The following is a 127,226-nucleotide window of genomic DNA, read 5'->3' on the forward strand; positions in this document are numbered from 1 at the left end:
TTACTTCACAATTGTGAACACACCATCTGTGCTGTAGTTCACCCAACTGGTTCTATTTTCTTTTCCTACAGTTTCTAGAAAGATCCTTTCTACCAATCAAATGTATGTTAAGCAGACAGTAATAACAACTGACTTTTTCATTTGACTGAATAATCTGAAATAGAAACTCCAGAGACCTAGGAATTTGTACAGAGCAGCAGGAAAATTATAGGGCACTATCATTCCACTTTCTCATCATCACATTTGAAGCTCTGATTAAATCCCAGGTTGCAAAGAAAATAATGAAAACACCAAAATGGAAATGATGGTCTTTCATCACAATGGTCTTTGCATCTGAAACCCTACAAGCACCCCCAAGATTAGGCTGTTCGTCACAGCAATAAGCAGTGAAGGGAAGTCAGGAGGTGATAATCCCAGAAAGGGCAAAGATGGGATTCTGGCCCCAGCAAATGTATAAATGGAAGCAGGCAGTGAGCTCAGAGACGAGAAAATTGCAGACAAATTTGGAGCACTTAACAGAATTCCACAGAGTTGCCTTGTGTTATGGTAAGAGATCGGCTATTTTAACTACAAATATACACTAAACCTTACAGGAAGGGCTGCTGAGAAACAGAATTTATCTGTCTTTGGCAAAGTAAATATTGTGCTGCTGTGGGCATCTCTCATTATACCACCAAACTTGACAAACCCAAGTCAACTCTTAACAACACTTAACGGGGCAACTCAGTCCTTTTATGCCTGAAAATCTAAGTGGGGAACTAATTTTTAACTATTCCTGAGTTATGGTTTAAAACATTTACTTGCTTTTTCCAGCTATGCTTAACCAACTGCGTTAACCTTTTAAAACCAACCTGTCAGATTTTCCAGTTAACTATTAAGGTTTCACACGCTCATTCTCACACACATTCACACAATTGTATTATGAATTTATGTGATTAAATTAAAATCTTTCATTATAGGTATACCCTAATCTACTATACATAGATAGGTCAGAAATTATTATGTGTAATGAAAAAAATATGTCATAAATACAGCCCAGTATACTTCGATTTTTGATATGAAACAAAAATAGGCATTTCATTTATTGTGGGTGAGGCTATGCCACTGAGCCCACTACTTGGTTTCTCTGTAGGCCAAAATTGCTGAACCCCAAAGAAAAACAGAGGCTAGTGGCACATCCTCATTTTTTGATGTGTCAGCGGCATCCCCCACCAACAATATGAATACTTTTTTAAATCACCCTTTCCTTGAACATTTATAAAAAGAAAAACTATCTACAGTAGTGTATCATCACTAATAGAAATTTCTTCCCAGTTCTATTTCAGAAGGCGTCAAATGATGTTCTTTAAATAAACTATAAATACCCCACATATTCCTTCATGTCTGGCTGTCCCAACTTTTTTTTTTTTTTTTTTTTTGGCAAATTAAAAAGGCGTATGGCTTCTTCTTGCCGATTTGTGGGTCTGAGGTTTAGCTTGGTATCCTGCGGTAAAAGTACATGTAGCCCAGGTCTTTGGGGGGCCTTTCTGAGGCACAAACTTTGTGGTCATTGTAGATCACCCATCTGAAAAAAATGAGGAAAAAAAAAAAGCAACATGTAATGGATGCAATTCAGTTCCAGAAAATTTTGCAGAAATAAGTTAATGTACCATATCTGCACAGTACTTAAAATAAGCAAGATATTTTTAAAATAAACTCAAGTTTGTTGTATAAAAAAAGGAACAGAACGCTAGCATGGGAAATAGCAACTGTTCTTTGAATCCTCCAGCTCGATCAAAAAGTCATTACTAAAGGAGCCTCCAAACATTTTAAGCCCTTTGATTTCATAAATTTGTAGGAACTCAGAAATAGCCTCAGAAATAAAGCCTAAGAATTGTGAACAACAATGTTTATTTCAGCGTATGGTATTATACTACCTAAAAATCAGAAATAAATTGCCACACAGTGAACAGTTATTAAAACATCTTCAAAGAATATTTGATACAGTGAGAAAATAAACACATTGTAATACGAAGTGGGAAAAAACAGGTTACAAAATTGTATGTGCTATGCACCTATTACGCTTTTTTAAAAGTTGAAAATACACAGGTACATTCATCTGTAGTATGTGTGTAGATAGACATACATACCCGTTCCCAATGAAAACATAAAATGCAAAGAAATATATCAAAATATGTAGATTACGCCTAGGTGTCTAGATGACATCATCTCGTCTTTTTTTTTTTTTTAGGTTGACAAACATTGTATGTGTCAGAGGCATAGGATCCCCCTCATCACGTGTTGTTACTATACCACACCCACCACACAAGCACCCTTAGTGTACTGGGTGCCCTCCCCACTTTGCTCTTGCCCTTCAGCAGCCTCAGCTCTAGAGTCAGATTTCTAGGGTTTGTTACTAGCTTGCCTTTATCTAACCTTTTGTTTGGTCTGATCTTTTACCTATACTCTTAGGTATCTATACAAAGAATACAAAAACACTAATTCAAAGGGAAATAAGCATGGCCTGGTTCACTGTAGCACTATTTATAATAACCAAGCTATGGAAACACCCTAATTGCCCCAAAACAGAAGACTGAATCAGGAAAATGTGGTATATATCTACAATGGAATATAACTTGGCTGTTAAAAACCAAACTACTGCCACTAGCAACAACATGAATGGAAATAGAGTGGATTATACTAAGCAAAATAAGTCAGAAGGAGAAAGACAAATACTGGACAGAAGACGTATTCTTTTTATGTTTTGGTATTTGACAATCCTTTATGATAAATTTTATTTGCTTTTTACTTATAACAGCTATTTTTTCTGAAGAAAAGTATTTTCAAAAGAGCTATCATGCTGAGTAATAAAAATAAAAGCATTCACTACATGAGGCCCAATGGTCTATGGTGGGGAAACTTGGGTGTTTTGGTGGTAGGTGTGGTATAGTAACCAGCATTACAGTTTAAAAAAATTAAAAAACAAAGTAATTCACAATAAATCAAGTCCCTGTGCTCAACTATTTTATTAATCAAGTTAAGAAGACAAATTAAGACTTCAAAATGGAATAAAACTGTATTCTGGATGAGAACTGGTCATTCCTGCAGAGGGAGACATGGGCTGAGAAGTCATCACCCTACCAGGAGAGGGTAAAGGTACATCTCTCTAGCATCCATGTTCCTACGCACTGTTTCAAGCAGGAGTGCCCACCCACAGGCTGCACAGTAGGGAGTTCAAGGAATGGAACCAGGCAGTCACATGGGGATCCAGCCCTGGCAGAAGTTTATCTCATTCCCAGTTCATTATACCTACAAATTCCACTGCAGCAGCCAAGAAACCCACTGCAAAACTGCATTAAGGCAAAGTACTAGATGTTTGGGGTTGCCGGATAAAACTTAGGCTACCCAGTCAACTTTGGATATAGGGTAAGCAAGAAATACTTTTTTTTCAGTATAAGTACATCCCATGCAATATTTGAGATCCCTTTATACTAAAAACCTATTTATTAATTTATCAAAAACTCAAAGTTAATAGGGCACCCTAAAGTTTTTGTTTTGCTGGCTAAATCTGGCAATCCTATGGAGGTTTCAAACATGACACATTGTACTACAGGATGCTTCCTTCATTTGGGAAGTCACCTTGGCATGATGGTTACAAATGGATTTGAATACCAGCCTTAACACAGCTACATACTAATAAGTTCTGGTTACTCAACCGCCTGAACCTCTTGATGTGCAAAACACAAACATGAGAATCTATCCCTACAGGACCACTGTTGCAAGAACGTCTGAAATGCCCAGTTGAGTACCTGGCACATAGCAGGCACTCGACAAAACACAGATCCCATTAACCTGTCAAAAAGGACTCACCTTCCTTCCTTTTTGATGTGACAAACGTAATGGCCACTCATTGTGGATGTTCCCATGTGACTGATGAATGCAAATAATTCATACACTATGAAAAGAAAACAACTCAGTTATAAGGCAGTATTTCTAAAAGTCAAAGCACTGTTGATCAGAGCTTAACACCAACAACAGTGTGATCCTGTGACTGTCTAGATGGAAAGACAAGGTCTCCTTCCCCTGCCATGCTGAGAACACACAAACACACATATTCACATCCCCACCCAAAGGGACATCAAACACAATGTGCAAATGTAGACAAATGTAGACATAGCTGTACTATGTCAGTACAGCTGACATTACATATCAGGAAGGGGAATAAAAACCCCACAGCCCAGTCTAGTGGCAAGCTCAGGGGTCTAAAAGGGAAACCAGGTTCTGTCACTTCCAAGCCACTTAACGGTGGAGAAACTATTTCATCTCTCTGTGCTTGTTTCTTCACAGGGATGAAAATTCCACCCACTTTGCAAGGTGCTATGAGGCGTAAATGAGCAAGTCAGACTAAAATGCCATACAAATGTCAGGATTATGAGAAAGACAACAGATAGCTGTCATCATTTACCAAAAAGGATAAGGCTTCAGAATATGATTCCTATGCTTTCATGCCTGGAAACTATATGGGACCAAAATTCAGGGTTTTTGATTTCTGAAGGAAGAGATATACAGCTTCTTCAAGAGTGAGACCAGAGTTTATCCTCTAACAAGAATTTCCTGCCACACAGCACAATATTCTGTACCAAATTCACATTGAATGAATTTTTTTTTACAGGTTTTTTTTTTTTTAATAGAAGCATGTTTTATTTATTTATTTGTTTGTTTATACAAGCACTGGGTACAGTCAGAAGTGCGGGAGGGTGAGAGAATTCACCAGAGCCAGAGCTGGGAGCAGAGCAGGCAGAAGGACCGAAGTACACTGCTGAGGGGAGCAGTGGGCAGCAGGAGAGGTCTGCACGCCATGTGGGACCCTCCTCTGGTGGCCGGGGAGCAGCCGGGGATCGAACCGGCGCCGCAGAGGCCGCGGGCAGCTTCGCAACCCAGCGCTCAACCGCTGCGCCACCAGGGAGGCCCCACATTGAATGAATTTTAACTCTAGACCCACACAACACAAAGTATGTTACACACACAAGTGCCAGTCTTTTATGCAAACTGATAGGCTACAATGAGATAGGTACAGATTTTGATTGATAGGTACAGATTTAAGAGAAGTACTCATGTCAATTGAATCTAGAAAGGAAAAAATGGACTTGTATATTCACTTTTTAGGATGCAACTTTTAATGCATTTTACAAAAGTATGGATCCTGGACAGACTTTTTCCTTGCTCCTCCTTTTTCCACTTTCTCATCTGAAATTCCCAGTCCTCACTTTACTCGCCCTTCAGCACCTTACATACCACTGATAACGTCCTCCTTTTTCAAATATTTGCCCCTGGACAAGTGAGACCAGACCCTCTTACTTGTCCACCAGCCTCACTGCTTCCTTTTCATCTCCCTGACCTTTAAATCTCAGTGATTTGGAACTGGAACCTCAGATCTTTCTCTTCTCTAGCATAACTCTCTCTGGGTGCCCTCAGCCAGTCTCACAGTGTTAAATGGAATTATGTTCTTATTTCATTTCTGGAATCTTCGTTGCTAATGTACAGAAACGTAATTAAATTTTGTGTGTCGATCTTATTTCCTGCAAACCCTTCCACTCTCCCCCGCCCCCACACACTCTATTGTTGACCCCATTTATCAGTCTTTTTTTTTAAGATTTATTGATTTATGCATACAAGAGCTGGGGTACAGGCCAAAGGGGTGTGGGTGGGGGGAGAGTGGAAGGATTCACCAGAGACAGAGTGGGGAACAGAACAGGCAGACTGACTGAAATACACTGCTGAGGGGAGCAGCAGGCGAGTCAGGAGAGGTCTGCTGCGCCATGTGGGTAGCTCCCTGGCAAGGAGATCGAACTGGTGCTGTAGTGGCTGCAGGTAGCTTCATAGGTTACGTCTTAAGCCCTTGCACCAACAGGGAGGCCCCCATTTATCAGTGTTTAAGTGGACCTTAGGACATACAAGATCATGTCACCTGCAAATAAAACTGGTTTTATTTCTTCTTATTAATGTGGATACTTTTTATTTCTTTTTCTTGCCTAGTTACCTTGGCTGAAAACACCTGTACGATGTTAAAGTAGCAAGAGCAGACATCCTTGTCTTGTTCCTGACCTTAGGGGAAAGGCATTCAGTCTTTTACCATTAAGTATGATGTGAGTTATGGCGATTTTTGTGGATGCCCTTTATCAGGTTCAAAAGTTCCCTTTTGTTCCTACTTTGTTGACCATTCTCTCCTCAGTTGACCAGTGAGCAATGTCACTTATCCAGTAACTCAAAATCTTGACTTCTCTCACTCTCCACACACATCTAATTCATTAGCATTACCTTCAAAATAGATCCAGAATGCAACCATTTCTCACCACTTCCAATAGTAACCCTTGATCTAAGTCGCCATCACTTCTCTTCTGGATTATCACAATAACCTCCTAACTGGGATCCCTGCTTCCTCCTTTGCCCACAACTATTCTCACTATGCGTGGCAGAGTGGCCTAAATCTGTAAGTTAAATCATGGTTGTGACTCTGCCCCAAAATTCTCCCGTGGCATCCTGAATCTCCAAGTAAAATTCACTCTTACAATGACCTATGGAGTCCCCCATTTCCCCCCATCCCTACTCCCCCCCGGAGCCACAAACTCCACTCCAGCCAACTACTCCCGCCTTCAAGCTGCTCCCCAAACACACCAGCATACTCTGCCTGCAAGCCTCGAGACCTACTGTCTCTTCTAGCCAGAACTCTTCTTTCTGATGCCACATGACTTTCCATCATCTCATGGAGGTCAGAGATCAAAAGTTACCTCATAGGTAAGGTCTTTCAGGGCTGCCTTATAAAAGAGCAAACCTCCCTTCCAACCCCATTCTCATTCCCATTGCTCCTCACACCGCTGTCCCTGTGTTTACTGCTGCCGGAATAGCACAAAGTATAGCTGCTGTCACACATGTGTGTGTTTATTCTCTATTTCCTTTTACCCCAGGCTAGAGCACAGCTCCATAAAAACCAGAAGTTGTGTCTGTTTTTTCACGGAAATACTCCAAGCACAGAGAACAGGGCTTAGATGAAGCAGGCACTTAACTTGCTAAATGCATAAGTAAATGAGTGAATGAGGGAATAACTCCTTTCACTTCATTGCCTCACTTACTTTTATATCTTTTAATGTTGCATATACCTTTTATAAGTTTATCTGCCATAGTACAAACTGGAATATAAATTAGTGAAATAATTATTTAAAAGAGAAATAAATCAGAAGAGATTGCCTTTCCTACCACTAACTACCATCCACAGACAATCCAAAAAAAAAAAAAAAAAAAAATCCCAGGTTTAAAACCAGACACTAGGCAGCCGGTTGTGAATGACAATAATTTTGTGTGGCTCTTACTTTAATGACGCAAGGACCCTACCCCAGTCTGACTTGTCCTTTGCTTCTCAACACTAAGAACCCCTCTCACCCCAGCAAACAAGGGAGGGTGAAGGCACAGACCTTTCCACGTTTCTTGACCCCGATGGTTTTTAAAACTTTTTTGGGTACAATTCTCTATCAAATTCCAAATCTTCAATGCTTATCTCTCAAAATGTGGCATCCCTCCTGGAATTTTTATCAAATAAAGAAAAGGGGGATAGTATAGCCAACCAAAGCCTTTTCTCCCCGCAAGGAATGGTCCCGGAAAACTGTGACTTAATTGATCAGAGTATTCAAATGAGCACTTCCTATCAAAAGCCAGAGTCATACCCATGAAACACTGCTTATACCCATGAAACACCAGTGCAGACACTAGACTGAAATACAGACACATAACACAGAAAAGGACAAAGCCATATACCCAAGACAGCCCAACATGCCATTAAGCCCCTAAAGGCATTTTTCCTTCCTTTCGTTAAAAACAACTCACGTGCATAATCAGAATCATAAAAATAAATTAAAGAAAAAAGAATTAGCATAAATCTTAATGCTATAATTAAAATTAACCATGTTTATCAATATAAACTACCACCCATGCATTATTCAAAACCTCCTGCTAGGAACCAACAGCAAAAGAGAATCTCTCAACACATTTGCAAAAACTCAACAGGTAAGAAATCTCCATTTATATTTGTTTCCAGTGAGAAACAAAGATGAATAACCAGATGAATAAACCAGACACAAGCTACTGCTCACTCTTCTCCAAGTAACCAGAGTTCCCTTCTCCAAAACAGCATCTTCATACACACTCCCAAAATGTAGAAACCCCTTTTTATGTAACAGAAAAAGCAGTTTGAGGCAAAGTAAATCATTTCAAAAATGTTGACTTTCAACAGAAAAACTTTCAAAGTACCCAGAAGAGCTAAACAAAACCTCCTGAACCACTGAGTCTAACATCTGGCGAATAGCGTCCCTCTCAAGAGTCAGGACTAGCATCCTTCCTTCCCACCTTCCTCTTTCAACAAAATTTGTCCTTTTTTTGAACTCAGGAAATGTTCCCAACCTTTCTAATATAAAGACTTTTGAACATCAAAATTCGATCAGCACCACCACCACCCAGCAAAATAGCAATTTACTCTGATACTGTGCTTCGAGAAAGCACTGTCAGAAAAATTATATGAAACTTGGCAGAGAAAAAAGGTATACGGCATACCACTTCACATGAAACACAGGAAGAGATACCCAAGAAATGTCAAGGGTAGGGACTGGCAAACTCCTATAACAAGCCACAGGCCAAGTCTGGCCCACAAGTCTTGGCCAAGTCTGGCCAAGTCTGAGGTGAAGGGCAGAATCAGGGGAGACTGGATAGATAGGAATATGGCCCCAAAGCCTGAAACATTTACTGTTTCTTCAGACCAAAAAAAAAAAAGGTTTGTTGGTCCCAAGTCTTGAGGACTGAACTTAATTTATCCCATGGGTTACTGTGATTAAAGGTCTCAGACTTAGTTACTTGTTAACTAGATTTTTATCTGGTAATGATATAAAAATTTCTGCCCAGCAGAACATATAACTTGAAGGTTGGATGGGCCTTAAGACATTAATTTTGGGGCCTCCCCGGTGGCGCAGCGGTTGAGCGCTGGGTTGCGAGGCTGCCGGCGACTGCTGCGGCGCCGGTTCGATCCCCGGCTGCTCCCCGGCCACAGGAGGAGGGTCCCACATGGCGCGCAGACCTCTCCTGCAGCCCGCTGCTCCCCTCAGCAGTGTACTTCGGTCCTTCTGCCTGTTCTGCTCCCTGCTCTGGCTCTGGTGAATTCTCTCACCCTCCCGCGCTTCTGACTGTACCCAGTGCATGTATAAACAAAACAAACAAACAAATAAATAAATAAGCATGCCTCTATTAAAAAAAAAAAAAAAAAAAACTTTAAAAAAAAAAAAAGACATTAATTTTATCTCTAACTCAGCAAATTATCTTTAAATATTCAAACTTCTCAGATCATTTGAACCAGTAATAAGAGCCAGCTGGCTCCTTCATTAATGAGTTAAAATCTGTGACGTGTTCAGTTTACATGTACTTGAGAGTCATGACTTTTTAAAAATTATAGTTCAATGACACACATTGACCAAAAGGAAATCTAGCATTAGGACTAAGTTAACTTATATTTTATAAACTATTATAGCATGTACATATATTTGAAAGGCAAGCGTTGAAAGCCATAACATATTAGTCTAATGAGAGCGCTCAGAATTACAATGCCAACAAAAGACTTCTTGAAATAACTACCAAGACCCCAGGGGCCCCACAGGTTTCTGGTAGAAAACCCAAATTTCATTTTCCAACAGAATCATCCTAATTTGAAGAATGTCATTATGCAACCCTAACTGCTTCTGCACAACATAGGAAAATATCATACCCAATTACTAACATTTGACTCACAATCTACATCTGCAAACAATCTCTACCCTGCTTGATTTCCCTCATCCCCGCTCTAATAAAAGAAGTGGGGGCCTGGAGTTGTTAAAAACTCCAGAATTCCCAAAACTCAAGGCAGCTGATATCAAGGACAGACTCTTAAAGAGTCTACAAATTGCCTGCCCAAACTCAAAACAGCTGAAAATTATCAATCCCCCTAGACTTCTCTCTGTTGTATTGATTAAAACTCCAAATATCAAACACCTCCCTCCAAGCTTAATAGTTCTCAGTCACTCATACTTTAGTATAAATTAGTTTACTCCACAGAATGGCTTCCCCTTAACTCCCAACAGCACCCCTGAAAAAACAATAATTACAAACAGATGCTGAAATAGGATGCAAATAAAAGCCCAGTTGCATTAAATAAGTGTGGGTGGCTTTCAAGTGGATTGCTGATACTTAGCTTTCCTGGGCAGCAGTCCCTCCAGCACTCGCTCATTCCAGCTGCTTTCCTCAGGGAACCTGGCATGCTGGGAGCCCCAAAATTATGTAAATGAAATATCTCTCTGCTCCCTTTGCTGGAAAATCTCAGCTGCAGTAGAAGATGTCTGAACCATTACAACGATGTGGCTGAAGGAGCCAGAGCAGGTTTTGAATAATCACAGTCTAATCACATTTTAATGACATTGGCAATCAGTGAGTTCTTTAAAAAAAATTTAAACACTCATTAAGTGCAACACAGAAACAGAAATGATTTTGCAAATAAAATGCCAGATAGGTCAGACTGAAAGGCAGAATTCCCACATATTTGAAACTTCTCATTTTTTAAAACTCAGCTGAAAGTTAGGTGTTAGCCCTAAAATGCATAGCACGTGACAATAAACAGAGCCTTAAGAAAAACAGACCCCCATCTCCATTCCATTTTAGAAATTTTGACATCAGGTGACAACTGAAGTTCACAGGATTCAGAATCAGATAGACCTTAATTCTAAGCTGCTTCTACCACTAGCAAGCCACTTAACTTGTCGAATCACCATTTCCTCATCTACAATAGGCTCTGGGGAGGTGAGGACACTTGGAGAGGAAGCGCCTAGCACATAGCAGCACGCAATAAAGGACTGCTGCTATGTCACTAAGTGTCAATAGCACCAACATTTTTAAGCAAATTATGTAACATTTAAATAAGAGGTTCACGTAGTGACATTACCTCCTCAATCCAAAGACCTATGTGATTTTTAATGAACAAATTCCCTAAAATAGAAATCTAATACAAAGTGCTTCTTCAATCCCTGTCTTTATACTAGTCCCCTTTTCCAATTCAAACACCTACCTCATCATTTTCAGTGTTAACTTGGTAGAGTGATGAACTAGTAACCATGCTCCTCCTTCTTCAGCCAAGACTGGTTCTCAAGTTTAAGCTGAATTAGAACTACCTAGAGGTCTGCTAAAACACAGGCGGCTGGGCCTGCCCCAGAGGTCCTAATTCAGCAGGTCCAGTGTGGAAAACCGACGAGTTTGCATTTTTAACAAGTTCTCAGCTCATGTGCCAGGAAGGAAGATGTCTCCATACTCAAGCTTCAAACTGGTGACCATGAAGGGGAAGGGGGAAATACAATTCAGCCTCAGATTCTCAGGATCTTTGCTGGAATTCTGGTACCAGCTCTTTCTGCTGCGTTTTAATCTAGAAACATACAGAAGGAGGCACTGGGAGCCATCTTGTGGCCACCAGGGAGAAACTGCCATAGGCACCAGCCCACAGGAAATACAGCGTGGGCACATCCAGATGAAAGTCTTGAAGTCAAGTCCCCCTGGAACGTTCCAGCATTTATGATACATTACTTCCCCTTTTGCTTAGACAACTTTGGCTCAGCTCTCCTGCTACTTAGGACACTGAAAACTGAGGTTGCTGGCTTTATTGGTTGGCCTGTCTGCCTGTCTGTTTTGACTCCCCATTTGGCTCCTATACGGCAATGACCTTTAAATTGTATTCATTACTCCCAAGTCAAAAGTCTCCACCAATTCACCAACCAAAGGAAAAAAAAAGGTTAAAAAGCAATGGCTTGGGAATTTAAACTACCTACACAGAATATATATTTCCTAAAGTTAATCTGTAATGTAATTGTAATCAAATCCCTGCAGAAGGGACACTTATAAGATCAGGAACTTTTCAAAATTTAGTGATAAACAATTTAGAAAATATAATGGGAAAAAAGTTATTCAGAAATAACTCAGAAAATATAATTCTGAGAATTAAGAAATGCACAGGATAGTTTTGCAGGGGGACGGGAGGGGAGAAGAGGGTGGACAAGAATCGAAGGAACAGGTAACCCTTTTCCCTCCATATTCAAAAGCTACCAGGTCTTGGGCCTCCCCGGTGGCGCAGCGGTTGAGCGCTGGGTTGCGAAGCTGCCCGCAGCCTCTGCGGCGCCGGTTCGATCCCCGGCTGCTCCCCGGCCACCAGAGGAGGGTCCCACATGGCGCGCAGACCTCTCCTGCCCCCGCTGCTCCCCTCAGCAGTGTACTTTGGTCCTTCTGCCTGCTCTGCTCCCCGCTCTGGCTCTGGTGAATTCTCTCACCCTCCCGTGCTTCTGACTGTACCCAGTGCATGTATAAACAAAAAATGAACAAACAAAAAAATAAAATAAATAAAATAAAACATGCCTCTATTAAAAAAATTAATAAATAAATAATTTAAAAAAAAAACAAAAGCTACCAGGTCTTCCCAAACTAATACACAATATATGAAAACTTTCATACAGATCAATTAAAAAAAAAAAAAAGCAGCCAAAAGCCTCCAAAAAAATAGGAAAATGGGCCAAAGGGGAAAAGGAAGTCATTAACCCAAGTAGAAAACAATGAGGAAATAAAAATATGAAAAGTATGAAGAATGCTCAGCCCCCTCCCCAGCTCCAGAGGGAGGGATGGGGACAGAGAAGCCACCTCTGCTACTGGAAATGCAGGGGGTGCATCTTTACTGGGGGGCATGTGATCATATGAATTAAAACTAAACACATGCAGTTCTGACTCACAACCTTCACTTCCAAAAGTTTACCCTAAAGAAATAATCAAATAAGGGTCCAAGTGTGTGCATTTGCACATTATTTTTAGTAAACAAAAAAGGAAGGCCAGAGGGAAGAGAAAGAAATGTAAATGTTGAACAAGTGTTTATTACCTGGGTAGGCATTAAAGGGGGCAGTGGTACTTCCATGAACTGAATTCATCCTGTAAACAATTTGTTATTTAAAAATCATTTATCATCTCATGAATGTGCATATCTCATCACTTGAAACACTTTCTGTAACTGTGTTTCATTTAGATGGTAACTGGTTTGGCCTAAAATTAGGTATGTAAATTATACTATGCTGATACATAACATGGAATATATTCCATAATAAAGAAATATTATTTCTGTATGTTCAGTGATCTAGATATGCACATTTGTAAACCCACAGTTAGGGGGAAAGCAGGTTATAAAATAACATATACAGATAGAATGCTAATGCAGCAAAGTATAGGAAAGCATAGGAAATCATCTTTCTCCTTTCCCATGATTTACCCCACAGCACAACAGCACACTGCCAGGTCCTCCATGTGGCACCAGTGAGGTGCTAAAAAACGATCCTATGACCCATTCATAGCATTCATTAAATTCTTCATTCACTCATTCATTTGCTAACCACCTTCCATGGGCCAGGCACAGTGCTACTTTAAAAACATCTCTTCAGAGTGTCCCTAGTGGCACAAGGGGTTGACTGCAGCCCTGTGAAGTATCTGCAGCCTCTGCAGCACGAGTTCCATCCCTGGCCAGCCAGGGAGCTACCCACATGGTGCAGCAGACCTCTCCTGTCTCTCCAGCTGCTCCCCTCAGCAGTGTGACTCAGTCAGTCTGCCTTTTCTGTTCCCCGCTCTGTCTCTGGTGAATCCTCTCACTGCCCCTCTCCCTCCCGCACCTCCGGCCTGTTTCCCAGTTCTTGTATACATATAAATCTTCAAAAAAAATAAAAATAAAAACATCTCGTCATTTAAAAAGAAACTAATTTTTTAAAATTAAAATAAAAACATCTATTCTGTAAAATCAGACACCAAATGAATTTGGTAAGAGGGTGGTTTATGCTTTTTTCATTTTGCATAAATAAATTCTTCACCTAATCACTGCCCTTAGATTCTACATATTCTACATCTGATTTCTCCCAGTGCATCATTGTCTCCTTCCCCACCCACACCCACCGTGCCCTAAATTTAGGGACAGTGAAGAATAAGAGCACAGAGTCTGGCCCATAGTGCTTTCTCAGTAAAGGGTGCTTAAAAGCAGCATCACGTCATTATATTCAAGGATGCAACTCAAAACCAGCAGTGCCAGTAATATCTGCAGATCACTCAGTACAGGAAGCCCATGGACGTGCTGTGGCCACTCCGTGTCATTAACAGTGTCTTCAAGACAGTGGTTGGTTCCTCCAGGCTCCATCAGAGGACTGGAAACCCTAATGACCGGACTCTCCCTCCTCTGCAGCCAAACAGCTGAGCAGCTGTATTCTGGCTCCATCTTGTGGTTTATTCCTTCTGCAGACAGGACTCATCATCCCGAAAAAAAAAAAGCCCATTACAGAAAATCAAGGATGCAGCGAACCAATGGACATGTAACACGTACTAAATCCTGCCCATGAATTATTGAGTAACTTGTCCATTACAGCTTTTAATATTTTAGGCAAGCCGGTGATTTCCGAAAAGTAATACAAAACCCTTTATATGAATATGGAAGGTGGGAGAACTACATCTCTTTCTTTTCTTTCCCAGGAGGGACTAAAACAGTTTTCATGAAGAAATTTCAATTATATATAAAAGAAAAGAAAGTCTTCCTCCCACCCTTCCTCTCTAGCTGGATACAAGTTAGGCCTGAAAAGGGACTGAATAGCTACATCCAGGTACAGCTAGATGATTACTGGGACAAATGCCACTAATGTACATTTAATTTAACCCGATGATTATTTACTTGGTACTTTCTATGTGCTAAACACCATGAACTTTATAAAAATAAAATGGCCACTACCCTCTACAATCTCACAGTCAAGTGGGAGACACGGGGATCACATGATAGTATTAGTGCAAGATTGATTTGCTTCCTCTACTAATAAAAGAACAAATGTTAAGTGGGTACAGGCACTGATGGTGGAGGCAGACTGGGTGGGAATTCTAATTCTACCCACTAGCTATGTGACCTTGCCAAGTTACTTTAGCCTCTCCACTTCAGTTTCTTCATCTGTAAAATGGGAATAATAATGGAATCTCCCTCACAAGGTTATTTTGAAGACTAAAAATGGCACAAATGGAAGTATTGTTAATAATGACCATTACTATGAGCATATTACAAGGATCTGGGAAGGCACTCCAGAGAGTGCAAAGTTCTCAGTAGTGGTAGGACTTGTAGCATGCACTGAAGGAAAAGAAAGGCATTTCACAATTACAGTGCAAGAGTAACCTGAGCTAAGCCTTGGAAGCAATGAGATGAGGGTCAATGACAGACAACCAGTCTGTGGCTACAGTTTCAGGCATCTGAACCACAGGTGTGGGCAAAGCAGGCTAAGATGCCAGTCCAAGGAGCCTGAATCTTATTCTCTAAGCAATGCACCCCAAGACACAGGGTATCATGATTGTGAAAAACATGGATTTTGGGTTTCAATTCTGGCACCACCCCTTAAGAGATGTGTGACTCTGAGGAAGGAACCCAATCTTTCTGTGCCTCTATGTTCTTACCTATACAATGGGTATGGAGAGTGTTATAGCTGCCCCCTATCCCTTATCCATGAGGGATATGTCCCAAGACTCCCAGCAGAGACCTGAAACTGAGGGTCATACCAAATCCTATATATACTATGTTTTTTCCCTCATCATAGATATAAGCATATCTATAATGAATTTTTATTTATAAATTAGGTACAGTAAGAGAGTAATATCTAATAAAAAATAGAACAAGTATAACAATATATTGTAATAAAAGTTATGTGAATGTAGTCTCTCTCTCTTGAAATACCTTATTATACATAATATCCTCTAAGCACAGTTGACCCAGGTAACTGAAAGCAAATCCACAGATAAGGGAGGGATTACTACATATGCAAAGTACTTAGAGCAGTGCCTTACACATAGTGAGATAAATAAATGTTTGATATTAAAAGGTAAAATATTGATGTATGGCATCTCTTTCTGACATCCTGATAGCCCTTCAGAAAAATATCAACAGCTGGTATTGGTAATGACAGCTCAGGGAATAAGACTACTTTCCAACTATTCCAAAAATATAATGAAAATAAGTACCCTCTTTGGACAAAAACTTCCATGGTACATAAAGATATTTCACATCAAAGGACAAAGTCAAAATTGGTGCTAAACCTGAAAGTGCACACACCACAAGGTGAGATGAGTTGTAGGCAAAATGCACCATCCTTGAGAAATGAGACCTGTGTTGCCTTTAAATGGCTGTTAAGGTTTCAGTGTGGAGCAGAGAGAGGGAGGAATGTGAGCTGAGTGTTCAGTCACAATCACTTAGACAACCCCTAAAGCAAGAACTTACTTCCAGATCCATCCTTGACTCTAGGTCCTTCAGGCTTGGCCTCAGAAATAATGTTTGCATTGGCATTATTCTCCATCTCAATCACAAAGTCATTGTCTTCCTCAAACTCAGGGTGGCTAAAGATCCAATCCAGAGCTCTTTCCAGGTTATGATTCTAATAAAACAAGACATTTTTATAGTGTATGTAGTCCCTAGGCCTCATTATATTCTGACCATTTGAATCACCATGTCAAGCAAATAGGACAAGAGGTCTGAATTTATTAATCCTAAGTGCTTCGTTTGCTGTATATGCAGTTCGCTGGCATTCTGCAAGTCTCCCAACTGAGGTCTGTAATTGAATCCAATGATCAGCAGATGACCGTTCCAAAGCCATGTCAGTCTTTAGCTCAGCATTTCTATAGGCTGATGCTGACAACAATGAGGTACAGAATACCAGAGTATGGTGTTTATATAAGGACAGTCCTTTCTAAAGTCACGCTAACTGCACATAACTAGAGTCTCTTCCAACTGTATGTTCTGCACCACACACAGTAGAGGCATGCCAATATGAGTACTACATTAGTGGCACCTCTCCTTAAAAGTTGGCAGCACAGTTAAATTGCAATAGAGACAAGATAAATGTTTTGATTAGTGATGACAACACTGGTTAGTTAAGGTGAATGTTTTACACTAGCTCCATGCAGTTCAAACTAATTGACCTTAAAAATATTTCTGTCTTCCCATTTATGATATCACTGGCAGGTTAAAGAAACTGCAGTCAGGATCTCCAATGAAATAGGTAAGTGAAATAAGTGGGGCAGAAACAAAATATTCCAAGTGAAACAGACTGTGGTGAAGACATTTCGGGAATTTTTAATGGATACAGGCAATTTTAGTCACATTTCTATGAGCTTCCGTGACCTCAGCAATAGATGCTAGCAGGCAACCAGTCAGGATAGGCAAGAATGAATGAGCAGACCTTGACTCAAAAGTGGATTTTGGTGTAGCAAGGGAAGATGGGCTTTAAAAAAATACTCTCCCTCAATATTAAATAATATTAAACAGCTCTCCTCACTGCAAGAGGAAGTCTTTTATCTACCTTTCAGTCTTGTTTCTTTTAGAAAGAAACATCTCTGCAGAGAGAAAAAGAAGCAGATACTTCCAAGAAGCCATTCTCTAGGATGATTTCTGAAAACATTTCTCTGTTCTGTAAGATAGTTCTTTAGGAGAAATTATGCTTTTTACAGAACAAAGAATTTCGTGCATCTCTCTTAACTTTAATGCAAACTCCAAGTTAAATTTCCGATCTCTTTATTAAACATTAAGATGATAGGGAGTGTCTTTCACTTGTATTATCTCCCTATTGTTTTTAACTTCCTATCCTTAAATTTTGTGTATGATACCCTCAATCGTCTATTTGAGACATATATGTACATATATACATATGTACATAAGTAGTACACTATGTGCAAATAAACCTCTGTGGGTCATGATGGGGTGGATGGGGTGCAGAGTGAGACACACATGATTCAAAATTATCAAAGGACATTGGAAAGGTTCACTTGCAACTGGGGGAAACAAAGTAGCCCCAGTAAGAAGAGGGTATTGACCCACATGGTTTCATGCTTACCGTTGCTCGAAGGGCCTGAACAGCCTGATTTCGCTGGAACCCCATGGAGGTAATGATAGCTATAATTTCCTCTGGAGGTTGGTTATCCAATCCAGTAGCACCAAATATAGAGGCTCCAGCAGAAGCTGCTCCTCCATAAGCAGGCATGGTCAGCGGTTCAGCAAAATCTGGGAAAAATGAATATACTCAGCCCTTTTCCTTCTTGATCTTAAATAACACTTTAAAGCTAAGAAGGAAAAAAAACCTATAAAATTATAAAAATAAAGATATTCTGATACTCGCAGAAGAACACATAATACATGCACACCAAATGAACAGATTGAGAATCTAGAAATAAACCCAGATATTTATGGTCAATTGAATTGATTTCCAACAAGGGCACCATAACCACACCATGGGGAAATAACAGTTTTTTCATGTAATGGTGCTGGTAAAAGTACATATCCTTATGCAAAAATAAGTAAGTTAGACCCCTACCTCATACCCTACATAAAAATGAAAACAAAATGGATCATTGACCTAAATATACTAGCTAAAACCACAAAACTCTTGGAAGAAAACATATGAGTAAATCTTTGCAGTACTCCTCCCCTTTTTATAAAGATGAATTCTATATCATTGTGACCTTACATTAAGCAATGGTTTCTTAGGTATATCAAAAACACAAGTGACAAAGGAAATTAGATAAAATGGATTTATCAAAATTAAAATGTTTTGTGCTTCAAAGGACACCATAAAGAAAGTGAGAAGACAGCCTAAAGAATGGGAAAAAATAATTGCAAGTCATATGTCTGGTAAGGTACTTGTATTCAGAATTATAAAAAGGATCCTCAAAACTCAACAATTAAAAGATAACTAATCACATCAAGAAGGGACGAAGGATTTGACTAGACACGTCTGCAAATATATACAAATAGCCAATAAGCATTTATATATCTTCACACCCACTGAAATGGGTATAATAAAAACACTAACAACAAGGGTTCATAAGGAGGTGTAGAAATTGGAGGCCTCTTCCACTGGCTGGTGGAAATGTAAAGTGCTACAGACACCATTGAAAAGCACTGGCAGTTCCTCAGAAAAGTTAAACTTGGGATTACCATGTAACACAGCAATTTCACTCAAGAGAAATATTTATACACAAAAATTTTACATATGAAAACTTTTATAACAGCATTATTCATATTAGGCAAAAAAAGTGGAAACAACCTAAATGTCCGTTAATAATATTATTGCATACTGCCTTTTATGCATATTGCCTATTGAGGCTAAAAAGTACTGATACATGCTACAATATAAATGGATCTTGAAAACACCATGCTAAGTGATAGAACCCAGACACAAAAAGATCTCAAAGTACATAATCCAAAATAGACAAATCCGGGCCTCCCCGGTGGCGCAGTGGTTGAACGCTGGGTTGCGAAGCTGCCCGCAGCCTCTGCAGCACCAGTTCGATCCCCAGCCTCTGGGCGAGGGTCCCACATGGCGCGCAGACCTCTCCTGTCGCCCGCTGCTCCCCTCAGCAGTGTACTTCATCACTCTGCCTGCTCTACTCTCCGCTCTGGCTCTGATGAATTCTCTCACCCTCCCGCGCCTCTGACTGTACCCAGTGCTTGTATAAATAAATAAATAAATCTTAAAAAAAAAAATAGACAAATCCATAGAGTCAAAATCAGGTAAGCAGCTGCCAAAGGCTGGGGAGAGCAGGAAAACAGGAAGTCATTGCCAATGCATACAGGATTTCTTTTAGGGGGACAAAAATGTTAACAAATTAGATAGTGATGATAGTTGCCCAACTCTGCAAGTTTTTTGTTTGTTTTTTCTTTATTGAGGTAACACTGGTTTACGACACTGTATATAATTTAGGGGTATAGGTTCACACCTCCTCAGATGTATGTTATCACATCACTCTCCCCGTCAAAGCAAATTTACTAAAAACCAATTAAATATACTTTTAATGGGTTAATTTTATGATGTGAATTCTATCTCAATAAAGTAGATTAAAGAAAAAGCTAAACAGTCCATTTCTTCATGCACATGTTTCTATTTCGAAACCTCATCATCTGTCAGCTAGAAGCATACCCACACCTTTCCAGTGGTAGTTTTGACAGTGAATTAAACACTTTTAAAGGTGAAATTATATCTCAATAAAACTGTTCTTTATTAAAAAGAGGAAGAAGGAAGGATTATGGCTTTGCTACACAGGCAAAGTTCCCCCACCACCATAGTAGATTATGATCTGAAAACTCATTTTCTGAAACACAACCACAAGGCATGGAAGACCTAGGTACAGCATCACTTGAGATCATGTCAGATTCCAAAGCCATTCAGTTTTCCAACAACCTACCTGGCTCTTCCATGTGAACAATGATCCAGTTGAAGGCCACCTCAGCTCCCATATTTCCAGTAAAGTACACGGCCTTCCGACACGCTTCCAGAGGGAAACCCATCTCGGCCAGCTGCATCACTGATGATTCATCAATGTCCGATGCTGCAGAGCACAGTAGGATGTTCTTACGTAAAACACAAACTCACCCTCTTCTTGTCTCAGCTCCTTTTCACACCCTTACCCACTTGCTATCAAAGAAACTGCAATTTTTTCAGTGTGCAGATGGTGATTTAACTTTCTTTTAAGTCACTCAAGTATTCAGCTATTCGAACTGGATTTATCTCTTTGGCCTAAATAGGCATCATGGCAATTACCTCAAAATCTAAGCACTAAAAACATAATTCTCTAATTTCATACAGAAAGATCTAGTGTATTCCCACAACCATTTCAGCCTCTCAGACTTATAACAGCCTCTCCCATGACTGAATGTTGAGTAAAGCACTATCTACAGGCCAAAGAGTCTATTCCTTAAACCCCACAGAAAATTACAGCTGGCCTTGGGGTATATATCAGCAATCAAAGGAAACATTCTGCTATGGTGAACAGAGAGCCCAAATGTTCAGTATAGAAGAAAAAAAATGTGTTTTTTAATTGTATAAACCTAAGATATTAAAAGGATCAATTTAAAAGTCAACTTGGTATAGGCAGAACTTTGTTTTCTTTTCAAAATAACAGAGATAATTGATATAGATGTGTGCATATGTCTGTGTATGTGTTTGTAGGCATATATATATGTACACATATATGTTTATATGTATACATACACATATGTGTGCATATATGAACACATACACACCTATACTGTGCTCTCAAATTATACCAAAGGTGGAGAGCAACAGGAGCACAATATATATCCCTTATATTTTTCGTGTCCTGAGGCTCTAATCCACTGAAAATTCTGTCAAAAATGAAATTAGAAGAAGAATTTAGGAATAGAGATATCTGTTCTACAAAATTACGTTGAAAATGTGTTTACCAAAGTCCTTCACAAAAAAGAAGATACATAGACTATCTCAATCAATGTAAAATTTTAAGAAAGCAATAATGTAAGACAACAGTGAGGCCCAAGTATATTCTATTACACCTGTTCAAAGAGAGATGTTTATTGAACTACAAAACAAGGGCTTCCCAAGATCAAACGAGTTTTTAAAACCTACATTCTCTATTCTCCCCTTAAAAATTCACAACATGTGGACCTCCCTGGTGGCACAGGAGTTAAAGTGCTATCAATCTATCACCAGCCACTGTGGCATGAGTTCGATCCCCAGCCAGGGAGCTAATCCAAATGGTGCAGCAGACCTCTCCTGTCTCGCCCGCTGCTCCCCTCAGCAGGGTATTTCAGTAGATCTGCCTGTTCTGTTCCCCACTCTGTCTCTGGTGGATTCTCTCACCCTCCTCCCCACACACCTCTGACCTATACCCCAGTTCTTGTATGCATAAATAAATAAAAATAAATCTTTTTAAAAAATTCACAACATGCATTAGCATAGTGAAACTCAAAAGATCTGTAATAAAGACTCGTACAGTAAAAAAAACTATGAAACTCTTCTCAGAACATCTTTCAACATCTGGTTAAGATGCTAATGTTCCCTAAAATTCAGTTTAAGAAGTGTACCTTCATAAAAAAAATCATATGTATGTAAATAATAAAATACTGCATTGAAAATGTGTAATTCCATTTTTGTGAAAAATAAGGTTAACCAGACACAAGTAAATAACAGTAAAAATGCAACCAGAGAGGATTCCTTTTTTTTTTTTTTTTTTTAATAGAGGCATGTTTTTCATTTATTTATTTATTTTGTTTGTTTGTTTTGTTTATACATGCACTGGGTACAGTCAGAAGCGCGGGAGGGTGAGAGAATTCACCAGAGCGGGGAGCAGAGCAGGCAGAAGGACCGAAGTACACTGCTGAGGGGAGCAGCGGGCGGCAGGAGAGGTCTGCGCGCCATGTGGGACCCTCCTCTGGTGGCCGAGGAGCAGCCGGGGATTGAACCGGCGCTGCAGCCGCGGGCAGCTTCGCAAGCCAGCGCTCAATCGCTGCGCCACCTGGGAGGCCCCCTAAATCCAACTCCACTTTACAAGAAATACAAAGGATGGAGGAGCATACTAATCTTCACTACAGGAATTCAATCATTGAAATCTGGTTTGGAGAAAACTATAGGAAACTGGGAGGTTAAAGGACTAAGATATGGAAATGCACAGTTTAAAGCAGACTTAAAAGGTATATTAGAAAACGGTTAAACTATAGTGTTTGAGATTGCAAATCTGGATAATAAAACTATAATATACGTGTGTGTGTGTGTGTGCATATATATATTTATATGCCTAGGCTCATCCAGGAGGAAATCTGTGGCCAACCAATAACGCTGGCAAATGGCAGAGTGCTCCTCTAGTAAAGTCAGTTCCATCCCCCACTGCCTCCTGCAGCCCAATGCCCTGGGCCAGACTTCCACAGGATCAGGGGTATTCAGGACACCTCTCACAAGCCAGGAAAAGTCAAATGACATGAAAAGTATGCTCGACTCCTAGCCCTGGTTCTGGTCCCACCTTCTGGGTCTCTGAACTTTGCTGGCTCTTATTTTATCCTCTGTAAAAAGGTCACCTAGCCTGCCTCCTTATTGTGATAACCAAATGAAAAGCTGGACTTTGTATAAACAGTAAAGTTATATACCACTGAAAGAATTTATGGAATAATAAATGCAATGTGACTCATGTAGCCATTCAAAAAATACTAACAGCAATTATTATTATTACAATTATTCACAGTGTGAGTAGTTTGCCCAAGATCCCTGCTACCCTAACAGCTTCTTCTAGCAACCAGCAAATCCTAACTGAGCCAAGTATGGAAATGTGGAGGTCTAAGCCACGTGATCAATCACTTGCAGTGTGGAACTCTGGAACTTCAAAATTTACAACAATTTACCTCCAGAAAGGTTTTGTGGACAAAGATTCAGAGTGTTTAGTTTTAAACACTCCCTTAATATCTAAAAATTCACTACAAAAAGCTGATTTTTTTGAAAACCACAAGTATCAATTCCAGCTGGATTAAGGAACTAAAAGACTACAAACTTAACAAAACAATCCGATAAAACTAATAACTCCAAGAGTATTAACCGTACTACCAGTTCCTGTCAGTCATCTGTCTTCACTAAATGTGCAGCAGCAGTGGTGGTAAGAAAAATGGCCACTGTGCCCTAATTGCTCATGTGGCCAGAGAGGAAAGAAGTAGCATCATTATGCCCACCCCCCTAACCCACGCTCTCCCCGACTTCCCACACATGAGAAAACTGAGGCTCAAAAAAGTGAAGTAGGGCCTTCCCGGTGGCAAGCGGATTGAGCACAATGCTGTGAAGATATCTGCAGCCTCTGTAGCATGGGTTCGATTTCTGGCCAGCCAGGGAGATACCCACATGGTGCAGCAGACCTCTCCTGCCTCGCCCGCTGCTCCCCTCAGCAGTGTATTTCAGTCAGTCTGCCTGTTCTGTTCCCCACTCTGTCTCTGGTGGATCCTCTCACCCTCCCAACATCTGTACCCCAGTTCTTGTATGCATAAATACATAAATCTTTAAAAAAAAGTTAAGTAAATTATTCTGGGTCATACAATCATAAACAGCAGAGCCAAGACTCCACCCCAGGGCCGGTTGGTTCTCATGCTCATCATCACTCATCTAAGCAACTGGGACTCAGCACCATGCCACAGGTTGACATGTGCTACTAACTCCACTTGCAGACCAAGAAGCATTTCCACCCAGCAAAAAGCTGCACATGTAGAAATCGCTGCCCCTTTACTGAACTCCCACAGATAATGTGACAGACCAATAATATCACGGGACACTGAAAACAATTTTAAAAGATACCTACGGTCTATCAAGTGGTTCATCAGGCGATCTGGAAATTAAGGAAAAGGGCAGAAAATGAGACCAAACCACCACGAACAGTTTTAGAAAGAAAAAAATGGTCAGCCCAGGGCACTAACGCCCCCACCCTCTGGAGCTCACCCTATTGTCAACCACCCAAGCCCCATGCAGACCACCCCCGCCTGCACAACACAGAGTTGTCGTGGGACCAGGTTTCAGGCATTTAGACCAGATAAAACATGATGCTCCGAGGAGCAATGAACTAAATAATTTCTCTCCCTGCATTTCTAAGACCTCCATAATTACGAACAAGTCTTCTGTTAGGAAAATTGGAGAAAGGAGGAGCAGGGCTAATAAGCAATCCCATATTTCTCTGATGCTCGTATTGATCTCTTATTTCTCTAGACCCTTTAATGAACCATCTGTATCAAATAACCTATATGTCCCTCATTTCTTGGCTCCTGTCCATGCTCTAGAATTTAATAGATGGTTCAGCATTACAGAATAATGAACCTGGATGCCTCTTTTGAATGCTACCCTGCTCCTCCTGGATTCATCTTACTCTCCTTAGGCACCAGAACATGACCACCAATAATACTCCCTGCTCAACTGATGGAAAAACCTTCCATGTAGGGGCCCAGACTGCTGTCACTGTTTGTTAATTTACCTCATAAACTATTAGAAAGATGGACAGTAAATAGATGAGCAAACTCAGCCAGCTCAAACGTGATTTCACCATCATAAATGCACTAGTAAAGAAACGAAGATTTTTGGACATTGTCCTTTAGCCCGCAAAGGCGAGGCAACTATTGTTTGCATGCCCTTTTCCCTAAAAAGTTAAGTATTCTGAGCAATGAGCAATTTAGCCTTCACAGACTGAAAGAGAAACTTAAACTGCTCCCTTGCTCATGAAACAGTGACTAAGCTGGGGAGGTGAGATGTGGGCAAGATTTTTAAAACTACCACACACTGTTGAGTTTCCCCTTTCACTTTGTTCGAAAGAATGACAGAGCTCCCCTAAACTAAGAGCCTGCTGAAAACACTCTTTTCTCTTCCCTACAGATTCACTAAAGAGACGAGAAGGAGAGAGCAAAGCAACATAACCTAAAAACTTTTTGGAGATTTGCTGCCCTCTCTTGCCAGGGATTTCCACTGGTCCATTTCAACTACTTGGGATGGATCTGCCCCTCGTGTCAATTCTATTTTAAGTTTATTGCTGCAACCAAGTCTCACTTCTGAGATGTTGAGTTACAACATAGGAAGGCAGTCAGAGGATGTCACAGGCGTGGAAGAAAGCGATTGTTCCAGCAGAGCAGGAGGAGGGGGTAGAGCAAGTTCTCCTGGGGGAAGATGGTACCTTTTGAGTCATCAGGAATGACTATGGGGGGGCTGATGTCTGGAAGTTCCTCCTCTCCTGGCTGTAACCCCCTGGCCCGGAGATGGCTGATATCAAGTAGGTCTGGCATATCAATGGAAACATCTGCAAAATGAGAGAGATTATATTCACTAGACTCTTTAAAAACCCACAATCACCTCCTAAAACCAGCACCACTAACTCTATGTGCATGTGTCTAGGCAGAGCTAAGGTATGCTTTTTAGGCCCTGGAGTAGATCCCTGGACCAGCAGACTCACTGAGACGGATCAGATTTTAATGGCGAACCAGGAGAAAGTATAGAGGGTGGCAGGATTTCACGCTGGACAGAATTAATAGGGAAAGCCATTTGGCAATAAATTCCAGTGTTTAAATCAGAGGACTGAATTTAAAAATCCAGATTTTCAACTTATTTTGCAAAACAGAAAGTTATAGCATAGTCTCATAGCTACAACTGCTGCCCTTCAGCTTCTAAACAATGTGAGCCTTCTATGCCAGTCTGCCTCAGACTCCACTGTTCCCTATTACCCCCATGACCTTGAACATCATATATGTGCTATTCAGATTCATTTAGCAGACATGGGTTTTTCAAAGCCATGTTTTTATTCAAAATAGGAATACCCAAGAAAGACCAAGAGAGCTAGTCACATATTTCTTACACCAGCCCAGTTCTTTCATTTACATTTAACCCTGCCCTTGTTAGACACTAGACAATCCCTAGTCAAGATAGATAGTGTTATTATTCTACCTCAGTTAATAAATAATAACATTTTAAAGAAATTAATTGAGTATCAAGTGTGACTTATTCAAATACAAAATTTTTCAGTGTAATAGCTGCAGTATAGTAATAGATAGTATACTACACATGTTCAGATATGATAATAATGAAAAATGGGTTCAAATACTGGTACAGGATGTGTGTTCTGGGCTAGAAACAAAAACTGAAAGTATTTTTTCCAAAACCAGCCCTGATGCCAGGCAGGTAAATCCTATATTAAAGCACAGTCCAAAGAACAGAGCTTAATTAAAAAAACAATTCATATCTCAGGGGCAGCAAAAACAAACATAATGTTTAGCCAATAAAATGAATATAATTGTTCCTCAAAAGAAAAATTCAGGTTTATTAAAGAAAGCTTTGGGGCTAATTTAAATTCAGCAAGTCTATAAAATCTGCTCTGAATTTTTATTCCTTTACAAAAATTTCAAGGACAATGAAGATTCTTTCCAAAGCAGTTAAAAACCTTTAGAAGTCAGCTTTCTCACACAAGCACTTCTTAGATCCACAGTGGAGAGGCTGGGTGTTGAGTGTATTGCCCTCTGCCCACCTCCCTGCCCACAAAATGTCCCCCTCAAGAAGAGCAAAGATCTGTTGCAGAATCAGTCACAGCCCCACGTAATGTCACTTGGCAAGCAAGTGCAATGTAAACTGTTAGTGCTGGAAGTTTCTGGGAAATCACTTCTGCCAATTTTTCTGTCTTTTACCTCCCTTTCAGATGAGCAGATAAGTGCTCAGTTAACCAGTCGAAGACGAATGGGTTTCCTTATGTGCTCAAAAACAAAACTTTAAAAGACTGGCAAAAAGGCTGAGGTATTACCTTGACAAACCACAGAGAGTAAAACTGTTCATCCTTCCATGCTGCTGAGGGCAGCCTAACCTTAATATGAGATCATGACAGTAGGGGAAATATTCCTATGCATTGTCTGGAAAATCAAACTTACAATGATAGAGGGCCTTTAAAATTAGCAAAAAGAAAGCCCAATAAAACCAAAATCACATCCTTTTCTGGATTATTTAATGCACATTACTGTACTCATTTTATTATTAATAAAATCTGGACGACTGATGTCAACATCATTGGCAACACGTGTGCGCTTCAGCGGTGGCGAAGAGATGCTAAGAGTGTATCGTCAGTTACTTGCCCCTCAAAGTGTGGTCTTGGGCCAGCAGCAACAGAGTTGGCATCACCTGGAAGCTTGTTAGAAATACAGAGCCTCAGGCTCCACCCCAGACCATTGAATCGACATCTGCATTTTACCAAATCTCAGGTCATCTGTGTTCACATTAAAATTTGGGAACAGTGGACTTTGGTCCACTGAAGAAGAATGCTGGAGCTTTGCTGGTGGGTGTGCTCCACTGACTATGCATATGCTCTCAAAACAACAATAACAACAACGTAAACCAATGATACATCAATTAAAAAAAAGAAAAGAAAAAAAGTGGGGAAGTATTGTCTGATAATGTGATCCTATTTTCACGCCTAGAATTTTGTCATTCCAGAACCGGTTAGTAAAGGGGGTGGGTAGCACGTGGTGAGTTACGGCTGGTGCTTAGAATATACTCTGATTCAAAGAGAAAGGTGGGAATAATGAAAACAGAATGAAATGGAACTATTTCTGACAGCCAACTGCAAGGGCTCTTTCACATGCCATGTTGTTTAAATGACTAATTGGATGTTTCAAGCAAAAGCATGCAAAAAATACCTACCAAATTTTTTGGGAACCCAGTCAAGACCAAAAGTGAACTTCTTTATCTGCACTACCAAGTATTCAGGGAATGAGGCAAAGCGAGATGTTCTGGGAAACACAAGGGGATTATATCAATGAAACAAGGCAATAAGAATTATGAATACAGTTCATGAGCATCACAAGCTTGTCGAGGCATACCTGGCAGCTCCATGGCTGGGCTGAGGGAGGCACACAGACAGACACAGCGGACACACACCCACCCGCTCCTGCTCCACCACCCTGCCCTTTCCCAAGAAGAAACTTCCTAACAAAGGAGAAGGATGTCCCTTAGAAATGATCTGGGGCCTGTTACAAGATGCTTACTTTTACTTTGTCTGGCAGTTTATATTTCTGAAAAGTACTTTCAACCACAAACATTTGTTTTCTCTAAAAGATTCTTGCAAGAATTTAGTATAGAAAGCTGCAGGTATGTGGGGGCTCAGGTGCATGATGTGTACATCATAGGGGTTCAAAAAGCTCCTTGAGCAATCCTGATATACCACCACTCCAGCCTCCATCAAGAATCACTATTTTGGGCACAGGGTTGGACTAAGGAGGCTTAGTGGAACTTCCATTGAAGTTATCTGCTAGAAATGCCAGGGCATCATTAAAATACTATAAATAGTACCTAAATCTCTGTTCACAAGGATCCAAGAGGGTGTGTGTGTGTGTGTGTGTGTGTGTGTGATATATGTATGTGTGTGTGTATGTATGGATGTATGTATTATGGGGTAACTATTTAAATATCTAAGCTAAACTTTAAAATTAATGCATATGATCAATGTCTTTATTGCCTTCAACCTTTCTGAAAGACGGAGTTGCCTGGACCTGGGTTTGACAATTTGATGCACGAACAATTCAACTTGTACACCGAAGTCATGCCCCAGTTCATTCCTTCCACCTTAATCATCTTATTTATCATCATTGCTCTTTGAGTGTCAATGTCAGTGTGGTAGGTATATTTTAAAAAGAAAGCCAGCTGATACTATAGTTACCTTCTAAAATGAAAGATTCTAGAACACCAGAACCCCACCACCACCCAAACTCCACTTTTCCAATTTTGGGGGGTGGGGTACAGCCTTATGTAATTTTATTTTTTTTAATTTATATGTAAATCCTTGCCTTGAAATGCATCAACCCAGAATTCAGAAAACAAACGCAAGTGCATTGCTGCCCCCTAGTGTACAAGAGAAGCTACTGCACAGGGACAGAGCACTGGACCAAAGAAGTCAGAAGACATGGATTTGGGTCCTGGGAATGCTACTTAGTTCACTCCTAATCTGGGCAAATCACTGACCCTCCCGGAAGCTCAATCTTTACATCTATAAAGTGGATTTATTAGTAATATCCATCTGCCAGGACTATGAAATGTTCATGAAATGATATGAAGCTGCTTGACACACCTGAATGTATTATGTACACCTCAGGAATTAGCATGATTATCTTGTCATGAATATCATGAATAATATAAATAGCATGAAACAATAAACAATAAATAGCATGAAAATTTTTTATGAGGCCTTGGACACTGCTCTAGTCTGGCACTGACCTTTATTTAACCACTCAGCATCCAAATTCTCCATCACAAGGATGGCAGAAAGGTACAGTCAATAAAGGAAATTCTTTAAAAAACAAAAACAGGAGCATAATCATTCTAAGTAACAGATCTGTTCTTATCCTGGCTACTCTGTGGTAATTACATGTTATATTATCTATAATAGCTTGCTAGATTATCCATAACTAGGTTCCTATCTTTTAAGAAACAGTAAGACAACATGCTTACTGAAGCACAGTCATAATCCAAATCCACCAAACTCCATTTCCAAATAATGTGAAAGTTATCTCTCTGACCTCTTCCTCTTACCACATTAGCTTGAAATATGGAAAGTAGATAACAGTGAAATCAAACAAAAGTCATCAATAAATAAGTGCTTTTCAGAATGTGATGCAAGAACCCCAGAGCTCTAGTAATTGTTCATGGTCAGAATCTGGATGAGGTGTCAGCTGGTAATACCACTGGGTGGGTAGAAGCAGGGTGAACACCAGGGCAGGGTGAGGGTGGTGGGAGGGGGTTAAAAATATAACACCTCACTTTGTTATGGGTAAATACAACCTGAGAGTACCTAACACAGGTTAATGGTATCTACATTCTATTTGCTATATTGGTAAATACACTTCATTCATCTTTGTAACCTCTATAAGGTCTCAAGGTAAACACACATATAGTAATTGCTCGATATATGTTTGTTCCAATCAATCTCAAAATTAATACTTTGCATTCATTAAAAGTAGATTGGAACATTGAATCTGTTAGTTGAATTCAACAAAGTTATAAATTATGCACTGTTGACCCTTTTGTTTCTAACATTAATTCCCCCATTAAAATTTTTCTGGAAAATGTATGTATTTATTAAAGAAAATTAGAGTGTAAGCCATTTAAAAAGGTCTAGATAGACACACAGCAAATTCACCTCAAAGAATTGGTGAAAGTAAATGAATTAAGACATACAAGGGCTTAGAACTGCTCCTGCCAAACTACTGTGCTGTCTACTCACAATCTATTGTCATTATTTAAAATTCAGCACATGTTCACTAATTACAATTAAGCCAAACAATGAAAACCTCAAATATGTAGCTAGAGCTGTTCCTCTCCCTGAATTCATTAATATTTCCAATGTTGCTGGAAACTAAAGAAAAACAATTCTATCCTTTCCATTTCCAGGTGGAAAATAGAACAATCGACCACACTCAAACTGTGTAATTCAAGGCAAAAGAAAAAAAAAAAAAAGATAAAGATAACAGTAAGAAGTTGTGTAAGACACCCTGCAAAGCACCCTGCAAAGCAACCCTCACCTCTGAAGAAAGTACTGTTATTATCCTCAGTCTACAGATAAGGAAGCAGGGCTTTGGGAGGTGAGGTCACTTAGCCAAGGTCACGTAACAGTAAATCCTACACTAGAGTTTCACATGATGTTCATTTACCTAAAGCCTGTGCTCTGCAAGCCCACACTTTGTTTTTCTCTCCATAAATGATGAAGGTCAAGTAAAAAATCTTTCCCTGTTTACCCTTAATCTGTGAGGTGCTTGAGGAAAGGAACTAGATCTTGTTCAAACCAATGCCTAGAATACACTAGATAAGCAATGATATTTGCTGGGCGAATGAAATTTCTAAACACTTTATATTCTTCCCAGAAGCTGTCTGCTCAGGACCACTTAAGGAGAAGGTCTTTATGCTCGGCCCATACAAACCAAACATCTACCAAGATCTGTAGGCCATCTTTTGCTTCTTCTTGGCCTTTCAGGAAGGCCAAAGTCTAACACAAAAAGAGTTCTAGGCCCCTAGTTAATATAACAAGATTACTGGAAATAAGAAAAAGACCTTTCAGGAATCCACTGAACTGGTTTCCTCAAAATTATTATTTGAAATATGGTAAGACACAATAAGAATGAAAGGTTACATAAGTTTATAAGGATAAAAGACTATATAAGATTGTAAGGATAGAAAGATAAGCAAGCATGATAAGGAATAACACAGGGATTAAAGAGTTTAAACTTGGAACTCAAGGCACCTCATTGAATTCCAAGTCTGCCATTTACAAGCAAATTCCTTCTCCTTTTATTGCCTCATCTTTAAAACAGGGAGAGTAAGGGTACCTACCTCAGAGTAGTACTAAGAGGATGAAATGATATTTTTAGGAATATTTAATACATGACTTGGCAATAATAAAGATGCAATAAAAGGCTGCTTATTTGCCCTAAAACATTGTTTTTTCTTTCCCACGAATTAGTTTTCAACTAATATTTGTAATATATCCAGTATCAAATTTTTTCATGTACATAAATGTGTAAGAGCATGTATATATGCAAAAGACAGAAAAAAGGAATAAACCTGTTTAATAGCAGCTGTTAAGGATTAGAGAAAGAAATCCCTCCACAGGATTTTAGATAGTAGGAGTGCTGACATATAAATATTTAGTAGCATTTGAAAGAAAAGCAGGTCAGCAAGTATTATTCCTCCATTACATGTGGAATAAGAACACTGGGTGGGGACTCAGCTGCAGGATAAAAAATGAGCTGGGAAGGGGACCCAGGAGAAGAATCCAGATCTCCTGACTGCTAGCCCTGCGGTCAGAGTCCCTGTGGAAAGCTAATGCCTCCTAGCTTCATTTTAAAGATGGATCTTTTCCAAGCGATATGAAGGTTCCGTTCTGCAGTGCTGGAGAATATGTCTCACCCAGAAGTTCTAGGCTGCCTCATCCCCATACAAAATCAGAATCAATACTTAAAGAGAAAGAGATAATGACTGAAGACTCTTCAACTTATTGTCAATAATTAAAGTAAAAAAATAAAGTCAAATCAACACCTTAAACTTACAAAATGTTATATCAATTGTATCTCAATAGTGCTGGGGAAATAAATTGTTTCTACTGCTAATACAGGATGTAGATTTCTAACTACCTAATGGGGTCTCCAGTGAAACTCACAATTCATCAAGCATTATCTGCAAAGACACACACACACACACACACGTACACATGTACACACACCAAAATGTGCTGTCCTGGGATGAAAACTTCCCCTGCAAAGAATAATTGAATGGACTACTATTCATCCATATTTGGTTAGGAAGAAGCTATTTTAAAAATTATTCTAAGAAAACATGGCTTCTTTTTAGCATTTAAAATATTCCTCTTGCTTTCCCATTTTTAATGTATGAGAAGTTAATAATCTGAAATAAAGAGGAACCCTTAGGGACATAAGCTAGCATGACACAGCTAGTAAATAATTTAGGTTTATCTGCTATTTGAGATTCTAAAACAGCCACAAGTAGCTCTTTCCAGCCTTCATTTCCCTTCACGTCAACCACAGTTGAGTCCTAGTCAAAAGACTAGGACTAAAAAGCAGAATTCCCAGAGCCAAACTTCCAGACCTCCCCTCATCCTATACCATAATAGGTATGCTTCTTTCAATTATATGAAGTATGTTGACAAGGACTTAAATGTATAAAATAAATTAAGGTGTCAAAAGGAGGAGGGGGGATTTGATATACCTGACGACCAGGACAATGTGGAAACAACAGCACTGCCTGAGTCCTGAGCAGCTTATCTGAGTGACACTCAGGGGCCCACCTGGACATGCCCTGAGCCCCAGGTCTCAGATGAGAACACAGTCAACCAAGCTGTAAGCCAATATTTCATTAGGGAATTCAAATCTATCACAATGGAGTTTAACTACTGAAGTCCGTCATAAGTACTTTCATAATTTCTTCATTGTTCTTGCCTTTTGTGGGAGTAGGGGGAGTTTCTTGGCTACTCCCTCCTGGCAAAAAAAGAAAAAAAAAAAGCATATTCCTAACTGAGGATAAACTATAAACTACAACTTTGTTTTTTTTTTAAAAAAGGTATTCCCTCCCTGGCACATCATCTAGATTATAAAGCCTGTTCCACTGGCAGGTCTCACGCAAGTGAGGGGTGTGTTAATCATGGCCTCATCACCACACATGAACAAGCATGCCAGACTCAATGGCACCCCATTCCCTCGCCCCCACACACTTCTCCAGGCCCCCTCCTCAGGCCACCAGCATCACACAAGCCCACACACACACACACACACACACACACACACACACACACACTTACTTCACACCCGCAGACTTTGCTTGTAGGGCACTGCTCCAGAAATCATCAACGTTTTCTGGTTCAGAAAAGGCCTGAAGGCAGGCACTAAATGGTATCTTGGCACGAACCAACTCGGGAAGGGGTCTTCTGTTGGCTTCTGCTTCCCTTCTTGTTAATTCATAGGCGATAAGTTCATCTAAGTGAAAGAACACAAGAATAATCTTGCAATTGCTCTTACCTTCTTAAAATGAAAAGCACCCTCTCTGGACAATCTTCCCCTTGTCAGATGCTCAGGGCTTATTTGCCCTCCAAGTTCCCCTCGGGAGTGTGGCACTGACAAAGCTGCGCTGAGTTGCATTATTTTGCCTGTACCCTTGGAGACTGAGAGGAAAGAACTGTGAACTCCAGCCCAGGTGAGAGGTTCAGACCCCACATGTGATGTGAGTGATGCATGAATCTGGTCTTTCATGTTCCAGAGGCCAAGACGATAATTACCCAACTGCCACCCTCCAACCACAAAGCCTTCACACCAGAGAATTTCACAGTGTAAGTGACTGGAGGGCTCACCTCTTCCCAGGCCCTTCCCTACCAAGCTGAAAAACCAAAGCCCAAGGTCAAAACCAGTCAATCAACAACAAAGCTGACTGAAAACCCTGGTCACCTCCCCCTCCACTAACCCACAGATGAGGCCCAAGAGGTATGCTCAGTTGTGTCAGGAGATCCAATGTGGCCAATCATCAAACATAAAAATAAATTAAAAATAAAACATTCCTATGACCTGAGGCTGTCCTAAAACAGAATTACAAAGGAAAAGAAAACAGGTAAAACTAAAAAGAACTACCGCTGAACTTCCAGCAACTTGCAGAGCCATTGTTAAATGTTTTCTCATGGGTTCCGCCAGCTACTATGAGGTCACAGCCAAGAAGCAGATGAAATGTAAGCATTTCAGTTACACACTGCACCAGACCATGACACAGACCAACATGCCAAGACAACTTTGTCGGGGGCTACCCAACACCTTAGGTGTTAGAGCCCCCAATGTTGAAGGTCTTTCTACACTGCCCCAACTAAAATGATTAAACATCAAGGGGAAAAAAAGCAAATATACCATGAGCTTCCCAAAAGTCAGAAAACCTGTTCTTAGAAATTACCTGTGAGTCAGAATTTTAATTAAATTTTGAATGGGCCTTTCTGAGAGTTTTTTTTTGTGTTACAAAATAAAGTTTCTTCTAATTGATCAATTTTGGGGGCATAATTATACAGCTATACATGTTTTCTTAAACACATCTGACTAGGATTCTTATATTCACTCCCAGTCCACAGTTGAAGACGCACATTATTTCTAGAATGCAAACATTAGCTCCTCCCAGCTATCAATTTCCAGAGATTAAATTATAAATCTCTTTTCTAAAAGAAAATAGTTACCACTTAAAAATTATAAGCAATAGGTTAAAGATGATCACAGCACTAAGCAGAACATGTAAGTCAGGAACCCTTACATGTTCTGGCAAGGCAAAGCAATTAAGTCTAGTTCTAAAAAGAAAAAACACCTTCGACATCCAACTTTGTGTAGTGGATAAGGATTTGTAAATGGTCTAAAGCTCTGTGAGCTTATGAAAAAGGGGAAACATCTCATCGTGATCATAACCATCATAATTATCACTTTCCAATTAGCACAATAAATGGATCTCCCCAAAAAGTTGGAAAAAGACAACCTAGAGAGTTCTTGAACTTTAAAGAAATGACCAGTTCGCAGGAGAAAAGCAATCTAATGGATATTTTGCCTTTTTTCTACTTCTACCTTCCATTAAAACCTCACACAAAGTCCTGCTGCACTTTATCCCTAGAAGAGGAATCTTAAATACTCGATACCAAAGCTGGGTTACTTCAAGAGTCCTCTGTTTGAATGTCTCATATCCAAAAATGTTCTAATCCTTTTCCTCAGATTTTTAGCACAAATGATTACAGTGAAAATTTTTAAAAAATAACTACAAACAGAGCCTCCCCGGTGGCGCAGCAGGTTGAATGCAGCGCATTGAGTGCAGCGCTGTGAAGCTGTCCACAGACTCTGTAGCGAGGGTTCGATTCCCTGCCTGCTAAGGAGATTCCCAAATGGCGAAGCAGACCTCTCGTGTCCCGCCCGCTGCTCCCCTCAGCAGTGTATTTCACCTGTCTGCCTGTTCTGCTCCCCGCTCTGTGTCTCTGGTGAATCCTCTCACCCCCACCCCCGCACCTCTGGCCCTTTACCCCAGCTATTGTATAAATAAAAAAAAAGAAATCTTTAAAAAAAAAAAAAGAACTACAAATAATTTTGCCCCAAATTGAGTTGACTCCAAACCAACCAGTTGGTCAAATTTATAGACACTGAAATAGGTTCCATCCCTAACCCCTCCTCAAAATCTGTGCAACATTTCATTCTTCTCAAAAGGAAGTCATGTGGGAACTGAGGATGAAAAGAGATGTACAAACAGACACCATCTAGGCTGAGTCTACTCCTTATACAACTGTTCAGGGGCTAAACTGTGCGATCTCAGGTTCGAGGGCTTGAGTCACTGCTGACTTCCCACTTGAGGACTGTTACCCTTGTTGGTTGCTGCCTCCATGGCCACAGGTAACTGCATCAGGTAGTCCACCCTCTCCGTGTAGCGGACTTTTCGGGTCTGACAGCACTGAATACGTTCTTCCACCAAAAACCGAAAAACATCACTTGGGTTTTCGGAGCCAATGCGGTTCCTCTGAAGGTTGGATGACATCAGATTAGTGAACTGATAAATATTAAGACATGAATAAAAACTGGCATAATCAAATATAAATCTGGTGTTACTAAACACTCCCTCTGGGCATGCTACTTCCCCAGACTGCTTTAAGAGCAAACCATGGGATTTATCTGAAGACAGAAATAGGAAATTGGTTCGATAAATTATAGTTCATCCTGTGAATTAATACTGTACAGTCATTAAAAATGATGGGAAAGGGACTGACTTAGGTGAAATGCCAAAGTAAAGAGAAAGAAGAGGAAATAAAATTAAGGCATGACGTGATTATATAATATGATGTGATTTTATAAACGCATTCCTGTCATCTACAAATGAAAAAGAAATCATGCTACATTCGTGTATGCGATGAGATAGCAAAACAGTCACAACAGGTTTAGTTGTGACTAACCTTACACAATAACATGTAATAAATTAACAAACATGCCTGGAAAATGACAGGTGGGCTAGACCCCAGATGCTGACACTGCGACTTGCAGGGCTGGCTGGCATGGGAGGGATGTTGATTTTCTCCTTTGTGCTTTCCTATGTTTTCCACAAAGAACACTTTTGTGATCAAGGAAAAATTTGTTTTTCTCCGGGGGGAATAAGGCCTTTAAATCATGCATCCTGCATGGATCTTAAAAATCCGCAGGATCAGTGGCCTCCCTGGTGGCACAAGGGGTTCAGACACAACCTATGAAGCTATCAGCAGCCACTGCAGCACGAGTTTGATCCCCAGCCAGGGAAGAGAACCACGTGGCACAGCAGACCTCTCCTGTCTCGCCCGCTGCTCCCCTCAGCAGTGTATTTCAGTCAATCTGCCTGTTCTGTTCCCCACTCTGTCTCTGGTGAATCCTCTCACCCTCCACATCTCTGCCCCGTACCCTAGTTCTCATATGCATAAATAAATAAATCTTTAAAAAAAAATCCTCAGGATTTAATGATTTAACTCTGTGGTGAGCAAAGTGGGACCTTCTCTGAGTGGCGGCAGGAGGACTCCAAACACCACGTGGGACTCAAGGAATTTTGTCATGGAGACCAGAAAAACCCAGAATGAAATAACTGGTAAACACTCCTACAACACAAACTAAAAGGAGCATAGAGGGATACAAGCACCTAGAAAACAAGGCATGAGGCGCCAGCACTTCAAATGGGCCAGAGAAAGCCTCATAGACGAGGACTCTGAACCAGCTGGGACAAGGAGGGATTCAGGTTAATGGGGTGAAGGGTACCCTCCAGTCAAGCCCAGATGGAGCACTGAAAGGCCGCACAGTTCCTGAAGCCTTCGAGCACCCTTGAGGACAGACTCACCTCTACTAGATTCACCAAGTGCAAGAAGAACTCCTGGGCGTCCTGCTGTCTATTGGAGGAGAACTCTGGGTGGCTCTTGCTTACAAAGGCTTTAAACATGCGTGGAGAGATGCCATTCTGTTGAGGCTAAAATATAAAAAGAAAATCAACCTGCAATACTTCCATACACATTACTGGCACTCAGGGGCAAGCAGAGCAGGAATTACCCTGAGTCCCAATTTTCAGACAAGAAAATTGAAGTCCACAGAAGCTAGAGAATAACCACAGCCAACACTCATTACATATTTAGAATGTACCAGGCCCTGTACTATGAACCTGATATGAGAACAGGATGGGACTCTTCCTGTTGACTCAAAAGTAAGGACAGTGGGTGATAAATACCCCACTTTCTGAAGAGAGACAAGACCCATCCTCAGTCTCACAGGACTTGCTAAATATCACATTGCAGCATCCAATAGAGCAGGCGCGAGGAATGTCAGGATGGCGGGGGCCCCCAAAGGAAGTTAAAGGAGAGGAGAGCTCCGCAGCATCTCCCTCTCCTCCCCATGCGAGAATCCCTTGTAAAGACTAGGGTACTTGCAAGAAAAGGAAATAGCATTGCATGCCCCAGGCAATCACGACAGAGCTACTCAGGCTCCTGAGCCCACCGTGGACTGTTTCTGGAGCAAGGCACAGGGAGTAGCCAGGAGCTCTTGATGGGGTCCCCAAGATACTGCCTCTCACCCAAAGAACTGGATAGATTGGCTACAACTGCCAGGATTGCAGAGTGGAAAGAGCAGGAGACAGAGATAACTTTAGCATGACAAGCATGTGTGGCCTTCCCCAGGGGCTAAAAGGAAAGCTCAGAAGGTGGCCAGGCTCCTCCAGAAAGGACACTGTAAGATGATGGGAGGTCGGCAGGAGCAGGGTGGGGGATACAGAGAGCAACTAGAGAGGGCATCAGGGTGAGTACCTGAGGGGACAAGGGGACCTCTCTGACAGAGCTACTAGTATGTCCCCACAAAAAAGGCCAGCCATGACAGAGGCAGCCAAGAGGGAGCCAAAGGTTCTTGCTCAGTGAAAGGTTCCATCTCTTCTCTAATCTCTGCATCTGATGATCCTAGCCTATGGAGGGCCAGAGGGGACGGGAGGAGGCAAAAGGAGAGCAGAGAGAAAAAAACATCAGGGGCTAGCTGCTGACCCTTCTGTACTGCTGGCTGAGACCCTTACACATGGTAGAGGGAAGAAGCTTTAGTTTGGCTCTGTGTGAAGTGCACCTTTCAAAACTGGCCTGAGAGGATCTGATGGGGCATGGTGGGAAGAGCCTACGTAGCCTTTGAGGACAGAGTGAGCACATGCTTCTAAGTGTCCCTCCAGCCCAGCCTCCATAATGATGGTCTACATGTCACCTCAGTGAAGACTCGGAATAACCCCAAGTAGAAGGTACTGGTTTCTCCATGTTAGAGCTAAGGAAAACGAGACTGGCAGAGAAGTGCCAATTGAGTCAAGGTTACTAAGCAGCTAGCAAATTGCAGAATCAAAATGGACTCCAGCTCAGACTCCAGGTCCAGGGTCTCTGCAGCAAAGGTGAAGAGGCAGCCATAGCACTTCCTAGGCCTCTGTGACACAACCTCACTCTGCCAGTCAGGCAAAAGTCATGTCTGGCTACTGCCCACCCACTTCCTTACAAAACCTCCGCGAGTGCAGCTTCCAGGCCCCACTTTCCTCCTTCGAAGGCCACAGAGCTCTGGGCTGCCATCTGGCACATACTCCAAGTGCCTCTACTTCCTCTAACTTTCAGTCTGTTTCTGGCCTGCATCCTCAGACTGAGACAGCCCCTGCCAAGCAGCGGACATGTGTCACACCTGCCTGGGCTCTCCAGTCAGTGTCAGGTCTAGAGACCACGCAGTCAGAGGCACCCAGTAATGCCTCTGACTATCTCCCTATGACCAAGGGCAGTTCTACCTGTCACATTTTGTGCATGTTCTAAGCAATGCTTTCTAGTAAAACCCAGGTGAATATTCCTGTCTTGCTGAAAACAGATTTGGTCTAATCATCCAGTATTTACAGATCACCTACTTCATGCAGAGCATTGCTGTGGGTTCCACTCTCCAGGAGCTCACATACAAGGGAAATGGGAGACAACAGGTATCTGCAACAAATCTGAAGGAATGCTGTGGAGGGCCTGAAACAGTGCTCAGCAGCTCTTCAAAGAGAAGTCCCCAAATAGTAGCATTTGAGCATTGGAAGACTTGGAACTGGTACATAAACTACCTGTTGATACTGAATGTGGCTTCGGATGTGCTTCCAGCACTAATCCAAGACCAGTTATATCTAACAAGGTTATATACACCTCTAGAAACTATGTGAAAGATACAATGCCTTCTTGGTATATTGGCAAACATTTATTCAACCATTCAACAGAAATTTACTGAGTGCTATAAGATATTCATCCAAGATAGAAACTTGGATGAGTGCTAGGGTCCAGGAATAGTTCTGAGCCATTATATTTGTACCTATTTAACTCACTCAACCTAATAAGGCAATAATTATTATTTTCTCCACCTGACAGATGAGGAAATTGAGGCAAAGACATTAAATAACTAGCCCAGGATCACAGATAGAAAAGTCATTTCTCTCTCTCTCTCTCTCTCTCTCTCTCTCTCTCTCTCTCTCTCAATCTCAATCTCTCTGCCCCTCCAAACCTCTTCTTGCATACATGTGCCTACTTCTCATGTCTGATGTCCCCAAGTCTATTTGACCACTGCCAAAATAAGAAGACAGTATCGAGAACTCTGGGCAAGCTGTCTTCAAACCCATGCACCTCTGGAGCCAACATTACAGGCCAGTCTGACAATTATTTCTCCACACCCAGCAGTATGGAGGCGCCACTCTCCACATTGTGCATTTCTGCTTAGGGGTTCACATCAGCACCCACGCACTGTCTGCTGAAGTTGGTGCCATACAGGCTGTGTTTCGAGCCTGATGTGCTGCCAGTCCCCAACCAAGCAGCTGCTTTGGAAAGGGCAACATGACAATCACTTCTGAAAAATTGGCAGCTGCTCTGTGCCAACATGTGATGGTACAACTGGGCAGAGAAGCTTCATAGGGACCATGGTGAAGACCCTAGAAGGTCACCCACACTTAGATTTTGGCCCAGCCTCCTTCATCCCCTCCCTCAAATGACCTTTCTTAATCCTTTGTTCCCTCAGCTTCTTTCACACAAATGTATAGGAATTCTTAAGCTGTAGAAGTTAACTGAAAGCCTTCCTAAGCAGACAGACACTCCGTCCTTCTCCCTCTTGAGGTCACCCTGAAGAGACCAGACGTAGCTGGACAAGTGGGTGTGAGCGCTGAGCTCCTCCATCTCTCTGCCTTGATCAGCAGCTGGCACTATCTGCCCAGACCCACACCTATTCCATCTCTGAATTCACAGAGGCATCTTGCTAATTCCCATGTTCAACTGTTACTATGTTCACTCCATATTTAGTCTATTACAAATCAGAATAAAAAAGTGGACCCTTAATCTAATCAAGCTTCTAGATCTAACATCCAACTTAGATAACACAGAAGCTAAACAGTAACTCAAGGAAACAATCTTTAGAGCAATCTTGGGCCAAATGTTGCAGCTTCTTCAACAAATAAATAACTTGCAAAAAAGAAAAAGAAGGGGCCCAGTGATTAGGGTCAACTATGGTGGAGGGATGGGGGATGATTTGATGGGGGGGAGGGAATAACATACATCTGAGGTCACCCTGCAGACCAGACAGAGGGGGGCTTTAAAAAGACATTTTTGATACTTCAGATAAAATCCTCAGACTGGATATCAAATGATTTTGAGGACTGGTTCTTAATTTGTTGGTGTGCTTCTAACACTTTAAACAAGTTTCAACATGATCTTTATGTTAAAAGTAAAAAAGATGGCAAGTTACAGATGTAGACTGCACATTTACCAGTGAAATATGAGGATGTCTGGAATTTGTATTAAAATTCTGCAAAGAAGGGAAAAGAAAGCACAGCAAGGGATGGGTTAGAGGTGAGTTTAAGGGGAATTACGAAGACAGATCAGCAGAACAGTGATTGCTGAAGCGATGCAATGGTACAGAGATGCATTATGCTGTTCTCTACTTCTTTGTATATTTGCAAATGTAAATAGATTTCTTAAAGGCTATGCTCTAGATTAGGCAGTTACTTGAAACACAAAGCTAAAATAAGGACCAAAGAACTGAGTCATTGAAACCATGTTTTAAAATTGGCCATGGGTCAATCACCATATAAGATGAAAGGAAGAAACCAAAATTGACCAAGAACCAGGCCTGCCTTCAGGAAGCACCCAGTCTCACTGTGAGTCAAGGTTCTCGACACCTGAAGCATGGCTAGTCTGAACAGCTCACTTTACAAGAGGGAGCCCCAGATAGTTTTCAAAATAGTAACCACCTAAAAAACCTGTCATATTTATAGGATACTGTACTTACTTTCTCCATCAGCAATTGCAAAAGAGATCAGCTAAAATTAGAGGACTACGGTGTTCAGAAACTTCCCAAATGCTTACTCAGGACTTTCTGTTCAACATCGCACCAAGAAGGTAGCCAGACACTCTCTGCTCATCTTCCCCTGAGCCTAACGCTTTAATTAACAAACAAGAGGCAAGACTGAGGCTTTGTATGAGTAACCCTCACACAGATAAGAACATTGTAAGATGATAAGACCCATCTAAGCTTCGCCCTAATATAATACACAGGTGTATGCCATGTGCTGACTAAACACTTGACCTTCAACAACAAACCTTGGTCAGCAGTTTCTAAGCCAGGTCCAAAGCCCAAGTCTCCTAAACTCAAGGCACAGAGGGCATTCCCCATGCTATTTTTCATATTTCAAAAGGTCAGTTAAAAAATGTTACATTTGCCCAACCTAGGGACACAGAGACTGTAAGAACAAAGCTCTTATGTTTGAGGCTACAGTATAGCATCTCGAAGTACAACTTTAGTTATCTCATGCTGGTCAAAAACTGAGACCGGGAATTATGTGGCAAGGATTACTTAGGTGGGAAATCAAATGAATTATCACTTAAGAAATGCAGGCTGGGCCTCACTGGTGGCACAAGTGTTTAAGCACAGCACTATGTATCTATCTGCAGCCTCTGCAGCCAGCCAGGGAGCTACCCACATGGTGCAGCAGACCTTTCCTGGCTCACCTGCTGCTCCCCTCAGCAGTGTATTTCAGTATATTTGCCTGTTTTGCTCCCCACTCTGTCTCTGGTGAATCCTCTAACCCCCCACACCTCTGGCCTGTACCCCAGTTCTTGTATGCATAAATAAATAAATCTTTTTTAAAAAGAAATGCAGGTTGTTTGAAATGCAGAATTGTTTAAAACATGTCATCATGGGAAGGTGTAAGAAATTACAGAATATTTAGCATGAAAATATTTGAAAGTGCTGACCTAGAATGCATAACGAGCAGGAATTTTTTTGAAGAAGAAAAATGTCTTTTTATAGTAAGGAGGTTTTAACTCCTGCAGACACAATTTAATTTTATGAATCAACTCAACAAATTTATGTATAATAGAAATGGTAGCGCCCAAACAAATACTGCATATCTTCTTATTGATGGAAATGTGCATTAAATATGCAGATTTATAAATTTGTATGTATAAAAATGATTTACCTCTTACACTTACACTGTTGGTAGGAATGTAGACTGATCCAGCCTCTGCGGAAAGCAATGTGGTTTCTCCAAAGACTAAAAATGGATCTGCCATATGACCCACCAATTCTACTCTAGGAATCTAACTAAAGAACACAAAAACACTAATTCACAAGGAAACCTGCGCTCCTATTTACTGCAGCACTTTTTACAATAGCCAAGATATAGAAACAACCTAAGTGTCCAAAAACAGATGAGTGGATAAAGAAGATGTGGTATATATACACAATGGAATACTCCTCAATCAAAAAAGATAAACTCATACTAAAATTAGCCAGAAGGAGAAAGATAAATACCAGATGGTGTCACTGATATGTGGAATATAGAGAAACCAAAGAAAGGTTCAAACACAGACAAACTTTAAAACCAATCTTTGAAAGCTGATCATAGAACTGAGGTATCCAGAGGAGTGAGAACAGGAAGAGGAGAGAGCAGAGTGGATTATGGTGCAGGACTATGAATGCTTTGGTGATGGGTACACGACAGTGACTACACCTGAAGTGGGAGATCCTATACTTCCAAAATGCTAATGACAGTATAAACCAATGGTACTACAAAAAAATATTTATTTTTTTAACATGAAAGATGGATTTATTGAATACACTGCTAAGAGGAGCTGCTGGCTCTGCACCCCAAGAAAGTTTTGAGGCTCTCTATTTTTGATTATTATTATGTTTTTACCAAAAAAAAAAAATTTAAATTACAAGTGGTTTAACAGAAAGAAAAATAAATGAATTCTTTTAGCTTGGATTTAAAAAAAAAAAAAAAACTAGGGTTCAACTTGGTCTATAGCAGATCAATTTAATACCAGGAAGTACACGTTCTAAAAATGACTCAAGATAGAAAAGAGGTGAGAAACCCAAGTTACTGGGCTACCTAGTACTTTAAGTACCACCCCCCACACACTGGTGCACTAGAGCATGAAACAAGTACTGTAGCAACTGTTAGAGGAGCAGGAAACAGGGTGACCAGCTGCACAGGCTGCCTAGGACAAACCCCAGCAATGCCACTCATAGGCTTTGTAACTTTAGGCCAGGTTACCAAGCATCTGCTCCAGTATCTGTGACCATATGGGACAAACCTAGCCTTCTGTAAGCACAGTGTATTGTCAAGTCATTTGGCCAGTTGGTGGTAGTGGCCCCATAAAAAGACATTTCTACCTCTCCCATACTCTCTCCCCTCCACCATACATTCCTCTGATAATCTATCCCCTTCTCCACTTCAGTATATCTGCTTTCCTCTCTTGGGGCATGTCAGGATAATCTACAAGTCACAAACGCTAGAGGGCAGGGACAAGACCACCTGACCAAGGGCTCATGCTACCTGAGAAAAAAGACCCTCACAAAGTTGTTCTTCTGAAATCAACTACACTGAAAATCCTGATGTCTCAGAAAGTAATTCCCTGCACTGTCAAGGGGAATAGAGATTTTATTATGAATTACTGTTCAACAAACAACTTGAAACTAGCACCGAAAGTCAAAAAGAAAACCATATGATCACTCTAAGCCCTGTTTTGAGGCCGGAACCAGAATCACTCATTTCCCACCCTGCCACTGCCGAGGCACACACTGAACCACTGACCCCATTCAGGGTTCTTTTTTTCAGGCACTAGAAAATGTCACCTCAGAGCAGAAAAGGATTTTACAATGATCTAGATCAAGGGTCATACATTTAAATACCCAGTGTGCCGGCCAAGTCACGACTCACAAAGAGACCGGAGCCAGCTGGCCACAGCATGTCCTGTGTGGAGGGAGGGTCTCTCCCAGGTCCAGCCAGTAGCCATCATGGGCCTGGAATAGCCAGAAGTTCTGGGTGTCTAAGAGAAGCTGGAAATTCAGATATCCATGTGTGGGCCAAGCAAATACACTTGCCGGCCAGCCCAAATGCTGCCAGGTTATGCACTTTGTGTCTGATGGAGCACAGGCAGGCTCCCACTTGCAAGCTGCAGACCCCGAGAGATCACAGAGCTACTACACAGGGGTCACTAAATTCGGTGGTGGGGAGGAGGCAAAGGGCCCAAGCAGTCTTCATCCATAGACGGAATAAATAATGTGCCTTGCTTACATGAGACTACTTTTTTTCCTAATGTAAAAGAACACTTTGATATTAACAAGGCCAAACTTTACTTCCAAATATTGCTAAATTGGGCCTCCCCGGTGGCGCAGCGGTAGAGCGCTGGGTTGCGAAGCTGCCTGCGGCCTCTGCGGCGCCGGTTCGATCCCCGGCGGCTCCCCGGCCACCGGAGGAGGGTCCCACATGGCGCGCAGACCTCTCCTGCCGCCCGCTGCTCCCCTCAGCAGTGTACTTCGGTCCTTCTGCCTGCTCTGCTCCCCGCTCTGGCTCTGGTGAATTCTCTCACCCTCCCGCCCCTCTGACTGTACCCAGTGCATGTATAAACAAAACAAAAACAAGCAAACAAATAAAGAAAAACATGCCTCTATTAAAAAAAAAAATAAATAAAATAAAAAAAAAAAAAAAAAAAAAACAAATATTGCTAAATTGATGATTTTTCAATTCACACCTTCTCAATTGAGGAGATTCCAAAAGCACAATTGAGTGAAGCAATGTACACAGATTTTTTACATTAGAGAGAGGACTTTCACATTTGCCATATTCATGAGCTCCACCCTCACCAATTCTGCCATTTGCTTACTGAGATTGAAAGGGGACATGACATGCCCATTGTCACGTGCTCCTGGCAGGCTCAGAGAGGTAGCCTGGCACCTGAATCCCATCCAGTCTTCTTCACCTCCACCAAGGGGGAGTGGGCTCTGCCCCAATGTGGCCCAAGAAGTGACACACGTGGGATGAAAAATCCTATCTGAACCCTATACCCAATCCATCTCTTCAGCTGAATCCCAGATAAAGATCTTCCAGCCTTGAGCGGATAAGAAACTCCTTTTCTCGCCATGCTAGAGAACAAGGCATCTGGAGAACTCCTGCTCCCATTCTTGGATCTCCTGCCCTGGCCCATTCCAAATGTCTATCTCCTTTCCCACCCTCCTTATAACCTATTTCCTTCTCCCACCCCAATCACTACCTCTAAATGTCCCTTTCATAATCTCCCTCCTCCTGTTTGCTCAATTTCCCCAACCACCTGGCTTCATTATATCCAAGAGTTTATTCCCTTTTGAGTCTGGCTCTCAGGTTGCAGGATTAAGTTAAGGATGACTGACTTAAGATGGAGCACAGAGGTCAACACTTGAGAAACAGAATGAAAGCTCTCTCCCACTAAGTCCAGACTGTACTCTGAAGGAGCTCAGGGGCTGGGGAAGCGGGGCACACCTTCCATTCAGGATACTCGCGGCCATGGCAGCCACAGCTGCCAAAAACAGCTGTGTAAGCTGTGCACTGCAGAGTTTCAAGGGCACCCCTTAAAAAGACCAGGTTGAAAGCAGCGCCCCCTGAAGTTACACAATAGAGCAGCCAGGAAGGCCACCCAGCAGACATGTGGCTTGCAAGGCTCGCTATTAGGAAATAACGCACAGGTTTCAGTTACTCTATCAATTGATAGTGACTGAATGCTGACTGGGTGTCTCAGACTTGAGTGTATTTAACAAAGCCCCCTGGTGGCTTACCAAAATTAACACCTGCCTAACCCTCCCAGAAATTCAAAATCCTCAGCTCTAGGGGCCTTCTAGAAACGTGCTGTTCATTAACCACCAGCCTCTTGAGAAGTCCTAGCAAACAAATTTAAGGCTTAGGAGAAGAGAGATACCGTAAGAGTCAAGACTGCATCACCAAGGAGAAATGTTTATATTCTTATTCAGTTCATTCTGTCCATCTCAGCTCTATTTTATGCTATGAAGATCATGGTCTTATATATAACCATAAAGTATATGTGAAACCCAGCCCCTGTGTATCCCTCACCACAACTTTTGAGAACAGAGAAACAGACACCCTAGACTCTGTAACGAAATAGCTATTCTCACAGCCCGTTGAAATTACAACCCCCATTTGCCAAATCATGGAAAATCCACATTTGAGCTGGTAATGGTCCCCCCATTTGCCAAATCATGGAAAATCCACATTTGAGCTGGTAATGGTCCCTCCTACCTACATGTCAATATGGCAAACACATACCTTCTGTTCCTCCTTCATCATCACCTGTTCAATGAGTTCAGATTTCATGGGCGGTTTTGAATACTGTCCTGAGAGAAGGCCATGTCCTAACTTAGTCCTGGACAGGAGGGAGAAACAGAAACAAGGTCACTGTTGCCCCTTAGAAATAGAGTAATTATTTATGAATTTCAGTAAGTACAGCTACAGCTGCTTTTAGTGGAACATTTTATCTCAATTATTCACAAATAACATATTTATTTGATTCTGCTTGATGCTGATTCCATTTTCAAATTGCTCTCAGTATTTTGCAGATAACTTTATTAATTTCTTTCTTCCTAGAAGAGTAACACAAGCTCATTTAAAAATATAGAAAATAAGGAAGAAAAGACAATTGCTTTTAATTCTACATCCAAGTCACAACCAACTCTGAACACTTTTTTGGAGACTTTTCTTTAAAAAAACTACAATCGGGCACTTACATTTGTGTGTTGAAATCTTGTGTTGGGTCTAAAGGAGAGTAGTCAAATATTCTTGGAAGATTTCCTACATACCTGAAAAATGAGAAGAAACAGTCAAACTACAAAAACTTAAAGAACAGAACCATAATAACCTGTCATTCTACTTAAGACCTTCTTGCCTTTCTGTCAAAATTAAATCAGCCATGGGCCTCCCCAGTGGCGCAGCGGTTGAGCACTGAGCTGCAAAGCTGCCTACAGCCTCTGCAGCACCGGTTCGATCCCCGGCCGCCGGCAAGGGTCCTACATGGCGTGCAGACCTCTCCTGCCGTGCCCACTGCTCCCCTCAGCAGAGTACTTCGTCAGTCTGCCTATTCTGCTTCCTGCTCTGGCTCTGGTGAATCCTCTCATCCTCCCATGCTTCTGACTGTATCCAGTGCTTGTATAAATAAATAAATAAAAATAAATCTTTAAAAAAAAAATAAATCAGCCACCTGTAGAAAACTTCTTCCTGAAACTCCATCTCTGCAACCACAGTCATGGACTATCCTAAATGTGTGAGTTTGTATCAGCAGGAGTCAAACAGGGTGCAAGTTAGAATGATCTGAAAAGTTTCTTGAAAAACTACCAACATCAGAGTCACCCCAGATGTTTTTCTCTCATCACCTCAGGCTGAGGCATGAGATTTGGAACCTTTCAAAGACAACTAAATGATTTTAACAGGTAGCCACAGTCACAAATCACTGGGTTATGCCATAGAGACTTCCACCTTGAAAACAAATGGTGAGGTTATAAATTGTCCTAACAATCATGTCAAAATGAATTAAAATGCTAGTAACAGTGACAATTACAGTTTCTTGAGGGCTTCTATAGTACACTGGTTAAATTTATTGCACCCATATGAGGAAGGGATTATTATAGTTACCCATTTGAGAGATGAGAAATCAAAACACAATTCACTACACAGCTTTCAAAGTCACCCAGATTAGGAATGATGAGCAGAGGCAGCCTGGCCCCAAAGTCATGTTCTTAACCATTCTGCTGACTGTACCAACTCTGTCCAAGGTCCCTTGAGCAGTCAACAATCCCTTCTTCTGACCAGAGCAGTGCTCACTTTAACCACCCATGTTTAATTACAATGCACCGTTCCTTTCACTTCATAAATTCATTTCCTGTTTCACATACTCTGTTTTGTGCTGTTCATTTTTCTTCAGGCTTGAATCTCTGAACCTGACAGCTGCAGGAAGAAGATCCAGAAGCTGAACCTTTTACCTGGCCCTTCATGCACCCTGCTCTACCCACTTGCCTGACCTCACTCCCGGCACTCTCCCCAGTTTACACACTGAGTTCACTCCTGCTTTAAGACTGTGCCATCTGCTATTTCCTAATCACTCTCTCCACAGATCCTTGCTCCTTTTCAACTGTCTGTTCAAGTTACTTCCTAAGACACTTTCCCAAAACAAAGCCTATTTCTTAACCTCCCTAATTTCCTAACACTTGACCCTGGCTAACTTTCTTCTTGGCACACATCACCATTTGCCTCATAATTTATTTACATTCTTATTAACTATCTATCTCTCTAGAAATTACACACTAGAATGAAATCAGAGTCTTTGTCTAAATCACTACATCTCTAGTACTAGAACATCTAACAAAAGGCACTCCATATTTGTACACCTACATGAGAACATTCAGAGCATGCAATCATACAATCAATTTCATAATTGACTCCCAAAACCCAACAGAAAAGGCATAAGTGCAATAAAGCTCTAGCAGAGAACCATGATCTAGTCGCTAACTCCAAGTAGTTAACAATGACCTCCAATTAGACTTCTCAGTACTATCTGCTGTCTGCAAACTTAGAATTTGTATCCCATATTATGTATCCACATCAAAATTAACAAAGCATGTTCCCTTGGTCAGTCCCACTCAAATGGCTTCTGGATGTATCACTAGAATAAAAATCATATCTATAAATTTTCAATACACTGAGTCAGACAATTGATAAATTTACAAGCAAACTATTCAGAACCAAAGGCTGCATTGAAGAATTCATATTAAAATACATGATGGGGCCTCCCTCGTGGCACAAGGGGTTAAGCACTGCACTATGGAGTAGTCTGCAGCCTCTGCAGCACGAGTTCAATACCCAGCCAGCCAGGGAGCAACCCGCATGGCGCAGCAGACCTCTCCTGTCTCGCCTGCTGCTCCCCTCAGCAGTGTATTTCACTCAATATGCCTGTTCTGCTCCCCACTCTGTCTCTGGTGAATCCTCTCATCCCCTGCATTTCTGGCCTGTACCCCAGCTCTTGCATGCATAAATAAATAAATCTTAAAAAAAATAAATAAAATAAAATACATGGTGACCTCATTAACTCCCTTATGATCCATTCTTTATTGTATTTTAGATTCTAACAGGACAAAAAAAAACTCACTGGGGAGAACTTTAGAAAAAAGGTCTATGTTTTCAGCCAAAACTAGTGGAGAAGATTAGAGTTAAAGGGTATAAATCTCTGAAGACAGAAAAGTCTATTTTTTCTAGAAATTTATATTCCTTTTTGAATTGATAAGGAATAGCCTCCATTACAGTTAAATTAATTAAATTAAGATGAAGTAATGCAAGTAACTTTTAAAGAACATGATACCTTTAATTTGCATTCTAGTGGTTCTCAAAGGGGAAAAAGTAATTTTGCTATCTGACAACCATCTTTAGTTATCATTTAATTTGCACATCAGTTTATTTAGATTTGAATGTCATCAGAATTATTTTGATGTGTAAACTGGGTTCAAGTGGCAGACAGGGTATTAAGGAGCCCGGCTGATGTTCCCAAATTACACTGTGGTTGTACGTAAGTCATTTAATCTAACTATGAGTCATTCTTTCTACTTACAAAATGGAACACTGTTCCCGGACCCAATTCCACTGAGTTCCCTGCTAGAGGAAAGCAGCTTGAAGAGCAAGTATCTCACCCCAGTGATAATTGGTAAAAGAACAACAACAAAAAAATACTGAGGGTAAGCAAGAACAGTAAATTGCTCATGTTTTAATAAATGAGAAAATAGAACATAAAACAGTAGATAATATAAAATTCTAAAACTCTTGCAACCAGACTAGGGTGAAGGGTCAAATATTAATCCAGAAGAGACATGAGATACATTTTTCCACTGAAGAAAAATTCAGAAATTTAATTGTTCATCAAACTTTAGCATGTCGTAAGAATTTTCAAAAACTATAGATTGAAAAACACTTAAGAAAGCATTGGGCTTTATAACAAAAGGACACAAACTTCTTCCATTCTGGTTTAAAAGAAATAATAATTATACAACATCGACCATAAGCACATTCCAGTCTTTTTTTTTTAATCTTGGCACATGAGACATGTAAGATGAAGCTACTTTGTTTCCCAATCAAATAACACAAGTATAAGACATGGTTAGGCATTTATGAATTATAAATTTTGTATTATAAATTATAAATATCATATTATAAATAATACACTGCAAGGTATTGTATTATACCTTCGAAAGGTATAATAAAGCTTCAGAGCTTTAAACACACTCCTTCTTCTACCCAAAACCCTGCATACTCATTCCTTTTGCACATCAGTGTGTCCTTTCTTCCAGGAGATTCTCCCTGACCACCGCCTTCCCTTTTCCTCTATGTTCAGAACTACGCAGTTGTACTTATGATCACTCGTGTACTGTCAGGCTTTCCAAGCAGAGCTGGACACCATCTCCTTTGTTACTGAATCCCACACCTAGCACACTGCTGAGCAGGACAGATTCTACTCTTCATTGTCTGGATGAAAAATCAGGAGTGGAGAAGTGGCCATAAATGTCCAAAACCAGAAAGCAGTAAAGTCAAGACTTTAATTACTAAGAGAGGGAAGAAAAAGATATTTGAGACCCTTTTTATTTACCACCATTAGCATCTCAATTCCACATGGGGCAAAATTTTCCCTGGGCAGTTCGTTGGGTGCTGTCTGCCTGTCTACCTCTCTTAGCACATGTATGGCCTCTTCCAACTTCAACCAAGGTGGGGGCTTCCCTGATCTGGAGAACATTAGCAACTGTTTTCTGACCTGAAGCAGTGGCTGGCCATAAAGCACCAGCCACACATCCGGGTCTACAGCCCCACGTCACAAGGCAATGGCCACAGACACAGCCATTCTGATCCTCAGTGTGGGAGGAAAAGGTCGCTTTTCACATGCACAGTTAAGAAGGGCCCTAAATCACTGGCCCCCAATTACTTGTGTTGAAGTACCAGTTTTTTATTTCAACTCATAGAGATGATACCTTTTCAAGGTACAATAAAAATAATTTGAAAAATAAAATACCACTTATAAACTATGGCAGACTCAAATTATTACACAATTTTCTGGACTCTCACTCTCAATTCCATACTTATGTCGTTGTACGTTCATATCCAAAGGCCATAGCAATTTGTAAACCATATTGTGAGTAGCAAAAACATGAAAAGCCTTAATCCTCTAAGTCACTCCACTCACCACAGGGTGACAATGACTGAATAGATCAAGAAGGGGTCTGGCCATGTGAGCTTTGCTGTGAAGATTATTGATTAGTATATTCTTGATGGTCTAGAAATGGAAGCGACTATTTTTTTTTAAGATTTATTTATACAAGAACCGGGGTACAGGCCAGATGCACGGGAGGGTGAGAGGATTCACCAGAGACAGAGCGGGGAACTGAACAGGCAGACTGACGAAATACACTGCTGAAGAGAGCAGTGGGTGAGACAGGAGAGGTCTGCTGTGCCATGTGGGATTCTAGCCAGCTGTCCGGGATCGAACCCACTCTGCAGAGGCTGCAGACAGCATCACAGTGTGGCACTCAAACCGCTGCACTACCAGGGAGGCCCCTGGAAGCGACTATTAATACGGCAGGTCCCTTAAGTGGTTTCTCAGTTTAGAGAGCTGTCTGTATCTCACCTGACCCTCACGAAACTTGACAAGCTTTTCACTCAGCTTCAGGACAAGAACTCACCACAGAAAATGGGACAAAATGTCTGCTGGTTGATGAAAACTGGTTCTCCCAGCACATACTGACCCAACTGGGGGGAAGGGACCGAGGTATTGCTGTATGGCAAGGTCTGCGGGGGAGACACTTACGCTCTCTGGAATTCAGGGATGCTGAAGATGGCCTGCATGACAGAGCTGAGATAGCAGCTATTGCCCAGGTTCTTGAGACCCGTGTACCCAGGGCCATACATGGGCTTCAGCTTCGTCCCCGTCTCCTGGATCACTTCCCACTCACTGACCCTCGGCTTGATGTCATTGTCCCGGAGCCCATTCTCTGTCTGGGGCGAAGTCATTGAAGAAAAAACACTTTAATTGTGATTATCATCCGAAGTCATGGCCTATGAATGATCTCCAACAGCAGTGTATATTTCTGCCCTTTTGTCCCAATTGAACAGAAAAATAAGCCAATGACAACAGCCTATGTGGTGAAGGTTGCACAGTAATGTAAATATGTTTAATGCTACACATCTGTACACTTAAAAATGATTAAAATGATAAATTTTCTATAATGTGTATCTTATCACAATAACACACACATGTAAGTTTTAAAAAATAAAAGGGAGACAATGAGAAGAAAGCAGGCTAGAAGGAGAAAAAAGACAAGTAGGAATTAAAAAAAAAGAAGCAAGTAGAATAATTTCAAGGGAATATGATACAACACAGCAAACACAAAGGCGAGGCATTTGGAGAGGAAAGTAGAGAAAAAACATGGAGCTTGGGAGGTGCCTCAGAATAGAAGGGAAAGGTCTAGAGAAGAACAGAGAAAATAATGCAAAATAGACATGATTTTTTTTAAAAAAAAAAGGCAAAATAGACATAATTGAGAAAGGAGACAAAAAAATAGGACATAAGGAGAGGGAGTTGGAGGGGCTGGCTGGACAGAGCCAAAATGAAACAGTACATTGAACTAGCTCCTCAGAGGGGAAAATATTACATAGTCATGATCAGCTTGAAAACATAGTATTAAATGAAGCAAAGCTTTTCCATCAACATGAATGCATTGGATTATTATTTCCACCCCCCAAGGAGCACTGCTTCCCTTCCTGAAATTAATTAAAGTGATGATGGTCACAGACAATTTTAAAGGTCATCTTCGCATACCTTATCCCTTCAGTGAACAAAGAGTGATTCATGCAACTCTCCATGAAAGGATACAGAAATTTTACAAGTAAACTCCAACTAAAACAAAATAATACTTGGTGAGATGCTATTTTTATTATAACATTAAAAAAGCTTAGCTGGTGAATAAAGGAAAATACTAATTAAATTCAAGAAGGAAAAGTAAACGTTCAAACCTAAAACTTATTATAAAATAAGGAAATATAAACTAAAGAATCATGTTGGAGGAACTGCATACTAAGGAAAACAATCAGTTTCCTCCCCACAAAATGGGAATAGAGACAAAAAGAGAGCTCACCCCATGCATGTGAAGCATATCGATTCCAAAATGTGCTAAGTGCTTGGCCAAGTGAGGATCCAACACAGGTTCCTCTTCTTGAAAAGAGTAAACATCTAGAAGGTGAAGAAAAAAACAAGCACTGAGATCTGTAATCAAGTCATTCAATATTCAACTTATATATACTCTGCTCCGACTGTGTACCAGACTTGGGGGAGATCAAGGAGCAAAACAAAACCTCTTACGGGCCTCCCTGGTAGTGCAAGGGGTTAAGCACAGCACTGTGAAGCTATCCATCACCTCTGCAGCACGAGTTTGATCGCTGGTCGAGTTCAATCGCTGGTCGAGTTCAATCGCTGGTCGAGCTGCCCACATGGTGTGGCAGACCTCTCCTGTCTCACCCTGCTGCTCCCCTCAGCAGTGTATTTCAGTCGATCTGCCTGTTCTGTTCCCCACTGTCTCTGGTGAATCCTCTCACCTCCCCCCCATACACACACACCTCTGGCCTGTACCCTAGTTCTTATATGCATAAATAAATAAATCTTTAAAAAAAAAAGTCTTACAAGTTACATCCTAACTGAGGAAAAGATGGATGATAAACAATAAATAAAATCAATAGGTATTTTTTGTGAATCCAACAATGTAGCAATTCTTTTGAAATTTCAGAAAGTAATTTTTTTTTTTTAAAGATTTATTTATTTATTTATACATGCACTGGTACAGTCAGAAGCACAGGAGGGTGAGAGAATTCACCAGAGCCAGAGCGGGGAGCAGAGCAGGCAGAAGGACCGAAGTACACTGCTGAGGGGAGCAGCGGGCGGCAGGAGAGGTCTGCGCGCCATGTGGGACCCTCCTCTGGTGGCCGGGGAGCAACCGGGGATTGAACCGGCACCGCAGAGGCCGCGGGCAGCTTCGCAACCCAGTGCTCAACCGCTGCGCCACCGGGGAGGCCCTCAGAAAGTAATTTTTAAAAAGGTTTTCTGAAACAAGAAAAACAGTGTATAAAGTCAAATAATTTAAAATGAGATATATATATATAAATGCCTAATGTTTGATTTTTCTAACCATACCACAGTATCATAATTCTTAAGTCCAGGAGGAGGAGCGGGTGTGGGAGGAGAGGGTGTCCATGGCATGGAGAACTCTGTTCCCCAACAGAGAGAACACGCCAGCCCGCAGGCCCACTAAACCTGGACTGAGGTGTTGGTTCCAGGGCAAAACAAATTTTCAGTCTCAGAACTACCCCCTCACCCACTTCTACCTCCCTTCTTTCCTGTCAGTATCTACCCCTCACAGGGCTGGTGGGGGATTTGTGCAGACTGTGCAAGACTTCCCAATGGAAAATGATGCATTTGGCACAACCGGGCAACTCAGGAGGGTCTAGCCACCCCGGGCCCAGCCCCGCCCCAGGGCCTAAAGGACAGGCATCTGGGCTCCTCGTCACCATGCACAGCTCACTCGCACTGAGAAGCTCTGTGCTATGGTAGGGACAGCTCTCCTTGGGATCCTAACATTCCACCTAGTGACAGCATACCCAGACCTGAACCTGGCTTCTCAAAGTGGCCTGGAAGCAGCAGCAGCACCTAAGAGCTTGCTGAAATGCAGAAAGTCCCCATCCCACCACAGAACCAATGAATGAGAACTGGCATTTAAATGAGATCTCCAGTAAAGAGTGAGAAGCACTGCCTAGAGTTTTCAAAAGCTATCTAAAGTAAAGGCAGGATATATTTTCTGTCTCCAAATTTTTCCCCCTTATCTGTCCTCACACAGCAGTGCCATGTGGGCAAAGAAATAGGCATTTCCAGGCCCACTTTGCCAGAAGAGTGAGAGAGGCTTATAAAGGGTTGTCCATTTGCCTCAAACACCACAGGTAGCCCTATATCCAATTATTCTGACTCATGGTCCCATCTTTTTTTCCTCTGGGCTGGACCATCTCCTTGGATCTTTTGGGAGACCAATGGACTCAGTGAAGCATAGGAGCATATTTCTTCCCTATTAAGACCGAAAACCAAAAACTATTACAAAGAAGACAGATATAAAGATATCACTCTTTAGGGCAGTAAAAGTCAGTCTGTCCAAGGAATTTCCTGATCTGAAGAATATCACCAGAAGAAAAAAAAAGTAATATCTAGAACTATGGTGACCTTCAGACCAAAACCCAGATTTGTGGACACTCACTGCTTACCCAAGGGACGTCTGTCTTTCGATCATCAATAGATTAAACAATATATAGATTTCTCTTCTACCTCTCCTCCCCTGAGGGGCCCATTTTAACTAATGGCTAGAAGCTTTCACTGCATTCTTTTTTAATATATAATTCAGTGCTCTCTAAAACAAAACAAAGGATAAAATCCACAGTCCAATAAGAAAAAACTTCCAAAGTTTTTTTTTTTTTTTAAGATTTATTTTATTTATACAAGAACTGGGGGTACAGGCCAGAGGCGTGAGAGGGTGAGAGAAATTGCCAGAGACAGAGCAGGGAGCAGAACAGGCAGACAGACCAAAAACACTGCTGAGGGGAGCAGCGGGCGAGACAGGAGAGGTCTACTGCGCCATGTGGGTATCTCCCTGATCGGCCTGGAATCAAACCTGTGCTGCAGAGGCTGCAGACAGCTTCACAGCGCTGCGCTCAACCCATTGCACCACTTCCAAAGTTTAAATGTTAAAAAAAAAAAAATCGTGGAACTAATAACTTGAAACCAATAAATCAAAATATATTTAATCTAACACAAGTGACATAAAAATTCCACTCAAATACTGGATGGCAGGTAAAAAGGACACCCCACAGACATTTTAACTCTAGTTATTATTAACTAAGGAGATCATTTCAAAGACAAGATCTTAAGCCTCTAAATATCAAAGTTCTATTAGAAAATATAAAATTGAGAAAACTGCACCAATTGGCATTGGCCTGGGATTTAGAAATCACAGTACTCTATGGTTCTGAGGCATTTGCCACTTTAAGAAATTAACATTTTCAATCCCCAGTATTTGACTGCTTCAAATATATGACTATGATTAGCACAGACACAAAAGATAGTTATGTCTTACCTCAATGATATAAACAATTTAGTGAGCATCATAAAAGAAATCTAAAAATGAACTGTGATCCTTAAACTTGACAAACATGAAATATTTGCAAATGACATGTAGTCATACAATAATATTTGAAGTGCACAAGGGCTGAAAATCCTGCTTAATATGCTTTCACTGGAAAATTGAATGATTAACTGCATCTAAACAAAGTCAAATCTTAGTTCAAAAACTACTGTAACAAATAAGCATTGCCTGACAACCATTACCCTCCTCCACCACTAATTTAGCTTAAAACCTTGGAGCCAAGAACTGGTTAGGAAGTTCACTGAGCAATCCTCTCAAGAATATCCCAAGTAACTGTTTCACAGGAGCAACTACATTCATTTAGAAGTTCAGTCATTGTTTCATTTTAAGTGAATTGACACATTAAACCACAAAGAACATGACAAGAGATCCACAGAAGAGAAAAGATAAAAGAAAATTTATAGAGCATGAATAACCTACTGATGTGATAGCAAGTTAGAAAATAGAGCATGCAGTAAGTTCCAAAATTAACTAAGGGAAATATTAGAGAGATGGAGACTACAATTGAGATCAAGACCGAGAATCTGTAAGGAATTTTATCAAGATGGTGATAAGAGGGTTGTTGCTTTTTTTTTCTATTTTTTTCCAAATTTATTCCATTATTTTGACAAGGAAAAAATTTTTTGTAAGCATTCCCACAGATGAAACTGATCCAATTAGATGGGAGCCTGTTCATCTATGTGGATCAGTTCACTTGCTCACTCATCCACTCACTGCATTCAACAAACATCTACTGAACAATATACACAGATACTGAGGAGACAATGGTAAGTAACACAAGGTGGGTCCCTGTCCTCAAAAGTTTAAACATTATTATTTCAAACAGTCAGAAGAAATGCTGATTTGGTGTAAAGGGTCTCCACAGACATCTTCTTGGCTAAGGTTCAGTCATGTGACTTTAGACTTTCTTCCTAAACTCCAGAACATGGCTGACGTCTAAATCTTGCCCTCACATTCCCAAACAGGAAAGCATGAAAGAAAGAGAGGTAAAGATGTACTTCAACAAGTCCTTATGTTTAGAAAGAGAAACAAAACAGGGAAGCTGGGAACTCCCCGGTGGCGCAGCGGTTGAGCGCTGGGTTGCGAAGCTGCCCGCAGCCTCTGCAGCGCCAGTTCGATCCCCGGCTATTCCCCGGCCTCCAGAGGAGGGTCCCACATGGCGCACAGACCTCTCCTAACACCAGCTGCTCCCCTCAGCAGTGTACTTCAGTCCTTCTGCCTGCTCTGCTCCCCGCTCTGGCTCTGGTGAATTCTCTCACCCTCCCGCGCTTCTGACTGTACCCAGTGCTTGTATAAATAAATAAATAAATCTTTTAAAAAAAAAAAAAAAAGACCAAAACAGGGAAGCTGGTTTTGCTGCTCTTGTTCTCACAGCTCAAGTGGAGAAGAAAAAAGAACTCTTGGTCAAACACCAAGTCCCAAGTCAGAGGAAAAGATGGGGGAAAGTTCTCATCAAAGTAAATGTTAATCCATTCAATCCAAACTGCATTTCCCCACCATGCAGTCATATTTGTGTGCCTCTCTGGTTGGTGGTCACTGCCACCAAGCAGATAAGAAATGAAAGCTCCAGCAATTAAACTAGAAAAATAAACATAAAATGAATGGTGTTGAAACATTTACTATCACTGCAGAGTAAAACTCCCAGGCCAGACAAGGCTATATTGCAGTCAAGAAAAGAAGGCAAGTAAATATAAAAAGACATTAATAAAATACAACAAAAGGAAGGCAAATTAAAGGAGCAAATTTTATTGGTGTGTCTTCCTCCATCTTTTAACTCCAAAAATATTTACTGAGCACCTACTATGTTTAGGGGCTATGCAAGATGCTAGAGATACAACAGTCTACAGTAAACACAACTCTCAGACCCTGCTACCTGACATGACCTCCACTACAGAGACTGTCCAGGAGCCTGTGAACCTGCTGTGATATAGCTACATGAGACACACAGGAGGGGAACAAGCCATGTGAAAACTAAAATGAAAGTCAAACATTCATTACAAACTTTTGGTCTATGAGACACTTGAGGATGTAGAGGGTGATGATGACCAAAAAAAGACCACCTTGAGATACAAAAGAGCTGGTATGAGGGCCAAGGGGGCAGGCAATGTCACAGCCACCTCGGGCATCTCTAGAAGACTCTGCTGGAATCACACGACATTGAGGTTTCTTCTTAGATAAGTTAGCTTTCACAATAGAATTAAAAAACAAACAACCCTCTCCTGCCTCTATCCAGTCTCACTCTCTTCCCTCCCAAGAAACTCTCCTTGCTTTGCCAAATCAGTATCTCCTCCCTCAAAGGAGAGCTTTTTGATTGTTTGTTTGTGTGCTGATCTACTTCTTGGTTTATTTGTTTGTACCCATGGGGACCCAGAGTGGAATCTGACACAGGGCCCGTTTTTACCATGCATGCCTCCATAATGGCTTAGCCTGGGGAATCAGGGCTCAGCGAAAAGCTGAAATCTTCGTTGAGACCTCAAGGAGGAGTAGAAGTTTCTCACTAGACAGGTATATACTTATTTGAGAGAAGGACACCAGGATGATCAGATCATAGTACCATTAAATAATTAAGTCCAAACCTGCTTAATTCCATGTTCACTAAGCAATCTTCTAAATATAATTTAGCTTCCCACGGGGAAGGAATGTACTGGTCAAAGCGACATAAACATCCCACGTACGAGCACTTGTGGTTCTCATTATGAACCAAAAAATAAACACCTCAACTTTCAGACATTACCTCTTGTTCATTGAATTACCCTCAGTGAACCCAGTGAGTATTGAAGATGGGACCATGTACCTTCCTCAGGAGGTTATCACTCCCCTAACACCAGAAAAAGAGGGCTCAGCCCTCCTGGCCTCAATGTCCACAAGATTCATTATTAGACATGTACAGAAATTTATTCAAGTTTTTATTAACTTATTTTGCTTTGAAATAAACATGTTACAACTAATAATTCATTAAGTTGATTTAAATGACATTAAAATAGAATTAATGCATCCCATAACCTAATGTGAAATCAGACGGAAAATAATCATCTGTATTCAAACCAACTGTACAAAATAAGCAAAAATCAAATCCTGACCTTTACTTAAAAAGTGGTTGGCTTTTTTTTTTTTCAAAAAGTGATTATTTCAGCTAAACAAATTCAAGAACCCTCATCACAGGCATACAATCTGCATTGCTATTGCCAATTTTATGGCATTTTTTTATGTTTAAAACAGGAGAATTTAGGTGAGGCGAGCGGAGCCGGAGACAAGACCACAGGCCGAACTCGGGAGCTGACAAGATGGCCGGGCTGCCCCGCAGGATCATCAAGGAAACCCAGCGTTTGCTGGCAGAACCAGTCCCCGGCATTAAAGCAGAACCAGATGAAAGCAACGCCCGTTATTTTCATGTGGTCACTGCTGGCCCCCAGGATTCCCCCTTTGAGGGAGGGACTTTTAAACTTGAACTATTCCTTCCAGAAGAATACCCAATGGCAGCCCCTAAAGTACGTTTCATGACCAAAATTTATCATCCTAATGTAGACAAGTTGGGAAGAATATGTTTAGATATTTTGAAAGATAAGTGGTCTCCAGCACTGCAGATCCGCACAGTTCTGCTATCGATCCAGGCTTTGTTAAGTGCTCCCAATCCAGATGATCCATTAGCAAATGATGTAGCAGAGCAGTAGAAGACCAACGAAGCCCAAGCCATAGAAACAGCTAGAGCATGGACTAGGCTATATGCCATGAATAATATTTAAACCGATCTGATCATCAAGTGTGCATCACTTCTCCTGTTCTGCCAAGACTTCTTCCTTTTTTGTTTGCATTTAATGGACACAGTCTTAGAAACATTACAGAATAAAGCCCAGACATCTTCAGTCCTTTGGTGATTAAATGCACATTAGCAAATCTATGTCTTGTCCTGATTCACTGTTGTAAAGCATGAGCAGAGGCTAGAAGTATCATCTGGATTGTTGTGAAATGTTTAAAAGCAGTGGCCCCTTTCTGCTTTTATTCATTTCCCCCATCATGGTTTAAGTATAAAGCACTGTGAATGAAGGTAGTTGTCAGGGTTAGCTGCGGGGGTGTGGGTGTTTTCTTTATTTTATTATTTTTTTGAGGGGGGGTAGTTTTATTTTAATTTTATGGGTTCCTTTCCCCCTTTTTAAGGTGATCTAATTGCATTGGTTTAAAGCAGCTAACCAGTTCTTTAGAATATCCTCTCTAGCCAAGTCTAACTTTAGACGCTGTAGATGGACAAGCTTGATTGTTTGAACCAAAATGGGAACATTAAACATCACAGCCCTCACTAATAACATTGTGACTTTGCTGTCAAGTGTAGAATCCTCCCTTCAAGAAAAAGCTTGTGACCATTTTGTATGGCTTGTCTGGAAACTTCTGTAAATCTTATGTTTTAGTAAAATATTTTTTGTTATTCTAAAAAATAAAAAAATAAAAAAATAAATAAAACAGGAGAATTTATTCAAAGAATCTCAATAATATGATTAAAAAAAACCTTTAATGCTCTCCCTCCTTTAAAAAAAAAACAAACAAAAAACTGTAACTATGGTAAATAGTAGGTTAATATTCTAAATAGCTAAAGAGTTCTTAAATACAGATAAGTGAAATATTACACCTACTAGACAATAAGTCAAAGAAAATCACAAAGAAAGAATTACAAAAGGCCAAGAGTACCATTAAGTGTTCAGCCTCACTAGTAAAGCAAATTAAAACAAGATACCAGATTAGCAAGGGTTTTTTTTTTTTAAAGTATTAATATCCAAAGTTGCCAACAATTTGTTGAGATGAATGTTCTCATAAACAAGTAGTGGGGATATAAATCGCTAAAACTGTTTAAAAGAAACACTGGGAAATTAAAAATTTCAAAGTTTCAACCCTTTGCTCATTGAGATTTCTCCTAAAAGAAATCATTAGCTAAATGCCCAAAGGTTTGCAAATGTATAATGATGTTCATCAAAATGGAAAAAAAAAGTTATAACAACTCATGGGGGCACAGTGAAATAATGTGAAACTATTATGGAATACTGAGGAATATTTAATGACATGTGAAATATAATCTAACGATAAAGAGAAATAATGGATAAACTTTATGGAATTCAGTTTCTGTAAAAATGTGGTACACTTGTTTATATAAGAACTGATCAAGACCTTAAAAAAGAAAAAATACTAACAAGTCGGAAGTGATTTGCCTGGGAGTTGGTATAACTACTGAGTTTTATTTACTTCTTTACACTTTTCTCTCTGTTTTCTAAATATGTTATAGTGAACATATGCTTCTTGTATAATCAAGGGGAAATATAAAACTTTCCTTCCTCCCTGAAAAGAAAATTAACTTAGATGTACTCTACATCACAGTTTGAAAATAAGTTTCCCACTAGAACAAAAGCTTCTGAAAATGTAAAGATGCATAGAGAATATAACCCTTGTTTTCACTATTAGCATACATTTAAATAGAGTTTAATTAGTTAAATATTTATATACTAGTCAAAGCCTTGATTCCAAGGTTATTTTAATGAAAGTATTTGTGTATTCATGTGCAAGATTCTGTAAGGTACCCGCAGATGAATAAAACATACCCCCTGACTTCAGACAAACTGAAAATTTAGAATTAAGTCATAGTTGTAGTCTTGAAGACATTCTGAAAATTGGATAGCTAATAACTAGTCTTATCAAAAGCACTCTATAAGATAGTATAGAAAATAGAAATATCTGGATAACTCCCCTTGCAATTTTACCAATGGTATTGTTATATTGCACGCTTCTCTCTGTAACCCCCTAAAAAGAGAAGTGTGGTTGTCTTATATAGCTGCAATTCAACATAGCAAAGACTAACAAGCACTCTGCTCTAAAAGCCTGTCCTAAAAGTCCTCTTCAGGTCCTGGAAGTCTTAAGATCTAACTTGACTTATGTAGACGTTTACTTACTTGGGAGATTGGAGCTGGGATATTTGGCACCAGAATATAAGACTCTTACAGCTATTTTTCTTTAAAGAATTGAAATAAGCCCATTCACTTCAGAAGCAGGAAAATTATTGGAAATGAGAAACAAAAGAATCTTGATGATCTAATTGGCAGTCCTCAATTATAAAGCAAATGATAAACTAAAAAATTACAATGAAAAGCTATGGTTGGCAAGAATTATACCATATTCAGAGAAAACATCACATTTTAGTCATAGAAAGATAACAAAGAAGAAAAGACAAAAGGCAAGTATACTTATATTTCTCCTAAAAAAAAGTATGTCACCTTAAAGAATGGAATACCATGCAACTATTAAAAAAGATGAACTTTTGCCATTTGCAAGAACATGTATGGAACTGGAGGAGATTATGCCAAGTGAAATAAATCAGAGAGGGAAAAACAAATACCCAATAGTTCCACACATATGTGAAATATAGAGAAACAAAACAAAGGATTAGACAAAACCAAACCCTAGAAATCTGACTATAAAATTGAGACTACCAGAAGGGAAGGGAAAGGATGGAAATCAAAGGGGGTTGGGGGATGCAATGGTCTATACCAGAAGACTGTGGGTGCCCTGATGGTGGGTGTGATATGGTAACAAACATCTAAAAAGTTATGAACCTACACCTCTGAACTATACACAGTGTTATAAACCAATGTTACCTCAATAATTAATTAATTGACTTTAAAAAAAAAAGAGAATAAAGTCTGGAAAGATGGAGGAGACTGGCTTGGGTGTTGGTCTAAATCAGTACTTATTCAGTGTTTCCAATGAAATTTACATGGTGGATTCTTATGGCCACTGCTCAATAATTAAGTTTCTCTTTTTTAACCCTGATATTATTTCCCTTGTCCCTCACAGAATGGTAGAAGGAACTAACTGTACAAACTTGGCCAAAAGCTAGCCCTTTGGAGCATTCAGTGAAAGCATAAAGAAAGGAAACCCAAGCCAAAGGAGACAGTTAACAAGCAGGACCCAATTCTAATCCTTTGCTAAATGGGAACCACGGCTGCCCGCTGACGTCAGGGATTCTGAATACACAGTATCCTTTAAAATCTATCTTCTCCATAATGAATTCATTTGTTCCTTAAATGATGCTAATCCCCATAATGGATTCTCAGGTACTCCTTACTATTCTAATGACATATTTAATTATGCACATTCATTTCACAAATGATATACAGAGACATAGAGAAAAACAGTAGCAGTAGCAGCTAACAGCTATTAAGACCTTACTGTGTGCACTGGGCTAAATGCTTATGTGTGTTAATAAACCAGTGAGGAAAGTACCATAATTATCTGCAAGATGAGGAACCTGAAGCTTAGCAGGAGTTGAGAACTTGCCCTTGAGACTTCACTACTAATAAGAGGCAGAATCAGTATTCAAATCTGAGTTGTCTGGAGTCCAGAGCCTTGATCCTCCAACCCTAGAGATTAAGCCTTGGTTAAATCAAAGGGGAAGCACTGCAAGTTCCAGTTTAATAAAGAAATACTCACCTGCCCCGTCAGGAGTAATGGTTCCCAGTTTCACAGCTAGAGGGTAGCCCATGTCTCTGTAATGCTCCAGAGCATGCCCATTGCCTCCAGAACTGTCAAAGAACCACTTCCCACAGAGCACGGAGCCATCAGTCAGATTCAACCAGAGATTTTCTCGCAGGTCACACCTGGCACACTTCCAACCACTGAAAAGTCATTGGAGGGCAGTTAGCACAACCAAGACACAGGGCATAATCAGAAAATTAACATCCAAGGAAACAGTGTCTCAAGCTAGGAGGTCACAAGAAATGGTCAATGGAATAAGACTGGTACCTCCCCATTTTCTCCCCTCAAAGCACTAATGTTACCCCTTCTCTGCAGAGGAACAGAAGCACTCAGTACCCTGCCTGCTCCCCAGATGGGGGACCAACTCCTTCCAGCTCCTTCGAGATCATTTCCTTAAAATTACTACATGAGGGGCAGTGGAGCTAGAATAAGCTTAAAGCATTCAGGATCCCATATGTATTGATGTAAACATCTAAAGTTCTACAACATTAATGATACATAGTAAAACCAATTTAAATAAACCCTACTGCACTGCAAGGAAGTAAAAAAGAAATCAAGCGCGTATTTTATGTCAAGTATGTGCCAGGTACTTACATAAGTTCTATCATTTAATTCTTAATAAATATCTTTTAGTATCAGTATTACTGTTCTCTTTTTCAAAGAGAGAAACTGAAGCCCAGAAGCACGAATCTTCCCCGAGATCACACAGATTGGGAATGTAGTACAATGGAGGTTAAACATTTTACACACATTCCCAACCCACCTGCTTTTTCCCCTTAGCAACTGTAAACACTCCGGCACTAACAGGAAGTGCTAATGTAGCCCACAGAACATTCCAGGCAAAAATGTGACAACCAAAGTCTATTGCAAGTTGGGTTCCCTCAGAAGCAGACCCTGAGACAAATATCTGAATGCAAATGACTTATTTGGGACATGATCCCAGGAAGCACAAGGCAGGGCAGGGAGGGTAGTGAGATGTAAATGACTAGAAGCCAGTACAGGGACTATCAACGAGCAGAAGACCACCATGAGCAGTAGGGCTCAGTCCAGCTGTGAGACCAGGAGACATTTACCCCAATAGGGGATAGAGGCTCTCATCCACTGTCCACAGACATTACTTGAGGGCTGTTCCAGGAGACCAGGAGGGTACATTAACTCTATGGCATTTCTGACTATCCCAGGCCTACCTGGCTTCAAGAGGCAGAGAAAACCCTCCAGCAAAGAATTGTAGGTGCTTGCAACTGTAAGCCTTAGGTTGTGAACAGCTCAGGGGTAAGGGCTGTAATGTTCAGCAGCTACCAAAAAGATTCAGAAAATTCAAATAATTTCAGAAAATTTAACTTATTTTTAATAAAAAAGTACTTCTGACAAGAAAATATATAATTGCTAAGTCAAAGAAAGGGTTTTAAAAAAAAGTAAGTATCCCACTGGCCACTTTTAGGGGGTAAGTTCCACTTTGCTCTCTGAATCTCACCTCGGAGGAATCCTGACTCCATTGTCAAGCTGGGAGAGGTTATTGGCATATTTGGATACTGGCAGCTCGTTTTCCCATGTGTCTGGATCCTGCTTTCTGTATGGAGATTTTGAGTTGAGAACTGCATCACAAGCAATTGTTACCTGTAAGACAAATCCAGCTGTGATATACAAAAATAGTTGGAGAGAATATCAACCTCTAGAAAATGAATTTTAAAATTTATTAGTAAGTACAACTTAACTCAAGAAAAGTCAAACAGCACAGTTACCATGAAAGCAAAAATCCCAGTTTCCTGATGTGAGCCCTTTCCCTGAATCTAGCAAGACTTTGTCCCTGGCCTGGAATGTGCAATACTGACAAGGACACAAGATAACAAGAAATCAAATGCAGCTTCTATAGCCAAGTATAAGAATCAGATTTAACAAACCCTGCCTCTCAGTAAGCAAAGTGAAAAGTCTAAGATTAACAATTTACAAGGATGAAATTGGCTATCAGAACATAGGATTTACCTAAGTGGTGTGTTTTCTTCCAAACAAATACACATCCAGATATCCCATATCCTCAACTCAGCATACAATAGCATGGGGTCAAAGACACGAGCATGGAATCTAAGCAGCATGGCTCCATTGCTTAATCTGATGCAAATGTGACCCTGGAAAGGGACATGCATAGGTGTCTCTATGCCACATCAGCCCACATGGTGAGCCAAACCTGTGACACTCAGCTTGATGCCAACTGACCAACCCAGTATTTTGGAGAATGATAAAAATATTCTAGAATGACATAGAGATGATGGATATGCAACTCTGACTATAATAAAAGTCACTGAATTGTTAAAATTTTTTTGACAACACATTAAAATGATCATACATAACCAAGTGGTATTTATTTCAAGGATGCAGGGATAGTCAATGCCCTAGTACTAGAAACAAAGGTAAAAATAAATAAATAAATGGGACTACATCAAACCAAAAAGCTTCTGCACAGTAAAAGAAGCTACCATTAAAACAAAAGACACCCTAAAGAATGGAGAAAATATTTGCACATCATACATTTTGACATGGGGCTAATATCCAAGATCGACAAAAACACACAACTCAACACAAATAATATAACAATTAAAAAATGGGTAGAAGAGATAAACAGACCCCTTTCCAAAAAAGAAATACAGATGGCCAACAGACAAAATGAGATGTCATCTCACAACTGTGAGAATGACCCATATCAAAATGAACCAAAACAATAAGTGTTGTCAAGGTTGAAGAGAAAAAGGACGCTCGTACACTGTTGGTGGGAATGTAGACTGGTCCAGTCTCTGTCAATAACTGTATGGAGGTTTCTCAAAATATTAAAAATAAATTTGGCATATGATACAACATTTCCACACATGGGCATCTACCTGAAGAATACAAATACACTAACACAAAGGGAAAGATGCACTCCTATGTTCTATTTACAATACCCAAGTTATGGAAACAACTTAACTTCCCCAAAACAAATGAGTGGATTAAGATGCGGTCTATAAACACTATGGAATACTACTTGGCTATTAAAAAAAAAAAGATGAAATTTTGCCATTCGCCACAATATGGATGTAAATGGAAGGCATCAAGGTAAACAAAATAAGCAAAAAGAAAAAGACAAATACAAGATAATTATACTCCCAAGTCAACATAAAAAACAAAGCAAGGGGGCAAGACTAAGCCAAAACTCTAGAAATCTGACTGTCGAACTGAGGCTACCATCTGGTTCCTTTTGTCCTTCCCCCTTGCTTCTGGACTCATCTCTAATATCAGGGTGGGTGAAAGGCAACAAAGGGCAGAAGGGGCCCAATGGACTATGGTGGGAGATGATGGCTGCTTTGGTGGTGGGTGCTGTGTAGTGACACAGATCTGCAGAGATGTGAAGTTGGACCTCTAAATCATACACGGATGTTGTAAAACAACATTATGGCAATAAAAATAATACAATTTTTTAATTATACAAATGTATAAACTTGACAGTTAATGTTAGCTCCAAGAGGAGACTGCAAGGGAACCGTGTGTGGCCATCCAGGGGAGTTGACAGGATGTGTGGATTTTCTGATTTATTTTGCTTAGAAATGGCAAGCTGTTGCTATTGACATTTTCACCAGTTATATTAGATACTGCTTCTGTTCTCACTCTCCTGCCATCAGGAAATATTATTTCTCCTCTAGCTTATGTTTATGCTTTAACACATGAAAATGATGCAGCAACTTTAAAAGTATTCTTAATTATTAAGAAGAATGAACATTGTTTCATATATTTACAGTTAAGTGGCACTTAATCTTCCATAAATACATCTGTTCATATTTTCTGCTCATTTTGTTTCGCTCAGTTGTTTAACTTGCTTTTACCAAATTATAAGAGGGGGAGTGTGTGTGTTGTGAGTATTAACCTCATGTATGCACAATATAGTATAGATAGTCTCCAACATCATTTTTGTCCATTCCCTTTGCTTATGAATTCATCTCTGAAATAAAAACTACGTGGATATCCCTATATTTTTTGTTTTTAACAAAAAAAATTGATTCTACATCACTAAATCCTGCACAATTAACTGGATTTCATGCCAAATGTTTTCCCCTGGGGAGCACTGATTAAAAGACAATGGAAGAAGTTCCTTCAACTGCCACCTCACACACACAATTTCTATCAGTCCTATATCCCAAATCTCTGTAGAACCGACCTCTTCTCAATTTTGACCACACCAGGGACCAGGTTTTTGGTTGGGTGATTTTCAGCTCAACAAGTTTTGTTATTAAAAGCTTCAAAAGAGGATTCTCAAACACTAAAAATGTGGCAAAAGCAGAAAAAGAAAATATAGTAACTAGCATTTGTTCATAAGTAAATCCTATCCGTTACCAGTGGTAAGTCCAGGCTTTACCTTCAATCTCCCCACTCACCCTTCCAAATAATTCTTCTATTATTCTTAAAATGTTTCTTAAATTCTAAAATTTTCTGTTAAAAGTTCTATAAAGTTCTATTAAAAGTTATAATATACACTGTTGGATTGAGATTTCTATGACATTACACTTTTAAATCAAAGTAGTCCCACTTCAAATTAAGCTCTGAATGTAGGAATAGTTAAAAGTATTTATTAACTATAGTCACGGTGCACATTACGTCTTCATGACTATTTTACCACTGAACATTTGTGCTTTTTTTGACCCTTAATACTTAATACAGTTAATAACACTGTATTGCATATTGAAAGTTGCTTAAAGTATAGATCCTGAAAGTTCTCATCACAAGAAAAAATATAACTATGTGCAGTGATGGATGTCAACAACTATATTTATTGTGGTAATCATCTTGCACTACATATAAATCTAAAATCATTAAGTTGTATACCTGAAACTAATATACTGCATATTTTAATTATATACTTCCATAAAACTTAAGGTTTTATTAATTTTTTCACATAAAGACTTTTTCTTCACAAATGAAAGAAAGAAAAATAATTTCTTATGACATTTATTCACACTGTGCTTCTTTCCTAACAGCAGACATTGAGATATATTACACAAGGACAGAAAGAACTCTCAGTAGCATAGAAATATAAGCTTCAGTATATAATTTCAGGTAATGGGACAAAGAAATACCATTTTGTCCACTCAGATCTCTTATCTTTGCTAACAGTCACATGAGTCAGCACAGGAAATCAGAGAAAGCAAAAATAATTCAATTCTGTATGCACTGCTAAAAGCTGTGTAAAAAAAAAAAAGGTGTGTTACATTTAATAATTAAAGAAGTTACAATAGCTAAACACACATTTTTTGTTCCGATGCTCTTACATTTAGTATAAGGTATGTCAGGGGCAAAAGAAGTTATGAATCATGAAAACCTGGTCCCTAATGACTTGGGATCCCCAAACACAAACATCCCCTCTTGGTAGGACAAAGTGGATATAGACACGGAGTCATACAGCATCCAGAAGATTCCAGGACCTAAAGCCCTGGCTTTGCGTCAGCAGAGTAAGAAAAGGAAAAAACAAACTGGATTGTCTAACCTGAGTCAACCCTCACCCCCAGTTATCAGTGGTCAGGCTCTGATAAGTCAGGGACTGCACGGAGTGGAAAAGAGAATATGAAGGGGAAGAGAACAAAGAAAAAAAAACTATGGAGTGGTGGAGACAATCCGAGAAGTGAGGAAAAAAAGTTAGGGTCCCTTCAGGAATCTGTGCCCACTTCCGAGCTTCGACATTCAAAATAAAACACCTTACAACCACTTCCCCATACAACCACTTCCGTCCCTGCATGAAGTTGCTCAAAACACTAAAGTTGCTTCACAAAGGAAAAGTGAAAATAAAAAATGCTCACCACTAAATCTAAATTTTAAAACCTAGATAGTTTTGAAAAGTAGGTTACATTTCCACAGAGTTCCTGTAGACCTGTGAGTTGTAAATATTTGATTATTGTAATAATCACATTACTCTTATTTTAGCAGTGGAACGCTTTTGTTTTTTCCCAAACAAAATCTTAAGTGGAAAGGCAACTTGTAGAAGAGATTAAAATATACTCATTCGTCCGATCAGAAGACAGCCCCTCTCCAGAAGTCCCTGAACTTTTAGAGGGTATAATTTAAAAATCTAAGCAACAGACCATGAGTCACAGGGGACACGAAGTCAGAGCCCCAGGAGGAGGCCCAATGAGCAATGAAGCCCTGACAGCACTGCAAGCAACAGGCAGAGGGCCCCCCTCTACTGAAATAGTAACCTTTTCCCCAGAGAAGCTGTCATACGCTCGTGTCCATGTTCATTCTTCTCCCCATCTCTCATTCAACCCACCTCCCCTACCCCAGGGCACACACACACCTCACACCACACACGCACACACACCTGACACAGAGAGTCACGCGCATCTAGCTAGCAGCCGTGCACACTCACTGACCAGGGCTGGTAACTCCTCAATATTTGGCAGTGCTATTTCATAGTGGTCTGGGAATATAACAAGTTTGGCTTCATCTTCATATTCATAATCGTCGCTATTTAAATCGTCATCAGTATCTAGATCTGAGGAGAAAACAAAAACAAAGAACAAGAAGTGAAGAAAGAACATTCCACACAAAGACAGAACTCACTGGGAAAGCCAGAAATCCACCGGGAAGACTAACCAAGGGCAGACATTTACAATTCCCTCCTCTGACACACCATGCAACTGTCCCAAAGCAGAGAAATTGTGCAAGGTCTTTCCATCTTTTGGAAGTTACAAACACTTCTTTGTGACAGATGTATAAAGAAATCTGAGTCATATCATAAAAGCTTTACAATTAAAATGGACATTGGTACTAGGTATAGAATTCTTAGGGATATTTAAAGGAATAGATTGCTCATTATGATCACTCAGGTATCTGATTTCACAAGAATGGGCTGGAATGCTTTCCACAATTCTTGCAAATTGGAAGATAGTGCATTTGTTTGAGAGAAGGTAAACCTAGATACAATTCTGGCTCCAAAACTGAAAGTTACTTTGGGCAAATCACAAACTCTCTTAGTTTACTCTTTTGTAGAGGGAGATAATAACACTTCTCTCACACACTTTATATAGGGAATATATAAGAAATTGTAAACAAGAGATCTGATACATAAAAGTTCGAGAAATAGTAGTTATTATTTAAAATCTCAATTTCCTTCTGTCCCTCTTACCTTCTAAGAGTCATAGAGGTTTTGCATAGTAAGCCAGAGAGGGAAACCCCACAATATTGTCCCGGGGCCATGGAGAAATTTTCAGTAAGAAAAATGAGCTCCGCTGGCCTGTAACCTGTCAAGTCATCACCTCTTTACGTCGCTAATCTCTGGTAAAGGTTAGGTGAAGCCTGAAGGAAATGTCTTGTCACAATGTTTACATGGACATTTCAGCCTCGCATTCACATGGATGCCAGTGTCCCAGATTATGTTTGTATATTTATATGTTTGGAACTATGGCAACAAAGAACTGTTGAGCCATAGTCCATACACACACACACACACACAAACACACACACACACACGCATAAAACACATGCCCTCTGTGGGTAGAGAAAGCTATTTTACCAGACAAAGCAGGTGCTGAGAACCAAAGCCTCTAGATTCTTTTACTGCCTTGTAAGCCTCCAACCAAAAACCTAGTATTACTTTGTAGACAGCTCTGCTCTTGAATTCTCAGAGGGAAAGTAGTTTTGTTTTGTTTTGTTTTGTCTTTGTGGTATTAGTAGTCACTTTATTTTATTTTTTTACAGCATTATTTTTATTTTTATATTTAATTTAATTTTATATTTTTTACATCATTTTTCATTTTTGCACAATGAATGCATTTTCATCTTGGTTAGATTCCCCATACAATTCCCACCCCCCTTATTTTGACCCTACTCCCTCCCCACCCTCCCCCGCCCCCTGTAGTGTGTCTCTGGTTTAGTATTTTTCCTGGTCCCTTATATAGGTTTTCTAAATTCCTGCTATGCGTGAGACTACCCAGTATCTTTCTTTTTCTTTCTGGCTTATTTCGCTGAGCATGATCCCTTCCAACTCCATCCATGTTGCTGCAAATTGCATGAGTTTATCTTTTTTGATTGCTGAGTAATATTCCATGGTGTATATATACCACATCTTCTTGATCCAGTCATCTATTTTTGGGTATTTGGGTTGTTTCCAGAGCTTAGCTATTGTAAATAGTGCCACTATAAACAGAGGGGTGCAGGTCCCCTCAAAGTGGAAATGAGGTACCGCTCAACATAGTCTATGACAGATACATAAAGAAAATGGAGTCATATCATAAAGCTTTACAATTAAAATAGACATTGGTACTACTTAATTCTTAAGGATGTTTAAAGGAATAGATTGTTCATTATAATTGCTCGGTATCTGATTGCTGATTTCGTAAGAATGGGTTGGAATGCTTTCCACAAATCTTATAAATTCTCTAAGCATTTCGATAAAATCATAAATAAACATTTTGATAAGATCATAAATAATAAGAATCAGAAATGCCAAAATAAAGAAACATTGTTAGATAGTCTTAAGAGGTTTAATTTGACAAAAAGCAATGTCAGACAAGATTCTAAGAGTTCAAGTAACTAAAGGCATTTATTTAAAGAAAATGATTGCAACAAAGACATTCTATATGTTATAAAAATCTGACTCCCTGAAGACCTATAATTTTAAAAATTGGAACTGAAATGTTCAATAAGAATAGTGTTCAGCTCAATAGAATATTATTTAAATATTTATTGAAACATAGAAATGTTATGCTATGTTAATGCTAAAAATACAAACTCCTCTTCACTATAAAGACAACTTTTACGACTTTTTTGGACAAGAATTGGAAGAAATCTGAACAAACAAAAATAGTGAGTGGCAAACTTTATTCTCAAACTTTTATTACGTAGTGTACAGCAATTTTAAATAACCAAAGTACAAACCTTTTGTTTTTGTGTACAGACTGAGCTAGTATAATACATTATCTAAGTGCCTGTTTATCCTCATTTAGTGCTAATTCAAATCTTACATGGCCAAAGAAAAAAGACAATTTAATCCCACTCTGACACTAACTATACAACCCTGGGGAAGTTCTTTCTGAGATTATTTTCCTTAAAAGTAAGCTACAGATAGTACTATCTACACTACAAGTTTATTAAAAGAGTTACACAAAATGAGATTTTTAAGGTACCTAATATAGGATCTAGTGGAATAGGGGTTCCACATAAAGTAGTCGTGATCACTATCATCAGCACCAGCAACACCATATCGCCTGACAAAAAGCATGGTTAAAGGCGCCTTGCCTTCCCTTTGCTGCCCAAGCTCCAAAGCAATCCTAACATAAGTTTCAGGAAGACCATGATATTATGTGGCAATCTTCTATGTGATCTGAATGTGGAGAAGGTAACTACTAGGTGGTAAGTGGTAAAAGCAGGAAACAGGTATTATTCGCCTTCCACATCACTAGCCCTTGCACAGCGCCAGGCACACACCATACACTCAGTAACGTCTATGATAGGAGACTTTGGAAAGTTAATTCTAAGGTGCCATGGACAATGGCACAGCAAGAGCTTCAAAAGTGTTATTATGGGTTTGGTTCTTTTTTAATTAGCAAATGCCATGTGTTTAAAAAAAGTAAGATTGTTACCATGAGAAAAAAAAAAAACCCACAACTTTGTTGGACTTCTTCACACTTAGTATTATCTTTTTATTTTACATTCAATAGGATGAAAGGGAATGATCTTTCCCAAACATCTTAAATGCAGTTAGGGAAAAGTCAGCAGAGATAAGCTAGACTCTGATTTTAAGGGCAAAATGTAAGGTTTTTCACAAAATATACACATAATATATATAAACACACACACATATATATATACTTATATATACATGCACACAAGTATATGACCCCACAATCCTAAGTAGGAATCTATTTCCAAACTTCTCTAAGTAGAGTCTCACACCTAGTTCCTACCTGAGGAATCTACAGAGTAACCACACCCTACAGGGCAGCAGGACATGACCCCCAACTTCTCCCAATCATTTCCACTATGACTTTTAAGTGATAATACCTGGATGGACTCTTTTTCAAAGTTAAAAAAAAAATTCTCTTAAAAACCTCTTCTCCAGCTTTACTTCAGTGATTCTGTCAGATCCCTGTCAGAGTAGTTGGGGTCACACCCATTTTTCCAGAGGTAACCTGCTAAGCTATGAAGGAACACCATGGAGGAACAAATCCCTCAATAATACCAGGGCTCTAATGCCCAGCTCAGTTTTCTCAGCCTGACCACACTGACTTTAGTTTACATGCTGAAGGAGAGCAGTCTGGCTCTTTCAGGACTGTGAAACCTGACCAACCATTTACCCTGACGAGAAGGTACAGGAAAAAGTCCCCTGAGCACAAAACCTATTCTATCACCAACTGCAGAAGGAAATCATAAAATGGAATATATTTGAAACTTCTGGTCATTATAGACACAGATAAATTTCTGAACAGGTCCATTTCTGGAACTTTCCACAAGTATTCTGTTTGCAACCTGTTTCTCAAATATGAACAGCAGGGCTAAAGCCAAAAAATAAAAAGTGGAATTTAAACTCTCCGAGGTTAAGTTGTCTCAGTCTTCACACAGAACTTGACTCATTTATACCTCTTTGTGAAAGATAGGGGAATAAAGGCCAATAAAAATGCAAATATGTAACACTTTCTTGACTTCTCAAAAACATGGTTTTTTAATTAAATGCAGTGCAGCTATTTATACATCTGTACACATTTTTGTCTTTATTGTAAAAAACATGAGATTAAGCAGGAATCATGTCTGAAGACCTTTGTTGGGACTTAGCTGAAGATCAGACTCCCTCATGCCCCCCCCCTTCTTTCTATCACATCAAACAATGAGCATTATGCCAGTTTATTCCCAAAATTCAAAGTCTTTCATATTGTTTTAAACTATCTTTCTCAAAGAGACAACATAATAGTGTCCTTTTTGGATCTTAAAATCACTAATTCAGAATTTCTGCACTCATTCACAGACTCTTAAACATCCCAGCAATTTTTCCACAGCAGCTCTAAAGCAAAAGAAATGCCTACAATCAGAACTTACCATAATACAAGCATCTACCAGATATTCAATATTATGAAACTGTGTTTGTATGACCAAATTAAATCATTATTTAGACATAAAAAAGAAAATTTCTTATATACAATTACATGATTTATTAATGTCAGTAATCTACCTAGACTCAGCAGGAAAGCCAAATGTTTCACAGAATCCTCCCAAATTTCAAAAACACTCATGATTTGTGTTATCTTATTTTTTGTAGTTTGAAGTTATATTTTTGTATTAACACAAATGAAATCCCAAATACCAACTTCAGCCATCACATCCCAATCACCCCACTTTATTGATATCCATTGCTGAGCTATTCAACACTTCATATCTAGTAGTACATAGTCACACAACATATGAATCTTAGAAATAAGTGCCAAATGGTTCTTTTTATTTAGTACTTAGGTCCAAACAAATAGGTAATACTTTATGCTCTAACAACTTAATAACCATTTGAAAAAATAATGCACATAAAATAAAAGGAAAAAAAGTTTTATTTCACTGTTAAGCAACCACAATTCCTTGCACATGAAATGTGTGTAGTTTTGGGCACTCTATAACTCCTTTTTGGATAAGATTGGAAACTCCTTTATTTCCTATTCCACATTGATTTTCACATAGAAATAACCAAAAATCCAGCTTCACAAAGAAATGAAGTCATTGAAAGGAATATGGAATACTCTAACAACAAAACTACATCATGTAATGTTGGCATATCACTGTGATCCTTTGAATACTTAAAATATGCCATGTTGCACCTGTGAGTTCATCAGAGCACCCCAGGGTGCCTCCAGGCACAGTTTGTAAACCAAATTTAGGAATCCAGTGCCTACAGAAAAAAAATCTAACATGTTAGATGTGTAGACTATCATTACAAAGATATACAAAATATGTAAAGATGTACAAACAAAATACTGTTTGTCTCTAGTGAAAGTAACAAAGTGGCTGGGAAAGAGAAAAGAAGGAAATTTATTTTTCACTAAGATCCTTTTTTATAACTTTTCAATTTTAAACGTTGTCCATGTTACACATTCAAAAATATATTTTAAATGTTAAATATAAAAGAAACATAGAATTTAAATGATGAAAAAACTACCAATAACTGTAGTTGTTGATTTAAAAAAATATATTAACAAAAGCTAGAGCAGAGGGAAGGATCCTTAACTGTGAATTCACTTGTGCAAACATCAAGAACAACTTGTCTGTTGGGGGTGCTCAGAAGACTGGGTTAAGTCATTCAGCACCAGCCAACACCTCAATTTCCCTTATGAAATCAATATTGAAGGTCATAAGTGAATGATTCAATGGTTTCAATGTCATTCTTGAGTCAACCGAAAAGCAGTTATTCACAGTTGGCAAGTGAAAGTGGGGTGTGGGGAGAGGGTGGGAGGTAATGCCTCTATCCAGGATGAAAGCATTAGTCATCTACATCTGTCTTACAATAACTACACTTCAATAGCTATGAAAAACTACTCTCTAGTAGGAAAAACAGAGACTGAAAGAAAGTTCTGAATTCTTCCCACCCCAGAAGAGAAAATCGAATATCCCTCTGAAGAAGGAAATCCATGGCAAAAACTACTCCCTGCCTCCAATATCCATTCTCTCTTTCTTGGTGACAGACTTTACTCAAAGAAGGGAACAGACTGCTTACCAGTCTCCTGTGCAGCAGGAATGTGCCGTGTGATTAAGTGCTGACCGGAGAGGTATAAACTGAAGTGCTGCCTGGGGACCCTATGAAAGACTGACGAAAGGAAGCTGATTCTGAGGGAGATTAAATTTTTCTCCATCCCCCTTCATCTTTCCTGCCTTCTGGAATGGAGATGTGATGACTAGTGCTCCAGCAGCCGTTTTGGACTATGAAATGATCATGAGGTTGGAAATCAAAGATCAGGATGGAGCTAAGGCAGAAAATGGGAAGATTCTCGATACTGAAGAAAAGGAAGTTACATTCTCTACATTAGTGAAGGCAACTGAAGGATAATATCCAGAATCAAAAACCATTCAATCATTTCAGCTTGGAGTTCATTCTACGCTAGTTTGGATTCACTTGGTTGATTGGGGTAATGGTGCAAGGACATGCCAAGAAGTATGAAAGATTGGCCAGGGTAGAAAAACTACTGAGGATAAAACCTCATAAAGAAAACCAACAGCCGAAATAAGGAGAGAAGAAGCAGGCTGGGCCCAACGTGGAGTAATGGAGAATCACAGCAGGAAGAAAACAGCTCCAAGACTATCCCAAATGTCTTTACCTTTCAAACAAGTAGTGTGTCTTTTTAGCATAAAAGTAATATATGTTTGTTATAGAAAGCATTTTTTAAAAGGCAAAAAGGAGAAAATAAAAATTACCTTAATTGCCCACTAGGAAAGAGCTTCTATTAACAATTCAGAGTATGTTCTGCCAGACTCTTCCTAGTTATATGTGTACATGTGTAGCAAACACACACACAGACACACAGACACATATATGCACATATATACAAACAGATGCACATGTACACATATATTTACATAGATGCACACAAATGCACACAGATGTATGTGTATATGGATTTATTACAAAATTGGTACCAAAATGCCAATTTTGATATTCCTTTCAAACAATAATCCCAGGAAATTAGCAATATAAATGTGCTTGATCAAACATTATCAAAATACTTTTTCTTCTGAGGAAACTATAGCAGAAGCTTAATAAGGAATGTGATAATGATTACATGGCATAGAAACAAGTACTCATCTGCACAAGCAAAACTGGCTCTTCTCAATGAGGGAGGCAGAAAAATGACTGTTAAACAAAAACCAAGGATTACTGTTGGAGGCAAAATTCACTTATGGATAAAATTAGGAACAAAGCTCTGGTGCAGGGGTTAAAGACACAGAGCTATCAAGCTATCACCATCCACTGCAACAGGAGGTCTATCCCCGGCCAGGGAACTAACCCGCATGGCGCAGCAGACCTCTCCTGTCTCACCCACTGCTCCCCTCAGCAGTGTATTTCAGCAGATCTGCCTGTTCTGTCCCCCACTCCGTCTCTGGTGAATCCTCTCACCCCACACCTCTGGCCTACACCCCAGTTCTTGTATTAAATAAATAAATAAATCTTTTTAAAAATTAGGGACAAAACTCTGAGGAGAAACAAGATACTAGGCCTAGTTTTAAAGTATCACTCCCAAAATATTTGGTAGTTACACTAAAAATACATTGGAGAAACCCAGCAGACACCAATTTAAAAGGCTCAAGGTTAACTTCATCAGTATGAGGACAGATCAGCATCATGTGGCCCCTGGTATCCAGCACTGAGGAGAACATATCACCTCTGTGCTGTCCTTGCCAAAAATGCAGAGCTTCAAACTTACCCTGAGGAAACATCAAACAAACCCAAAGGAGGTACACGCTACAAAATAACTGGCCAGTACTTTTCAAAAGTGTCATAGTTGTTAAAGATAAAATCTGAGGAACTGCTACAGGTTGGAAAGGATTAAGGAAACATGACAACTAAATGCAACACAGGATCCTGGATTGAATCCTGCAATTAAAAGAAAAGACATTGGGAGGTGGGGGGAGATAAAATTGAAAAAAAGATAATAGCAGGGTTAACATTAAAAAAGAAAAACTGTTTTTTAAAGGCAATAAAAAAAAAAAAACTAGAAGCAGAACCACAAATACTCTCCAGTCATTATAAGTATAATCCCTTCAAAACACTAACCCAACAGAGTGCTAAAAGCATCTTTCACCACTAGGTAAACAAAAAGTAGAGGCAGATCCTCTTGATTTAAATCTGTACCCCTCATCTTTAAACTGTAGAGCAATAAGCAACCCACTACTTCAAATGACATGCACAGTCACACGCACATGCACACACACACACTCAGAAAATCTGGACATGCTATTGAGAACTGTTTACATTACCTAAAAAAATCTTGGAATTCCTCCTTTTTGGTAAAGCTCCGCCAGATGCCCCTTTTACCTTCTGAAAAGAAAACAAGATAGTTAAAATGCAGCCTATGTAATAGATAATCAGTTGAAAGTGGGTGGAGGAGGTGCTTGGGAGGTGAAAATACACCTCAAAGGTTTCCAGATTTTATAAAGGGCCAAGAGCAAGTATTCTACCTGGACTAGAGATTCCAGGATAAACAGAAACTTGACTAGGTCAATGGAGGTAGGTAAAGGAAAATGCTATTGTTCAACTTGATTATTTTTACCAAGTTATAAAGAAATTAGTCCTGAAAAGGGAAGTGGAACCAGGACAAGGTGAAGTAGCCATTTCAACTTCAAATGGCCTAGGAGTTAAGTCTCAGTGCTCTCACCACTGTAGCCTGAGCTCAATCCCAGCCAGGGAGCTAAGCCACATGGCACAGCAGAACTCTCTGTCTTGCCTACTGCTCTGCTTAGCCGTGTATTTCAGTAGATCTGCCTCACTCTGTCTTTGATGAATCCTCTCACCACCCATACCTCTGGCCTATACCCCTGTTCTTCTACACAAAAAAAATTTTTTAAAAAAATCAGCACAACCTCCCAAGAGCCCGGAGTCCATGTCCAACAATTGAGCTACTCTGTAAGATGATGGAGGTTCCAGGAGGGAGGCTTTTGGACTCTGGGCATACTCAAGAATTATTGTTGTAAGATTTAATAAACACTGATACACAGTCACTGATACACATTGATACATAGTCACCAGACATATTAAACCTCAGTGGAACCTCCCTAAGCATTTTTGGAACACCAATTGATGGCTACTTTACCATTGTAAGCTCCCTGTATTTTCTGATTCAAGTCCCCATCAGCAACGAAATACACTTCCCTCAAATGGCAATGCAACAAAAGCACTCATCACTCTTCTGACACAATAGTTTAGAAAATAAAATTTTACTCTCAAATAGGATTATACAAATTTTTGTTTTCACATCCCCAAAACCATATTTCCACACAGAACGTTTTTTCAGTTATTAATAAAGTGTAGATTTCCAACATACTCTACCATCTTTCCCAGCCACCTATTATGGTGGCATCAAGGCCATGCTGCCTCTTTAGTCTGTCTTCTTTCCTATCAGTCCTAAGTCTCCTCTCCCACATTTCATTATTTGGCATTGAAGGCTGACTCATCTATGATTTGCACATTAAGTTTTTAAAGCTTGACTATAAATGTTTATAGTTCACATTTTAAGAATGTGAAAATTATTGAGCACTTTAGCTCAAAAACCTATCTTTCCAAATCTAATGCCTAATTCACATTAGAATCCCTCTCCTTCAAGGTCTGAGCCTCTCCTCTCCTTTCCACTCATCTGTCTCAAAAAGAGATGAAATAAAACCTATATCAAAAACACATTTAGCATTCCATACATAAGAATCCTGAAAGTCACCTGAAATCTACTGAAAGAGAAGTTTATGGTATCCTTTTCACTGTTCCAACCTCACTGTCCCCCTCCATTTGATGGTGGAAGGAGAAAGGAGAAGCTCTGCATGAACGCTATAGAACAGGAGGCTCTCTCTGATGTCAGGATTCACACCTTAGCCTTGGATTTGATTCACTCCCTTTCAGAAAAAAAAAAAAAAATGAACAAGCTAGGTTTTCCTTCCAAAGATCTTAACCATTGTTTGCACTTCTGTCATTCACTACTAGAAATCAACATTGTTTGAGAAACTGTAATTCCACAGTCAACAAAGAAAACTGACCTATGTTTAGAATCTGTACTGATGCTCAGGTTTCAAAGTGAATGTAGACACACTCCGTCTCCTGGGAAGCCCACAGTGTAATAGAGGAATATATACATACACACATGGCATAACAGATTCTGGTGAGGTCAAGGGAGACATGAAAAAAGGTGATCATATCATAAGGTGAAAACAATAGTTCTTCTGGAGGGTGTGGACAGGGTTAGCAGGTAAAAAGGGTAGCAGGTTTGACATATAGCAGCTGCTCAGCAAATATTTGTTGAATTGACAAATGGATGATGTATAGACAGATGATGGATGGATGGATGGATGGATGGATGGATGGATGGATGGATGGATGGATGTTGGATGGATATTGTGACCACGAGCACTACAACAGGTAAAGAAGAGTGAGCGTAGAAGCAGGGCATCCCAGGCAGAGAACAAGTTACAAATTTGGAGAACTTAAGAAGAGAAAACAGATCAAATTGAGGATAAATGAGTTTGAATTAAAATGAAAGAGGGCGTAGCCAGAGAGTGAAATATTTAACTTAAAGTTTCAGAGGCAGAGCTAACAATGCCAGCATTCTACAATTCTGCCACTAACTTTGTTACCCTAAGCAAGTTATTTCAAGTCTCTAAATTGCACTTTCATTTTTCTCCCAGTTTCCTAAAATTTCATCACTTTACACTAAGACCTATGGAATGAAGCAGACTTCAAAAGAGTACTTTGTACCAGAAGTAGTAAATGTAAATCATATAGTATTAGGTCAACGTTAGATTATTTTCAAGCTAATCATAGGTTTTATGGCTTATCTGGCCACCTGGGTATTTTTTATGGCTTATCTGGCCACCTCTTCCTCCTACTCCTCAATGTTCAATTTTGAGATCCTTCCTTTGTCTGAAACTTAACAGAGAACATATTAGGTAGCCCAGGGTGAAAGAGTAGATGAAATTCAAATCAATATCAACTATTTAGAAGATCCAAGATAGTCACAAACTGTTAGAACTAAAGTGGAACTTGAGTCATGTAGCTAAACACATAATCATCATTTGAATAGCCCCAAATACCATCAATAACCAATTAAAATACATAAAAAATTAAAAACAATAATTACAAAAATCATTGGGTACATGAAAATAATCTAACAAAGCATAAGCTCCTATATTGAAAACTACAAAATATTATTAAAGAATGTAAAAGTGACCTGAATAAATACAGAGGTATACTATGTTGAATAGACATTCAATAAGGCAATATAAAGCACTTACTCTGGGCAATAAATGGTTAAGTGTTGAGGACACAGAAGTAAACAAAACAGACAAAAATGCCTGCCTTCTTGAAGGTTATACCATGATGTGGGCTGTAGATGAATCTATAAATTCAATGTGATCATTATCAAAATCTTAACAGGATTTTTTAACTAGATGAACTTATTCCAAAATTCTTACAGAAAAATGAAGGTCACCTAGAAAATTCTGGTAAAAAATCAACATGGAAAAAAGTGCACTACTAGATAGCAAGGTTTGCCACATCAGTGCAGAGTCACATAAATAAGGTCAACAAAACAAAACTGGTAGACTCAATTGTGAATGGCAAGTTAAAATATAAGAAAGATGGGGACCTCCCTGGTGGCTTTGTTAGCGGGAAAAGGATGTCCTAAAGCTAATTCCATACAGGCTTTGTGGACTCCATCCCCATCCCAGGCCAAAGCCAAAGACACTGGGAACTCCAAATCCCATCACCACCAAAGGGAAGGTGGCTGGGACCTGAGGGTGGGGTTAAGCAGCCAGGTTGGTATAAAAGCCAGACACGTGGGCTTTGGAGGGGTCCCCCATTTTGACTCCCCGCCAGCTCGCAGCTACCGGCCAGCTCTGAGAGTGCCTTTGGGTTTCCAGGTCGGCAGATCGGGTAGGACACATTAAAGACTTTATTTCCCTATTTTCTCCCTGAGTTGTACATTTTCCTTATTTCCTTTTCCCTTGTAAATAAACCTTTTATTAACCTTTTGTGTGTGCCTGTAGTGGAGTATTAATAAGTCCCTTTTAAGCGCACGGGTGAGGACCCAGAGCCAGGCAACCCGTTCAATATCGGGGCTGCCCTATAACAGCTGGCGCCCAACGTGTCTCTGCTCTATCACCACTATAGCCTGAGTTCCATCGCCAGCCAGGGAGCTAACCCGCAAATGGTGCAGCAGACCTCTCCAGTCTCACCCGCTTCTCCCCTCAGCAGTGCTTTCAATCTGTCTGCCTGTTCTGCTCCCCACTCTGTCTCTGGTGAATCCTCTCACCCCACCTCCCAAACTCTGGGCTACACCTCCATTCTTCTATGCAAAAATAAATTTAAAAAAATAATAGTAAAATGTAAGAAAGATGACACTTTAAATCATCAGGAAAGGCTGCACTTCTCTAGGACAGGACAACTGGCAATCAATATGGGAAAAAAGCATCAGATCCCCACACTTTATACAAATACAAAAAATAAATTACAGATAAATTAAAGGCCTAAAATGTTCAATGCACAAACTTTTCTAAAAAATAAAAAAGCATTACAAGAAATGTCTTTAAGACTCTGAGTTGGGTAACATTTTCTCAGTAAGCTACAAAAAAAACCACAACCTAAAAGAGAAAGCTTAATAAATCTAACTACATCAAAAATCAAAATCTCTCTTCCACAAAATATTGATAATTCCATAAATGAGCTTAAAAGAAAACTTGACAAATTCTTGGTATCCAGAAGTTAAAGAGAACTAATCAAGCTTTTAAGAAAAAAGATAAATCCACAGAGGGACATGTCAAAAATATAAAAAGGCCAAGCAGAGAAAACAAGAATGGCCAAGGCATTCAACCCTCACAGAAGGGACTACCAAATAGGATGATGCAACTTCATTAGACTGGTAAAAATTAAAGGAATGGGCTCCCCCAACTCCCACCCCGGGGCACAGCAGGTTGAGCGCAGCACTGTGCAGCTGTCCTCAGCCTCTGCAGCGTGGGTTCGATTCGCAGCTGGCCAGGGAGAATTCCACATGGCATGGCAGGCCTCTCCTACTGTTAGGGGGAAAAGGATGTCCCAAAGCAAATTCCATATAGGCTTTGTGGACTCCACCCCCACCCCAGGTCAAAGCCAAAGACACTGGGAACTCCAAATCCCATCACCACCAAAGGGAAGGTAGCTGGGACCTGAGGGTGGGGTTAAGCAGCCAGGTGGATACAAAAGGCAGACACGTGGGCTTTGGGGATCCCCCATTTTGGCTCTCCGCCAGCTCGAAGCATCTGGCCAGCTCGGAGAGTGACTTTGGGTTTCCAGGTCGTCGGATCGGGTAGGACGCATTAAAGACTTTATTTCCCTATTTTCTCCCTGAGTTGTACATTTTCCTTATTTCCTTTTCTCTTGTAAATAAACCTTTTATTAACCTTCTGTGTGTGTGTAGTAGAGTATTCATAAGTCCCTTTAAAGCGCGCGGGTGAGGACCCACAGCCAGGAACCCGTTTTAATATCGGGGTTGCTCTATAACACTACCTCACCCGCTGCTCCCCTCAGCTGTGCTTTCAGTCCATCTGCCTGTTCTGCTCCCCGCTCTCTCTCTGGTGACTCACCCTCCTGCAACTCTGGCCTGCACCCTGGTTCTTGTGTAAATAAAATAAATCTTTAAAAAATAAAATAAAATTAAAAAATTAAAGGAATGACCAAGGTTTGGCAAGAGTATGGAGAAACAGATATTCACAGCACCACAAACAGGAGTAGAAATTGGTGCAACTGGCTCTGGGGAGGGATTTGGCCATGAAAATAAGCATACAATGAGCCAGCATTAGCACCTCTAGATATTTCCTAAAGAAATCTTGCACATATACCCCCAGGGGAAATGTACAAGGAAAAAAAGTTAACTGTTACATTGTTTGTAGAAAGGAGAAAAAAAAAAAAAGAAAAAGAAAGAAACAATCTAAATATTCATCAGCAGGAGAACAACAATAAATGACAAAATACTCACAAGATGGAATACCAAACAACTATTAAAATGAATTAAGTACCTCTGTTAGGGGGAAAAGGATGTCTTTTATATGGGGTCTGCTCCACAACACCTCCAATGGCAACATAGATTTCAAAAGTACTATTGAAGGTATATTTTACAAGGATTACAGGTAAAGAATGATATTGTTTATCGACATCTTTAAAACACAGAAAAGCATACTATATCTTGTTCATGAATGTCCATATGTAAATAAAATATAATGATATGCATAAGAATGAGAAACAATTCACAGCAGAGGCTACTTCTGGGGAGGGAGGGTACAAAAGAACTTTCGAGAAAGCTCTTTCCTCTTGCTAAAAACACAAAATCTGAAGCAAAAAAATCCCAATATTTTTTATTTCTGATTTTCTGGGGAGGGAGGGTACAAAAGAACTTTCGAGAAAGCTCTTTCCTCTCACTAAAAACACAAAATCTGAAGCAAAAAAAATCCCAATATTTTTTATTTCTGATTTTTCGCTCTATAAATGCTTTTGGCATTATTTTGTGTACTTTGCTGTATTTTTTAACTTAATTTCCTTCAACCAGTCAACCCATGTCTTCGTAACTCTAATCAGAGTTTTAGAGAAATATAAAACTGGCTAAGATAAGGTTTGAGGAAGTGTATGGATTTCTGCAACAGTGCTGTTTTTGTTTCTCGTCATCACAGAGAAGCAGAAGTTCTGTGGACATAGTAAAATCTCCACGTGATAAACCACATTACGACATTACCGGGAAGATGTCAAGGTCAGTCTCTATATCTATTTATCTCACCTCTCGCACATGTCTTTTCAGGTGCATGTATACACTCTGTCCAGTTTTTCGAAAATGTCTTTCAACATGTTCCCTTCCAAAGGCCAAAAATGTATTCATGCATACATAGAGTCCACCTTCAGAATTCTAGAAGAAAGAGACAGATTACAACATTAGCCAAGGGACCTAACCAAGTAAACTAGATACAGAAAAAGGGGGAGAGAAGGAAGGCAAATGATAAAGACAAAGCCTGGCAAAGGGCCTCCCAGTTGCCCGGGGCTCCAAGGGCCCCACAGCCACTGCAGGAGTCTCTCAGTTATTGAGCTCCTCAGAGGCCCGGTGAAATAAATGTGATCATCTGACCCTCCAAACTGGGGTAAGGAAAGAGAGGGAGGGAAGGAGATTGGCCGGTGACCCTCCACCATCACTGCAGTGTTTTGCCTTTGCTCTTCCTCGTTCATCAGAACAAGTCCCCAGAAAATAGTTTCACATTCTTTGAGCAGGACAGGGTTCTTCAAAAATAATGTTCTTCAAAAATACTGTTCCTTTCCTTTGGTGACACATGATATTTGATGGTACCCATTAATGAAATATAGTATTAAATAAATAAATAATAACATAATCAGTAAATGATAAAAGACAGCATCCTAGAACAATCACAGCTCCACATTATTGTGGGTCTGACATGTGCCAGGGGCTTGAAGGACATTACTTCTAACTCTAGCAACACTGCGGGCTGCTTGCTATTATTTCCATTGCACGATCTTTAAAAAATAAAGGAAAAGTCACTTGCCCAAGTTCACACAGCTGGAAATGTCCGGTACATCTAAATGTATTCTTCTTAGTATTCTTCTCTACAACATTTTAAATATTATTTAATTATACACTGCAATGATGAGCAGTCAAGGATAGTACCCATATTTTGGTTTTCTACCCCAATTTCATCTCTCCTTTTCTCTCGATTGTTTAACCTACTTCTCTATAAACTTAGTTTATAAAATTAGTCATCACTTCCTCAGAAGAAATGCATTTTTGTTAGGCTCCTGTTAGTCTCCCCACTCCAAATGATAAAAAAGAAAAAAAAGCTTTAAATACCTGTCAAAATTGACAACAAATGCCTTTCAAAATTCCTCACTCTGTATTTCAGTAGAGCACAAAGTACAAATTGAAATAGGTACTGATGATTATTACAAATGCATGAACAATAATTTTTAAAGTTCCAACAACTCGATTGTTTATTAAAAAGAATTTCTAAACCAATATTCCCCAAAATCATAATTAGGTTTGCAGGTCACATGCAAAGGAGCCTTATCACCATTAGAATGTTAGAAAAGCATGAGCTTAAATATGTGCTCATTAGCTTAAATATGTGCACACAGTGCAGCAAAGTAAAGGGAAAGGCATAAGAGAACAGAAAGAAAAATAAATTGCTCTTGATTTGCTGATGACATTATGGTCGAAAAGGAAAATCCTGAGTAATCTATTAATAAGTGAATTTAGCCGGGTCATGAGATATGTTAGTAGAGAAAAATCAATTCCAATCTATACACTAGCAACAAACACTTTGCGAATAAAATTTTTCAGATCTGACTGGAAAATAACATTCAAAAAAATGAAGATTTACAGTATTTAGCTTATATTTCCAGGTACCTTTTTCCCCCTTTATGAGATCATCTGAAAAATTCTTTAACAACATAGCACATTCACTTAATCAAAAAATTACGTAAATACTTTCCAAGGCTATTCTTTAATAATGCACTCTTCTGCATAGTTATAACCTCTAAGGAAAATAATATTGCATCCCTATAATAGCATCACATATTATGGTACTATTAAGTATCACACACTGAAATATACAAAATAATAGAATTCAAACCAGAAGGTGTATTGGGGAAAATAAGACATCTGTAACCATAAGTCCTGAACTTCCACTAACTAGATCTGTTAACTACAACAGGTTGTCTACCAGTCTCTAAGCTTCAGGTTTTTTTTCTCTATAAATGTGGCTGTGATAGTAATTCCCACCTCACGGGGTTTCATGAAGTTCAGTGAAACAATCTATGCTGTAAAGCATTACCTAAATGTTTGTAATTATCTTTTATAAGCCAAAAGCTCTGTGTGCTACATGTATCTCCTATTATCTCAATTACTTTATTTTATAATTGGAGGGAAAGCAGAAGGAAGAATACAGTGAGTCAGACAGCCACACAGGTTGATGATAATCTGTTAAAAATATATATATTAGCCAACTAGTGAGGACCAAGAAATTAGCACCAGAAGGAAAATATTCAAGTACAGCATTTTTCTGGAGAAAAATGTAAAACAGCTATAAAGTGAAAGCATTTATGAAGTATCTCTAAGATAAAATTCCATTGTCAAGAGTTTTCGACTCTTTTGAAGAAAATGTCCATAAACCAAACATTCATACTCACTTTCTGGAGTCACTGGGTAGTGTCATAAAAATCTATAATCCAAAGAAAAAAGTTTTGGTACCAACAGACAAATGTCCCCACAGAGGGAAGGATTTTATTACAAACATCAAGAGCATCTTCCATTTGACACTGGGCTGGTCTCTGAAGCAGCGTAAGACCCTTCCCTGGGGGCACTACCCAAGGGGATAGCAAGTAGTTCTAACAATTCTGAACACACTCAGAAGACCCTTTTTAAACTACCCCATGCAAAATAAAGACCCCAGTCTAATGGTTAATGCTTCCTTCCCTCTGACTTTATTAATGTCTAAATATTGGTCCTATAATAAACTTTCTTTCACATGTAAAGTTCACTGTCTGTGGCAGGTGCTCTAAACAGCTTCTTTCATTAATGACAGATTTATACTAATAAATACCTCCTGGGGCCTCCCTGGTGGCACAAGGGGTTGGGACACAACCTATGAAGCTATCCGCAGCCACTGGAACACGAGTTCGATGTCCAGCCAGGGAGCCAACACACATGGCACAGCAGACCTCTCCTAATTCACCCACTGCTCCCCTCAGCAGTATATTTCAGTAGATCTGCCTGTTCTGCTCCCCACTCAGTCTCTCATGAATCCTCTCACCCTTTGCACCTCTGGCTGTACCCCAGTTCTTGTATGCATAAATAAATAAATCTTAAAAAAAAAAAAACTTCTCAACTCCTTTGTGAGCAAAGCACAGAGAATGGTTCTTTGTGATCAGAGTACAGAGATGGTTTATAGGCTGGGGTTAGTGCTAAGCTAATTTACTCTTAGGAGTTTTCTAACCTTGATCTTCATTTCTCATTAAACCTGCCACACCCTCACTAAGATGATTACCCAAAGCATTTGCCTTCATAGGACCAAAAGTGCAGTCAAGCAATCAAACAAATTAGAGACCTGTACCAATGGATGGTGAAATGCAACTGGAGGAATATGAGGACAGAAGGCGAAATAACACTTTTTCAAGTAGTGGTGATAGGGGTGCTTTACTAAATTATCGTTAGACTACAAATGAAATTCATGACTTGGGTTAAATTTTTAAAAAGAAGTGGTAGTAGAAAGGAGACTCCAAAAATATATTCATTCTATGATAATTGTGTAATATATGTCAAGCCACAAGAAACACAAAAGTGGGGGGAAATAAAAGTTACAGGCAGAGGTAGACATTAGTGTAGAAGAAAAATAAGCTAGATTTTCATCTTATAACTAGCAGTACAATAAGGTCCAGATTGATCCAAGAAAAGTATTAATAAAACTAGAAAAAAGCTGAATAATAAATTTATCCCATTTGTAAACAAGGAGATAATTTCAAGCCAAGAAAATAAAGGATATTGTCAGAGATGGTATAGTTGAGTATAAAAATGTAAATACAGATGAAGAAGGTTTGCACCACAAAAAGTAATGAAACAAATAGAAATCCAGCAATAACATATGGGAAAAGATTAAAGTATATGAATAAAAGTTTACATGCCAACCATGTGAAAAAAACTGATAAAATGATAAGATATAAACATTCAGGTTCAAGTTAGAAGGAGATTTTTTTTTAATAAATTTTATTTTTATATTCCCCATACAATTGCAACCCCCTTATTTTGACCCCAATCCCTCCCCTCCCCGCCCCCCATTCCCCATAGAGTGTCTCTGGTTCATAGTTGCTTGTTGATTTTGATTTTCACTTTCTTATAGTTATTCATTTTCCTGGTCCCTTATTTAAGTTTTCTAGATTCCTGCTATGAGTGAGACCATCCGGTATTTTTCTTTTTCTTTCTGGCTTATTTTGCTGAGCGTGATCCCTTCCAGCTCCATTCATGTTGCTGCAAATTGCATGTGTTTATCTTTTTTGAATGCTGAGTAATAGTCCATGGTGTATATCTACCACATCTTCTTGATCCAGTCATCTATTTTTGGGCATTTGGGTTGTTTCCAAAGCTTAGCTATTGTAAACAGTGCTGCTATAAACATAGGGGTGCAGGTGCTCTTTGGAATTGACGTTTCTGTATCCTTTGGGTAAATACCTAGGAGTGGAATTGCTGGATCATATGGAAGCTCTATGTTTAGTAGGTCCAGAAATCTCCACACAGCTCTCCACAGTGGTTGGACCAGTTTGCACTCCCACCAACAGTGCAGGAGAGTTCCTTTTTCTAGAAGGAGATTTTTTTTTTTTTAAGAGCATTTGATTTTAACTGAGAAAATATTAAAACCAAATCATCACATCCTCACTACCTCCTAAAGTAAGTACATTAAAGAAATTTCAAAGCTTAAGTAAATGCCTACTAAACTAGCAAAAAAGTATTAAAATTACACTGCATGAAGCCACAGAGAAAGTCTGCAGTTCTGTCTTTCTAAAGAGCAACTGTGACCTCTGACACTGTATTTTCCCTTTGGATATGGACTTCAGGCACCAAAAGATAAGGGGAAAAGAACCCTCTAATTTGCACAAAAATATTCACAGGTGCACTATTTATGATAGGAAAAGGTAGCAATGGCCCTAGATAGCAGCGCTAAAAATCTATGGTGCATAAACACAAAAAGACACTATAACACATAAAATGACAAATTTATGAATTGTGTATAAAGTGTATAGAAAAACAATAAACACTGACAGAGACCTGAAGCGAAACTGGAATGTGATCATTTTATATTTATTTAAGTCCTTGACTTTGAGGCCCACAACTTCACCTCCTATTACATTCTTGCTTGGTCTAGAGCACTGCTGCTCACTTTGTTGTGAAGGACCAAGCTGCTTGGTTTGGGTTTTATGTCTATCCATTAAGAAAAGACATGTGGGGCCTCCCTGGTGGTGCAGCGGTGGAGCGCTGGGTTGCGAAGCTGCCCGTAGCCTCTGCAGCACCGGTTTGATCCCTGGCTGCTCCCCGGCCACCAGAGGAGGGTCCCACATGGTGCGCAGACCTCTCCTGCCGCCTGCTGCTCCCCTCAGCAGTGTACTTTGGTCCTTCTGCCTGCTCAGCTCCCCGCTCTGGCTCTGGTGAATTCTCTCACCCTCCCGCATTCCTGACTGTACCCAGTGCTTGTATAAATAAATAAATAAATCTTTAAAGAAAAAAAAAAAGAAAAGACATGTGATCCTACTTGCACAGGACTAACTCCCAACTCCAGCCAGATGTGAGTTTACTCACATGTGTAAGTCTTACAAAACCCCACTGAGTCTAGATCCTACTCAAACAAATGAATCTAGTGCTCATGCTTGAGGAGGTGGCAGCAATGTCAAGTTGCTTAGGAATTTCTAAACACTTACTCTCAATGTTTATGCTGATCTCTAGGCACCAGGCAGCTAACAACACTTTGAGTGGCACTGATCTGAGCAAAGTGAACTGCCCAATTCTAAGAGGGTCTCACTGTCAGAAAAGCATCGCTTAAGTCCCCTTGGGGACAATGGGTCAGAACTCAAGCCTCCCGAGCAGTTCACATAAAAAAAGCTACACCTATCAACATCTGCACCCCTGTCCAGGTATCCACCCTACCAGCTTCTGTCCATGACAATTCCCACAATTGTCTTCCCACCCCAGTGCTAATGGTCTTTAACCCCAAATCTGCTCTCGTTCCACAATTGTCAGCATCTTGCTCGTTGAAATCTGTAGCTGTGAGAAAGTCAGTCTCCCTTCATTTGGGGTCACTCCAGGCAGAAGCAAATCATGCTATTGCTCCTTGAGCACAAGAAAATCGTGTCACCTTCATCACTAGATTACAAAAACAGTAAGTACCTGGGACAGAGCAAATGCATGAGTTGCTTCTGTATGTATTAAACAAACATTTATGGAATAAATAACAAGGTTTGCATCAGTCAATCACACAGTTTATCACTCTCTCAAACTGGTCTTCAATGCCCTTCTGATCTAGATTAAAGACTTCACAGCACAAACTCCCTTTAAAGTCTTTGCTATAACTAAGCGATGGGGATCATCAAAACCAAGATGGTAATCGTGCACAGGAAAACAGCTGTGTCACCAGGCAGTACGCTAGTTTTTCAGGCGTGTTTGCTAATGTCATACTCTTACACTGGGACATTTGAACTCCACTGCACAGCTTTCCCACCAAGGCAGTCTTGCCTTGGTTCTCCAGAACAGGGGCTGCCTCCCCACATTTGCATGGCCCTGAGGACCCTCTTTGGCTCCTACTTTCTGAGGCCACCCTGGCTAGAATGACCTACAGTGCATGTGCCTCTGTGCATGTTCTTTGCTAAATAATATTCCAGTGATCATTTTCATGATGCACTAACCAGAAGCTTGATGAAGATGCAAGATTTGACTTTGAATCCTGAAATAAAGTCAAAAAAACACCACTCAGATTTCTCTAAGTTTCATTAATGATTCACTTTTACAACTTCTCACACTCCACAATAAAATCATAAGACAGAGGAGCACATTGGAGGTCCATACAGTGTTTAAAGCCCACTCCTCAGTGTATTTCAATCTAGCTATGATATATATAATAAACATTTATTACTTTATATCACATTATCCTACATACTCTTCAGAAGTATGTAGACATCAAAGACAAAGTTGCTTTATTTTAAAGGAATATTAAAACAATGGCAGCTGTGAAGATGAAGGTTACATGTTTCAGAGTAGCCACTACACAGCCTTTTTAAATAAAAATACACCACACTGTCAATCAGAAGGTGTTCAGAGAACTTTGTTTACCATTGTGTGTTCTTGGAGACCAGCCTCCGCTGGAAGACAGGAAGGGAGAGTGAGTGTGTATGAGCTCAGGAAACAGACTCGCTGCGTAATACTTGTTTTTATAACTACAGAACAGTGTGGAAAACAAGCAGTCATTGCCACAAAGAGAAACATGATGTAGGTAGATGGAGCACAGCACATCCACATCCAGGACAAATTACATACTAACACCCAGGAAGACTGTGACTCACACACTCGTGCAAAAGGGAGACACAAGCGACAAAAACAGGGTATTTTCTAGAACACTGTTGCAAAAAAAGAAAGAAAAAAAAAATGCAGCTGAATTAGCTGTCATAGCAAAAGGAAATAAACTAGATGCCCCAAACCAGGTTTACTTAGTAACTTATGGTATATCCATGAAATGTAATACTTTTCAGCCATTTAAAACTGACTTGCAATGAGTATATATTGATAGGAAAAGCTGCACAGAGTATTTTTGAGACCAAATGACAAAACCACTGTTACGTTATAATATTCACGACACATACGCGCTGCGAGGAACATGATGCCACCTCTGGCATGGGAAGTTCATGTGAGATTTTCATCTCCACATTGTCTTCTGACAGTTTCTCATTTTTCTTCAGGAATATGGATAAATTTTCAATGATTTTTCTTACCTGAACAAAACTAGCACCCAAATATATGCATAGGGACTGAGGAAGGCAGTTCTTCAACCAATCTAACTTCACAGCTTGAAAGAGACTATTTATTTTCTCTATTCAAAGTAAAAGTGTGGTCTGAAATAACTGATACGTGTCCTTAAGGAAATTCAGGAACACACAATTAAAAAAAAACCGAGGTGATGAGGAGAGTAACCTCAAGAAAGCAGATGAGAATGTGATTATAACTGAGAAAAATGAAATAAATAAAAGGCGCTGTATCCCAGTTGGATGCGATCCAAGTTTACAGCGGAGCTGGTCTGTGTGGTGTCTGGAAAAGAAGCTGTGAAAGAGATCGAGGCCAGGATGCCCGCGCCCTGATGGGGCAGGCAGGCGTGTTCAGTCCCTGGATGCTCAGCAGCAAGGGGGGAAGCAAAGCCAGTGCCCTGGAGACATTACATCCTAGTAAGGAAAGACAAAAAGTAAACAAGAGAGATAAAAATATTCAGCGGGATGATAAAGCAGCTTGAGGATGGAGAGACAGAAAGGTTGGGGGCTTTATACAGTGGGGTGGGGTTCCCCTGGAAGGTGAGATCTCAAGGATACCCACTCAAGCCACATGGGAAAAGCACCTTAGCTATACTAAAATGTATGTGCAAAACCACAACTCCAGAAAAGATTTGGCTACTTCCTCAAAGAGCTGAAAGACAGTTCTGGAATGAGAACCAGGACAGTACGGGGTACACTAGGAGGGGAGAGGGCTGCAGGGTCAGCAGAGCAGGCCCAATCATCATGAAAAATAGCTGGAGTTCTCTCTAACTGGGATGGGCTTTTAAGCGAGAAATGCCATAAATTAAAAGAAGATTCTGGCTACAGGGGGCAGAAACAGGCGAGAAGGGTCAAGAGTAGACACAGTTCAAGTCATACTGCTACTAAGTAAGCTTGATCTCAGGCCAGCCTGGCCCCCCACAAGCTGCCTGGTAGAACTGAGAAGCAGATGTCATTTTGTTGGCAGGAGCTAGGTGGGCGGCTGTCGGCAAGCACATACCATCTTGTGGACTTGGGGAAAAAAAGAGCAGTTTATTCTTTTTCTTTCCAGGCTGTTTCATTCCAGGAAAGCAGAAGAGGCAGGCCACAGAGACCTGCGGGCTCAAGTAAGTAGCTTGGGCCAGGTACTCTGCCACCTTCCATGCAGAGGAGAGGCTTCAGCAGGGCCTGCCAGTGCCAACCCCAAACTCAGAGGACAGCTGGTGCCCTAGGAGGTGGCCACTCCTGGTGGCCTAGGAGGTGGCTGACAGCTCCCTGGCAAAAAACAGTGGCAAGACCCAAGGTGTCTCACTCTGCTGAAATGCTGGTGAGGGTAGTTGTGGGGTGTGGTGGTGTCCACAGTCTAACCTCCCTCAGCAGCTTCTGTCCAGTCACTATCTGGATGGGTTAGGGGTCCTGCTGCACTGGCAGAGTCTGGAGAAATGCATCCACCACCTGAGGAGCTTTCCTAAGCCCGGGATGGCCACCCAAGAGCAGAACCTGCCCAAATGGCACATTCAAAGGAGCAATTCAGCAGCTGTACCCAAGAGATATAACATGTGATCTCCTTTCACCCCTGCTCCCCTGCCCATTTCCCACCTTCAGAGCCTTTGATTCTCCTTCCTCCTAGCCACAAATCCCACTAAGAGACCAACAAGCCTAATCCTAAGAACTGCTAAGGACAGACATCCTTGTCCAAGTCACCCCTTTCAGCCACACCCGGAGAATAAACCAGGTCAAGAAAAAACAGTATTTGGTCTGATTTGGGGAAAGTTTTCCTAATTATAACTCATTTACGAGAGCTGTCAGCCTCTGGGCCCATCACCCCTATTGCTAGCCTGGGACAGATTTACTCTAGAGCAATTTTATTACATTAAACAGTAACGTCTGCATGTATTCCATCCACAATTACTCTTGTAACATGATTACCTGTTCAAATTTCGAACTCAGAGAAAACGTTGCCCCCAGGCTGCTGGCTGAGTTTCTCTGAAACTCGAACCAATCTGTTAGAGGGCAAGAGACATGTGCCAGTCACTGCTTCCTCCACACCTTGGGGAAAGATCCCAGGAGCAAAGAGGTGGAGCCCTGGGGTCCTTCAACAGGAAGAGCTTCTCATAAATTCAGGGTCACATAACTAGGGGTTGCCCTGACCTCTGAGCTCCATTCCAATCCTTTGCCCAGATAGGTCCTTAAATACATTCCAGGCCACCAGCCATGAAGTCATCCTTAACTCCTCCAACTCCTTCACCCACTGCACATTCTGCCATGACACCAGGCCAGAGCGTTCATCAGAATCTCCACTGAGTTTCTCACCACCCTGCCACCTATATCCTCAGTACCATCACCCTCCTCATTATAACATCACCCTCCTCATGATAACAAGAGACTCAACTTGAATTCCTATTCAAGGTTTCCCCTCCTCCCAACCTGTTCCTCATTCCACTTCAAGGACAGATGCACTCAATGACCACTTTCCCCACGCTTTTCCCTCACACTCTAACTGGTCACACCATTCAATCTACCTTATCAAGACCAACCTCCTTTAGAAACCACAGAGGCACACCTCCCTGGTGGCACAAGGGGTTAAGCACAGCACTGTGAAGCATCCACAGCCTCTGTAGCTTGAGTTCAATCCCCACTGGCCAGGGAGCTACCCACATGGCACAGCAGACCTCTTTTGTCTTGCCTGCTGCTTCCCTCAGCAGTGTATTTCAGTCAGTCTGTCTGTTCTGTTCCCCACTCTGTCTCTGGTGAATCCTCTCACCCCCCACAAGTCTGGCCTGTACCCCATTTCTTGTATGCAGAAATAAATAAATCTTTAAAAAAAAAAAATAGAACCCACCCTTGCTTTCCAGTCTTTCCAATAATCTTCTCTTTCATAAAACAGTTAAATCTTCATCCACATGCCAATCTGGATCCCACCTCCATGCTTTGTCCCCTCCTCCTTCAAAACATCACCTCTTCAGCTCACACCCAGTTGTCCAGGCTAGTAACTCTTCCAGATTTTACAGCTCATAAAATATCCAGGCTTATTTCATGTCTGAAATCTACATTCACACACCATAGGTGCCACACTGTTTAAAATTTAAATATCCTGTATGTCCTTCAAGGTCTGGTTATCCTCATAACATCAGGGGTTAAGTCTCATTTCAGCCTCATACCAATATTTGAACAAGTCCTTGAAAAAATGACCCAACCTCTCTTACTCTGTTTCCTCTTCTGTAAAATGGGGCAACAATTGTAATAAAAGCTTATAAGCCAATGATACTGTAATTAAATAAGAAGACATATATGAAGTACCAAGTACAATGTTTGATTCATAAATGAGTACTTTGTGATATTCAGACTAGGTGCTCACACTCACTGTATGGAAGGGTCCATGGCATATGCTTCCTTCCATTTCCCTCCTAAATACTCACACCTTCACCACCTCCTCTAGCAGCAGGTGCAAATCTGTGTGCATAGTAGGCTTTAAATAAGTACTAATGCTTGCTAATTAACACAAAATAAAATATTTTATTTGTAATCTTATCACAGGAAGCACATACTATTCTGCACCTCAAGCAACATCTCCAGTCTAGAGGCATGTTGAGATTCATTAAATTCTTGTCATTGTTGCCCTGCCCTGCCACCCCAGCCCTAAAAATAGGTGCTGTTCTTCACTTCACATCTTCCCTGTGCAGGGACAAGGAGATCACTCATTATATTGAACACGAGGAACAGCTCAGAGGCCTGGGCTACATCCACAGAGGCCACCCCTGGATCTTCTTCCTGAGGGACACCACGTGACCACTTCTACTAAGACCCCTGGGCTGAAACACTCAGCAAGTGCGCATGACACCTTTCCCTGGCTTTTCAAAATTCAGGTCTATGACTTGTCAGATAATGTGACAAAAAATATGGCATTGGTTATTGTTAAGTAACATTTTTTATTCCAAAACATAAGCTCATGATTTTAAAAAAAAAGAAAAGAAAAACACAAAATATGCAGCCTCATTAGCACAGGGTCACGAACAGCAGTTTTTGGTCCTCTGTTCTTTTCCCTTTAATTCTCTAAGACCTCAGCTATTCTGTGTCTTCAGCATCAGTATCACAAGAGTGATGGAGCTGTATAAAGTGCTTTGAAAGCTCAGGAAATAAGTGTCTAACCCAGCTTGGGGGTAGACAGGAGAGGCTTACAGAGGACAAAGAGCGAGCTAGTTTATAGAATCAGTGGGGTTTTCTGAGGGGGTAAAGGGTGGGGATGAGGAGGGGGCACTCCAGGTCAAGGGAGGAGCACCAGTAAATGCACAGAGGGCTGAAAACATGGAGCATCTGAAAACCAGAAAGTCTCTGGACCCAAGGGAATGTAAGCGAAGGGCAGGTGCTAAGTGACAACACCAGCAAGGAAAATTGCATCCACGCAGCAAATCAATTTGAGGTGCTCTGTTAGAAAAGTCTGAACAGCACAGCTGAAAATTTCTAGGCAAAGAAAAGACATGGTCCGACCTAGGTTTTAGAAAAACAACCAAGAGTGCATATGATAGAGAGGGAGGCAAGGTGGTGGGCTAAAAGGCTTCTGTGAAGTACAGACAAGAGATATGAGCGCCTGAGCTTGGACAGGGGGCTGTTTCCAGAACCTGGTGACTGTCAGGATGTGCTGTAAAAGAGAGGGAGATACACCCATTTTTCATAGCGGCATTATTCACAATAGCCAAAAGGTAGAAGCAACCCAACCGTCAATTAGGAGATGAATGGATAAGCAAAATGTGGTATACATATTCCATGGGAAATCATCCAGCTTTAAAAGAGAAGGAAAGTCTGACACACACTGCAATATGAATGACCTTGAAAACATTATGGTAAGTGAAATAAACCAGACACACACAAAAATAAATACAGTATGATCTCACTTATGTAAGATACCTAAAGAAGCAAATTTATAGAGACAGAAAGGATGTGGTTACCAGGAGCTAGCAGGATGGGGAGATGGGGAGTTGCTATTTTTTTAAGGATATATTCATTTATGCATACAGAAACTGGGGTACAGGCCAGAGGTGCGGGGGGTGAGAGGACCCACCAGAGACAGTGGGGAGCAGAACAGGCAGACTAACTGAAATATATTGCTGAGGGGAACAGCAGACGAGTCAGGAGAGGTCTGCTGCACCATGCGGGAACAACCCGGCCTGGGATAGAACTCGTGCTGCAGTGGCTGCAGACAGCCTCACAGGCTGCGTCTTAACCCCTTGTGCCACCAGGGAGGCCCAGGAGTTGCTATTTAACAGGAATAGAGTTTCAGTTTTATGAAGAGTTTCAGAGATGGACAGTGGTGATGGTCACACAACATCGTGAATGTACTTGATATCGGTGAACTGTACACTTACAAATGATGGAGGCAGCATCATTTTATGTCACATACATTTTATACAATCTTTTCAAATGAGAAAGGGAAAGGGAAGTAGAGTGGATGGTACTGTACAACTCCCAGATTGACTTCTGGGGCACCAAATGAATGGTGGCCCCTTTAATGGAGCTCCAGTCCACAGGAAGAAGAATGCAGGGGAGGGAAAGAGAATTCAGAGGGCACAGATGTCCAGACTCAGTGAGTTAAGAACATAAACAGACTCCAGGCAAGATCAGTGTCTACTCTTGCACTGGAAAACTCTAAAAATTACACAACTTTAAAGGGAATCAACTGCTATCAAAAAGGAACAGCAAGTGACGTTTTGATTATTAGTTTGGGTCCATAAGGCAGGTTACACACATACATCAATTTTAAAATCCTCTCTGAAACCTCAATAAGAGGACAGTAAAGGGAGTAAAGGAAGGAAAAAAAAAAAGCATAAACCTATAACAATAAAATCTAGAAGGGTGGACTGCAGATGCTAAGTGCTAAAATACTAAGTAAAATCGACAAAGCTGAAACCTAGGCCTGTAGCAGGGAAAGCCAAGAGCCAATCTGACTTATACTAAAGAATTTCCAAAAGAATTCCAAACTGGCAGCTCCAGGTAATTCTGGAAGTTGGGTTGAAACAGTGACTAAAATGAGGAGGAAGAGTTGAAATCTGTCCAGGCAGCAGTCAGAGGCCCAGCCTGCACCCACTCCCAACAGCAAGCCCCACCATCACCACCAAGTGGCTCCTTCCTCCCCAGCAGGCTACTGGAGATTTATTCTCTAAGCAGATAAAAACAAAGGTCTATTGACAGTGGGCTCAGTTTAAGACTAGGGGTGCCATCCTGAATACACAGGGTCTCAGAGGTTTGGCCAAAAAATACAAACTACTATGGGTATTTTGGGCAGGAAGAATTTAATACAGGGAGTAAGAGGTTTATAAAATCATGGAAAGAGCTATCAGAGTCAAGGTGAAAAGAACCAGCACTCATGTTGAGGAAATTCAGATCCACGAGCATCACAAGAAACTGGTCCCCCACGACTGAGGTGACTTTGAGTCCAGGACACTGAGGAGCCACTACGAAAACCTCCCATCTGCCACGTGTCATCGCTATAACAACAAAAGTGATGGCTGCTTCTCTTTTGCCCCCCAATCTCTCCATAGCAGGATCACGATCAGAGGAAGGACAATGTCTCTGCAATATGAAAGACTTAGCAAAACAGGAATGTGAACCAGGAGACAATACCCAGTATCCAGATGCCAAGACCAACCTCATCCTTTTCTCCCACTCAGCTTCCTGAGTGCTGCCTTTCCTTTCCAGGCAAGAGGTGAGAAAGTCTCCTAACTAATGATGAAAGGGAAAAAAATCAAGATACTAAAATTGAAGGTTCTCCCCAAGAAACGACCAAGTCTCATCACCCTACAGTGAAGCTCATGGTCAGCACAATAAAGAATTCTCACCTCAGAATATGAATTATTTGTGTTTATTTATAACTCAGAGTTACATCAAAATGTTAAAAATATTCATACTTTTAATTCATAATTTAATTTTAATTGAATGCAGTAAAGTCAGAACAATGGAAATATCGTGAGGCCAAGATGAAAAAGGGAACTAGTTGGAACTTTGCACATCCTAAGTTGATCTTAGTGAAATGGAATTAAAAAATTGCAGGATGGGCCTCCCCTGGTGGCGCAGGTGGTTGAGCGCCGCACTGTGAAGCTGTCCACAGCCTCTGAAGCACCGGTTTGATCCTGGCCGGCCAGCTAGGGTCCCACATTGCACGGCAGACCTCTCCTGTCTAGCCCGCTGCTCCCCTCAACAGTGTATTTCATCAGTCTGCCTGTTCTGTTCCCCGCTCTGTCTCTGGTGAATCCTCTCACCCTCCCGCACATCTGGCCTGTACCCCAGTTCTTGTATAAAATAAATAAATAAATCTTTTAAAAAAAATTGCAGGATGTTACCAAATATTTAAGTTCATTCTTTCATTCTTTAGTATATCCATTTATTCATTCATGTTTCCATTCATTTATTCAACATATGTAATACGTGTCTGCTTTGGTCATTGTCCCTGCGATGCATGTATGTACATGAGCAAAATGTATGTAAGCAATGGTGAGCAAAACTAAATAAATAAATAAATATAAAAAGAAGAAAAAAAAAGAATTCTCACCTCAGAAAGAGCCAAGAATTCCCAGGCCAAGTAGTTCCATTTTTCAAAAGGAGTCAAATTCTCTAAATTTTAATTTTCTTCAAAAAGAACATATTCTGTGACATATGACATCAGTAGTTGAACTAAGATTAAGATAACAAGAAATTATTGAATCAGCACAGACTCAGAAAAGTGAGCTCATAAACCACAGCACAAGTGGGGTCTGTGGCTGCAGTAACCCATCATACTTTTTGACCTATATTCTAGAACTTTGGTTTTTTGTTTTGTTTTGTTTTGTTTTAAATTTTCTAGAGGCATGTTTTTTTTTTTATTTATTTGTTTGTTTTTTGTTTATACAAGCACTGGGTACAGTCAGAAGCGCGGGAGGGTGAGAGAATTCACCAGACCCAGAGCAGGGAGCAGAGCAAGCAGAGGGACCGAAGTACACTGCTGAGGGGAGCAGCGAGCGGCAGGAGAGGTCTGCGCGCCATGTGGGTCCCTCCTCCGGTGGCCGGGGAGCAGCCGGGGATCGAACCGGCGCCGCAGAGGCCGCGGGCAGCTTCGCAACCCAGCGCTCAACTGCTGTGCCACCGGGGAGGCCCTAGAACTTTGGTTTTTAAATTATGGTCTGGGAATCCTGTGATGTCCCCAAGATCCTTCAGGTGATATGTAAGGTGGAAAGTATTTTCATGACACAAACTTACTCTCTCCTGAGCAGAGAGTGGAGTTTTTCAATCTACACACCATCTGAGACAACAACACACTAATAGCTAATGTAATGCAAGTGAATACACATTTCTCTCAGTCTGAATTTCTAACATGGTTAATAACAATAGAAACGACATAAAAGTTCTTTGAGTTCGGGCCTCCCCGGTGGCGCAGAGGTTGAGCGCTGGGTTGCGAGGCTGCCCGCGGCCTCTGCGCGCCGGTTCGATCCCTGGCTGCTCCCCGGCCACCAGAGGAGGGTCCCACATGGCGTGCAGACCTCTCCTGCCGCCCGCTGCTCCCCTCGGCAGTGTGCTTCGGTCCTTCTGCCTGCTCTGCTCCCCGCTCTGGCTCTGGTGAGTTCTCTCACCCTCCCGCGCTTCTGACTGTGCCCGGTGCATGTGTAAACAAAACAAACAAACAAGCCAGCAAACAAATGAATGAAGCATGCCTCTATTAAAAAAAAAAAAAAAAAAAAAAAAAAAAAAAGTTCTTTGAGTTCTCAAAAATAATTAAGCATAAAGGGGCCAACCACTTGAGAATCACTGATACAAAACTTTTTGGAAGCTGTTTTTGGAAAGGAACTTCCAATATGTGAAACTAATAAGTCTAATTTAAGTTTCCACCTATAAAAAGAACACAAAAAATCAGTAAGTTCTTAGATTTTGCTTTGCTTTTTTGTTTCTCCATTAGGATGAGGACTTTTTTTTTCCATATAGATCCTAAATTAAATTCTCTTCCCCTAGAAGTAAGCACTATGATGGCAAGTCTCATCTCTGGAAGGTAACACAACACCCACAACAATGAGAAGCACAGATTCTCAAGGAGCCCCAGCAACAGTATGCGTGCCCTCGACCCTAGCAGCTTTATTTACAACAAGCCCCCTGAATATCCATCAGCAGATACATGGACAATGTGTAATGTTATTTGGTCTTTTAAAAGGGAGGAAGTTCTGATACAGGTGAAATAAGCCAACCGCAAAAAGACCAACACCCTGTGATGGCCCCCATATATAAGGTACCTCAAAAAGGCAATTCAGGGGCCCTCTTGGTGGCACAAGGGGTTCAGACACAACCTATGAAGCAAATCTGCAGCCACTACAGCACAAGTTCAATCCCCCAGCCAGCCAGGGAACAATCCACATGGCGCAGCAAACCTCTCCTGACCCGCCCACTGCTCCCCTCAGCAGTGTATTTCAGTCAGTCTGCCTGTTCTGCTCCCCACTCTGTCTCTGGTGAATCCTCTCACCATCCACACCTCTGGCCTGTACCCCAGTTCTTGTATGCATAAATAAACAAATCTTAAAAAAAAAAAAAAAGGCAATTCATAGAACCAGAGAGTAGAAAGGTGAGGGGGAAACGAAGAGGTATTGCTGAATGGATATAGGATTTCTGCTGGGCATGATGAAAGGTTCTAGAGATACATGGTGGAGGTGGTTACACAAGAATGTGAACATATATGGCTCTGATTGGTAGGACTGAAATGGTCAAAATGGTATTAAAAAATAAAAAGCACAGATTCTAGAGCCAGACAACCTGGATTCAAATCTCAGCTCTACCACATGTTATCTGTATGGCCTGTCTGCTTATTTTTACATGTGTAAATGATAACAGTGTACACCTTAACATTGTCCTTGTTATAGGACAGGGAGAGGGGCAGCCCAAACCCCGCAAACCTGCCTATTCTAAATGGGTTCTGCCATCCGCCGCATCAACACAAAACATAGGAGACTTTAATGGGAAGGAACTTTAATAAAACTAGGAAACAATACAGGTAAGGCAAAAAATCTAGTTTCTAAATAAAGCACCCAAAGTTACCCATCCCCTCGTGGGTAAAACTCCATCCATATGGGATCGGCCCAGAACAAGGCCCCAAAGCCTGCTACAAGTCTAAAGCATCTTCCAGTGGGGACCCCCAGAAAAGGGTCACAAACAACCGGACAAGCCCGGAAGGAAAAGAGCAAAATCAACATCAAGATAAAAGCTGCCATGGTCACCTCCCCACGGGTCTCACCCACATCTGTGTCACCCAGTCTACGACCAAAAGACAAGCGCAGTTTCTTCACGTGTCTCTAGGCTCCATGTGCCTCCTCCAGGTCTCCTGGCTCCATCCTGCTTCCTTCCTCAGTCTCTTCTGCAGCTTCTCCTCTTCCTGCTCAGCTCCACCCTCCCTTGGGTGGGACAGGGAACCTCCCCCTTTCCTGGGGACCACCCTGTTGCATCCTGAGAATTACATGATATCTGGCAACCTGAAGACACCCTATCTGGGCCTCAAATTTTGACCCATATCACAGTCTCCTGAAGAGATTATTAAAACACAGAATTTAGGGACCCTGTTCCCAGAGTGGGTTTCAGTGGGCCAAGAATTTGTGTTTCTAGCAGACTCCCAGGACTTGCTGGTGCTGCTGGTCCCAGAAGCACACTGTGAAAACTAATGCCCCATATAAGGGCTAGCTGTCAGGAGTATTATCTGAAAGAATGCCTGGCAGATACTTGTAAAAAGACAGAAAGACGGAAGCATAAAGGAAAAACATACCTATGTTTCTCTTCTACTCACAAGATATTTCACTTTTAGTCATCAGATATCTGGGGGCTTTTCCCACAACAAGCTATTCTGCAGATCTCAGTAGCCACTAACTGGGTGTCTCACAGTTTAGCTCAATTCTGACATTATCTACCTGGAGATAGCAGATGATTCACAGGTTACAAGCTCAGTCCCACAAGAGTACTCACCCACTTCACAGGTCAACCGCAAGTCCAGGTTGTGGCCTGTGCTTCTGACCGACTTGTAGTGAATCTAATACCCATGACACCCTCATCAGATTCAATTAATTGGCTAGAGCAGCCCACAGAACTCAGGAAAACAGATTACTTACTAGATGACCAGTGTATTGAAGAGGATATTAACTAATAAACAAGCAGAGAAGAGACACACAGGGCAAGGTACAGGTGCAGGGGACTGCGTCCCCATGCCCTTATAGAGCACACGACCCTTCAAACTCAATTTCATAGATCTTTATGGGAGCTTCATTAAATAGACAAGATTTGCTTTAAAAAAAAAAACCATTGGCCATTGGTGATTTAAATCAATCTTCAGCTCTTCCTCATCCCCAGGAGGTAAGGAAAGGGCCAAAAGTTCCAACCGTCTAGTCACGGGACTGATTCCTCTGGCATCCAGCCCTTGGTAGGGGCTTGCCAAAAGTCAACTCATTAGCATAAACTCAGGAGTGGTTGAAAGGGGCTTGTTATGAATCACAGAAGACACCTTTGTGGCTCTTATCACTTAGGAAATTCCAAGAGATTAGGAGCTCTGTGCCAGGAACAGGGACAAAGACCAAACACATATTTACTACAACTCACAGTATCACAGAACGATTTCTGGAGTCTCTAATATAAAGTTTTCCTACAAGCAGATGGAAATAGCAAAGCCTTTCCTGATGCAGCCACAGAGTGCCCCATCCAGCAAAGCTTTGCGTAGACCCCCAAGGAAGGTGGAGACCAACAGTGACATCCCTGCTGCACCTCCCCCTGCAGTGACCTTTAGGAATGGCTTTCGCCACCGGTCCCTAGGTCCGGCTGGGCAACCAGCACGCAGGGGGAGAACAGCAAAACACCCTGAAGCAGGGGAAGTACAGCAAAGTTCCCTGAAAAGACAGAAGCTTATCAAAAGATAACCACCACCAGGAACCACTACAAGAATGCTAAATAACCTTATCCCGTCTTTCTAGAACTACAAACTTTAATCCCTTATTGTCTTTCTAAACTTCCTTCTTTCTTCTATAAAGGTCATTGCTTGTTAATTAAAAAATCATATGAAATCCTTAAAACAAGGCTGACTCCAATGAAACATTACTAAACCCTGTAATAATTAAAATATAGTTTAGGTAAAAAAGTAGTTAATAAAAAATGCAATTATATAGTTTAAAAACAAAACTAATGGTCTATCTACTTAGGAATGAGGCTGAGTCCAGATGTAGATCACCGCCCTGTTGGTGATAGGCTGAGCCCATGAGCAAACTGATTTCATTGATATTCATTGTTCCTGTGCTTTTGGAAAACATATATATACTGGTCACAAACTCAAAGAAAATTACACTCAGATTTTCACTCTTGAAGTGTGTCTGTTTGTCATTTCTTTCACCGACGCCCTGACCACCCTGCACGCTTCTCTCAACCCTGCGGTGGCCTCATCGTCTACTGCTGTGCTGGTCCGCGGCACATCTCAGTACCACCAAGCTTTGGACAATGGGGGAAAAAAATGCGTCTTAACAAAATAAAATAGTCCTGATGTGGAACTGAAAAGAGGTATGGGACACTGCCTTGGCTGGTCTCACATCCTCTTGGGGTACATTTTTGGTATTTGCAGCTGTTTGCCATAGCAGATGTGTCCTGATGTCAGAGCCTCACTGCATGGGGGATCTCCTTCTTCTGGTGGATTGTGAGAGGCGGAAGCCTGACAACTTCTACAGCACAAATATAAACCTGGAAGTTCAAGGGCACCCCTGAAGCAACCTGCACCAAGGGGCCATGGGACCCAGTAGGTAAATAGTCCCTGTTCTGCCTCCCAGATGTATGATGCTGATGCCAATTGACAGTTCCCCAAACAATCCCCAACCAGACGAGTACCTGTCACCCCCCCCCCCACCAAGGCAGCTCCTCAACAACACACTCTGGAATTAGGCTTTCCTCCCTTGCCTTTGTCACTATTCCCTTGGATGCTCTTCCAAAATAAATTGTCTGTGCCAAAGCCCTTATCTTACCTTTCAGTTGACTAAGAGGAGTTAGCTAAGATGAGGCATAAGATAATCTCTATACACTCAAGACAGGTGGGGAGGGGGCGTAACCAGTAAAAACTGGCGCAGTTTCTCTCCGTACCCAAGCTGGGTACAAGGCTTCTCACCTAAGTAGATGCTTTAAAGCCTCCAAGTAAATGGGTAAAAGAAAATGAAATGAGAGCAAATTCTAGAAGGTGGACTCTAACTGCTTCATTGCATGTCACAGACTCTAAATAAAGCAGGCTTCAGAGGAACAAGATGCAGCAGAAAGGGAAGGCTGACAAAGATGTTAAGAGAGGAAGGTGGGGCCTCCCCGGTGGCGCAGCGGTTGAGCGCTGGGTTGCGAAGCTGCCCACGGCCTCTGCGGCGCTGGTTCGATCCCCGGCTGCTCCCCGGACACCGGAGGAGGGTCCCACATGGCGCGCAGACCTCTACTGCCGCCCGCTGCTCCCCTCAGCAGTGTACTTCGGTCCTTCTGCCTGCTCTGCTCCCTGCTCTGGCTCTGGTGAATTCTCTCACCCTCCCGCGCTTCTGACTGTACCCAGTGCATGTATAAACAGGAAGGAAGGAAGGGAGGAAGGGAGGAAGGAAGGAAGGAAACATGCCTCTATATATAAAAAAAAAAAAAAGAGAGAGAGGAAGGTGGTCCTGGAAAAGGAAACAAGTTTTCCAAATTTCCACAGTGAAGATCCAAAGACTGGCCTCCCTGGAGCTGGCAACCTAGAAACTGGGATGAGGGACAAGCTACACTCAGATGAAGGAGGGGCTCAACACCAAGGAGGTGAGACTAAATTTGATATGGCTTTGTGAGCAGACATGTGAATCGAGATAATTTCTCCACTAAATCACCCCAGAGTAGACCCCCAAGACCAGTAGGTTGAAGGGGAGTTTCCACACAGACCTGGGATCCCACCAGACTCCTCCCAAAACACATCGCATCCTTGCAGCCTCAGCTACTCCCTTGTGGCCAGCTACTCCAACCTGGAGTATGAGTGAGGAAACCAGGGACTGGACCTGCTCCAGATGCCACTGCATACTAGGGCAGGGAAAAAGGGGGTGCACAGACCACAGTCCAGCTCATCCACCCTTTCCTCTCCTCAGAGAGCTCATATACATGTCCCCTCCCCAGACCTTGCCTTTTCACAGTGACGGAGTTTTTTTTATTCTAGAGAAAGCATTTGTGCCTTGGGGGTCTCCAACATTCCAACATTAAAGTCTTGTTTCTCTGTTCTTGGGAAAAAAAAAGAGAAAAATCGCCCCAAACTTTCTATATAACCCTGACAACTAAACTCTTGGGATTACAGTCCATGTTGACTCTATTCTTTCTTTCCTTGATATAGTCATTACTAATTGGTCAGCACACTTTATATATTAATTTATTTAATCTGCAAAACAATCCCATGAGGTCGGATCTATTATTGTCCCTATTTCAAGGATGGAGAAACGGGGCACAGAGAAGTTATACAGTTGGACAACAGACTCACACCCTGCCGGCCTCCTTCAGGTTAGTACCCCACAATCAACGATGTTATCATATTCTCTATGATAATCTCACATGGTTCCTTTCCCACATGTGACATCCTTACTATTTTCAGAACCTGGAACTCACACAATTCATATATTTCCTAGACATCCTTTGAGGTCCTGGCAAGTATACCAGTTGTTGGACGGACCATGATGGTCACAGGACAGAACTTGCAAGAGGAGCCAAGTCATAGAGGTGGGAGCTTACAGGTCAAAGTGGGGAGGTGGGCCTGGGAGGAAACCAAACCAGAAAGTGAACAAATTAATTCCCACTTGTCCCGGAACAGCCATTCATGAGCACCTGCTGGGTGCTGAGCCCTCGCAGGTTGGAAGAAAGAAAAGAAAGGGACACTAAAATGAGTTATGCTGTCCCACGCTACACTCACACACACCAAGTTGAAGAACAGCAAAAGTGACACACTGTCCTAGACATAGTGCATAATAAAATTTGTCAAGTCAGTCTTCCTTTAGCACCACTTTAAATCACAGTACTTGTACCAGCTTTCCATAACTACTGGTAGGCCTTCAAGGTGCCCATCCTCCACACTCCACTTGGTTTTGACCTCACTGCTTATTAAATCATCTTCCAAATAAATAATGAGCAAATAAAAAAAAAAAAAAACAGTTGCCATTTATGTGTTTGCACCTGTCATTACTTTGCCTCAAATGTTGGTCTCCTTTGATACTCTTCATCTTTATCTATGACTTCTTTCCAAATCATCTAAGCAAGGATGATTTTTTCCCCCATTAAATGGTTTTGGTCTTTTCTCTACCAGTGTTATGTCCCTTGCAGATTAATGTCTGGTGTCTTGCAGCGATGGCTTTTGCTCTATGCAGTCCTTCCAATCATGTATTTATGAACTAGTACACAGTAGGTGCTCAAGAATCCTTAATGGAGGGCCTCCCCGGTGGCGCAGCGGTTGAGCGCTGGGTTGCGAAGCTGCCCGCGGCCTCAGTGGCGCCGGTTCGATCCCCGGCTGCTCCCCGGCCACCGGAGGAGGGTCCCACATGGTGCGCAGACCCCTCCTGCTGCCCGCTGCTCCCCTCAGCAGTGTACTTTGGTCCTTCTGCCTGCTCTGCTCCCCGCTCTGGCTCTGGTGAATTCTCTCACCCACCCGCGCTTCTGACTGTACCCAGTGCACGTATAAACAAAAAAAACAAACAAACAAATAAATAAATAAAAAACATGCCTCTATTAAAAAAAAAAAAAAAAGAATCCTTAATGGATTCATGGTGAAGTGTTAAATAAGTACCACAGGAGAAGATTTGACTTTAAAATGTGCTGTGCTTTAATAAAACTTATTATAAAACCTTCTTTTTCTTCCTCTCCTGAACCATAGATAATGAAATATACTGATTCATTGGCCTTGTAAATAAGCCCAGTCTTCCCAAAGGAACTACTGTGATATGAATGAAATCATCATTGGAAAAGATGCATCTAGAATAGTACTTGGCACACAGTAAGTTCCCAATAACTATTTGGGGAAGTGAATTCAAATAATCTCTTTTCCACACCAACCATACACTATATATTGTACTATAGATTTCAAAAACAGTTTATACGAAGAATTTGAAGAGCAACCCAAATCAAACATAGAAAAAGTAGTTTTACCCACTTCACAAGCTGCACTGTCCTAAAACACTCTTCCTAGAGTTCACAGCCTGTTAAGTTAGTTAGGATCTTCATCCCTCTCTACCCTTACAATCTATTAGTGGAACCTGCCCCAACACTGGACACAAAGTCTAAAAATGACATTTTCAAATATTTTATGAATAACAGAATTTAATGACACTGCTCTAGTCACTTCAAGTCATGTGATCTCACAATCCTTAAGTATTAAATACAAGCATTTCTTTCCACTCTGCACAGTCCTTTTCAAAGAAAAATAGGTGATATTTTCATCCCCCAAAGGTTATGGAATTATCCCAAAAGAAAAAGCAAATCTCACAGAAACAATACTAATTCTTCAGTTCTAAGGTATACCAAACAAATACGCTCTGAACCCAACCTAAATCTACCCACACAGTAAGTAAAAATACTTTGGACAATTTGTCGCTCTTCTGGATTTTTTTCCCCTGCAATAATACGCTACATAATATGAATAAAAAGTGTTAGACTATTGTGAAACTGCCTTGGTCCTTCCAATCCACGCAGGTCCTCCTTGCATTAAGACCTGCAGAGTGACACTTGAGATCTAAAGTGGGTGGATAAAAATAACCTGGTCGTCAAAAAGACATGATAAACGCCAGACAGCTGAGTCACTTTGAAGCCCATTTTGACTCTCGTAAGGGGCATTCAGCCCCTTTTTCCTTGTCACATACACACACAACTGCCACCAACCGCCCTGGGTGGAGGCAGTGATCACTCTTAACTTCCCTTTCTAGTCTGGGAGGTGGCGACCAGCGATTGAACTTTTAATAATTTGTACTCGTGCATTTCACTCCATGTGACTCATTTACAGGAGAATGGCGAATAGCTTAAGAAAACCATAACAATCCAGTGGACCCCCTATGTCTGCTGCCCGAGTGGAGGCACCGACGGTATCTTCTGCCATTCTGATGGGAAGAAAAGGACTGGGGAGAAGGGACAGTGGGGGAAGAAAAGCTCAGAGAACGTATCAGGAATGTCCAGGAGTGGAAAACCCTGTACAAAGCAAACAGTTCCAGAAAGAAAGAGGCTCTTCGAGTCCCGGGGGCCCGGGGGAACCCCATGCATCTACCCGCCCTCGGCTCTCGCCCCTGGGAGGATGCAAACGATCTGCAACGTGCACTTAAGATCAGGGAACTCTGATTCCATCTACCTTTCAAACAGTGGCGGAGCTGTGGGCAGGTTGCAAGGACCTGGGGCCCTGTCAGCCTGGACAAGCTGGCGGAGCACACCACTCAGGCGCCCCAGTCTGGGGCTGCAGCAGCCAGAGGGAATGCAGCGCCGGGCATCCAGCAGGCACTCGCTAAGTGCACGCCGAACTGCAGTGCCCCTGAACCAACTTCGCGCCGGCAGAGGGTGGAAAGGGAGGTCCCCAGCTGCCTCTGCGCATCTCTCACCACCACCCCCCGACCCCCCCAGCTTCACGTGCCGCGGAGTTCCAGGGCTCCGGGCAACCCCAGGCCGCCTGCACGGCCACCCTCCCCGGAGGGGCTGCGCGCGCCCCGAGCCTCACTTACCGGGGACTCGTAGGAGAAGGCGCACTCATTCTTGTAGACCCTGTCCCCGGACCTGGGCACGCGGATCGTGGGCATGTGGGGCACCAGCAGCTCGCCGATGTCTCCTGCAGCCATCTTCCTGCTGCCGCTGCCGCCCGGCATTCCGAACAGGGCGCCCCGGCGCTGCATGGTCGCGGCGCGCCCCGGAGCCGGGCCGAGCCGGGCCGGGCCGGAGCGCTGGGTCTGCCCGCGGCGGGGCCGGCAGGCTGCGCAGAGGACGGGCGCGGAGCCGCGGCGGGCGGGGAGAACGGGCCGCGCGGCTGGAGCGGGCACCCGGGGCCTGGGGCGGGCGGGCGAGGGGGTGGGTAGTGCAGGGGACGCTGCTATTTTTAATCCAATGGCGAATCGCCGGCCCAGCTGCAGCGTCAGGCGGGGCGCTGGGGTGCGCCAGCCGCAGCGCGCCGGGGAGGGGGCGCTGGAGAGGGGCCTGGCTCCTGGGCCGGGTTTGGCAGCTGCGGGCGGAGGGCGATCCCGGGAGCATCTACTGGGGATCCGGGGGCGGGCGGGGGACCGCGGGGGGCGCTCCTTGCGCGCGCCTTCTGGCTGCAGTGGGGCGCCGCAGCCGTGTTTTCTAAGTCCTTGGGTGGCGAAGGGGTAACTCCTGGGCAGTGAATACAAAGAGCTGGCTTGAGGTTTTCAGACCCGCTTGCTTTTAAAACAAGTGAGCAGAGGAGCCGTGACTTCCCCCGACTGGGTGGGAATGGATTTGATGTGCAAATCCGGAGCCTCCAGTCAGGCCCAGATCTAAATTTTGCGCTTTGCACTTCCTTGTTAACCTCACCAAGGCTTGTGCCTCACTTTTTTTTTTTTTTTTTTTAACACCTAAAGCTCGATGAAAGAGAGTCGAGTAGGACCCATTAAGGACAGACGTGTATTTTTGCAATAATACAGATTTTTCTTACAAATGCCAGGGAGAGAGGGAAGGTTGAGATTTTTTGTTTTTCCCTGTCTTTGGAAAGTCTTTCGAGTGAGTCAGGGTCTTGGTGTAGAACATTCAATAACCCAATTTGGGATCTCCCATTCCTCAAAATAAATCATGAATGGAGATGGGTTGGGAGAATTAATTTGCAAACAAAGCACACCTCACAACGTACTCTCATTTTCTCCAAAAAACTCTCAAAACAAGAATTGGATTCCACTGTGTTCACCTGACATACATTTGGGGTAGGCACCCGGCATCCCTCTAGTTAATGTAATAGCAAGAAATAGCTTCTCCCAGACCGAATAGCCCTTAAATTCTTTTGTTATTTGTAATTTATTTTACCAAATTTGTAAATAATGTAAATTCTTAGGTTATTTCTCTGTTACTCTCTGATTCTGCAGATGTGTGGGTTCCGCTAAGGAAAAAGGACAGGTACCTGGAATTGATGTGATATAGACAGTCAAACCTCTCCTGCTCTGCTCTCTGTATTCCCATACCCCCAAGCAAGGCTTTTAAGCTCACCTCACATTCTGATAACTGAAAAAAAATGCCCTCAGTGCCGCCTGATGGGAATGGAAACGAGGAACAAAGCAAAAAGAAATTAAACACCGTTGTAATCCCCATTACTGGGCAGACACTCTCAAGTTCTTGCTTTTTCATTCTCACCAGTTTACCACCTTCTAGTACTGGCTGTAGCTGTTTCAGTTACATGGGTGAAACCTGCTTATCCAATTACAGAAAAAAAAATTGATTCAAAGGAGTTAAAAATAAAAAGTTTAAGTATTTTTATATCAAATGCAAATTAAGTCAAGACAACATTAGCCTGATAAAAATATGTTGAGTTGGTCTGTGTTTGGGAAATAGGTTCTTATATACATTGTTGGGAATTAAAAACAGCAAACATCTTTGGAAGGAAATTTAACAACACCCACTGTAATTTCATAAGCATACTCTATTTTGCCCAGCAAATCTTCATCTAGATATTTATACTACTGATAAATTTGCAAAGTGTAATGATAGTTGTTTGAACCTTGTTTACACTAACCGAAAACCAGGAATAATCTAAAGATCTATCTATAGGAAGTGGCTAAAATACTGTTACATTTAAAAGAACGAAGTATTCTATATGTGCTGATGTGGAACAATCTCTAAATCATATTACTATATGAAAAAAGCAAAGTGCAGGGCCTCCCTGGTGGTGCAGGGGTTAAAGACACAGCACTATCAAGCTATCGGCAGTCACTGCAGCACAAGTTCGATCCCCTGCCAGGGAGCTAACCCACATGGCCCAGCAGACCTCCCCTGTCTCCCTGATACTACCCTCAGCAGTGTATTTCAATCTGTCTGTTCTGTTCCCCACTCTGTCTCTGGTGAAGCCTCTCACCTCTCCCCCATATCTCTGGCCTACACCCCAGTTCTTGTATGCATAAATAAATAAAAATAAATCTTTAAAGAAAAAAGAAAAGTACAAATCAGTGTGTACAAACAAGGAATATATGTGAGGCTACTGATATGTAATAGATAAGCTGGTACAAACTGTTGCCACGGATCTTTCTTCCAGTGCTTGTGTGAGAAATATGGAGGATATATAGTGTGTATATACATGTGTATGTATATATAGACAGACATATTACTTATATATTATGTTTGACCATAGGTTGTCTCTAGAAGAATATAGAAGAAACTAATGATAGGGTATATGGAGACAAATTAAACACTCTTTACCTTTCTGTACTATTTAAATTTTTATTCTGTGTAAATATTGGTTTCCAAAATAATTAACACAATCGTACACTCTACATTTAATAACCAGTTAATATTTGTAGAATGTTAGCTTGACATGCTTTCAATGTTTATACAATATATATATATATTTTTTAAAGATTTATTTTTTTATAGAGGCATGTTATTTATTTATTTATTTGTTTGTTTATTTGTTTGTTTTGTTTATACATGCACTGGGTACAGTCAGAAGCGCGGGAGGGTGAGGGAATTCACCAGAGCCAGAGCTGGGAGCAGAGCAGGCAGAAGGACCGAAGTACACTGCTGAGGGGAGCAGCGGGCGGCAGGAGAGGTCTGCGCGCCACGTGGGACCCTCTTCTGGTGGCCGGGGAGCAGCCGGGGATCGAACCAGCACCGCAGAGGCTGCGGGCAGCTTCACAACCCAGCGCTCAACCGCTGCGCCACCGGGGAGGCCCTATACAATATATTTTAACTGTGTAAGATAAAAGCATTTTGGAAAAATTGGAAAGGCATATAAAATTTAGTTATGTTAGAATTTGGTTATAGGATTTTATTTCTATTTTCAAAATATCTCCAACAATGTTACATTTGTTTTATGACATGAAACTTTATCAAAACAGTAAGAGTAGTAAGAAAAACTTCACTGAATTAAAATCAAAACATCTTAATCATACCATTTTCAAAAAAGAAAATCTGGTCCAATTGCGGGAATATTTTCAGTTAATTTTGCAGACCCTACACATGAATTTATCACTGGACTGTTTTACTCTTGGGCTGGTTTCTGCATGTGGATTTTGATCAATGAACTTGACTAAAGGAATGATGGGTAAACAATTTTCGTTTCCGGCATAAATTCAATGTCTTTACCATAGGGATTTCAAAGGACCTAAGACTAAGAACTGACTTTGTCCCATCAAGGGGTTCAGGGCACCAGATCAATCTACTGCTCAAAGGCCACCTCCCATAATGTTCAGTGTGGAGCTGACATCTGGAATTCAAGATCTCTCTTTTCCAAAGCTCACCTTCTGACTTTACTCCCAGCGCTACATTTCTGGTGAGCTGGGTTTAGTGCTTCTCAAGGGTAAATGTACTTGACTCCTGGCCTTAGTTGAAAGCTCTACCTGCTCATTTCTTTCTAGTAAATCCTTTTAAGACTTAGCATTTTTTTTTTTTTCATGAATCTTTTCTGCTCCAACCTTCAGGCACCTATCTTTAAAAAATGACAGCCCCTATTGCTTGCACCTATCATTGGATACTTGCCTGGGAAGGTACTGCTCTATTTATTTTAGGCACTCAGTAAGTACCTACCTAATGAATGACTCCCATCTATGACATTGTAATAGATATGTTTTGCAGTCAGCTTTGTGCCTTTTAGATAAAATTCATTGCTGTACAAATGTTCTTCCCAGAAATGACAGAGGTTACATGAAAACATGGCATGAATATTAGTTACTATGACTAATGCCAAAAGGGGAGTCAGGGAAATCTACAGAGAAAAAAAGATATCTTAATTATTTCAATTACTAGAATAACTCTTGACCTCAGACATCCTCTAATAATGTGTGCTGATCTGATAAAGTTACATGTGGTGGTAGCTTCTCATGGAGACATATCCAGAAAATTTTCTTTTAAAAAAAATATTTATTTGTTCGTAAAAGAACTAGGGTGTCAACCAGAGGTGGGGTAGGGGTGTGAGCAATTCACTAGAGACAGGGTAGAGAACAGAACTGGCAGATCTACTGAAATACACTGCTGAGGGGAGCAACAGGAGAGACAGGAGAGGTCTACTGTGCCATAGAGTTAGCTCCCTGGCCAGGGATCAAACTCAGGCTTTAGTGGTGATAGCTCTGAGACTTAACCCTAGGGCACCGGACAGGCCCATATCCATAAAATTTTCTATCTTGGCAAGTAGCCTCCATTCAAAGAAAACACTGTTATTAAATGTAAAACAGTAGAAAATTGCAGTAAAAATGGATCAAGAAAAACTACAAAAGCCAGTAAGAAATTTCAGGCATTTTTCTCTTTAAGGAAATTCTACATAACCATTAAAAATCATGTGGTATAAGAATATTCAGTGACATGGAAAAATGGTCATTATAATAGACACTTCACGAGCAGGTTACAAATGAGAATATGTACTATTTTTCTGTTAAATGTTACTTATATATACACATAATCTTGGCATAAAAATATTAGACTGGAATAAACCATACATTAATAGTGGTTCTCTGTGGATGAAAACATTATTTTTGCTTTTTCTTGTATGTGCTTTTTCTGTGTTATCTAATGTTTTGTATAAGTGTCCATTTCTTTGGGTGAATAAGGGGAAATGTAGCTTTTCATACTATCACTGATTAGACCCAGGTTCCCTTCCACCTGCCCTGTTCCTTACCTGCTTGTCCCCTTCTGCACCCATTTAAAAGTATGCAGTTTCCTACTGTTAGGAATATAGACAATCTGCCCAATGAGGGGTAGTTCAGACTGGAATGAGCAAACTCCTTGAAAAGCTCTTAACATCACGATGAGATAAGCTGTTACTGGGTTAAGAGGAAATCTGAGATCCCTGCACACCTTTTTGATTTTTATAATATTTCCACAGTGCTTCTAGTTGCCTAACTCACAAGTTACTCACAGGGTCAAGTGCACAGATTACATTGCAGACCAATCTGACACCATCCCTGTTCATGCCCATCACCATTTCCATGCACACACAGGGAGACATGTCCTCTGCTCAGGTATATAAAAGCTTAGTGTGAACATCATTAAAAAAAAAAAAATTTTAACCACAGGTTGCTTTCAAATCTCCTAGTAAATGGGCAAAACAAGTCACCTAAATATGATACATACTGGCTCTAAAATCCAAAGGAAGTCACCAAACATCGTGTCTCATTTTTAATGGTAGAGAGCTCAAGATAAACAATTTAACTTTCACTTTTCTGTATTATTAACCACCATCATAGGATTTCATTAGGGTAGCAAGCACCTGTATTCTCAGAATAAATCTTCCAATTTCTGTCATGAGACACCTGTCTTTTAATGCTCTCCAGGTCTTGTCTGCATCATTGTCATAGTAGGGACTAACACGACATTCTGTAAACTTCCTATAGTCTTGATTGACTCTAAGATCAGGACTTGGCCAACAGAAACCCATGGACCAAATCCAGCCTGCAGTCTGTTTTTGTAAACAAAGTTTTGTTGGCAGTCAGCCATGGTCATCCATTTACATACTGTCTATGACTGTTCTGGCGCTACAACAGAGAAGCGGAGTACTTGCATCAGAAATCATATGGACTCACGTCTCCCTGGTGGCACAGAGGTTAAAGACACTGCACTATCGAGCTATCACTAGCCACTGCAGCATGAGTTCAATCACCAGCCAGGGAACTGACTCACATGGCACAGCAGACCTCTCTTGGCTCGCCTGCTGCTCCCCTCAACAGTATATTTCAGTCAGTCTGCCTGTTCTGGTCCCCACTCTCTCTGGTGAATCCTCTCACCCCCTTACCTCTGGCTTATGCCCCAGTTCTTGTATGCATAAATAAATAAATCTTTAAAAAAAAGAAAGAATTCATATGGGCTAATGCGCAGGATATTTACTTTACAGGGAAAGGTTATCAATCCCTGGTCAAGATCCCGACAGGCTATATGCCATGATGCAGAATCAGACAACTGACATGACCATGAGCAAGAGAGCAAAGTTGTGCCACTGATCCTTCAGGTGATGGCAAATTTGTTCATCTGAATGGAGAGACATGCTTGCTCTCCCAGATCCATACCTGCAAACTAAAAGCCAGGAAATACATTCATTTGTTGCAGGAAGCCCATCATCTCTGGAACATCAGCTAAATTGAAACTACCCCTTTTGCTAATTTACCACTGTCCACCTTCATTGTCCATTCTACCTGGAGAAATGATAGGAAATTATCAGAAACAAGTGAGAACTGGATAGAAACTCCAAGTCTGTGTCTTCCTGGTTTTTAATGCTGGCACCAGTGCCTGCAGTACACTTGAATTACAGCTTTATTTTATAGTTACAATTTTGTTGACAAGGTAGACCACCTGTGGCACCCCCAGGTCCCTCCTACTCTAGTAATTTTCACTCCCAAGTGAAGAATCTACCATTTGCTAAGATTATATATTCCATTAATATTTTCAGGAGTCGGTATACTATCCACAGGGTGAGCTTGAGACCTCACTGAGTCTACCATGAGATGAATTAGGTAGATGAGAATTTCATCTACCTTCTGCTCCCAATAAAATTCCACTTTAGCAGATGGGAGTGGCAACTATCAAGGTAAAGTTTCTACCAGAGACGTTTTCTGGCACTCTCTAAAATGTTAGACTATCTCCAGTTCTCCAGGGCACATCTACTAAGGGATTGACTGCAGGGAGGACTCACAGCACCCATATTTGATAATACTGTAGCATATTTTTTTTCTTTTTTTAAAAGATTTATTTATGCATACAAGAGTTGGGGTACAGGTCAGAGGTGTGGGGGGGTGAGAGGATTCACCAGAGACAGAGCAGGGAACAGAACAGGCAAACTGACCGGACTGACTGAAATACGCTGCTGAGGGGAGCAGTTAGAGAGTCAGGAGACATCTGCGGCACTGCTGGGAATTGAACTCATGCTGCAGAGGCTGCGAACAGTTTCATAAGTTGCTTCTTAACCTCCTCTTGCCACCAGGGAGGCCCCTGTAGCATATTTTCTAAAGAATCCAGCTTCCCCTCCAACCTGGGAGCTCTGAGAGTGCCAACACCATGACTGTCTAGCTTGGTAACTTGATATTGTCTCTGCTAGTTAAACTTGGAGGTGGGGAGGGTGGTATGTGAGATCCTAGTGGAATTCCAGTGCATACAATCCTAAGAATCTCATGATTAACTGTAGCCAGAGTTATCTGCAAATGAACCCCCTGAGATGTGTTCATCACATTTGGATTAACTGTAGCCAGAGTTATCTGCAAATGAAACCCCTGAGATTTGTTCATCACATTTGGACTACTTCCTAATATCATAACCATGCTGACTTTGTTCCTACTGTGAATTACTACCACCCAGGGTATCCCTTTAGCCCTGGGACTCTTCAAGTCCCACCGGGATCAGAAAACAACTTCTGTCAGCCAGTTGGAATAATTAGTTAATTACCTTTGAAAGATTCTAAACACTGTTGGAGACATATTTGATAGAACAAACTCAACATTTCTGTCTCGAGTCCTTCCTTTATGGGGTACCGCCATTTAATGACTATGGAAGTATAGTCCTTGCTCTGACTTAACTTCTACCTTCTTCTATCAAACATATATATGCATAGCCTTTGGCTTAAAAGTGTAAATTTAACAGGTTTTTTCTTAGATTTACATATGGTTATAAATCTATATATATATACATACGTGTTCTGGTCTGAAATGTGTCACCCAACATTCTTTTTTTTTTAAAGATTTATTTATTTATGCATACAAGAACTAGGGTGTAAGCCAGAGGTGTGGGGGGTGAGAGGATACGCTAGATTGTGTGGGGACCAGAACAGGCAGGTCTACTGAAACACACTGCTGAGGGGAGCAGCAGGCAAAGCAAGAGGGTCTGTTAAGCCATGTGGGTAGCTCCCTGGCCGGCCAGGGGGATCAAGCTAGTGTTGCAGTGGCTGGTGATAGCTTCATAGTTCTGTCTTTAACCCCTGCACCATCAGTGAGGCCCTCAACCAAAATTCATATGTCGAATTCCTAACCTCTAGTGCCTCCAACTATGACTATATTTGGAGATAGGATCTTTAAAGAGTCCATTAAGTTAAAATGAGGTCATAAGGGTGAGCTCTGATACAATATGAATGGCCTCTTAAAAAGAGCTTAGGACACAGAAAAGTATAGAGGGAAGATCATGTAAGACACAGGGAGAAAACGGCCATCTACACGCCAAGAAAAGAGGGCTCGAAAGAAACCAACATTGCTGACCCTTCTGTCTTGGACAATTGACTTCCAGAGTTATGAGAAAGTATATTTCTGTTGTTTAAGTCACCTAGTCTAAGTACTTTTTTTTTTTTTTAAAGATTCCATTTATGGGCCTCCCTGGTGGCGCAGCGGTTGAGCGTTGGGTTGCGAAGCTGCCTGCGGCCTCTGCGGCGCCGGTTCGATCCCCGGCTGCTCCCCGGCCACCGGAGGAGGGTCCCACATGGCGCGCAGACCTCTCCTGCCGCCCGCTGCTCCCCTCAGCAGTGTACTTCGGTCCTTCTGCCTGCTCTGCTCCCCGCTCTGGCTCTGGTGAATTCTCTCACCCTCCCGCACTTCTGACTGTACCCAGTGCATGTATAAACAAAACAAACAAACAAACAAACAACCAAACAAATAAATAAATAAAACATGCCTCTATAAAAAATAAATAAATAAATAAAGATTCCATTTATGCATACAAGAGCTGGGGTACAGGCCAGAGGTTCAGGGGGGTGAGAAGATTCACCAGAGGCAGAGCGGGGAACAGAACAGGCAGACTGACTGAAACACACTGCTGAGGGGAGCAGCAGGCGAGACGAGAGAGGTCTGCTGCGCCATGTGGATTTCTCCCTGGCCGGCTGGGGTTCGAACTCGTGCTACATAGGCTGCACATTGCCTCATAGTACCTCACCCCTTGCGCCACCAGACAGGCCCTAGTCTAACTACTTTGTAATGGCAGCCCCAGTAGACAAATGCAATATGTAAGTATAGCTGTATATCTGTATTTAAGTGTCTCAGTTGTAGGTAGGACAGATTTTCTGGAGTCAGATGCGCTACCGTTGTGCCACAAGGTCCTAGGGACTGATTTTCTATTTGTTGTTATGGTACAACATTTCTTTTTTAAGATTTAAATTGAAAAAAAATTTCAATTTATTTTTTTAATATTTATTTATGCATACAAGAGCTGGGGTACAAGTCAGAGACATGGGGCGGGGGTGAGAGGATTCACCAGAGACAGAGTGGGGAACAGAACAGGCCGACTGATTGAAAACACTGCTGAGGGGAGCAGCGGGTGAGACAGGAGAGGTCTGCCTTGCCATTGGGTTGCTCCCTGGCTGGCCGGGGATGCAACTCGTGCTGCAGAGGCTGCGAATTGCTTCATAGTACGGTGCTTAACACTTGCTCCACGAGGGAGGCCCCAAACTTATTTCAATTTAAAGAAAATATCATGCCCAAGAAAATTCCTTAGACTCGATGGCCAAGACCTTGGTTGTCTTTTAGCTAAGCAAGGAGGTTACTGTGTTACAATCTATATCACCTGCTGTACCTGCTTTAACACTTCTGGAGAAGTTGAAAGTCAGTTACAAAAGATCACTGAAGAAGCCATTTGGTTTGAGAGGGTAACTACTGTAGCAGGGTCTTTCTTTGATTGGCTTGAGACCTGGGGTCCCTGGTTCTGATGTATACACCAAGCATTTGGAATTATCCTGTTTATTGTCATTATAACCCCCCTGGTGCACTGACTTACCTCAAAAACTGTAAATGTGTGTTTGCAGCTGCTGACCACCAAGCTGAAGATCTCCTGAGACAGGAATCTCCGAGGAGTGAAGAGAAGGACCAGCTTAAAGAATATGAACCTGAACTCATGGTCTCAATGATTACTGTGAATACCACAAGGAGATTAATGAAAACTGTGGAGAGGAGCCCCCCACCCCTTGGCAGCACAAGGGGTTGAGTCTCAGCACTAAGAAGCTACCTCCAGCACGAGATCCATCCTGGGCCTGGGACCAACCCTCATGGCACAGCAGACCTCTCCTGCCTCACCCACTACACCCCTTGCAAGTGTGCTTCAGTACATCTGCCTGTTCTGCTCCCCACTCTGTCTCTGGTGAATCCTCTCATCCCCCCACCTCCCGCACCTCTGGCTCGTACCCCAGTTCTTGTATACATAAATAAATAAATCTTTAAAAAAGAAAGAAAGAAAAAGAAGAAAGAAAGAGAAGAAAGAAAGAAAGAAAGAAAGAAAGAAAGAAAGAAAGAAAGAAAGAAAGAAAGAAAGAAAGAAAGAAAGAAAGAAAGAAAGAAAGAAGAAAGAAAGAAAGAAAGAAAGAAAGAAAGAAAGAAAGAAAGAAAGAAAGAAAGAAAGAAAGAAAGAAAGAAAGAAAGAAAGAAAGAAAGAAAGAAAGAAAGAAAGAAAGAAAGAAAGAAAGAAAGAAAGAAAGAAAGAAAGAAAGAAAGAAAGAAAGAAAGAAAAGAAAGAAAGAAAGAAAGAAAGAAGAAAGAAAGAAAGAAAGAAAGAAAGAAAGAAAGAAAGAAAGAAAGAAAGAAAGAAAGAAAGAAAGAAAGAAAGAAAGAAAGAAAGAAAGAAAGAAAGAAAGAAAGAAAGAAAGAAAGAAAGAAAGAAAGAAAGAAAGAAAGAAAGAAAGAAAACTGTGAAAAGTAGTACCTGGGAATGGTGCTGATACTTACATTTTGATCAAAACTCTAAGGCTCAGAGTGTGATCAAGAGAGGAATTTCTTGAGAGGGCAGTGTTACAAAACTGGGTCCTAAAGGGAGTGGCTCATGCTGGGCTCTCACCGAGATTTATTTATGTATTTATTTTTACAAGCACTGGGTACAGTCAGAAGTGCAGGAGGGTGAGAGAATTCACCAGAGCCAGAGCGGGGAGGAGAACAGCCAGACAGACGGAGGACAGTGCTGAGGGGAGCAGCGGGCACGGCAGGAGAGGTCTGTGGGACCCTCGCTGGTAGCAGGGGATTGAACCGGCGCTGCAGAGGCTACGGGCAGCTTAGCAGCCCAGCGCTCAACCGCTGCGCCTCAGGGGAGTTCCTCACTGAGATTTAGTACCTTCTCTAATCGCAGTTTCAATCTTCCCAAAAGTATGATCTTAAACGAATCAACCTGGAGTTTCCTGATCTGCGCCAGGAGTATCTGCTGAAGGCTCCCTGCCCCTCTGGTAAAAGCCTCTTTATCCGAAATAATCTTGGTTTTGCTAATACTTTGTCTTGCCCCCTTCTGTCTATAAAACCCCTCCATTTTGTGCAAGCCTTTGGAATACCTTTCTGTTTGCCAGAGGGAATGCTGTCAAGATGAGTTTACGGATTCATGAATTGCTTAATAAGGCCAATTCAATCTGTAGAAAGAAAATATTATTTATATGTCATATGTGGAGGCAAAAATAGAGACAGCTGCAATCAAGAGAGCTGAGATTTGAGGAACAGTGATATAAAGAGATTGAGCTCAGGGAATTTGCTGCTAACCCTTGTGATTTTCTTTCTAACAAGAATAGAATAGTTAATTTACACTGCACAGTTTGGTACATTTGACTTTTTCCGTGAGTTAGATGTAGTTCTAAGAACATTGATGCTTGGCCCTAATCTACCTGTAATTCCATTACTCTATGAAGTCAGTAGACCTGAAGCAGAGATATTCTGGGATATCTAGTCACTTTCTTGAAAAACGGACAGTGTTTCAGTTTTAGTTCACACACAGGTTTTTACCACCTAGTACTTATTGTGTTGTAAGCCTTACATACTTTACAAATGTTTTTCCAGTAATTTTTAAAATATTACCGGGAGATGAAGAGCATAATTCCACTTTTCAAGATAAAGCTCAAAGAAATGAAGGAACTTTTTCAGTACAGGGTAGGAAGGAAGAGTAAATATTAAGTTCCTAGTGCAACATCTATGACATATAACATTATCCTTTCAAGATTCAAGTTGCTGCAAATGGCATTAGCTTTTCTTTTTTTGATCTCTGAGTAGTATTCCATTGTGTATATGTACCACATCTCCTTTATCCATTCATCCCTTGTAGGGCACTTGAATTATTTCTGTATCTTGATATTGTGAATAGTGTTGCCACGATCATAAGGGTGCGCGTATCTTTTTAAAGGAGTGTTTTCCTATTCTTTGGGTAAATACCAGGAAGTAGGATTACTGGATTATATGGTAGTTCTATTTTTAATTTTCTGAGGAATCTCCATACTCTTTTCCATGATGGCTGCACCCATTTATAGTCCTACTAACAGTGCGCTAAAGATCAGTTGTCGGATTACCTTTTCTCTACGTTCTTACCAGCACTTATAATTATACTTTTTTGGCAATAGTCATTCTAACTTGTGTGAGGTGAAATCTCAGTGGTTTTGATTTGCACTTTCCTAATGATAAGCAATGTTGAACATAAGCTCTTGATCTCTTTGTAGGAGTCTTTGATTAGAACTCTAGCACCAAAAATGTAACTGTAAATTCATGTGAAACTCATAAATTTGGGAAAGTAGCCCCTATGCAATTAGCAGTCATATTAAAGTCCAATAATATGAGGGGAAAGGCCACTTTTTCCTCTACAAAACACTCTCAAACTTAAAACAAAATCCATCCACTTAATATGTATAGTCCCAGCTATGTTAAAAAACAAACCAAGAGGTTCCTCAGTCTACTAAAAATAGAGTTACCTTTTGACCCAGCAATTCACTTCTAGGGATCTACCCAAAGGACACAAAAACATTGATTCAAAAAAATACCTGTAGGGCCTCCCCTGGTGGCACAGCAGTTGAGCGCTGGGTTGCGAGGCTGCGCCTCTGCAGCGACAGTTCGATCCCCGGCCACCAGCGAGGGTCCCACACAAAAAAAATACCTGTACCCCTATGTTTATTGCAGCACTATTTATAATAGGTAAAACTTGGAAACAAACCAAATGCGCAAAAATAGATGACTGGGTCAAGATATGGTATATATACACAATGGAATATTATTCAGTAATCAAAAAAGACAGACTCATGCCATTTGCAGCAACATGAATGAAGCTAGAAGGAATTATGCTCAGTGAAATAAGTCAGAAGGAAAAAGAAAAATATTGGAGGGTTTCACTTATAGGAGGAATATAGGGGAACAAAATAAGACATTAGGTGGAAAATAATAACATAACAAAAATCAACAATTATAAATCAGAGACATCCTGCAGGGGAGGAGGGAGAGAGATCAGAGGGAGGGAGGGAGGAGCACAGGGGACTGTGATGATGGTGCACGGGTGCATTAGTGAAGGAAATTCTATGGGGACAACACCTGAGGGGGGAGGGGGAAAGCAAACATTGTTTAAAAATGAACAATGATGTTAAAAAATACATAAAAATGAATAAAAATGCAAAAACAATAACAAAAAACAAACCAAGACTGAAGGAAATTTCTCAATTTATTGGTGGTGGGATAGTATTTACTGCACAATTTTCATATTCGCTGTTATTTTTCTTACATTTATAATTCTAGAAAGGAGAAAATAAATTAAACCTACTAATGTCAAGAAATAACCTGGAAATTCTTAAAAACATGAATATGAATGTACATAATACAGCATCATTTATGGTCACCACTAACATCACCTATCTGCTTCTGTTCTATTTATCTTTCTCCTACAAAATCAAATGGTTCAGATAAGCAGAGCCTTTAGGGACAGCATGCTGTCCCCCAATCCCTTAGGCAGAATTATGAGGTGGTAATTAGATTGCACAGGGAAACTTCAGAACAAAATGTGGGAGCAGTGGGTGAGGCTGCCCTCTCCTGGGGAAACAAGAAAATTACCACCTCACCAAAGGACCTTAGTTGTATGGTCAAAGGCACTCAAAAGGTACTTGTTTAATGAGCAGCCTATGAGCTTTAGTTTAAGATGTCAAAAAACAATTTCTCCATTTGGCCTTGAAGATAATATATTGATTTAAGTCTCAGGAAATCTGGATTCATTTCTTCTTTCCTGAAGAATATAAGAATGTACTTCTCAAAGTGATAATGCATTGATTGATAGGTTGTTATAGGCGTGAAAACAATGCTTGAAGCTAAAAGGTCATTTTGGAAATTGAAGTATAATTGCTTTAAATGTTTAGTTTTGTAAATATTTTGTGTGTTTAAAATCTCTGAGCCTCAGACTTCTCATCTCTAAAATAGTAATTTTGGGCCTTCCCTGGTGGCGCAGTGGTTGAGCGCTGGGTTGCGAAGCTGCCCGCAGCCTCTGCAGCGCCGGTTCGGTCCCTGGCCGAAAAAAAGAATAAAATTGTAATTTTAAGGTCATTTTGAAAATGATGTGAAAATAACAATTTAGCACAGTGCTCAATAGTCCCAATGCTTAGTAAATAACAGCCATTACTTTAGCTTTTACTCACATTTCATAATCTATGCAGTAATCATTTACCTGTGGGACAACCTCTCCAGTGTTCACAAAAAAGAACTCGAAGGAATCTGTGAGTGTGATCTAAGAAACACATACACGAGTATATTTTAAAGGATTAAGAGCATGAGATTACATGTTGAGACTTGTACGCTGAAATATTTTTTATCAAAGTGTTAATGTTTTATATAGTTGGGAAGTATTTCTGTAATTGAAAATCCTGAATTGTCCCTAAATAATTCAGATGTCTACACCATAGACATTTTTTTTTCCTTTTATAGAGGCATGTTTTTATTTTATTTGTTTGTTCGTTTGTTTTGTTTATACATGCACTGGGTACAGTCAGAAGCGCGGGAGGGTGAGAGAATTCACCAGAGCCAGAGCGGGGAGCAGAGCAGGCAGAAGGACCGAAGTACACTGCTGAGGGGAGCAGTGGGCGGCAGGAGAGGTCAGCGCGCCAAGTGGGACCCTCCTCTGGTGGCC

General features: G+C 40.9%; 2 protein-coding genes across 2 annotated transcripts; one reads left to right on the plus strand and one right to left on the minus strand.

Annotated features, from left to right (window-relative positions):
• Nucleotides 1-1,391: 1,391 nt before the first annotated feature.
• Nucleotides 1,392-112,126, minus strand: USP13 (ubiquitin specific peptidase 13; the record flags this gene model as incomplete). The annotated part of the gene is made up of 21 exons (XM_084232300.1): nucleotides 1,392-1,564; nucleotides 3,850-3,934; nucleotides 16,346-16,499; nucleotides 17,955-18,121; nucleotides 20,302-20,445; nucleotides 24,205-24,231; nucleotides 25,558-25,680; nucleotides 28,059-28,147; nucleotides 33,718-33,892; nucleotides 36,278-36,431; nucleotides 37,764-37,889; nucleotides 47,529-47,625; nucleotides 47,987-48,058; nucleotides 53,092-53,279; nucleotides 54,419-54,513; nucleotides 64,985-65,169; nucleotides 66,504-66,646; nucleotides 71,416-71,537; nucleotides 79,988-80,048; nucleotides 86,512-86,637; nucleotides 111,959-112,126. 21 exons carry the CDS (start codon nucleotides 112,124-112,126, stop codon nucleotides 1,471-1,473), a joined length of 2,595 nt encoding a protein of 864 aa, XP_084088426.1. The 3' UTR covers nucleotides 1,392-1,470.
• Nucleotides 60,802-61,188, plus strand: LOC311169993 (ubiquitin-conjugating enzyme E2 N-like; the record flags this gene model as incomplete). Its single annotated transcript, XM_084232301.1, has 1 exon — nucleotides 60,802-61,188. One exon carries the CDS (start codon nucleotides 60,802-60,804, stop codon nucleotides 61,186-61,188), a length of 387 nt encoding a protein of 128 aa, XP_084088427.1.
• Nucleotides 112,127-127,226: the final 15,100 nt, after the last annotated feature.

Source organism: Talpa europaea (assembly GCF_964194135.1).
Source record: "Talpa europaea genome assembly, chromosome: 4".
Lineage (NCBI taxonomy): Eukaryota > Metazoa > Chordata > Mammalia > Eulipotyphla > Talpidae > Talpa > Talpa europaea.